The 142,319-nt window shown below is 38.7% G+C and overlaps 4 protein-coding genes across 7 annotated transcripts in view; 1 reads left to right on the forward strand and 3 right to left on the reverse strand.

Moving 5' to 3' along the window:
• Window positions 1-1,939, forward strand: part of eno4 (enolase 4) — a 14,834-nt gene extending 12,895 nt beyond the window's left edge. For all 3 annotated transcript variants that reach the window (XM_067609299.1, XM_067609300.1, XM_067609301.1), the window contains 2 exons: window positions 313-430; window positions 990-1,939. In XM_067609299.1, coding sequence (XP_067465400.1) covers window positions 313-430; window positions 990-1,069 — 198 coding nt within the window. In that variant the 3' untranslated portion in view covers window positions 1,070-1,939. The remainder of the gene's footprint in view (window positions 1-312; window positions 431-989) is intronic.
• A 3,315-nt stretch (window positions 1,940-5,254) lies between these two features.
• Window positions 5,255-37,743, reverse strand: shtn1 (shootin 1). 2 transcript variants are annotated; one of them, XM_067609304.1, is made up of 16 exons: window positions 36,769-37,743; window positions 33,975-34,027; window positions 32,208-32,268; window positions 27,409-27,503; window positions 22,246-22,417; window positions 18,070-18,167; window positions 16,609-16,690; window positions 16,292-16,386; window positions 16,026-16,172; window positions 13,919-14,072; window positions 13,507-13,624; window positions 11,903-11,985; window positions 9,331-9,434; window positions 7,899-7,949; window positions 7,312-7,432; window positions 5,255-6,603 (listed from the first exon to the last, which is right to left on the reverse strand). In XM_067609304.1, the coding sequence occupies exons 1-16, from the start codon at window positions 36,821-36,823 to the stop codon at window positions 6,572-6,574; spliced, it is 1,521 nt and encodes a 506-aa protein (XP_067465405.1). In that variant the 5' UTR covers window positions 36,824-37,743; the 3' UTR covers window positions 5,255-6,571. The 2 variants fall into 2 exon arrangements, with proteins under 2 accessions (XP_067465405.1, XP_067465406.1); XM_067609305.1 differs by lacking the exon at window positions 36,769-37,743 and adding an exon at window positions 35,745-36,020.
• A 136-nt stretch (window positions 37,744-37,879) lies between these two features.
• atp6v1ba (ATPase, H+ transporting, lysosomal, V1 subunit B, member a) lies at window positions 37,880-84,957 on the reverse strand. Its single transcript, XM_067609306.1, has 14 exons — window positions 84,729-84,957; window positions 66,175-66,230; window positions 65,809-65,907; window positions 63,411-63,504; window positions 62,708-62,785; window positions 60,310-60,449; window positions 53,494-53,595; window positions 51,587-51,684; window positions 51,238-51,361; window positions 46,799-46,949; window positions 45,260-45,342; window positions 44,849-44,953; window positions 44,004-44,133; window positions 37,880-39,122 (listed from the first exon to the last, which is right to left on the reverse strand). Exons 1-14 carry the CDS (start codon window positions 84,832-84,834, stop codon window positions 38,980-38,982), a joined length of 1,509 nt encoding a protein of 502 aa, XP_067465407.1. The 5' UTR covers window positions 84,835-84,957; the 3' UTR covers window positions 37,880-38,979.
• Window positions 84,958-99,231: 14,274 nt separating this feature from the next.
• Window positions 99,232-107,434, reverse strand: vax1 (ventral anterior homeobox 1). Its single transcript, XM_067611083.1, has 3 exons — window positions 106,969-107,434; window positions 105,145-105,332; window positions 99,232-101,452 (listed from the first exon to the last, which is right to left on the reverse strand). Exons 1-3 carry the CDS (start codon window positions 107,180-107,182, stop codon window positions 100,901-100,903), a joined length of 954 nt encoding a protein of 317 aa, XP_067467184.1. The 5' UTR covers window positions 107,183-107,434; the 3' UTR covers window positions 99,232-100,900.
• Window positions 107,435-142,319: the final 34,885 nt, after the last annotated feature.

The raw sequence follows: 142,319 nt of genomic DNA on the forward strand, positions 1-142,319 counted from the left end.
TTAGTTACTCACCAGCAATGTAACTTACTACATACCCATAACACTACAGGGGCCAGAAACTTTGCAATCCAAATGTAGCTTTTAGCTGCCTTCACCTCCACTTGACTCAGGTTACTATCACTCCTCTACCTCTAGGCCGGCCTAGAGACTCACCTCACTGTTTGCTTCTATCTGCCTTCACTTCCATCCACTGACTAAATACAACAGAAACTCAGACTGTCCTCGTCTCTGTGGCTCTCCCCTTGGTGGCATCACACACCTTTTCTTAGAAGCACTTTGTGTGTGTGTGCTTCTCTCCTTCTCCTCCCTCAGGCTGTAGGCCTGGGCCTGGACTATGTCAAACTGGGAGGTCTGAGTGGTGCTGAGAGGATGACTAAATACAACCAGCTGATTTCTATAGAGGAAGAACTGGCCCAACAGGGAATGCTGGGTATGTTTTTTATACTCCTCCCTTGTTCTTTTTTTTTTTTTTTTTTTTTTTTTAGCAGGACAGAGAAAGAGGAGGCCAGACAAAGCAGAGAGAGAGAGAGAGAGTGGTAGTAATGCCTGAGCTTGAGAACACATCTCTCTCTTTCTCTGTGGGTTGGATGTGAAAGGAAACTGTGTGTGAGGAATCATACAAGTGTGTATTTGTGTGTGTGTGAGTGGAAGAATGAAAACCCTTACCTTGGATCTGTTAATTGGCTGCCTAATTACACACAGGGACAAATACTTTCCCATCCATCATTTTCCAAAAAGGGGGCAGGGACACTGGAGGGCTAATGAGAGATGAGCACATGTTTGTGAGATCTATTCCATCATAAAAAGTTGACGTAAGATGTTTATCAGTATTGTATTTCTGTGTTGATACTGCGAGCTGAAGCCCAATAAAAGGCTCAGTGTGCTTCAGCTGCAGCAGCAGAAACATCATTTCAGTCCAGTTATCAGAGGGCGTCTGCCGTCCAGCTTTTGTCCTTTCACTTTATTTCATGATTTTGTCTCGTCCACAGTCTCCAAGGAGAAGCACCCCCCTCCACTGTTCCCTGAAGAACCACAGGAGCAATCCCCTGCTGCAGGGTGTACAGCCTGAACAAACACAGCTCACATCTTCTGTTTGTATGAAGAAAATATTATTGATTTCAACAAGACTTCAAATGTGTGTCAGCGGCACCACATCCTATTTTACTGTCATGATTCAATTCCGCTGTTATCACTTACTTTCAGGTCAGGATTTCTCTTCTTAAACCAACCGAGTTGATTATACAGAGAGTGCATTAATTTAGAGCTAACGTTCCGTTTGATTTAAAAATCGGAGGGAAAAATCAATATGAAGCTATTCATAGAGAGGCTAAGTGGTTAAACACGACCTTCAATAAAGCAGTTTGTAAAACCTGCAAACCTCTCGTCGCCACTTCAGGTATATAGAAGCCATATTATCAGGTGCTGTGCACTAGACGTCCTTAAACAAACACAGGTCTGCTTTCAGGTCACAATCATCTCGAAAAAAATAACAGCACTCATGAGCCATAACACAGCTGCTGAAAGCACTGAACAGCAACACGTAAGCTCTCAGTATTCACACAGTATAAACAGTGAGCGATCCATTTTCACCTGATCACTCATGTTTACTTCATGTTTTGTTTTGTTTTTTATCAGTAACTTTGTATTTCTTGGTGAGAAAATTTCTTGCCAAAAAAGACAAATATTCAGCTTTCAGATTCATATTTGTAGATGGAGGTAGAGAAAAACACTTTTATTTGCACAGCAACGCTGTGTCAGCCATCTTGAAAAATCCTCAGAAACAGCATCTAGATCAGTGGTTCTTCTTTCACTCGCAAACCCTTAAAACAAAGCTTTGTCTACGTGGGATCCTTTGTCAAAGTTTGCATGTCAGTGGTATTTTATTTATAATTGCAGATTACACTTGTCTACTTCAAATAAAAAAAGTTTAAAAAAAGAAGTGTAGCAGAAATGTGTGTTTTCTTCTTTCCTATTCTGTTAATGATCTCAGTGTATGTTATCTTATATAGTTTACCATGAGGAACTCAATCTCTCACTCAGATGATTTTAATATCCACAGCTCTAAAAGGAATGGCCAATCATTCATTCTGGCTTAAATGAGAACTGACATATGTGAAACATAATAAATCAATAAATCCTCCAGTGTCATGACATCTGGATGTTTGGCTTCATACTATATCATAGATCTATATAAAATCACTCAATACACAACATATTAGCAAACTGATTGAACAGTCTGTGGCCAGTGGAAGCTCTGCAATTTAACAGAATTGGATAAGAAAATGCTGTAAGAAGCTGTGGGAGGATAAATGCCAGAGTACATACACACAGAGACACTAACACACACACACACAGACAGACAGAGTTGTGTCAGTGTTGTCTGACAAAGCCTGCCTCCTGTCTGTGTGGGACGTGTGAGGAAAAGACCCCTTCATAACTGGTCAGCACCCTGCCTGACCCCTCTCATGCCTCCTCAGTTCCTGGAGGAAATGATTCTGTCAGTTTGTAAAAACAGGAGAGGAGAGGCCCAGCGAAGCATCCGCCCGGCCAGCAGTGTAGAGAAAAAGGCTGCTTGTATACAGTGGGAAGTGGAGGAGCTTCACAAGTGCTTTGTGTACCAGCCACATACAGCTGCATCAATGGGCCTGTCAAGTGAGTTATCCCTTATTCACGGCTCTTTTCTATGAAACAGAGCACAGACAGAGTGTGGCTGACACGGCCCTGCTGTCTACACCACAATACTGCTTAACTTTTAAAGGCTGGAAACTGAAATGAAAATTCCATAGAAACGTAGGTTCAGTCGACACGAAACTGACCTGTAAACAAATATTTTCTAATGTAAAATACAAATGTTCTTCCAGTTGCATTCTTCTTCAGATGGCTTCCTTGTTGCGTACTCTCAGTCTTGCTGTAAACGTCGGGGAGTGAAGACAACCTCTAATCAATGAAACATGCAGACACAAGCTGAGGCCGGACATGCAGCAGCGGCCCTGAGCTGCTGAGGCTCCCCAGCAGGCAATTACTGTGTTTGGGAAAATAAATGAAATGACTAACAAAATAGGTCAAATTAAGTGTTTCCCAGACACTAAAAGGACCTCCCTAATTGCCGTCCCTGAAGGGACAAAAATACAAAAACAACAAAACATTATATTGTATCGGCCCATGACGAGGAAAAGACGGAGCACCAAGAATGGGCTGCGACGGCGGCGGAGGAGGAAAAGGAGAGGCTGAGGGAAGAAAAGGACACAGCGTGGTTTGTGTAATTACATGTTTTGCCTCGATCGGCGGTGTGTGTACCGTCCGTCAATCAACGTCAGTGAGTCCGGTGGTTGGAGCAGATGGCAGAGGAAGGGATCGAGCCGGTCATTGACTTTGTTTCTGCTGAGTGAAGGAAGAGGAAGACTGCAGTTCCAAAGGACACTAGCTTCACTCCTCCTCTGAATGACTGTTTTGTACGTTGGCATACTTGTTGAGTTGTGCCAGGACGACCTCGACTGAAAGAACCTCATTAGATATGGAGGATATGAGGTGTAAATCAATACATAGACCTTCTCTTCTCTCCACTTTGCTCTTTACTGAAGCAGTGTGACCACTCGCTGACACTCTATCCTCCTAGAAGATAATTCACACATCATCGGCCTAGTTTTGTCATGACATATGCTCTCAGCGCAACTGATTAGTTTATGGAATCTCATCACAGATTCCCTGTTTCTACCAGGGCCATTGTTGTGACTAAATCTGCTGTTAAATCAAATCAGAGTGTGACTTCCTCTGCAACGTTTGGTTCAGTGGAGAGAGGAATGAATGGACATGGATGGAGATGGAGTGGATTCTTTGAAGCCTGCTGCTGATGAATCTGGTTAGAGAAGGGACTTTGAGCCACAATGACATTTCCTCCTCTCTCTCTGTTAGGGGGGATTGGGAGCTGGAAATTGCACCTCGGTGCTAAACGAAGCCTAAAGCTTTAATTAACAACAGCACACAATAGGTGACGGACATTGCCCACAGTTCATAGCTCTCATGTTTCAGTCCCTCACTCGGGGAAGTGTCTGGGAAATCTGGGCAGGTGTCGAGGGAAAACAAAACAACACGGGAGCAACCCACCATTGTGGTTAAATAACCAGCACAGTCATTGTAATTTTCAAAGGGCACAGGCTGATCCTCTGCTCCATACCTGACTAACACCCATCTTTTGACTGAGGCTTAAAGGGCAAATCCACCCAAAGACACTTTTAACATTGTTACAAAACAGCTAGTGGTGAAGTGTTTTGCATTTCTGGACTCACTGAAATTCCAGTTGCTTTCCACTTTTGTCAGTAACTGATGTGACATTATTTTATCATGTAATGCTGAAGTTTCCAACAGGGATACAACAGATTATAACTAAAAAAAAACAACCTTAAATTGTGAATGTCAGGTTTGAATTTCATTTAAGATAAAAACAGAAGCGTCTCACACAAAGGGTTAACACAGCCAGGAACCTCTTGTAGACATTTCACTACCAGCAGTAGCCTCAGAAGACCAGAATGCAGTGCAGCTATTAAATATGTTTCTGTGTGATACTGAACAAAGTTAAATATAGTAAATCACAAACTACAGTATTGTAGTTTTCAAAAGAATAAGAATGTCTGTGAGCCATAATTAGAAAGACAGGAGTTTCTGCTCTATTCACAGAGAGGAACTCTTTTCTTCTGAGGGAACATAATTGCTGCCTGGCTTATGTTACAACCTGTGGTAATGTTATTTCCAGTGTAGGAAGTGCTGTTTTTTGTACTGCGAGTAAGTGGTGGGGAAGTTTTCAGAGTCCTGCATGTGTTTGGGTTGAGGCAACAAAATCCCTTTGGTTAAAGTTCTCTAACCTTAACCAAGTGCTGTGAGTTCACACAGAAACATAAAAAATCTTAATAATGCTTTAGTTGCTATGAGTGAATATTGTATTGTGCGACTGGATATTGTTGGGAAACTAATGAAGTATGTTGTCAGTGAATGTTTTGCCAATAGGTTCTGTATCATCATTTTGTGACTTGGCAGATTTATTAATTGAAAGCATCATCATGACATGTTGATAAAAATGTGATTCAGGTGGCATTATGTTTCTCTTAGTAGAGCATAAATGTTGTTTTTATAATACAAGGTAGTTGAATTCCCTGATTCTCACAGAGAAATGAACAAAACTCTCCAAAACACTTTAACTAAAGCACTTAGTTTTTTCCTTTTTCCTTTTTTTTCAAGCTGTGAAATGAATGACAAGCTCTTGATTGTAAAATGAATCACTTTTGCTACTTTATTACACATAAAGTTCTGGAACTTAACAATATCACATATTGACATGTAAGGCCGTGCTCAAACCAACATTACAAGACTGAGATGAGACCACAGTGGCACAGTCACAGTGTTAACACGGTGCTCTGGGGGAAAAAACAACAACAACAAAAACAAAGACTTCCAAACAGCACAGTGAAAAAAGTTGAACCTGAATCAACTTTTGACTCAGCATCCTGTCATCTGTATACGCTGAGAGGATGTCAAAACTCATTCAACACTTCATATCTTTATTTTGAATAAAGTTTCTCATTCTGCAAGTGCTTCTGGGTTTTTTTTCCATTTCAGACTGTTTCCCCTGTTTCCATGCACCTTGAAAGGAAATCTCTTCTCTGAACACATTGTTTTAGCCACTTAAATAAGTGCAAACACAAAGTCCTCATAGATGACTTTGATGGGTGTAATTCTACCGTTTAAAATAAAAAAATAAATAATTGATAACTTTCCAGAGTTGTAAAATTCTTCCCCATCTTTTTAAACAGCTGTGCAGTAAGCTACTGAATTAAACTGGTTTTCCTGAATCATATTTTATCTTCTCACACACTCTATAATGCATGTGCATTTATTTGAAACGCAGGTCTGTGTTTGCCTGCTAACAGTGAAAGCATCTAAAAGTGTATCTGATGTGTTTGATTTGTTCTGTGTGTTAGATGACCAAAGACAGACTTCCATTCTGAGGCAGAACAGGTAGTGCAAACTGCAGGGTTGATGCAGCAGGGAGGAGGCAGTGCCCTACATAAAATGGTGGCCTGAGAAGGTTGGGGGGGGGGGGGGGGCAGTGAAACAAAATCTGCCACAGTCGCCTGTAATTGCTCACTAGGAGGCTACAAGGTTAATACTGGTCTAGGAACAATGCAGAGACATGCAGTATTTAGCTTTGGCAAAAGACTCAAGGCTGCAAAATCCGCTGCACTGTTCCTCCCAGTGCCAAACAATAGATTAGGATTCACCTTCAGTATTGGAAAAAGAGCTGAATGAACCCTGAAAAAGTAGTGCAGGACACAAGTCTTTCATTTCACTGAAATGAAATGGCCTCAATGGAAATTACTTAGTCCACATGCTACATAACCTCTGGTTAGATTGACAACCCTGAAGCTCCCATCTCTGCTGATGAGTCAGCCAACTGTTTTCATTTAATACTCTCAAATGATTATTATAGAATTGATTGTGTATATCACAATAAAAAGGAAATGCAATAAATTGATTTTGCATCATGTGATCACCTACAGTATATCCAGTGATGTCTGGTTCACACTGCAGGGGAGACGATGGGATGGAGACCTGCACACAGAGACAAAAATCACTGAAACAATTAGTGTTGTCACTTTTTTACTAAAACTTCATCAGGTGACTGTTGTGATTCCGTCTCTGAAGCTACAGTATATCCTGTGTTTGTCATTTGATTGAATCCTGGTTGAAACAGGATAACATGCAGTCATAAATTCTTCAAAAATGATCATTTCCACATGAATCATTCTTTCAGATGAAGACGTGGCAGCAGGACACAGACATGGAGAGTTACACTTAGAGTTGTGAAATTTCAATTGTCACTGCACAGGTGCAGTTCATATGTTTATTATTATGAATCATCAATCCACTGATGTGATCATTTTCAACATCTGTCACAAAAACCCACAAAACCACACACACACACACACCACCTTTTCAACAAAGTCCAAACACTCAAAAGAACCCATAGCAAAAGTCTAAGTGATGTTGTGAAGTTTTTGAAACCCTGAGGAGCAGTTTTATTGTTCAGAATGCTGAATATTCTATACTGAATCTGTGATTTTGGGGAACTAATAAAACAATCTGCTTGAAGAAAGCTGTGGTGAGATCGAGACATAAGAGCAGAATCATCAGTGTCTAAAAATCATACATTAACAGTAAAATTCATTAGAATAAATAAATGCGCAACAATGGTTTTTATCTGTCATGTTTTACCAGAAAGGCCAGATATCGGCAGCGTAAAGTGGAGAAGAAACTTACTGGCATTGTGTTGGGACTCCACTGCATCCCGCCGCCTCAGCAGGATCCTCTGCAGCTCGTCATCGCGGGCTGTTGATGGAGACGCTGCCTTTGGTTGGGGGGAGGTTCTATTGAAATTCTCCTGGACAGTTTCAACAAAAGCACATACAGACAGACGGCCTGGTGAGGAATACAAGATAAGTAACTCCTGTAGCTTCAACTTTCTGCTTTTACTGCTACTTGTCGGCTTTCTTTTAGTATTTACCTGACTGTTACTGGAGTGGATGTTTAATTAACAGCATAGCAATAATACAACAGGTTCTCCTTTAACCTGCTCATCTTTATCTTTTATGTCTAATATGTAAATACTGACTTTAAATGTTGCAGCAGAACTTTTACTTTGGTAAAATGTCGAACTTGAAATTTAAATAATAACAATTTGAACAATAATAATAATAATAATTAGTAATATTTAAAAGACAAATTCTATTGTGAGCACATCCATGTACAGTGTAGAAAGCAAAGTCTCCTCCTGGGTAAACACAGTGAAAGTTCAACTAGTAAAATAGGGCTTGTGAGGACATTTGATTGTTTTAAAGTCCCATTACCATGATTCCTTTAAGTTCCTGAATGGCAGAATTAGAGGGCAGCCTCTCCATCTGATAAAAGGAAAATAGGAGGAAAAAGATGGGTTTGGTAAATAAACAGCAGTCTGACACATTATACTTATTTTTCCTCATTCAGCACTTAGAGGCTAAACTGCACCTCTTACCACAGAGACGAGACACTGTAGGCAAGCGTGAGGACATATGCTTTCTACAAGAAGCAAATGTGTCAACACACAATCATTTTGAGTCACATCATTCTCATTATTTATAATTACCTGGTAGAGCAGGTCCTAATGCTATCTAATTTGGTGGAGTTGTTGTGGCAGAGGACCATGCAAGACTAAAAGACGTCTTGGCCATATGTCATGTTTTATCAAAACAAGCAGCTCTTAGATAATCCCACACACTGATGGATTTAAGAGCACTGAACAATATGTGCTCAACAATTTACAAAAAACTCATTCAGGCCCCACAACGGTGAACGTCTGCAGCCGGTGGTTTAGTTTGGTGATTTCAGCGAAGATGAAACACATTTTCTGTCACAATCAGGGCATAATTCACACACACACACACACATTTCCTTTAATGACTAATGTTTTCATGTCTTCTCTCTGTCTTCACTGTGAGTCGTCTGCAGCTTGAACTGGACTATCCTACTGACTTTCTGTAGGTGGAGATCTTTTCGAACTACAGTGACTGTAAAACACATCACTTCCTGTGGTCTAGATGTTTGTTTTTTTTGCCCAGACTAGACAGGTAGTTGCAAACATAAAGGCCTATAGTTTCATAGTAGTGTGTGTGTGGTATGTTTAAAGTGTGGGTTGTCCCTTTAACCAGACATCTCAGCTACTGATATCACAATCCTCATCACAGTTTAACTTAAGTTTTTTTGTAAGATAGCAGTTTACCACTGAGATCCATCAGTCAAACCAATATTCTCCTGAGGAGAAACACTCGCTCCATCATCGTCCTTATATCTCATTTCACTGAGTGGCTTATAAGATAAGCCACAATGTGAAATTTGTTGTTGATAATGCAAAATACATTTCATGAAGGCAGCTGTAGATGTATGACATTATTCAGGAGGACTACATGGAAAATGAAAACAGTAGGCAGGTGGGAAACTGCGCTAGTTCCTTACTTAATTGTTTCAGGTTCCTATATAATACATATGTACATTATACATAGCTAACATTTTTAATACTTTTACTTGTAACAGAGTATTTCTATGCTGTGCTGTGGTACCTTCACTGAAGTAAAAGCTCTGAGTACTTCTGGATTCGACACCGTGAATGGAAAAATCACGGATAAGCGTGAAGGCACCTCTGGTGGAGAATAGCTGGGATATTTATAACATCAAGATCACCACACCCAGCCTGGCTTTAACAGTCAAAAACAGTCATACACCATTTAAGGAGATTACTGAAGTTACCTGTCTCCTGCGCCTGTTAGGTGTCTGGCTGACAGGTCGAAGTTGAACCCCTTTCTTGATCCTTTGCATCATTTCGTCCACTGCCTGCTGCCTGACGTCCACTTCTGAGAGAAACAGACAGAGAGACAACAATTTCATCACCAAGCTTTAAGCTGTAGTTGTCTTTTTCAATAAACATGTCGCATTTAGCAGCTTCACTGGCACTAAATGGGAGTCTGCCTCAGGGGGAAACAGTGCCAAGTAGCAAAGTGAGTTTAAATGATGTTGAGAGGTAGGAAGTACTGTGTAATTTACAGGCATCATTGGCACCGCAATTGAAATAAAGCTCATTTGGATGTAAAATCTTGAATGTGACACGGACCCACAGGACCAATCATTAAGGTTTTTTTTGGAGAGACTTCAGCATTTTTCAGTTAATTATTCCATAAATCTTGACTGAACTGTTTCACAGAGTATTTAGTGGATTAGGCTGTAGTCATCAGAAGCCACTGATTTTGCAGAATTCAAAGTACACCTGCAGAGTTCAGAGCCTTTGCAGTGTGTGAGGTTATCAAAATTATTCTGGAATGTATTCTGCAAGAAGAGTTTCTCAAGTTCACAGAAGATGTGAACAAAATAATTAAATTCTGAATAATGCAGCCTATTGGTAAAGAAATTTGATTTTTTTTTTAAACATAGAACATTCAATGGCATACACAATGGAACTATTGTCAGTAAAATGTCTTTAAAGTGTCTCACAAAAACTATTTTGTGTCAAAGTAATAGTAAAATATTTTCCTCCAAAGTGCTCAGAAATAGACTATTATTCAGGTGTCAGAGTAGAAGATCCTTGGGTGGCACCTATTCAGCCCTGTATATAATTCCAACAAATACCCTGTGTGTGTAGTGCCCAATTCAGGCCACACATATTCAAAAACCATTTAACAAAATGAGTCCTGTTCAGTCAACATGGCTGTCCTACCTGCTCCAACGAGTCAAGGCTTCCCTTTTGTTTGCACAAATTGAAGAATTTAACTTGTTGACCTAATAGACCAACGATGGAGATGTGAGTTTGAATTTCTCATGTACCACTTGCAACAACATTTGTCCTTCTACATGAGTGACTTCCATTTGCAAAGGAAAAGGCAAAAAGGATAAAATGTGAAAGGCAGCAATACAATTCAAGATCAGTTCTCCTACAGTGAAATGCATGAGAAATAGCAGCCCTGAGCAGAATAAAATACCAAATGAGCATACAATGCATTGCCTAGAGAAAGAGAAGATGCTGAAGGTTTGAATTTTGATAGCATGAGTGACAGACAATGGACATTTAGTCTAGCTTCTAGCTTTTATCCTTAACTAGTCAGGTACATTCAAGTTTATTATAATGTATATTTAAAATAATAATAAAAATATGACAAATATTTCACACCATGCTTACATATAGAAGTCCACTGTGTTTTGTGTGTTGGTTGTAGATACAAAAAATCTTTACATCTAGAGAACACTAAAATATCAAACTCCAGAGTTTTCCTTGTTTATTGATTGATAGTTTTTGGTATCTATATCATGTGACCCTGTGACCTCAGTGTGACCCCATTGAGCCACTTTTTATTTTGCTTTTTTGAGAGAGAAGAATTTTCACCACAGCAGGGTAGCTGATAGGGACGTGCTGAAGGCCCAGTATTCGTATTTGTATTTGTATTCGAATAAAGGTGGAAAGAGGCTTAAAAATCCTGTTTTTGTTTTTATTAGGCTTTTAATTTTAGAAAATTCAAGTGTTACAATAAGTGTTCATGAAGCTTGTTCATGAAGCATGTGTCAGAAGGCTCAGCTTTATCTCTGGGGAACACCCCCAACTCCGGGGGTGATGTCCAAATTAGGAAATGTGCATCATGTAGCAGGTGGATGTGACTCCCCTCGTTGAGACCTGCTGACAGACGTACCAGCGGAGCAGAGGACAGAGACTGAGATAGCGATGTAACCGACCTGCGCTCTGGTATTTGACTTGTTTCTTTGTTTTTTTTCCCCAAAAAACAAATAATTCTTAAAATATTTGTATGAAACAGATATTCGTAAAAACCCCACTATTTGTACTTTGCCGAATAACCCCTAGTAGCCGAGCAGGTGTGCAGGAAAGTTCTTCTACTGTTAATTCTCTCTGTTTTCTCCTTTGACTCCACATTTTCTTCCATTTCTTGCTCACTATCAATGTCTTGTTCAGAACTTATGTTTGCCAAGCAGGTTGAAAGAAACATGAATTAATCAGTTGAAGTTTCTCTGGTTTTTCAGCAGCTGTTTTGTGTTTGTCTTGGTGTAGTAGAAAGAGTCAACCACAAAAAACCACTGGTGCTGTTGATACCATTATCTGCAGTTTAATACTGGTGGATTACTTTAGAACAGCAAATAAACACCTGCCCAGACATGTTTCATATTACACTTTATGTTAAAAGAAAACACCAGACACCTACTAGCCAATCCAAACTGAAAATCCCCCTTTACCATGGCATGAACAGGAGTAATCATACTACATGTTAGTGGGTGCAGCAGCATACAGTATCTATTGCAAATTCTGCAAATGTTTGATGTGTACCTGGTGTCGTGGCAGAGTCCTGGACCACAAGTGGGATGTCGGTGCTGATGTCTCTTCTCTTTCTGATTAAGGATAGCAGGGAACTACAAAGAGAAGAAATTGAGATCACCAGGTCTTTTATCAAGCTGCTTTTACAGGATGCATATCATAACCAGTAAGACAAAAATAAAAACCAGATAGTCTACCAGCCAGTCAGACATCTCTCTCTGACTGCCTGCTAGACTGACTGGACATTGCTGATAAAAGTCAACTCAGTGCCAACAGTGACATGTTTCCACTGGGCTGAGTGATGCTTACTGTTCATGCACAGGTTCTGGACATTGCTGCGTCTAACAAATGGCCATGAAATATAAAAGTATGCATTAGGGCTGCAACTAACTTATTTTCATTATTGATTCATCTAGTAATTTTTTTCTCGATTCATTGTTTTGTCAACAAAATGTCAGAAAATAGTGAAAAATGCCCGTTTCAATTTCTCAAAACCCAAAGATATTCAGTATACCATCATATGAGACACAGAAAGGCCTCAAATTCTCACATTTGAGAAGCTGGAAGCTGGAGCCAGCAAATATTTGGCATTTTTGCTTAAAAAATGACAAAAATGATTCTTTGATTATCAGATTAATTATCTGTCCATCAACATCACACAATTATTGCAGCTCTGGTTTACATCGTAGGAACCATAATAGAAAAATCATAAAAAACGTAGATAGATGCATCTCTTTATTTAGTCCACATGGTTTTGTCATGTGGACTAAATGAAGTAGCTTTACATGCGCTAAAGTCAATGAGCCTTGGAACATTGCAGCCTCTAGGGGCCACTAGTGAGGGTTCAAACTTTGCTCTATGAAAATGTTTAGTTGGGCCCTATTCTCTACAGCAGCCACACTAAATGCATCATTTTTTACCATTAATTCTGCACTCACTTCCCATAAACATAACCTTTAGAGAATTCCCTCTGTTATTGTTTATATTGTACATGCACTATAAACACATTTCATTCAGTCATTTCTAATACTCTGTTCAGACCGACAGTGATGAAGGTCAAATCTGTGTGGCCTCCTCTTGATCAGGGTTGGATGTGGGTAGGAGTCTACTCGGCTATGGTCAACTGGTGCTGCAACCAGGAATGGCAACTAATTCAGTGATACCAAAGTTTAAACGTAATTTAACAGACATGCCGAAAAAAACATAGGAGAGAGAGAAACAGATAAAGTGTTCATGTAGGAAATCAAGAGAGGGAGCGTACAGATAGATGAACAGGGAGGTGAAACTGAAACAGAATGTTTATCTGGTAATTATTTGATGTAATTTGGGGTAATTCTGTGCTTTATCAGTGAAGTTTATGAACTACACTGTAGACTAACAGTGACAAGCAGGATGACAGCTGTCTCATATGAATAGTTCCAATGCGCATCACCTAGACTTGTATTGCACGCACGTCTGCTGTTTGAAAGAAGTACGGTGCAAGTTCATTATAGAGGTCTGTTAGCTGAGCAGTCACTGGTTTATACGCATTTATTCTATTATTGTCCTTTGAAAGCTAGAATTGTGTCAAGGTAAAAAGATATTCCCTGACTGATATTGTACTTTGTTGATCCAACCTGAGCGGGTTAGAGGCCGGTGCTGAGGCTGGAGGAGGTGGAGGTGGTGGGGGAGGTGGAGGTGTTGGAGCAGGGGGTGGGTTGATAGCTGCCTGCAGCTTCTTCTGGAGTTCCTCAACTGGTCAGTCAAGCCCATTCAATTACAGCACACACACACACACACACACACACACACACACACACACACACAGCAACAGCACCACAAACAGAAAAGAAACTATTTTAAGACTCTAAAGAACAACAACTAGACATGTAGTGAATCTCATGGTCATACTTTCACACAAACTATTGGGATTGTTGTTGCCTACGCACATTGCTCCCTCTATAGTGTTGATTCTGTGCTGTCCTCTATAGTGCACAGTATAATGCTCCACAGTGTAGCCTGTCCTTACAGTTCCAAATATGTCCTCACCCGTAAACCGCAGATCCTTGACCTCCACTTCAGCCTTGGAGCACTTCTCGCTGCACTCCCTCTTCTCCTCCTCCACAAGCTCCAGTTTATACCTCAATGCTGTAAGCTCCTTTTGAACCCCGCAGCTCCTCAGCCTGTCCTCCATCTCCTTTATCTGGGGATGGATGAACCACACACATACACACATTTACAGCATACTGTAGGTGCCTGTTTATGCCACAAAAGGCCTGTACAGTGTTGATTCTGAACTAGCTCATTGTTAACTTCACAAACTTCCACTCAGCACGAACAACCTACATGGAGCAACAAAAGGTCAATTCTGTTGTTTTATATACAGTCCTTAAAAAGGACATTTCCTTCTTCCTCACTTAAATAGACAACATGTAAAAAATGCTCATATGCAATGATAAACTATATGTTTCTATTCTATTTTTCAGCTGATAAGGAGCAGCTCTGCAGCATTGTGTTGGCTGTGGAGGCTGCAGCTCCTGTGGTGGTAATTTCTGATAAGTAGCATTGGGTAGCTGCCAATCAACATTCAGTCATCCACTCCCCAACCCCAGTTCCTTAACTAGTGTTTTAATTGTTCCTCAAATAAAGGGTATGGCTCACCTCCAACCCATCACCAGGAGAGATCAGTGATCCCACTCAGCTGTAATTGTTTTCCATCAGTGCCAGAGCGAGCATGAGGCTACACTGCTGCTTTTAATTATTAATCTGGCAGGTCACGGCCCCTAAGTTTAACTGTCATGGCTCCTGATAATTCAGCAGACATTTCCCCCCTATGTAATTAACCAGCTAAATTATTCTTATTTTGATGCATATGAATTAGAGGCATCACAGGTGTAAAGCACAGGGACAGATATATGTAATATTTGTCTTCTATTAAAGAATTTACTTGTGTTTTTAATGAGGTAGTGTAAATGAATAAGTGTACAAATGATTTTGGTTGTGTCAGGTACTGGATCCTGTCTCTCCTGAGTCTGTCTTAAACCAAAATATCTTCAGGCTACTTTTTATTATTTTGTGTACTTTTGTTTTTACCTCTTTTTTTGTGCAAATGAGTTATTTTCGACCACTCAAAGCGCTTTTACACTACGAAACACATTCACCCATTCACACACATTCATACGCTGAATGGGTACAGGGGCTACCATGCAAGGTCCCAACCTACCCATCAGAGGAAACTAACCATTCACACACATTCACACACTGACGGCACAGCCATCAGGAGCAATTTGGGGTTAAGTATCTTGCTCAAGGACACATCGACATGCAGACTGGAGGAGTCGGGAATCGAACCGCCAATCTTCCGATTAGTGGACTACCTCCTGAGCCACTGTAAGAAGGTGATTCTTCTAACAGTGTCTTCAGAGTAGTTTTCTCTAACTAGTGTTCTCTCTCTACACTGATTCATTGAACCAGTTGAGAACAACAGCTAAAGATGGCTAAAATGCTGGAGCCAAGGGATGGCCAGTGGTAGCCATGGTCACCATAGATTGAAGCCTGGCCACCTTGTGCAGACTTGCACTTTTGACAAAGTGGAGAAATACACTACTACTCTTATTAGTAGCAGCAGCAGTATCATAGCAATCTCTAAAACTCCCAGTTACTTTTCTTGATAGTTTCCTTCAAATGGGAAATTCATCACCTGTATTTCTGCTCACCATACTAGCTTATTTTTGATAATATGCCTAAATTTTGGTCACAAGCAACCATCCTCTAAGCTGTGGTGACAGTATCAGAGATACTGGTAAGCACACTATATATGATTCTGAATGGAGTGCATGGCATACTTGCAAACTTGGTGCTCATTTAGCAGTAACTGGAGCAAGTGACATTTTGGCCAACGGTGGCACACCAAAGAAAAAACTGAATAATACTGATTTCAGTTTTTCCAAAGAAAAAATATTTGGCTCCACCACTTCCTCAAATTTAGGTTTTCTCTCAAGAGAACTGCACAATGAGAATGTAATCCAAACCAACAAGAAGACATGTCCCTTAATTACAAGTTATAATGGACAATGCTTGTCCATGAACTAAAAAAGACTGTGTGATGTCACGCTCATAAATGAGTCATGTTTGTGTATCAATTGCGTCCACAGACCTGGTTCTGGTGCTCCATCTTCTGTGTCTCCAGATCCTGGGTCAGTGTGGTGACCAGGCTGAGGGCTTCCTGTAGAGCCTGGCTGGGTGAGGAGCCCTGCATCAGGATCTGATTCTGTCTCTTCAGAGTCTCTTGCTCCACCACCATCTGAAGAAAGGACCACAAGGAAAGAGTCAGGGAAAGTCAGGCCACATTGTTGCAAGGGACACAAGAGCGTTATGACAATCAGCAGGCATAGAGTAGGAGAGGAAATGTAAGAAACTCACTGTTCCGGCAAAGTTCTCTGCTTCTGTCCTCAGGTCCCGCTCCAGGTTCAAGGTGTCTTGTAAGGCCTCGTATTCCTCAAAAGCAAACTGAGACACTGGACAAAGATCATCACATTAGTTAATCTGTGCCTTTACTAGTGAGGTGCAACATGTAGTGAACACTATATCAACAATCAGCTAAATGTGAATCTTTGGTGTAATTACTGTGAGCAAATGAGACCATGCTCATGATTAGTGTCCTCTTTTTTACTGTTGGATCATTAATGACTAGTTTCTAATAATGAAGACCATATTAACCATATATACACCCATCTAACCTCTGTTATATTTCCCCAGGAGCTTCTTTTGCCGCAGTGTCTCAGCAATTAAAACAGTGTTATCGTGTTTCTCTTTCAGCAACTGCAAGGGACAGAGTAGAGAAACAATACAGAGAGATGATGAGTTCTATTTTACAGCAATTACTGTTAACATGGAGGCACAGAAGGGTAGCACTATTACATTTACAGTGCACTCTTTTCACTGTCAGTGCAACTAATGAGCAAGATTTTTCTCATATCAGAACCAAACTATCAAACTGTTTCTGAGGCAGCTGAAAGAAAACAACAGTGACTCTTCTGTATGATGGCAAACTTATAACTCAAGTCACATTGTAAATGAATGTGGTGTTCCAAGCTTCAAAGCAGCCATTGTTTTTGAATTCATTTCTCTACAGTGTTATCAATCGCCTTTAATAAAAAAATAAAATATGAATTAACTTGCATTTAACTTGAAACTTGATTGATTTGCATTACTACTCAAAAATAAATATAGCCATGTGATGGATTACCACAATCAAGTAAGTTCTAAGTTTCTATAAGCTAATTTAAATACCATACTGAAATCAATGAGAACCAGCAGATGCCTGGAGGGGAGGAACACACATCAAATAATGTGTAATACTATGGTGTGCCCTGGACAATGACTACCACTAATGTAAAGTATGCATGACTTGCAGTAAATGAGCTAACAAGGACACTGGTATTGCCAGTAACTGTTTTTTTTAATCAAGGTGCACAGTGACCTATATCATGCTGCGTGTGAAGGGGGCATGGTGGCGCACTTTTGGTATTTTGGAAGCTAGAGCTATTCAGTTCAAGGGTAGTGACACACGGGAATGACATTACTGATGCTCTTCCAACCAAGACATACTACTGTTTAGTAATGAGTGAGAAGTCCAGAGCAGCTCCTTCTGAGACCAAACAGACATACATTGAGTCAAACTCTGCTAGTTAAAGGAATGAAAATTGCACTAAACAGTTGCTCAAATTGTTGTTGACTTGCTCTGAGCAGGCAGACCAGCATAACATGCTGGATTACCACTGATACTGCCCCTAATGTGCCTCACTGCTGCAACATACAGCAAGGCTCCGAAAAAAAACATACAGTGTAGCGCAAAAACATCACTTGACAAGAAAACGTCTGTTTGCTAGAGCAAATCTGCACCTTGCATATTGTACCTGCTTAGAGATATCCATACTAATAATCTTTTTTGTTATTGCTGAGCACAGTGATGCAGGGCTCTTAACTTCTGTCAAAGTGAAAGAAATGTTACAATTACCAGCCAGAACTTCATTTTGCATGCATTTGGCTGTTGGCTAGGGTTAATGACCTACTTTCTCTTAATAACAAGTGTTCAGATATGAATATGCAATTTAGTGGATTTATCATGAGAAAAAATATATTGTACATGGAATCTGAGTGAAAGAGACAGTGGAAAACAAAAATGTTCTTGTACTCACTTCTTCTCTAGTTTCCCTCAGTTGTTCTTTCACTGCCTCAAGATCAGTGACTGCTTGATTTTTCTCCTTTATTGTCAACTCCAACTTATGTTGTAGCTCTGAAACAAAGAAAACACAGCACTGTTAAACAGTGTTTTTACACACTATAGGACACTGGTATTGTGAATGTGAAGTCCTGCAGATCTACAGGCTGATTTTCTGAGCATGAGGCATGAGCGGCTGTCAGGTCGTGGCATTACTCTCACCTGACCAAATCAGTCAAACTAAAGGGTAAACTGTCCATTATATGAATCTGCTGCTTCAACCTGGGTTAGTGTGACTGGCTTAATGTCATGTAGTGGAAATGATAATATCACAGTGGCTGAAAATCAGAGGTCATAATACACATCACATGGATACAAGATTTGCGTTGCTTTTAGATTGTGAATATAATATAAAAAAAGAGAACCCAGAAGAATATAATGCACTAACTTATTTCTTTGTGATATGTGTTTGCAAAACTAAATGTAATGTTATGAATACACTTGGGGGGAAAAAAAATCAACAGACTGTATTGTTATTGTTAAAAGATTTAATGTCAGCCATCTGCTTCATGTGTTAACTGCATAAAATTTAGGAATTTCTATACCCAAGAAATCTAAGAAACACCTTAAATTACAGATAGTAAATCTGTTCATACAAAGCAGCTCACAGTAGGACCAGACTGAGACATTTAGCTGGGTACTTAAGTTGAAAAAGGTCGCTGACACCTAAAATTGTTTTCTGGGAGGGTTGGAATGCCCTTTGTTGAGTAGGACAAGTATTCTGATGGATAAAATCCTCACATTAAGTGAAAATGCTAAAATGTGAACAGATGACCATCTTTGGACCTCCCCTGTGATATGTTCAGCTTAGAATGTACAACAGATGTACTCTGATCACATTCAGTCTAAAACCTATATATGGTAAAAGTCAAAACATGTAGAGTGAAAGTATTCTGTGTTTCCTGACAGGAACTGCTTTGACTAGCTGCCCATTAACATGCAATTATGAATTTTCCACATAATAAGCCTACAATCTTTGAGCAAGTCAACTTATTTCTGTATTCAATCATCTTCTGCATCAGAGTATATCATTTGCAAATGACATGATTATCTCCCCCTTTTAATGCCAACAGCCTTCAACAACATGATGGGAAAAGCGTCATGTAGTATAAATCCATTATCACCCGAGGTATAATTACTGCTTGACTAAAGGAACTGACCATGACATTTCCCAGAGACAGCTGGATAAGAAGAGAGGTAGCTCACTAGTACTGTACTTTAGACAGTTTAAGACTCATTGAACACATGTAGTTACCAACTTCATGCATAAGTAATGCACAGCTTAGCAGTTTACACAAGTAGTTGACAGTTTTTTGGTCTACTATATTAAAGAGATTATTTCAATATCATTCTTTACTTTGGTACAATTAGCAAATATAATCTTTTACTGAAATAATTATCAATTGAGGGTTGTCACAAAAAGCGGACCAGGTGGACCCAAATGCAGGATACAGCAGGCAGACAGGATCAAAAGCAGGTCCGGAGGACGGATTCAAGGGCAAGTGGCCTAAGGGCAAAAGAAGGGCGGAGCAGGAGACCTCAAGTGGGCAGCCTGGGGGCTGGACAGATGGAGGTAGTCGCTTGGGAGGGCAACCAGGAGGCAGAACAGATAGGCGGAGCCATTTCAGAGGTTGACACGTCGTAGACAGAACCGCTCTGGAGGTCATCCATTAAGGCTGGGCTGCTCTGGAGGTCAGCGACCAAGACGGAGGCCAGTAAGGGCAACCAGAACCAGAAGATTCGGCTGCGGGTCAGGCAGGGTGCAGGACAGGCAGACTGCTGGAGTGCAGAGCAGGAGGTAGGCAGCTGGAGATTTGGCTGGGCGCTGGCAAAGACGGCTGACCGATGGTCTGGAAGATCCGGCTGTGGGTCGGTGGAGACTGCCGACTGGAGGTCTGGCTGGTGGTTGGTATGGACTGTCAGCTGGAGGTCTGCTGAAGCTCTGGCAGGAGGTCAGCGGAGACGGCTGACTGCTGAAAGTCTGGGAGGAAGTCGGCAGAGATGGCCAATGGCTGGGGTTCTGACAGGGCATCAGCAGGTGCAGCCAATGGCTGGGGCCAGCAAAGACACTGTGTCACTGGACTGTGGACTAACCTAGACAGTCAGGCTGTATATACAGGCTCATGAGCCCGAGCCTAATCGACTGGAATGCAGGCTGGTTGATAGAAGTCCCGGGTGCAGGCTGAAGTGTAGACCAAGATGCAGGCTGGATGCTATCACACTGGTGGCCATCACGTTGGTGGCTAACAGGCTTGAAGGCTGGATGGCTACTGGGGAACACAGAATGGAGCCTCACGTTCCACAGACTCCTAGTGAATTACCATCAGCCTCATAGCCAGAGCAGGATCCTCCTCGTGGATGGACCAAAAAAAACTTAGTTATGTGATCACCGTCAGAGTCATTAGGATGGATCAAAGGCCAGAAAACAGGAAGAAGGTCTGTCTCTGCTGGGTCCATGGCCAGTCGAGTCATTCTGTCACGAAGAGAACGGAGCGGGTGGACCCAAATGCAGGAGATGGCAGGCAGACAGGATCAAAAGCAGAACTATTTACTGAAAATCAACAGAAACTGTGACACAGAAAGAGGCATGACTCGACAAAGACTGAACTGAAAATTGGACTTACACTAACTAATGTGGAGATGTGGTGCAGGTGAAGAGACAGAAGAACAGACAGGAAGCCATTTGGCTGGAGAAAACACAGAGAGCAGGGCAGGTGTGGGAAAAGAAGAACAAGGACACAGGAGGAGAAACACAAAAAACAGAAAACCAAAACCAAAACCCAGAATTCACATGAATATAACTTAAATACACAAATCAAACACACCTCAGCATAACATTACCAACCTTAGGGTCTTTAAAGAACTTTCACATCACATCCATCACAACTCAAGTGATCCCTAACACAATTTTAAACCTCTCTCATCCATCCTTCTCCCACTCAGTCCAATTCAACAAACAGAGAAAAAGTCTGAGTGCATCTGGTGGTCTGGTGGATAGCAGATAATGGCAACCAAGGAACACAGAGCCAGACTGTGACAGGATCATGACTGAGGGTATTGTAATACAGACCATGCGGACTGATAAAAGGCTACTCCAGCAATATCACCAAGTAAAATTCATTTTGCTTTCATTTACAATTAATTTTACTCGATTAAGGTCTATGGCCTGGGACTGGGTTAATAAATGTGTACAAATATTAAGTGTGTTGTGAGGGTGAATAAGCGTGTCACACATCTAACTGTCTTGCAGGATGCCAGATTCTGTCCTGTCACAGACCTGAAATTACAACAATACTTCCCTAACTTTAACCAAGTATTTTAGTTGCCTAATATTAGCCATGCCATAACCATAGTTAATTTATTCTCATTTATTTCTGCACTGTAGCATATTAGACAAATATATATATGTGTCTTATGCACAATTCATGTTCATTACTGCTTCTACAGTTTCAACTGCCTGTACCAACTCAACCTTGCACACTATAAACCTTTTTGAACCTTAATTTTAAATTCTTCTAAAATTTAAATGCCTTCTTGCATTTATGCTTCCTTATTACCAAAGCCCTGGGAAACACAATTTCATGTCACCATATGTAGAGTTTGAACTGAAAAGTATAAATATAACTGGTGAGATTAGAATAAAGGTCCTTATGTCCTTGTATCCTTGTAGTCTGCATTTTTTCAGAATACCTAGTATGGATCAAGCTCCAAAAATACTAGATCATACACTTCTTATAATGCATCAATAGCTTCTTTTGTTAGACCTTACCTGCAAGGTAAATGCAGATACTTTCTGTTTCCAAGACAAATTCAATTCAACTTTATTCATCCTCAACAGGCAATTTAACTGATTTTATAGGCTGAGTAGCACTGAGTAGTCCTCCTGTTTGGTAAACTGACTTTGACATGTAAGATCAGTGTAGTGCTTTTGGTGCTATACACATTGTAAAAGGTAGGACTTTTGCTTTAACATATGAGAAAAATGCCACAAATATGTGTGTTCCTTTTATGTGTCTGGAGCTGTAAATACAGTATATGTTAAACAGGTGACCTTCTTTACATCACAGTCGGGGCAGTTGGAGACATCTTGTACCTGAGATGGTGGTCTGGCACTGGGGTGAGAGGGAGACCTTGCAGGCTGCATGTGGCACTTCACCCTCCTCCTCCTCTTCATCCTCAAGATTGATCGCACTGATGGCCTCTGGGCTGAGTTGGGACAGCAACATCATGCTCTTCCTCTTCAGAGAGCGGTTCTGGCGGTTCAACTACAAGGGGGAGAGACAGAGAGACACAGAAAAGGAAATACAAATGTCAGTGTTAGTGCAAGTGAGTATAGTCAAAAATATCATGACAGAGAAGAGATCAATGGCACTCTAAAAAACTTTTAAGGGTGTGATATGTGGAATTTCATATTTATCAAAATTAAATAACTTTTTCAATAAATGCTTTACACATTACCTGCAAAATAAAACCATGAGCAATCAAGGATCATACAGCAGTCCAGCAAACTTTTAACCAAGTCTAACAGCACATTATGTCATACAGATTGTCAGGGACAATTTTTGGGGTAGTGATCTCAAATCATCCATATATAGGTTTTGAAATGCTGCATCCAGCATTTTAGAAAACATTTAATTTAAATACTTATATTTATAATCTCCAAACATACAAAACTAATTTCTATTAGCTGGCCATTAGCTCCATGATTAGCAGATATTTTGATCTTCCAATTATAACCAGACAAATAAATAAAGGCAGGATTTGTGATTGCTTGTGATAAGCTGAGGAATTTACTTTTTACGTATGTGCACTGCATAGAAGCATTGTAGCCTCTCATCTACTTCCTTGCGGAAACTGTATTAGGAATATGGCTTGGTTAATACAGAAAGGCAGAAATGACACACAGTATTTGAAATTTTGTGGAAAATTTACACTGAAGTCTGCTATCTTTTTAATAAACAGTATATGGTACCCATTGCACAAAAAGTATTACATAGTATTTACAGGATACATTTAATATATAGTATTTCATTTATTGTATTTTGCTTTGAAATCTTGAATTTTGAAATTACATAGAGGCCATATGTAAAAGAAAATAGATGGCTGGACTCATTTACACAATTAATCGCTTAAAGATCTAATGACAACAGCTGACCTCTGTAATACCTCTACAGTACCTGAAATCTGTTGGGCATGATAAACCAGTAACAGTGTCACAAACAAGCACTTAACTTTATAAAAAGTAGACCTCTTTGAATGGAAAATAATTTATAAGATAATTAGCTCATCAGTAGCTACAGTCATTCAACAACACAGCCACGACAACACTTAAATGTAAATAGTTTTAGAGGATGAATACACTCACCAAACCTCAATACAAGATTACATGGTGCATCCACAGAAACAACCTCTGACTGCACAACTTATGGCATATTAAGCACGTATTCCCTAAAAGATGACATGAATCCAACAAAAACTGACAGAGCTCGGATTTTACAGCGCCCTCATTTTTCAAATCTGCATAAAGTGGCAAGTGTGCTTTGTATTAAACTGGTGGAAAAAGGGGCAAAGAAATAAGGTAGCAGAGCGACAGACAGGGCAGATGAGATGTTGTTCTGATTTCCTCTTTTCTTTGGCCCTGCAATCAGTCATAATGGCAGGACGCATGCAAAAGCAATGATAAGGTGTGAAAAAACAGACATCATTAGAGCAGAACAAGCAGACGAAGAAAGAGGCAGTGAATATCTCTCCTTTTAGATGTAATCACAGTTTTTTGATGTGACATGTATTTGCATTTTGCATTTCTGTGCATCATGTTTTTCTGTGTGATTATCACTTCTTGCATGTATTCTTATGTGGCATTTTTCTTTGAAATTCTTTGCAAATTGATCCGTTCTATATGAAGCATACATACTAAACTGCCACAATGGCCATTCCATTTCTAAAAGTTCAATCATCAGGACAGCCATATGTATCAATTAAGTAATAAAACATGAATGAAGCCTATGGGAAGGAGATGGATGCCAATTATGCATGTTTCTTGATGTCATCTGAAGGAAGAAAAGTGCCTGGAGAAGGAAAAAGAGGGAAGAGAAATAGAAAGAGCGAGCCATAAAAGAAACATTTATTAATGGCACCCTGGTGGGAGCAGATTGCAGCAATTCCATCTTTTGATGATGCCCTTCAGACTGCATCTTTTTTTCTGAAATGCAATCAACAATACATAACATGGACTCACATTCTTTTGATAATAATCTACAATTGGTGAGAGATGTACGTATAAAATTACATACTCAGATAAATCAAGGCTGGCATAGCATCAGGCTAGCGCTCTCCGGAGGTCACTATTACAAAGTCACAGCCCCTTCATCTTACCTTTTGATCACACATCAACACAAAAACATTAAGCATCACAACCACATTCTGATTTGACTGGTTGCAAATTGCTAACACCCTCCAGTCCCTTTTTAATTCAATATGTTGAAGAGTTAAGGAATTGCTCTGAACTTTACCTTCTTTCAAACCTGGCCTTGGGAATATTTGGTATGGAAAATTATCATCACTGGGTACAAAGAAATTTAATACAGAGTTCAATTTGTGTGTCCTCCTCTGGGACAACTCTTCATGTATCTGGGGTTTGATTTAAATGTAAATGAGTGGTAAACTGATGTTAACACCTTCAGAGTGTAGGAATAGTGACTTTACAATATTGGCGAAATGCTATTGAAAGGTCAACACTGTTCAAAAGGGTAATGTCTCCTATTCCAACCTAACTCTATTCACAGCACTTATGAATAAATGGTGAATAAATCTGTTGCTTTTAACTGAAGTAATTGAATAGTTTATGTATGGATATATTCTTGGATATGGCTAATCAAGGACAGTCTGCCCCTCGACAGTGAGTGCTCATACAGGCTGCTATATTACTAAGGCCGCCACAGGAAGTGTCTAGTTATTGACACTGTTTTCTATCAAAGATGAAGATGAGCGGAAGAAACAGCAAGCAGAAGAGACAACAGACATCAAATAGCTTGATAAAGAGTGGTCACTTAGAGCATGACGAAGCAAGCTTTCTAAATTCTAAAGAACAAATAGATTAATGCCTGCTGTCAGGCCAGGAGTAGGCCAGTTTATTGCAGCCTCTTAGTGGGACTGTACAGTGGACATGACCTAATATGTTATGTCTTTTGTGAAGCCAATTCTTGCAGTGGGTCAATAGGAAAGGAAAAGTGACACAAAATGACCTCTCTCCCACATTTCAAGGCAATGACAATTCATCATAATTGGTTTGGTGTGATCAGCTGCAAACCCTATAATCTTCAAACCTGCATCCGTAAAGTACATTAACAAACCAAGTACTACAACAGAAACTTACAGTATATTTGGTGGGCTCAGTGAGTCTCCTGCTATTTATTGGAAAGACTGTCTGTGTTTATGTTCCTTTTTGGAAACATATATTTTGGAGCAATGGCCACAAAAGGACTGGAATGGAAGACAGGAAGAAGGCGGACAACTACAAACAAGTCAATATGTTATCTATGGTCTTTGTCAGCTTATGTTATGAATAAGTAGAAAATGCAACAATATCAGTATCATTTCATGCACTTCTTGCTATAAATGTGTGTTTCATATCAGTGGTGCAAATACAACCAGTGCAGCTGCACTAGGGCCTTTGGTCTGCAGAGCTCTTCACAGCACTGTGGTTGCAGCATCCCCCCTTTCTCAAAATTATGTGGACAGTAAAATTTGTGGACAGAGGCACTTAATTGGTCCAGTCTCTTTAAAATATAGTTGGACCAATCAAATCATGTATCTTCAAATAATCTAACTTTTGTATATAATTTAACTACATTTCCAATTACATACCTTTAGCTTATATAATGCCATTATTTTTGAAGGGAAGGCATTTCAGATTGGCCACTGTGCCTGTTATCTGATAAAGTGTCTTAGTCAGGTGTTCGGCTACCACGTGCGGCCAGAACAGCTTTAATGTGTCTTGGCATTGATTCTACAAGTCTCTGAACTCCCTCATTTGGTGTTTTGATGGTCTAACATGTCTAAAATATCCCATAGGTGTTCAATTGGGTTGAGATCTGGTGACTGTGAAGGCTATAGCATATGATTCACATCATTTTCATAGTCATTAAACTATTCAGTGACCCCTCGTGACCACTGTCATCCTGGAAGAGACCACTCCCATCAGGATAGAAATGTTTCATCATAGGATAAAGGTGATGACTAAGAACAACTTTGTGTTGATTTGCAGTGAGTCTTCCCTCTAAGGGGACAAGTGGACCCAAACCATGCCAGCAAAATGCCCCCCACTGCATAACAGAGCTACCAGGTCCCCTCACTGTAGGAGTCAAGCATTCAGACTTGTACCAGTTTTTCCTTTAACTTGTCACCTGTCTGTATATGATGATGTTAGATGATGGTAACGGGTCTTGGGAGAGTCTTGAGAGTCAAAAGAGAGTTTTTCGAAGCCAGAAATCACAGCAGCCAGCCAAGTAATTGTTGAGCCAGTAGTATTGATCAACAACCAAGTCGACATACCCATGTGCCTTATGGCCATTTGGGGCAGTAAAAATCTTACTTGTCACCCTTGTAAGATGGGGATGAAAAACAAGCCAAGGAAAAATGAGGACAGAAGCCCATGGAATGGTAAGAATAAAAGGCCCAAAAGTCGACCTTCACCATAATTCTCCCTCAGCCTCCTACTGCCCAAAATCTGGTCCAACCAGGTGGACTGTGAGGGCTTTTGTCCAGAAATTGAATGAGAAATGATTACAGTGATAAGCTCAACACCAGTGGGCTGCAAAATCACTATGTGCCAGGCTCTCCCACTCTCAATCACAACTCACATTTTAGCAAGGACTCCAAAAAAGTGTGCTCTGAATCAAAAGAATCCAATGCAATTTAGACACTAAGATATGGGGACAGCAGCAGAACTGGAGGACCACAGAGTGCTTTTGATTGCAACATACAAATTGAATGTGTCGAAGTGACAGTCACTGTAATACACTGACCAGAATGTCATCTTTAATGGCTGATTTGATGCTGCAATAATTATTTTACAAATGTTATTCTGATGTTAAAATTGTGATTACATTATTCCTCTTATTTTTATTTGTGAAAATTATTTGTTGGACTATTAAATGTCAGTAACATGGAAATAACAGATGGTTTGACAGGATGCTGGTTCATTGTCTTTGAGAGGAAGTATTGCAGACAGTATTTGTCTAACAGTGGAGTGTACCTTGGTGGCCAGGGCTTCAGCACTTTCTCTACACGTCCTCTCGACCTCCAGGTTCTCCTGGATGGTACTGACCTCTTCAATGACCATCTGAGAAACTAGGGAAAAAAGAGAATTAAAGAAAAAGAAAATGGTAAACCATATTGCCTACATTTTATATCTTGATGTGCAGCTCTAAGCTGTTCAAGTGAATAGTTGACAATGGTAAGAGGAATGTGGTCATCAATTGAAAATGGTAATCCTAGATCTCACTGTAAGACGCATCCACCCATGACTGATTTAGTATTACAAAAACCAGACACAAGCTGAGTCAAATTTTTGAGTTTTAGAAATTTAGGACCAAAATCTCACAATATAACTTTTGCTATTGTGCCATGTCCACAAACCAACCAATCTGAACACAGCAAGACATTACACAGAAAACAGTGTAAGCACCTCTACATACACTCACTTGCCAGTTTATTATATACATGTAGATAAAACTAATGCAGCCGTGAAATAAATCCTACCTTCATGAAGGTTATACTGTTCAGTTTTTATTTGATCTGTTTTAAAGAGGTGTTGATTTATTTTATGGTCATTTTGGAGGCTGTAGTTTGTGGTGCTATTGAACTGTTTTGGGTTATACAGAGAGGTTTTTCTAATATTTTTTCCCTCACATTTATATGAATTACGGTAGACTCATTTGGACACATCAAATTTGGCCCATCAAAACACCATTAACTAACCGACAAAGCAACAAATGAACAGATTGAAATCAGTCCATAGTAAATGATGCAAACATACACAGAGACCAGAAAATGCTACATCACCGCCTTGTGTTCTTTAGCAAAGAAGCCCGGTACTCAGCATCCTTCGCTGATGTAACAATATTATTATATGAAAAGCAGCATATAAAATTCTTCTGAATCACTGCATTCATGTCAATACCAACTTAAAAAGTCAACTCATGGCCATTCAACCTGATCAAAATGCCCTCAAGGAAACAAAGAACATGGTTAGTATTTTCTAAATGAGTGGGTGCATACCTATGAATTCTCATTTAATTGTGCAGTTGATTGAGATAAGAGTGCCATAACACTTGACACTGAAGTATATTTCTGATTTCTGTTGTGCCATCTCAGTGAACTAAATGTTGTTCCCAGTGTATCTTTTATTCAGATAGTTTTCCCTACCTTTTTATTTCCATCAGCCAGGGCCAACGCGTATTGAGTATATACTGAATGCACTCAATAAACAACTTTAGAGCATCAGATTCTGAATAATAGTTTAGAAAGTATGTGGGCTGTTTGTAAAGAATGATACATGTGATGTTGCACTTAACCCAGGGAGAAGGGAAACATTTGCCTTTAAAGCCTTCATTCCTTTAAACTAGCATGTACAATGATAGAGCTGCACTAATAGGGCATTAATGATGACAGTGAATTTTGATTTACTACAATACTGAAGGGTGATAAATCAAGCAAATACAGGAACTGAGTTATATCTATATAACAGTACATTTAGAAAGACCATGTCATACAGTCAAAAGCTCCAGAACAAGCAAGCAACTGTTTGCCAACTGTTATTTCCAAGGTCAAGATTGAACCGTCAGACTTGAATCTTACATATTACATGGCTGACATTGCTAAGCCAAAATTTAGCATGAAGAAAATTTTGTCATTTACCCATGTCTGTGAGAGCAGCCCAAAATGTATGATTGAGTGAACTGATAATCATGATGGACAGTTGACAGTTAGCAAATAGTTGCCTGTTTACACATCCAGTAGACACAGAGCCACATTAACATTGATTTGGACTCATGTTTCTGGCCACTTAATGAGTGTAAGTCCAAAATTCATTCTCCTTTTAACTCTCTTTAGCTGCTAAAGGTTCCATTACGTTCACCAGCTATTGTTTGGTGCTGGCTAGGTAGTATACACTGGGTTTAACAGAGATTTTTCACTGAAAACAGTAGCCTACTGCTGCTGGAAACAAGGTTGATGTGAGTGAAGTTTATGAGTCAATAAGCAAAACAATGAACTAAAAGAGGCTAAAAAGCTGTAGAGCTGAGGGGAACAGCGTAGTCTGTGATAATTCTCATTATGAGTGACACCTTTTACAATACATATAGTCTTTTTTTCAAGATTTTTTTCTGGCTTTTATGCCTTTATTTGACAGACAGTGTAGGGAGACAGGAAACTTAGGGATATATAGAGAGAGGTATGACATGCAATGCCATATTTGTCAATGTCATATCCAATTATTGGTATGAAATATATTGATTAGCACAGCTTTTACTACTACCAAGCTGGTAAAAAAATCAGATAAAATTCCAAATCACAAACCATAATGTTGTTTAAGCTGCAATCACACCTCAGTACAAAAAGAACGCCCCTAAAGAATGCCCTGCCACTTAACTAATTAAACATTGTGGCTGAGCGAGGGCGAAATTAAGCATTAGTGCCATTGCTGTGGGCAATTCCTTCCCCCCAGTGACACCTAATTAAGACCTTGATGAACGCCAGTGCCGGGCGATATCCACGTTCCTCTGGCGCCCTCCACATCAGTCATTCAATAGCACTTAGCTGCCAGTTTTCATCCTCGGCCTCTTCTCCGTTTCTCTCTGCCTTTCTCCATAATGCCATAGCCACACCCAGAAACCTACGAAAGGACGCCTTGAACTAAATGACATGTTAATTATAATTACTGGTAGCCATGGTAAATAAACAGCAGTGGAAGTGTTGAACGTGTATGAGCGCGAGTCAACGGGGGGCTCTGACACGTCAGAACTGGCAGTCTTAATTGTAAGTTTCGGCCTCCCCATCATCATCACTCCATCTTTTTTCTCCCCTCTTTTTTGTGCCTGTCTTTTTTCATCCTCCTCTCAGGAAAGACAGTGATTACCCCTGTGCCGACGTGCTGCATAATGGTATCAGCGCCGCCAGCGGAGCAGTGAATTAAATTGTATCTGCAGCCGCTGTGAAGCCTTGATGAGGGGGGCAGATGCCTTTGTGGTGTTATCATTATAACACAATGGTCATGTTGTCATCAACCTTGCCATCGCCAATTGAAAAGGCATGATTGTGTGTTGGGGGCTTTTTCTCTCGTCCTCCCACTACCCCCCCCACCAACCCTGCCACCCCACCCCCAGCCGTTTCGTTGTGAATAGGAGCAATTTTCTAAGAGCTATGAAATCACGTAATAGGTCCTAATATGCAGCTGCTTGGCACAGTGAGGCAGCCTCTATTAATGCGGAAGTCAAACACAATATGTGTTTTGGCTGGAGAATCGCTGAATACACGAGCACGGGCCAGATTTATTCAGATGAAAATCCACACAACTGTCACCGTTACAAAGACAAACTATTTGCTCCATCTTTTGACATGTGGTGCCCTATTTCAAATTCTGTCTTCACTAAAGTGGTCATAGCAAAGCATTCAACCTGTAAGGAAAATCATTTTGGAAAATTGAATGGTGGGCCAAAACATTTGAAACACATTTGTAGTGTTGGGAAACAGATTTGTGATGAAAGCTGGAGCAGCGACAGTGCTTCTCCGATGTCATTATTTGACTCCCGGTTCTTATGTTTGTACAGCTGGTACTATTTTCAAAATATCATACATTCATATTAACAGAACATATGATCTCTTTGTTGTTGTCACGACTTACATCATATGTACTATAGATGTGTTGAAAGTGAAACATCCCTTTAAAGAATGTGTCTTCTTAACCTTCTTAGTGCCATATTTTGACATTAAAGGAAAATCAACTCAGAATGTCTGATTGTTTGAAAAAAAATGAATCTACTTATACCTGTAAGTCTAAAGTTATCATGTCAGATACAAAAAATGTCCAAATCCAAAAAAGTCTAAGTCACTCACTGAGCTGAATTTATTTCAGATTTCATTTTTGTGTTCCACTGGTTAGAATTTTGGTAAATATTTGACTGTGATGAAAATGTCTTCAGTGTCATATTAAGTCACGGAACAAAATAATAACATTAATAAAACAGCAGTCTAACAGACAGTGGCCCCTGTTTCTGTTGTAGTGCAATGACGAGCGCAACAGTGCTCAACAGTTTGGTATTTTCCTGACCTTGAATTTGGCTTTTGCTGTCTGTGTAGTATTTTGCTGCCTGGCACAGAGTGCCGATGCACAGGTGGGAGGAGAGGAACAAACGAGTGGGAAGTTCACTCAAATGAGGCAGCAATCTTAAGGCAGCAGGACAGATATGATAGTAAATCTGCAGCCGCCGGTTTGAGTGCCACGCCAAAACGCAGTGTCCACTGTGTTTACTTTGATTAAATCACATGCAGATGACACCAGGCTGATATAAAGTAACTGCACACGCTGCGACACACATCACTCTAGTCAGTTATAACTCTGTTTTCTGCCTGTTTATGCAGGAAACACCAGATTTTCAGGTCTCATCAATCCTGTGTATTTAAGTCTCTACCCTGGACCCACTATCTTGTCCTGTTGACTTTATACTGAGATGATGTCGCAGACAAAAAAAAAAGCTATTCTAGTTTTTGAAAAAGTTTCGAAAATAATAAAACAGTACTAAAAGAAAGGTAATAATTACAATTTGAGGGGAGATATTCTTTATAATGACTATGGGAGAATGCTTTGAGGGTTGCAGGGATTTATTTTGTTGCAGTACTGCAGTTAACCAGTGGGAAAAATTGGAAACAAGGCTGACTTTGCAACACTGTATATAACTATATATTTATACAACCATGAGTTAAAGCTTGTTTATAGAAACACTTGCCTTGATCTCACTCATTGGACATCTATTGATCCAGGAGAGATAAACATACCTTGCTGGAACTCATTGAGCCTCTTGATGGCCTCGTCTCTCTCTTCCTCAAGCCTCTTGCACTTATGTAGGAGAGACAGACAGAACAGCTTTAACACAGGACTGCTGCTGTTTCAATCAACCTTCAAACTGTCTGCTCATGTAACTACACAACTCTAAGACTTCCTAGACAGGCAGTTCATCTAATATCATGAACATGTGTTAAATGATATTGAGAGATAAATCAGGTTTGGAGCTGTAAGGTCAGGTGATTAAACATGATTATTGTCTCCAAAATGACCACAATGTTTCCAGATAACTTGACTGATCAGGAATTATATGGAAACCAACAGAAAAGCTCACTGAAAAAGTACTACCACAATTTAAAATGCTCTTGTTGAATTTTATTGAAAGGTGTTGCATTGTATGAGATGAATGACAGTCAAGCAATCAGCACACATTAGGCACCATGCACCTTTATTTGGCTATTGTCACTTCAAAATTAGCCAGTCTAGAGAAAAGTGCCAAAGCTTTTAATAATACCATTTAACAGCCACTGAACATGTCTTTTCCTATTTCTGTGTCTGTTATCAATGATTATTACTAATTATGTTAGTAATTAAGTTTTTTTTAAAATCTAGCTTTAAAGTTTATCCAGTTCTGCTCTGGATACAAGTAGTTTCATAAGTTAAAATAGAGCATATGGACATTAGGGTTGGATCTGCATCTCCTTTGATTTTTTTTATTATACCAGTGGCAGTGCATTAAGGTTTTGGAACATATACCAAAACAATACTTTTTTCATTTCCTTTCTATTAAATCTTTGTTAAATCAATACAGAAAAAATGTACCACATGAGGAGGAGGTTGGGGTGGTAGAGGATGCTACAAACAGTGATGGCATGAGTGTATCAGCAGAGTAATAGTGAGATGTTTCAGGTTATAATGGCCACAATGTACACCTGCATGAATATGATAGGATGTAAATATGGATGCAATCAGCCAGAACAAGTACAACTACATTGCTCGGCCTGAACTAAAGCTATGCTTCATGAATTTTGTCTCAACACAAAGCAGCAGTAAAACAGCTTTACCTAAATTAAATATCTGATCCCAGAAAAGACATAAGCAAGAGTACACATCTGACAAGACATTTGATGCCAGCTTGACAGTTTTTGATACTGCAACATTTTGGTGGGTTCTGAAAAAACACTTAGACTCTGTACCCAGTCATTATACTTGGGATTTCTGACAGCTGTTAGTGTTTGGACCAGTGTTAACAGCTTGGCATTAACATTAATTCCTAGAATTAATTGCTTCCCATCTTATTCAAACTCAAATTCACTGTCATGCTACTTCCACCATTGTTCCTATCACAGTCCAGTCGCTAGAGGTCCTCGTCAGAACAACCAAACCAAGGTTGTTTAAGACATTTAAGCAAATGACAAATACTGTTGTTTTTCTTGTGAGGACAATCTCTTTCTGAAGTACCTGGACAATGTAGAATGAATACCAATCAAGATACTGCTACTATTGCAGCTGTTGCTGCCTCTGCTGCTCTCACAATATTTACAGCTACTACTACTGCAAGGCCAACTACTTAGAATACTACTGTTACTGTAGCTCCTACTACTACACTACTATTATTATTTCTGCTGCTAGTGTAACAAAACTGTATGACATTCATATCAGTCAAAGATGTCAAGATGGTCAATACTGGACTGGTATTAACTCTACATATTATCAGACATACATGTATCAACCTAACCCTGACTGATATGAACACTTACCTCAGTTGTTGCTGTCTCATGCTTCCTTTGCAGGCCTTCATACTCCTGTAGAGCTGTGGGAAGCAAAGGATGCCAGTTATCCATCTTCATAAGATAATCACAATAAACCAAATGTCAATGAAGATCACAGAAGTCACACCTTCCTGTTAAAAACAGCCAATACTTGGCAACTTCTCCAGCATGTGATAACTTCTCATCCGGTGACTACTGCGGCTTGTCCCCTGTGTCACCTGACTGTTATAGCATGGGATGTTGAATTTAGTAACACCCCTGCTGTGTTAATATTTGTTTTTGGGCGTAACTACACTAGTAACAGCAAGTGCGATCTATAATAAATGTTTAGTAATAAAGATAATCTGGCTGGTCACTGCAAAGATAAGTGAGGGGGACAGCTAGCAGCCAGAAGCATACACTTCTACTTACTTATTACAGATTATGATACATAAGGAAAGCTTTTTGTTTGTTCCAGAAATAATCCTATTAATGTTGATTAGATGAGGAGTAGACACAAATCTACCTGAACGTATGTGCACATACGAGATACACACACATACACACACACACACACACACACAAAGAGGATTGGGTTTGGACCTTTACAACACAAACACAGAACAGACTTTACTGGAAAGAGGTGACTAATTTTTCCTATGGAACAGCACGTGTTAATCAGTAGTCAAAGTCATCCTCTACTTGCTTCTCTTTTTTGGAATTAAATTTTTTTTATTAACTTAAACCATAATGAATCACAAGACCACTTCTGGTAAATCAATGAAAAATAAGAACAAACAGAAGAAAACAAAACACAATAAATCTGGGCAAACAGAATTAGCTACAATTACAGTAAGAAAAAACAGTAAACTGTGGTGACAAATGAAAAATAAAAAAAATAGAGGGGCACCATGTATCAAAAAATAGGGTAACACATTTGCCTCAAAAACAACAAAAAAACACAAATTGTAGGAATATTTACTTCCTGTTTCTGGTTCCTTCCTTTATATACAATGTTTCCCCTAAGTTGACTGGTTTGGGGTGGTGACGGTCTCAGGGGCTGAATCATGGATGTATAATAAGAGCTGGATAGGGCACTGCCACTTAGCCTTGCAGCCAATTTTTCCCAGTGGTCACTCGCAGTGTTGCAGCAAAAAATCCCCCTGTGGCCCTAAAGGCATTTTCCCCCAAAGACCACCATTGTAAACAGACGTCTGTAAAACTATTGACAGGACACCTACAGCTGCAAACAAGGTCAATTATGACTCTTTCTATTATGAAGTTTTGATCCATGGAGGTTTTATATTTGTAAAACTTTCCTTGAGCCGAGAAAAGTGATTTAAAAATCTGTGACGTCATCACAATGTAAAGTCTATGAGCCGAGAGGGAACTTGTGGGCGGGGCCAGCGGGGGAAACACCACTGCACATAGTCAGTGGGCTTCACAATGCGGAAGCAATTCCGAGCAATTCTTATTGGACTGAGTGGGCACCATTTTTGGTCCGGTATCTAGTTCTTATAATACATCCATGAGGTGGACGCACTGAGTAAAACTTGGGAGAGACTCAGCAGCCACACATTTCTCCGTTCTCTATTTCTCTGTTTAGCGTCGTCAGGTTAGGCTAACCCATTGTTGCTAACTTTGGAGTTAACTCCCTTCACTTTTCCAGCAGTTGGGGAAACAACAGACGTGACTTTTCTCTGTCTTGAGAGCTGCAGCATTTATGAACTGACACACTGTAGTCTGTACTGTACATTTACTGTCAGATTGACAACTTACTGTTAACCTTTTCCTCTGCTCTGCTTGCATTCACCGTCACTTTTCTTCCGCTCGCTCTCTCACTCTACCACTAACTCACTACGCACACACATTACACACTGCCCTGTTCCTTAAGAGGAGCTACACTACCAAGAGTTTCCAGAAAGTTCAGGCACGTTTCACTGTGGAATTTCACAATAACGGCCCTTTGAAAATATTATACATCAAATTTAAAGAAAACTGTTTACAATCACTAATTCCACTTCAGACACATTCTAGAAAACCCCAGGCAGCTACACAAAAAGTTCCAGAACGATTCACTGTGGAATTTCAATCACATGATACACAAACATGCAGTGGCATTCAGCATGTTATAAAAAGGAAACTGTCTGTTTCAGTAATTTAACTCCAGGTAAATTTTAAAGTATCTTCATTTTAAGTCTATTCACTGTAGAATTAAATTATTTTTCATTCCACTATGTATCTGAATTGGAACTGGTGATTGGAAACAGACTGTTTCCTTTTAATAATATTGTGATTATACATCTTTTAATTTACAGTATATTTTCAAAGGGCCTTTATTGTGAAATCCCACAGTGAGACGTTCTGGAACTTTTTGTGCAGCTACCTGGAAATGGAATTAGTGATTGGAAACAGTTTTTTCAGAGCCTTAACCTCCTTGGTGAGCCAATGAAATACTTTGCGTATTGTATTTTTTCACTCTACTTCACTTTCTGAATCAAACCCTACTATTATTTGTCGACTGTAAAGTAAATGAAAGCGACACAACACCGTTCTTCCCATAGACTGTATAAAAATTGTCAAGTTCCAGGTGGAAGAACTCATTACCGTAATAACGCAAGTGTACGCGCAGAAGGAAATGACGTGGTGGCTGGCTTGACCGCAGTCGAATTTATAAATCTATAAACTGTAACGTTACTGTCACCAGATATAATATAGTCCTAGTTGTAACTATAGGACATAAAGTCCCAGTGGCATTTTTACGCTAAAAACATAAACATGTATTGTCTCCAAACACGCTTACCTTGGTTTGACAAGTCTGCTATGACACTGATTTTAGCCAGCTCCTCTGCAGCCATGGCGACACAATATCCAAAGTTCAACAGGAAGCGTTGCTTCGCGGCACACCTGTCTGGGCGCGAGCTACAAGCAATAAAAGGTGCAATGACACGAGGGGTTTTACAGCCCTGCTTATTTTGTCATATTTTTTTAAAAGTTGTGTCACAATTCCCAACACACAATATATGGTGAATACTTTTTACCATATGACCACTAAAACTGCCACACTGTGGTGGAACTATGCCTATGTGCCACAGTCACATACACTTTGTGGTACAAACGATGGCAATTTGTTTTGCTCCCACTGCTATGCTACAATATCGTATGTGACATATACACAAATCTAATGTTTCATCCAGATAATTAGTTTGCAAAAGCAGTCTAACAAGTGGCAAACTACACCTAAAGAGGCAGGACTGAGATTGTTATGTACTGTATATCATATATCAACAATATTTACATACAAAACACCCATTTTCTTGGAAAAATACAAAAGAAAGTGGTCACCACACTTGACCAACAGTGTGACCAAAATAATCTAACCTCAAAAGTCCATTTACCAGCTTTTCAGAGAAGCCGATCATTTTGTACAGAAAAATTAAACTATATTGTTCACTTCAAAACTGCTGTTGTCAGGGTGTAAATGTGTTAAACTAAGACCAGAAGCTGTTGTTTTTAGAGTTAGCAGTTAGCAATGACACTCAAAAAAATGACTGGTGTTAACTGGAGAATTTTAGTAAATAAAATAGTTTTGGTAATAAATAATGTGCAAAGTTTAATCACCAGATTATGAGAATGAGTTGGTAATAAGGAAAACTCTTGTGCCAACATTCTCTCACCAAACTCCCTTCAAAAATATATCACGTTAAAGCTAATTTGAGCAATTTATTCAACTTTAGACTGATTACTTAAGACATTTTACATATTGCCAAATGATATTGATGAATCCGGGTAAGAACTGTGATCACAGGATTCTCTGTCATGTCAAAATAGAAACTTTATATAAAGATTAACAGTGTTGCAGATTTTTAGATAATGGTGATAGATGTATAGAGCTGAGACAACAGAGACAAGGATTCTCATTTAATTTAATTTATTCATGGACACACAAACTCACAAAACCATTATGGTTGCACAACAAAGAATTAGTTTCTGCAGACAGCGGGAATGTTTAATATACTCTTATATACTCGTCTTTTAGCAACACAAATCAAACAATTAAACATTAATAATGTAAACATCCACTGTATTCTTTCCAGGGTAGGTAGAGGAAGCAAGAGGGTCCAAAACAGGGAAGAAAGAGTCAAAGTACTGTGGGCAACATACAGTAAACAACTCAACTCTGCTTTTGGCCAAAGTTTGTGTGTTCACCAAGACTTTTGCAAGCATGCTGCATACCGGCCAACTTGAAGTCACTGACATGAAATAAAAAAGTTGGCTTTAAAGACAATTCATGCAGGTGCACAAAATAACAGGGACACCCTGGAGGTAAATACCAATTTGCTAACAGTAATGATGTTTAGTTTGTGAAGCTGTAGGTTTGTAGTGTTGTTCAGCAAAAATTCATTCTTTTTGTTTAGAAAATGACAATCAGTTAGAATCAACACCTCAGACAGTCGCAATAAAAAACAAACATTATGCTTCGAGAAACTGGTACTGACTGCAGGGACATTGTCATTTGTTACCTTGTCAACCCTCATATCTATACACATCTTTCTTCACTTTGAAACCTCTTGTTTTGGTGGGGATGGATATTACAGAGCATTTATTTAAAAAAAAGAAGAGGAATTTCCAGCAGTAACACCTCAATAAATAAGGACTGATCTATCATTTTAAGGATATGTTCATGTTTTTGCAAGGGTAGATATTACAATCACAGATACTTTCCATACACAACTTCTGGACACAGATACGCTACAGTACATCTACAGAAGGGGGACATTATTGCCCTGTTCTCGTTCAGGGTAGGTGGGAGTGAGGGGCGGTGTTGGGCTACGTTGATTGATGGGAAGGAGATGAAGTGATGGTAAGAACAGTGGAAAAAGAGGAGGTGAGGTTTGGGATGAGCGAAGAATCGACATCAGTCAGAGGTGGGATGGCTGAGATGGAATAACGGGAGAGGAGGATGGTGGGTAGGAGGGTGAGGGGCTAGAACAAGAGCATCCCTTATGGTGCCTCAGTGGCGGGCAGCAGACTCCCTGGGGTAAAACTCTGCCAAGGTGCTCTGAGGAATCCTCTTAAGCATCTCCTTGGGGAAGATTCGCAGCAACTGCCAGCCGATGTCCAGGGTTTCATACACCGTCCTGTTGTCGTACGGGCCTGAGGGAGACAGAGAGGCCACAACACTGCTGATTAGCATCTGAACACAACATCAACTGGGTCTGTCTCTCTCTCTCACACACACACACACACACACACACACACAGACACAGACACAGACACAGACACAGACACAGACACACACACACACACACACACACACACACACACACACACACACACACACAGACACAGACACAGTCACAGACACACAGACATTACTGCTACGGTGCATCACATCAGGTAAAAATGCTCTTAAAAATAGACAGTATAAAGAAAAGGAGACCTGGAAAGTAATTGCTAAAGCTGCATCAATTCAGATTGTTGGCAACTTGGAGGAAGCAAAAAAAAGCCAAAACCACAACACCGACATATAATCACCTTATAAGATGGTAATGAATGTGTTATTTTGTGCTTATTTACACAAACAGCAGACACAGAGCAGCATTATCACCATCTCAAGCACTCAAATACTGTCTGATAAGATGTTACCATGTGCAGTTTTTAGTTCTCTTAAGCTCAAATTTGGCGAATCATCAAAATAGAAAACTGGGATTATAAATCATCATACTGTTGTTAGCGAGAGAGAGAGAGAGAGCACACAAGGTACTCTGTTTACTTTTCAAGGACTTTTCATTCCAATAGCAAGCTCTCAAATTGTTTGTGCCATGACAGTCATCCATTCAATTCCTGATCAAGGATATAGTTTGAGATTTTATGATTTCATTTACTTTCTTTTGTGGTGGTCAGCTATCCGGCAAGCAAGAACTCCAATATAATTGCATTAGGTGGAAGACATGACGCTCAGTATATAACTCAAGAAAGAGTCATGATGTATCTAAAAATTGATCCGTTTGTTACAGCCTAAAAATACACAAAGGCAACATTACACAGTTCATTATATCTCACAGAAGGCAACAATGAGGAATCATAAGCTTGTCTTAACCACCTTTTTTGAAGCTTGTGTGTGTAGAATATGAGCATTTCTGACAGTGGTAGACTGTAACACAGAAAGACTCCAGCCATTTAAAAATGTCAAGAACTGCCAAGAAAATCTCCAAATTAAATCAGATTGTTTAATAAGTCCTCACATAAAGTCATCTGTCTTTTCAAAAGAGTGCACATTTTCAATTCCAAAAATGTCTTCAACCAGTTTATCAAGTTTGCTTAATTACTCTCCGGACATGTGCATGACGTGTTTTAAACCAGCCCATGTCCTGTCTTATTTAGCAATGGTTCATTCAAATCAACTTGGGTGCAGCAGCTGGACTCCATTAGTTCAGTGTAAGTACCCTGCTAAATTGAGAAAATGAGGTGCAAATATTTTTGCAGACCTGGTGGAAATTTGTGTTAGCCTTAGTAAAAATCCCTCACAGAGGCTTTAATAAAAACCTGATCAAAACAACTTTTTTTAGTGCCCTTGGGCCCCTTTCAATAAATTCCCAAATAAATGTCTTTCAGCGCTGTTAACTGCTCACTGACCTTAGTTCTAGTTCGTCCCTGCTCTGGGCAGTTTTGTTTCTAATAGAGGTTGTTGTACAGAAACTGTTTGGATATTCTTGTTGTGAGGAGAAAAAAAGGCTAAAAGTATTTCTCTCTCCATTTCCCATCTTGTCTTGCTGTGATGACTATTCTCCTGTGGAATCCATCAGCACTCTAAAGAGTAAATACAGCTCCATATATGAAGAATCTACCAAGAAGATTAAACTGTCTCACTGTGCTTTGTTTAGTCATCGTTACTTTCTAGAAAAGAGATTTCCAGGTATCCTCGAGCGACAAAAGGACCAAGGAACCTACAAAGAACATTTTCCAGGGACAAACAAACTCAGAAATACAACGTGAATGACACTTCAACAATGTAATGGACAAGTTAAAATACTTAATACAGGATTCCCACAGGTTTTCACAGACAACATTTCCATGAATTTTCAAAGACCCATAATATAATTTCCATGACCATTCACAACCTTTAAGTACACAGGGATTAAAACAAAACAAAAACAAAAAGAAAAACGTACTGAAATTTTTTTCTGTATTCTACACCTCGCTGTTTCCTACACCTGCTGGGTGCATGGGCTAGGCCTACAGCCTACGGCTCACAAATGTCTATCTGCAAGTTATTTTCTTTCAGTTGGGCTACTCTTGAATTATATGCACAATGTGTGCTATCAGTTGATTACTTGTAGGCCTCTTGTATAATGAAGCCCGATAGGACGTCTTCACAGGCCAACTGGATGAGGGGAAATAAGTGTGTGCGTGCAGGTGAACACAGCATTCAGGCTCATCTAATTGCTGTCATCATTCTTCGCTGCTGGAATAAACTTTCCTCGTGGATTATTCTCAGAAGGAAGACAGGCTATGGGTCACTGCAAAATGATTGTTTTCTTCGTGTTCATCCGAGTCATGAGATTGTGGGTCACTCCTTTTGGAACTGCGGCTTCTCACTCCTTCCTTGTTAACTTTACTCTATTGCTATCACCATTTCTATTGATTGCTGGATATTTAGACTCTTGTAATTTGGGGGATTTGGTCATGTTTGTAAATCTATATTTTGGTGTTAATCTAACATCGGCTTGTGTAGGTGGCTAACATGAATGCGTGCACGTCTGTTGAGATTTGATTCATTGATCTTCATTCATGTTTAATAGCCTACATAGTGGGGCTATATTATCATCTTCAATTGTTTTGTTATTGTACATATTGTTATATTGTCAAGAAATTACATGTATGATTTTCAGTTTGTGGCTTTAATAAGTAGCCTAAGAGAAGGCCCAGTCTTATAGTAACAGTAGGATAGCCTATTAAGCCAAGTATTAGGCCTCATCTGTTTCCATAAAAACAAAGAACTGATAGTAGACATTCGTAGGATATGGCACAATTTGTAAGCTAATTTGGCCTAAATAAAAGATAATGCCATTATAGCCCATAGCCAGCCATATCTGAAATGAACATAGAGAGTGAAGCCTATTCATTATCAGCATTCTAGTTATAGCCTAATTGACAGATTAAGCATTCGAGAATATTAGCTATAGCCTAACAAGAAATATAGACTAGGCCATAGGCATTAGACTATGCTGTAATTGATTATGTTTGGAGGAGATGGGGAAAAGGTGCAAACAGATGAAACTGGTAGGGGATCTGGCGCTCCTGCATTTCTAGCCTAGCCTACATTACATCACAATGGTAAAAATAGAAGCAAGGCTAAAAACAATGATACTATTCTGTGGGCCCAACTAAATGCATTTTAGGATGAAAAGCCAAAGCATGTCTACACGAGAGGTAGGGCTGTTACAATCAGAGGATGGGCTATAAAGTTGTCTGTGCAGCTGTTTCACTCACCGCAACAACAGGTGGGCTGAATGTGACCCTTGCATAGGCTACATTGTTTGCTGGCTAGGTTACAACAATCAATGGCACATTGCTTTTAGTAGCCTAAACACCAGTTCTATTAAAGAGGATGCATGTCAAAGTAGTGATGTGCGAGTCATGAACTAATCTTTCAAAATGAACGACTCTTGTTACTCACTAAGGAGTGACAAGTCCTCGTCTCCACTAACTCGTTCACTGACTTTCCCCTCCTACCTGCTAGCTAGCTACTGCAAACTGTGAAGATGAGGTGAGACAACATATGACTATTGTGCAACTCTTATATTAACTGCATTTGTGGAGATGTATCATGTAAATTACTGTATTAACCAGATCTTTGAGAAAAGCAACCACTTTGGCACCTGTTTCAACTCAGTACTCGCTCTCACTGCCCTGAGCTGAAGGTCTGACTGCACAAATCACTCACTCACTCACTGGTTCCATGCCACAGTCAGTAACCAGCCACAACTTTTAATTTATCCTTTAGTAGTTTACTACTACTCCATTCTGATTGATCAATCATGAAATTCAACAGTGAGTAATTTCTGATCAGCAGACTGTGTTGCTATGGATGCCATTCTGATCATAGGCTACTGTAGATGGGATTGACTGCTGCTCACATCTTTTAAGCAGTATGATGGACTTTTTTTTTTTTTAAATGGAAACAATAAAATCATTTTAAATCAATACAATTATTTCAATTTATTTTTATTACTAATATTTAGTATAAAAGAATTGATTTGTATCATGAACAGCCATGTATTTAGTGCAGTGTTTAGTAACATTAATCTAACAGACGTTTTTTTAGTGGAAACAACACAATCATTTTAAATTTATATTTTGTATAAATGTATTTATTTCTTCAATGGCACAGTTGAAGCAATTAAATTATTTAAGGCGAACACTACAGCATCAAATCAGCCTATTACTTCAAGTATTAAACCATGAACACCTCTATTCAAATTACCAACATTCTCCAAGAGAAAGAGTTCATGAGATTTATTTATTCGTATTAGTCAGGGCCTGAGTTGTAGGCAGTCATCAGTAGACGAGAGTTCCTTCACTGGTGTGGGATTCCCCAGACTCGGGCTGACTGACTCAGTGACTCAAAAATACAACTCAAAGGATTTTTTTTTAGCACCCTATGTCTACCAGACAGGAAAAGGCCGTTTATAGCATATGCTGAAATCCGTTACATTGTATATGCTAGGATATAGGATATATATATAGGATAGGATATATATAGCTACTGACACTCACCTTTCAGTGTGAAAAATAGAGCAAACTCTTACAATTGTCTGCAAATTTTGCATCGTCCTGGGAACATAATCTCATGTTAACCCTCTTGGCTGCCCCCATTCTCACTTCTCTGACCTAACTGGTACCAGTCAAGTTATGGGTAAAATTAAACTGAGCTGAAACAGCTGGCTGTAGAGATGCAGAGACAGACACACTACCTTTGTGACAAATACAATAAAAATACAGTAGAGAATTGTTCCTTTGGCATCCTCTTACCCTGAGCGATGAAGTTCTTCTCAAACTTCTGTAGGAACTCAAGGTAGAGCAAATCATCAGATGTGAGGGCCTCTTCTCCCACCACAGCCTTCATAGCCTGGACGTCCTTTCCAATGGCATAACAGGCATACTGGAGAGGAGGACGGACATGAATATTAATAATGATGAAAAAGGTGACAAACATCTGTATGTTGTCGTTCTCCTCTCAAGCTTTTAGTAATTTATAGATCTGAAGATTTTGTGATTATTGAGGCCAAGAATGCTTGATTTTGCTGCGGCTTTTCTCAAAAACTGCGATACAATTGTATGTGCAAATGTTTTATTTGCTCAGTAAAACTGCAGAAATTTGGAAAAATTGCAAGCAAAGGAAAATAATGCTTTTTTTAAAAAAAAAACTACACCCAATTGAGAATCACTTCTTTTGATAAAAAGCATACTGCATATCACAGAAACAACTATATTTCAGTGGTCATTTTTAAATTTATTTTCTGAACATGAGAACCATGGGCTCAAAGTTATATAAAAAAGAAAATAATGTACTTGAGTTCCATTTTAAAACCTTTATTAAATAAACTTTCACCAAACTTTTTTGTTGGTACGTGAGATCTTCCACCTGAATGCAGCTGAATCTTTGCTGAATGCTGCGATGATGTAAGTTGCCATGACATGAAAGGCAACAATTTGTCCAAATCACAAGCCATCTGTTGATTTGGCCATTTCATGTGTAAAAGTTGTGGTAAAAGCTCTCGCTAATATTGTGGAGATTTCCTAAATTTGCATTAATTATGGCAATTGCAAAATCACAATTTCCTGGAGGGACTGATTATTTAGGTAAGATGTGTTACCAGCTGATTGGAGACATCAGCGTGGTCCTTCCTGGTCATCCCCTCACCGATGGCGGACTTCATCAGACGGGACAGAGAGGGCAACACGTTGATGGGTGGGTAGATCTGAAAACAAGTACAGGATTGTCTGGTTACATATATTATCAATACAAACGTTACTCAACTTTTAAAACAGTTTTTGTTGATTCAAATATCAAGGCTGACATGAACAGTGTCATTACAGTCACAGTTTGTTTCCTTTGGTGTTAGATTAATCACTTCAAGTATGATGTGAAAAAATTAACAGCATGTGGCATATTGAATCAAAGCTAACATGGAACATCTTCAACCAAGTGCCAGTACCAGCCCTTTGCCCCAAGTTTGATGAATGTTGTTTTAAAGTAATGGCTTTTAAAAAGAACTGATCAATACCTGTCTGTTGTGTAGCTGTCTGTCAACGTAGACCTGACCTTCTGTGATATATCCAGTCAGATCAGGAATTGGATGGGTGATGTCTGTTGGAGACAAAAGGATTTACATGTAATCACAACATATCTAATAGTCTTGTATTTGTTATGTTAAATTGATAAAAACACCACTGAGTTAACTTTCCGTGTTGTACAATGATATACAGTCCAGACAGTAAGTATTTAGACAGTTGCACATGTTTTGTTCTTCAGGCTCCGAGCTTCAACACATTCAATTTGAAATAAAGTAATGGATACTACATTAAGGTGCCAAGTCCAAGCTTTAATTTGAGTAGATTTACATCAATATAGAAAGAATTGTGTGACCATGCAAGTGAAGAAGATAATATATCAAAGGTAGTTGGTTTGCCAATTTTTAACAGTTGGGTTCATTCTAAAAAGAGCAGGTGAAGAAAAGAAAACTAGAAAATGTCAAATGAGCTGGTGGACCGAGGGGCACAAGTCTTGTGGATGGGCAGAAAATAATGTGTATGGTGAAGAAAAAGCCCTTCATGACTGCACAGCAAGTCATAAATGCTCCAGGATGTAGGCAGACATGTTTCCTTGTGAATGATCAAGAGTGATGAAGACTTGATGGCCATAACCTCAGAGGATTCAACACAAGATGCAAACCCCTGGTGAGCCTCAAAAACAGAAAGGAAGGTTGCAGTTCACAAAAACATACAAAAAGAAAGGGGTAGAGATCTGGAAGTTCTATGGACTGATGAAACAAAAATCTACCTCCATCAAAATGACAGATGCCACACAGTGCCAGACTTGGCACTTTAATGTAGTATCTATTACTTTATTTCAAATTGAATGAATTGAATACTTTATTTCAAACAGAGCCTAAGAACAAAAAATGTGTAACTGTCCAAATATTTACTGTCTTGACTGCATAGAATACCTTGTTGAGTTCACATTCTGAGTCAAAGATATTTACAAGAATTGTAATGTAAATTCTACTGATTTACAGCAATGCCACGCACAGGACAGAAATAGACAGAATTTCTGTTAGCTTCCCAGTTTAAAGACCTTTACTCTATCTAAATCAAGAGCCCGAGAGCCCTTGGGAACACCAGCAGTGTTTAGTAAAAGCCAACACAATCACCTCCCTGTGATGCTGTAATGGGGGACTACTGTTCAACTAGATAGGAGTAGGCTCTTCATACGTGTTGCTATGGTAACTGCAGGCATCAAAAATGTCTCCCCAGTCCATTTCTGTCCATTTCAGATGCCTACTCCAGTAATTCAAACAATGACTTGCTAAGAGATTTAAGCATTTTAAAAAATGAAAATAGAAAAATTATAATCTTCATGACCACACTGATACACAGGTGTGAGGCCCAAGAAGGAAAAAAACTATTAGAACTGCTTTAAAATGCAAAAAATACATGGGTTCATAACTCTTATCTACAATCTACATAATTCATGTCCTCTACAAGGAAGACAGTTGAGATGTCATTCTGGTCCAAAGCTTTTAATTTAGAACTGCTGCTCTCACCGTCGTTGGGCATGGTGAGAATGGGGATCTGGGTGATGGAGCCATTTCTGCCCTCCACTCGGCCAGCACGCTCGTAGATGGTAGCCAGATCAGTGTACATGTAGCCAGGGAAGCCTCGACGGCCGGGCACCTCCTCTCTAGCAGCAGACACCTAAATGGAAAAGAGTGGGTGGTGAGTGGGTTGGTGACATGACAGCGGTAAAAAAAAAAAATCGCAGAGACACAAGGCTAACATGTCATTTTATAACTGTGTCCATTTGAATACCATTCAAAAAACGTCATTTTAAAGCTGCATTCATGGATTTGTTTTGACCACTTGGGGGCAGCAGTATAAGCTGAAAACAGTGACATATTATAAACCTATGAAGCTTTTATGGCTAACATATTAACAAACTATTGTCCATTTACACATCCAGTAGCTCTGTCATGGTCTCAACTGACTCCTGTACTGTAAAATATCTGGTTCTTTAGCTGCTAGGTGTTGAGCTTCTCTTCTCTGTCTCTCTCTCATCAGCTAGTTGCCAACTATCTGATGACAAAGTGAACATGACAAAGTGCCGAATTTATCTTAGGTAAGGCTTATCTTACGAGCTTATAACTTGAATGCTACTTTGAGGGTGGTGTCTTTTTTTTTTTTTTTTTTTTAGACGTTCAAAACCAAAAATACCAAAATTGTAAGTAATTACTTAAAAAGTGCGTTTGTTTGTTCTAATGACAACTTCTTGCGTTCCCATGCTTGTCTAACTTTCTTGGTACGTAATGTTACCTCAATCTGATGTTACATTTTCCCTTAGCTAACTGTGACTAGCTCTAGATCTACTGGTGACTGACTTGACTTTTTAGTCTCAGTCTTTTAGCATTAATGTTAAGTAAATATGCCACTGTTATAACTGCAACCTGCATACATGCTGTGCTAACATGGATAGCTTGCCAGTATGTAGTACGCTACATTCATGGCCGGATTAACGTCCTGTGGGGCCCCAGGGCAAAAGTTTGTTGTTGGGCCCCTATTGACCCCTACCATACATGGTAGTATACTAGAGCTGAAATGATTGATTGGCAACAATTTTGATATATTGATTAATCAAATCAAATCAATCAATCAATCAATCAATCAAATGTGACTACTTGCAAATATTCCCAGTTTTCCATGATAGTAAACTCAACATCTTTGGCTTTTTGACAAAACTTGTTAACTTGGGCTTCAGGTGATGATGATTTGATAATTAATACTTCTTTCTGACATTTTATACGCTGCACAATCAATCAATAATTAAAAACTGATTTTTTTCCTGCTGCAATAAGGACTCTGAATTCTGCCTTTTAATCTCAAACTCCTGCATCTTGCATTGGGCTATATACAACTCTTCATTGTCTGTGAATGTTGTGATTGTTATTTATTGTGTAAATATGTCTGCTATGTTGTGTGGTCGACACTGTGTTCTTTTCCATCTCTACTGAAAACAAATTCCATCAACTTCAGTCATGTGGCCAGTAAAGTGAAGTGAAGTGAAAGATGACAATTGTCAGACCTATGGATAATGAAAATAACTGTCAGCATTCCTATGATGGAATAGTATGACCTTGTCCTCAGCTTTTTGTGTGGAATTGATAAAACGCAACTTAATAACAAGTAAGCACAATATAAACTCTTACAATTGAAGTCATAAGACTAGATTTTGACCCGTAGTCCCTCTTCAAGACCAGGGCCACAGGATGGAGGACCTTTTGCACTTCAGTGGTGCAAATTTTCAATTAATCAAATTATGTAGGCCCAAATGATATGGAGCAAACCTGGGCTTTTGGGGTCACTGGCCCGCTTTGCCCGGTTGGTAATCCAGCCTTGGCGACAGTACATAAGGGAGGTAAGACTTAACGAAGGACTCGCCTTTAACATTCATTGTGATCCATTGTTTATTAAAAAATTTTGATTAATGCAGTTTTGTGTCTTGATATTTCCCAACAAATTTTGAGCTAAAGTGGTTGTAATTACAGTCCAATTGAAACCAAAGAAATAAATACATCATTTATTTATCTTAGGTAAGACTAATATTACTATGGTTTTTTTGCTTTACTCATCCTAGTAAACAAAGAAAAAAATCTACTTAAAGCGTTTACTATTGGAGAGTCAAGTGATGATAACTCTTTCAGTATTTCAGAAGAGGCAAACAGCTGGTTGGAAATGTTTCCTTTCTGTTTTCGGGCCCTCTACAAAAATGACCAAAAGTAAATCCTTGTTCTCAAAGTCAAGTGAATTCAGAGCAAGAGGGAAAGAAAATGTATCCTATTCATCCTTGGATTCAAAGGTTGATGGGCTGACTAAACACTTGTGAACTGTAGATTCAATGCAGAACTCAACCTTCACACGTGTGAATAGGAACAGAAGTTAAATATTAATGTCCTCCTGGCTCTTTGTACGTGCTGAAATACCCATCAAGCTGCCTGAGTCTTAGTCGACTATTGGTGCAGAGTACATGGGCCAAGGTTATGGACAGCCAATGCAAGAATGGAAAACACACACGCACCATTTAAAAACCTACATTGTGCTGCCAGCATATTGAGAAAGCAACTGTACAACATAAAAGGATTAGTACAGAGACACAAAAGAGTGAGTCAAGAGGGCCTGACTCCTCATGATGAAGAGAAAGGGGCAGTGGGTGGGGGAGGCAGCATTTCCTTTTAAAGCCAAACATTTAATAATGAAGTTAAGGTATTTCCTACATGAATGAAGGACACATTATCCTCCCTTTTAGCAAGGAGTGCAAGACTTTAGTGAGTCTATCAGCATCGTGCTAACACTGCAGAGAATTTACATTGGTGTGTATGTTGACACGCTCAGGTTTGGTGCTTCAACTGCTGCTGGATTGTTCAGAAACCATTCTGTGTATCCTACTGAAAATAACACTGAAGGTACTGGACATGTGTTCATTGTACAATATTTTAAAATAACAGTAACAGGCAGATATACCTACAGCACTAACTTCATACAGTACATATTCATACGGTAGAAAGTTTGATACAATGTGCAATTATAATACCTTAAAGGATACTGTAAGTCTAGTGATATTCTACAATTTCTTTGTCAACAAATGATTTAAAAAGCCCAAAACCAACAATGAATTGATCTACTAACAAGTATTGTGTGTGTATCAACGTCTAATGTATCTCTAGTCACAAAAGAAAAGTCAGAAAGTATTGGAAGACATTTGACAGAACAATCCCAACTCAAGGTCCAACTATGTGTTTTCTTTCTGGACCTTTCAACCATAAACACACAGTTTTCATAAAGTGGATAGCACTTTCTCAGTTGTCATGGAAAATAATATGTTGGGATGCTGTTTGAAGCTCGGCAGCACTCTTCAGACTTACGTAGAAGTTAGGCATCAACATTCACTCCTGACCTTGGAAACTCCACCTACAAGCTTTTTCCTGAACTTTTACTTGTATCAATCATCACCTCAATTAGGGCCACCACTAACTATTATTATCAATATCAATTAATCTGCTGATTATTTTTTTGATTAATCAATTAATCATTTTGTCCATAAAATGTCATAAAATAATGATAGATGCCTGTTATAATCTCCCAGAGTCAAAAGTTATTTCTTAAGTTGTCATGTATGACAACGCAAAGCATTACATCATCAAACAAAAACTGGCTGAAACCAGCGAGTATTTGGCATTTTTGCTTAAAAAAAAACACAAAGAAAAACGATTATTTGATTATCAAAATAGTTGTTGATAAGTTTTCCTGTCAGTCGACTAATCGTCGCAGCTCTAACATTAATGAGCATCAGATGAAGAGATGGACTAATATATTGTTGGTTTTGGCTTTTTAATAATACTTCAGAATCACTAAAAGTGATTACAAATACAATCAAATGTCAAAGTGAGAAGTCCTAACAGCTCAAACTGAAAGACTGTGTTTCTGTATGTCAGAGTAGTTCCAATAGGAAAAAAAACAAAAACACATGATGCTACATTTTCAACTAAATGCCTTAAATGGATGAAAAACAAATGGTTTTCTAGTGAGCTGTATATTCTTGTGGCTCATACTGAGAACACATTCACACACACAGGTTTTGTCACCTCTACATGACTGAACAGCTGAGATCATGTCTGACTGTATTTTTTGTTTGATGTTGTTTTATATGTGTTGTACAGTATTGTTTTTTCCTGCCCAGGGACTGCAGATGTAAATTAGCTACATAGCTAACTCTGGCCCGACAGTTGTATTGTGCATGGCCCCTGTTAAATAAACTGATAAACTAAACTTAGTGACACAGAGGGCCTAGGTTTTTAGTTTCCAGCGGGGCTACATTAACTAGTATATTCAGAAACAGAACAACAGGGCTTACACATGCAGCCAAGAACCTGGAAGAATTTGCCAGTTGGAGCATTTAAACATTACATATGTCAGGAAGATGAGTTAGTGTTACCTCTCTCAGAGCCTCAGCGTAGGAGCTCATGTCAGTCAGGATGACTAGGACATGTTTCTCACACTGGTAGGCCAGGTACTCTGCTGTGGTCAGCGCCAGGCGAGGGGTGATGATACGCTCAATGCTGATTGGTCACAAAAAGAAACAAGTTACTCTACCGTACACTTATGAACTTAAGGTCTGATATTAGCTCCTCGTTATTTGCAGCTCAGGCAAAACAGTTTTATTTACATTAGTGAATGTGAAACCAGTTCGCATAAATTCTGTGTATAAAAACATCATTCAGAATCTATAATTAAGCAAAACAGAAAACTAGGAACAGCCAACATCGCGTCTGACTAAATCTTACGTGGGGTCGTTGGCCAGGTTCAGGAAAAGGCAGACGTTGTCCATGGAGCCATTTTCCTCAAAATCAGACTTGAAGAAGCGAGCAGTTTCCATGTTGACCTGACAGACAAATGATACAAGTTAATGTCACTAAGGCACCTTGATCTACTTTGAACCATTCTGACAAAAGCAAAACATAAAAAGTATCCCAGGCCAGAGTGATACGAAAGAACTCAAACTGAGACCAAGTATATTAATTAACAACCTTTTTTGTCCATGACGAAGATGAGACTTTGACTAGTTGTTACAATTTATGAAAAATAATACAAATGTTTCTTGTTGTTTTTTTTAAAAGACCAAAATGGTGACTACATCTCTACATAATGTCATTGACAAAAAGAGTAAACTAAAGTGGAACTTGAAAAACTTGAACAGAATCTCTACAGCCTCTAACATTTGGACACACTATTGGAAAGAGTGAGTTAGTATACTTTAATGCTGGCAGTCCTGCAGCTATTAACTAGCTTTTAATTTCGTTACTACTCATAATCTTAAATTATTTTAGAACTTGATCATTTGGGTCCCTGAAACAAGACTTGAAATGTTCATCCAGCGTGCTTTGCTTAGTTTTATTCAGGAGGCCAAATACAGCTTTTTGAAGAAAGAAAATAAACCCCACTGTTATCAGGTTTTTAACATCTTCATGGTTTTCATTGTCTTTAGATTTTGTTGCCCTTGTTTCTTTTTAAATGGTTAGTAAAACTTTTCATTTATCTTCTAGTATTTCCTGCTCTGGTATTTGAGCTGCAACAAGAGAGTAGGTTAGTTAATCAATGGCAAGTTCATCAGCAATACTAGAAATACTAGAAAACAACTTGAAGGATTTGATGCTTTTCTTCATCATACATGGACTGCTTGTCATACAAAAAGACATTTGAAGAAGTCACCTTGTGCTCTGGGAAAATTATATCTGACTTTTTATAAAGAAAATGATAACTTTATTAAATCGAAAAAATAATCAGTAGATAAATTGATAATGAAACGAATCGTAAGTTGCAGCCCTAGTTGGCATCATCTCATAATGCTAATTTGCATGTTTCATGTCTTAATATATGAGTTAAATGCTGACTAAAAAAAGAAAAAAAGGATAAAGCTGACTAAATCCAGTGTGACTAAAACTCAAACATGGACTTTTCATTTCAGGACTAAGACTAAATGTAAAAAAAGGACCTTTCAGGAGTCATTGAATAAGACCTCTGCAATGCTGCACAAAATATACTCAAGTCTTACACTCTGGGTAAACAAAAGCTTTCTGGATCTTCTATCTTTCTTGAACTTTTTTCACCATTAAACTGATGCATTGCTGTCCCTAAGAGTACGCTGTCTTTGGATTTGTCCTTTTAAAAAATGCATTTCCATGTGTTGACTTGTATAAATCCCTCTTAACACTGCTTGGCAAACTCTCCTGCAAAACTGACCAAAATGGGATGTGATTTGGTGAAGGAGTGGAGGAGGGAAGGATTAGCATTTAGCAAGTGAAGCAAATGTGTGTGTGTGTGTGTGTGTGTGTGTGTGTGTGTGTGCGTGCGAGTGTTTGGCAGAGGTCAACCTGTCACAATCGGGGCATTACAGCAGACAGGAGGAGCGGCTGAGGAGAGAGAGAATTTGATACTGCAGGGCTGACAGTGTTAAGGGTCTGTTGAATTAGTAATCTGTCTACATGGCAGGAGGATATGCTCAGAGGTGCAGAAGTAACAAGAGGGACTTAAAGGTTAAATCACCTGGTGAATAAAAGACAGAAAGCAGGGCGGGAGAGAGGGGACAGGGTGTCACATCAGGGTTAAGAGGGGGATTAGCATCACAGATGTGAGGGGGGGAAAACAGAGGTTTGAACATGTGCGTGCTGAATGCTGCAGTCTGCCTGCTTACCCCCATGGCAGCAAATACAATGGCAAAGTTCTCAGCACTGTAGTCCATCACATCCTTGGATTTCTGCACCAGGCCGGCCTGCCGACAGATCTGGGCAGCAATCTGAGAGAAAGAAAAGACACAGGAAGGTTTAAAGAAGGGTCTCAGACTCAAAACCTCATACTGCTCTGCCTGCTGCTTGAGAATGTACTCCTGCAAAATGGCAGCTTTCTCCTTGTAGATGAAACAGGAAGCAGTCACATTAAACTTCAGGGGAAAAAAAATAACAAGTAGTCCACCTCTATTGAAACCTTCTGTTCTCCAGATCAACCTTTCTTTTAGGTTCAAAACTAAACATTTTGTTGTCATGTGTTGTGTGTGCAGCAAAACAGTACTGTTGCTCTTAGAGCTGCAACAATTAGTCGATCGAAAGGAAATTAATCACTAAGTATTTTAATAATAAATTAATTTTTTCAGTCATTTTCCAAGCAAAAATGCCAAACATTCTTTGATTCTAGATTCTTAAGTGATGATTTTTAAATTGAATTTCTGAGGGTTAGTAAGACAAAACAAGCTAATTAAAGATATTGTGGGCTCTGAGAAACAATTATTTAACATTTTATTTAACTAAACAATTAATCAAGAATATAATCAGCAGATTGATCAATAATAAATAATAATTGTTAATTGCAGCCCTAGTTGGTTCCTGCTCAGGTGTTTATTTTGACAAGATGTGCAATTAAGTGTAGCTTTTTAAAAATATGAAAAAGTTTCTTTTTTATCTAATATTATACCGATGCTTGAAAATTAAATGATTATTCTGAAATAAAGAAAAATCAAAATGGGGAATAAAAAAGAAAAAAATGAAAATTAATTAGCCTGCTGGATTCAATAATTGATTCTGAGCATATGAGGGACCTTATGAAATTGCTTTGTGGGGCTGGATTTGTCCCTCAGGCCAGTAGTTTGATACCACTTGTTTAGAAAAATCAATGTCAGGGTGTGTATAAATATATGTACACATAAAACCTTGTAACATAAAAACAACCAATTTTGCTCACTGAAACAAATACATAAAGCCGAGAGGACAGTCTCCGTGAATTTGTGGACTGAAAGAGGAATTTCACGCTTATCACTTAATGTAATGGCCAGTGTGTTCATCTGGCCTGACCTCTCCATGCACCCTGAGACGAGGCACCTGGCCCATAGAGGAAACCGCCACATGAATGACCTCTGTGACATGTGCTTAATGAAACAGCAAGCCAAGTTTTCACACCATCCCAATGGCACGACAAGTGGGTCATCACTGAGCGAACTGCACATGCCGTGTTTGTTTGGCTGATTCTACTGTGGGACCCTTTTGATCATGCATTTTCAAAGTGCAGATGGGATTGAGGATGACAGTTGTATTTATGCTCATAATACAATAACTGACTGAAGAAACTGATGCTATGACAGCTTAGTTATTTTTCACTTAATACCGATTAAAGTTAGGTTCAGTCATTGCGAGACAGGATTTTTTTCTTCCACAAATGGATGTCAGCAAGGAACGAGCAGTCAAAGTTATTTGTGCACTGATTTGCAGCAAAAAAACAAGGAAGAAAAAGAAAAGAATATGGGTGAGAGAATGGATTGGGATACGTAGGTCTGTTGCGGGTGTTACGACTCCTCCCCCAGGTTTCCCCTCACACTGTGTCTTGCGCTCTCATTGGCTGTAGCTCATCACCGCCCTCACTGCCAGTTACAACACTTTTCACACTACAAGTCTAGATATTTAGCTTGCTTGATATCTTTCGGGCGCCTGCGATGCATCGAAGAGTCACTCAGATTGCGTCTTTGAACAGTTCACACATAGCGATTGAGTGCCAATTTGTGAGCACCGAGTGAACACTGATTTGCCTCTGATCTGGGGCTTTTGTCTCCGAAAACTGTCAGCAAGTGGAAAATCAGGGCTACAGTCGTATAGTGTGAACTTGGCATTAGCTGCTAAATGGTCAATCATGATCAGTGGCTAGTTGTTAACTATGTTTGCTTGAAAACAGGTGCCTGATCCTGCAGGAATCGAGGTTAATGTGAGGTTGCGGGCTGGAAAACAAACAATGAGCGAAAAAAATGGAAAAACATTCAGAGCTGAGGGCAATGACCGGGTTGGGTGATAATTCTGTGGTTTTGTCACTAGGGGCAACCCCTTTCACATTACACATAGTTATTTGATCCAGTATTATTATAAAACATATTGATTAAAGCAGCTTTAATCTGCCATTCATTCACATGACCTTTCTACTGCCACCATGAGGTTGGTTTTTAGTGACCTGTCTCGACAACTACTACGTGGATTGGCACAGAATTTAATACAAACAGTTATGTTTTCCACAGGATGAACTTCAGCTGTATTTTGTGTTTTGTGTGGATTTGTATGTCAGCAAATGTAAGAATGCTAACTATCAGCATGTTAGCAATGTTATTGTGAGTGTGTTAGCATGCTGATGTTAGTATTTAGCTCAAAGTTGTTGCACCTTACAGAGCTGCAAGCATGGCTGTACTCTTCTTCTGTATCATTTGAATTTCTCTGGAGCTTCTGGAAATATTTCAGTCTTCCCTATATTTGATTTTTTTTTTCATACAGTAGTAAGAATATTAACAAAAAAACATGGGATGGAGCTATTTAATGTTAAGGTTAAGAAACTTGAATAAGTCTGCTGTGTAACAGCACTGGCAATTGCTAACACTACAGTCTCCTTTGCTCTGAAACTAAAATGTAACTGACTTAACTCAAAAAACTATTGAGAAACTATTTTTGACATTTTGCAATTTCAATAGAGTTGTGTTTGAATAGTACTGCCGCAGGGCCAGTTCCACTAACATGGAGGGTGAAAGAATTCCCTTAAAGAAAAGTGTAATAGAAATCATCCTTCACGGTTTTGACTGTTGATTTTAAAAATGGCCACATTGAGACCCCCAGTCAAAAATACTAATTTAATTTAATTATTCATTAGTTATTCAGGATTCTTCATAGCTTTTTTATGAATTGCTCCCACCTAAACAGAAACTTTGAGTGAGATCATTTTTACATCTCTGAATTTGAATATAGTCTTATTCTCTTTCAAGATGATTTGTTTTTGGCAGTAACAACAACAGTCACCACAGAATCAGACCCAGGCAACCAGTGGATTCTACAGGGCCTCAAAAAGCTTTGAGGACAAAAGAGTTGTCCCAGGTGTTTCAAACCAGCCAAATCAAGATCCATGGAGCTGAGAAAAGGGAAGGCCATCCCAACCATCACAGAGAAGCCAGTCACAAGCTTAGGCAAGATTTCTGACAGCTCTCTGAGGGACATGGCATCCATCCAGTCGACCTGCACCGAGTTGGATAGCTGGCTGAAATCCAAGAACAAGTCTGGCCTACCTGGGAAGTTCAAAGCCTGGGTGTATCAGTACAGCATTCTTCTTGTGGCCCCTGCTTGACTATGCAGTTCCGATCTCTCCGACCATAGTCGACACCTTTCAGAGGAGGGTCAGCAACCACCTCAGTAGACAGCTGGGGCTGCCAAAGAGCCTGAGCTGCATCGCACTCTACAGACACCACAATAAACTGCAATTGCCCTTCAAATCCTTGGAGGAGGAATTCAAGGTAACAAGAGCTACAGAAGTGGTACAGTACAGGGACTCAGGTGATCCAAAGGTGGCGAAAGCAGGGATCCAAGTGAGGACTGGCAGGAAGTGGAAGGCAGAGAAAGCTGTTCGGAAAGCAAAAGCAAGGCTGCATCACAGGAGGCTGGTGGGAGTGGTCACATGAGGCCAAGCTGGGCTAGGATCCTTTCCAACTCCCCAAATGAACACCATCAGAGGGAAAGAAAGGCATCGTCTGGTTCAGGAGGAGGTGAGAGCAGCAGCGGAGGAGACGAGACCCTATAAGTTGGTGGCAACGAAGCAACAGAGACAAGATGAGAGAATGCGGTTGAGAGAAAGATGACCTGGGCTGAGCTTCGGAAATCGAGTCACACCACATAAGATTTCTCATCAAGGTAGTGAACGATGTGCTTCCAAGCCCATCAAATATGCACACATGGGGGAAAGCAGAGTCACCAGTGTGCCCACTGAGCGCCAAGTGAGGAACCCTACAGCACATCCTCAGCTGCTGTACAAAGGCACTTGGAGAAAGACGGTACCGATGGAGACCATTGCTGAACCCATCAGCGCAGAAGTTGAGTGGACGAAGTGGTCCTCCAAGCAGGCCATCACCTTTGTCAGAGCTGAGGAGCAGCCAAAACCTGCCAAAAGAACATCTGCAGGCATCTTGACCTCTGCAAGGGACTGGAGCTGTTGCTGGACCTTGCACAGCAGCTGAAGTTCCCCAACCACATTGCAGCCACCACCCTGCGACGCGACATTGTCCTTGTGTCTGAGTCCACCAAGCAAGCTGTGCCGCTGGAGCTAACAGTCCCATGGGAAGATGGCTTGGCAGAGGCCTTTGAAAAGAAGCTCTCCAAGGACGCAGGACTGGTAAGAAACTGTCAGCAGGCCAGATGTGAGCGAGGTGTGTCCCAGTGGAGGTTGGATGCAGGGGATTCGCAGCCCGTTCTTTTGCCAGAACCTTCAGTCATTTGGGAATCGAGGTAGAGATGAAGAGGACAGCCATCCACAGTACCACTGATGTGGCAGAGAGGGCTTCAAGATGGCTGTGGCTCAAAAGAGGAGAGCCATGGAGTCATAAGTAGCTAGCCATCTGGACACAAGCTTGGGTCTGATCAGCCCAGCTGGGTGACCTGGAGGAGGGTGTATGATGTTGAAAGATCCAAAACACTCAATGATTCCAGGAACATCACTGAAGATGTGTCCAGAGGCATCAGTAGATGCACACAGAAATATGGTTTTTATGGATATTAAAACATCTCCCAAAAAAGAAGTACAACACTGTTAGCAACAGCATTAAATTTTGTCCCTGAGCACTAACATGTAAAGGACTGTAGGACTGAAGAGAAGAATACAGGGGTCAACATTGATTGTAAATTCTTTTTTTTAGCTGAAGAGCATCAAGAACTGCCAATGGCCTGTCACTCAAGAAACCTCCATTATGCTGAAGTGCTTCTGCAGATTGAATCAATCAATACTGTTTCACCATATACAGTGGAGTTTTCTTTGTGGCCATTTTTTTTTTTCATTTTATTTTTTTTGCCTTGGGACAATTTCCAAAGCCGTCCTACCTAAGCTAGCGTATTGTGACAAAAACCTCCATCTAGCTAGAAATAACAGCTCATTCTCCTATGTTTAGTATGACCTGATCTAGTTAGTTCAATTTCCACTCAGCCACAATAAAGCTGTGTGTGCTGCACAGCCATCTGTCACATAGATTAAAACAGACACTGGAGCAAAAGCCAGCGCTCAGTGAATGCTATACAAGCCCAGTGAGTTTGGTTAAAGTTTTGCTTTCTTTATGCATGAAGTACCAGTTCCATAAGCAGACATGAAATGCAGAGGTTTTTTTTCCCACTGAGGGATTTTTTGATTTTAACATTTCTCTCATTTACATGTGTGTGAGTCATGCATTAACGATGACCATGGCACTTAATGATCTTCTGTCACATGTTTTACTTCACCTCAACTGCTTTTATACAGCATATGATAGATATTCAGGTATGAGGGACACTTATGTATGTGTGTCTAACATTTATGTAGAACAAGTGACTCATGAAATTCCATTGTGAGGCTGAAAAAAAATCCTTGAAAGGAAGCAGAACTTAAACTTTGTCATGTGACACTGAACTGACACACACATGAATGACCTGACTCATCAAGGTTAAACATTTCCATCTTCACACCACCGCAGACAAACACAAAAATATCTAAACACATTTGTCTTTAGATTTTGGCATTCCAAGCAGCAAACATTTTTATTATACTCAGAATACAATGTCATTTTTAGCAAGGTTCTTAGTGAGGTTCATGTCCTATAGCTACATAACTTGCCATTATTGCCAATTGGCCATAAGTGAATATACGTATATATCAGGAGAAAAATTAGAAGGATTATATTAAATTTACATTTAGGCAAATTAGTGCATAAAGATATTGTGATTTATTCCAGGAGTTATTTTGTGAAGAAGAACTGCAATTTACTTTTTTGCAGTACATTCTTTGTTTCAACCTGCCCAGTCTACAAATCTAAAGCATGATTTCTTACATGAAGTCTGGAGGCACTTTCTACTTCCCTTTACTGAAAATGCAACATGTTTTTTAACTGTATTGCACACTTAGAAGAGTCTGTGAAGAAAGGTCCTTCTCTGCCTCCTCTATGTGATGGATTACTGCTTAGTTGTACAATTTTTGAATAGCACTGTGAAATCAGTTTTAACTGCTGAAATTCAAGCAGAAACATTTCCTTTGATTAAATTCCATTGTAACTGAGCTGGAGGTGTGTTGATGTGGTGGCACTGCATTTGGCTGGTTATCCACAGGAAGACAAAAAATAAAACACATGAAATTCACACAGTGATGCAAGCTACAGCTGAATAGTTTTACCAATCAAATAAATTGAGGCAATCAAGGTTATTGTTTTATTTACCAGCACTATTCAGCACCACTTGTGTATTGAGTTGGAATACCAACTTTTAACCATTAATTTGATTAATTTATTTAAAGAAAAACTACAAAGATATTTTATTTTTGCTGCATTCATTTCTATTTGTTTGGCTTTGGTATTTGGTCATATCTGATACTAATGCCCTTGCATCCAGGAAATGTGCCCCAGGTGCTGGTAATCTGGGTGTAGTGTAACAAAATGTTTTGAACTGTTACTTGTCTGTTTCAGATTAAATAAACTCTGATTTGGTGGTCTCACCTCGTTGTGGGGAAGCCCAGCAGCAGAAAAAATAGGGATCTTCTGTCCTCTGGCAATACTGTTCATGCCATCGATGGCTGAGATGCCGGTCTGGATCATCTCCTCAGGGTAGATACGGCATTGAGGGTTGATGGGTTGACCTGGGGCACACAGAAACACAGTTTCAGCCTCATTTGCAGTGCAGTAACACAATACAAAACACAGTAAGAAAAAGCCTCCAGGCACATCTCATTTAGTCTATATCCTATAGCCTATATTTTCCTCATGTTGAGCTGATGGGATATGAGTACAAGGAGTACAGTTATGTTAGACCAATCACTGTAAGGAATCTTTTCAGCAATGAAGGAATTTCAGCTCAATTAATATACAGTGCATAATTATTATTGGCAACTATATGACCAACTTGCTTCCAGCCTTTTGTTAGAAATACCATTTTAGAGACAAAGTGAACAAATTGCTGTGCTCCAAACATAAGCCTAAAGTTCACCCCTGGAGCTCTGGAGCCTTTTTTCATCCTTTATTTGTGAGTAAACAACAAACAAATGCCAATTCACATTCCATGAAGCACTGTTGTAGCTGGCCGTTGTGGTGGGATGTAAGCCAGAGATTAAACAGCCTGATAATAACAGACTAAATTGCCACTTCATTTCACTACATTCATTTAGCCTGACACTGTGTTCATGGTAGCCAATTTCTGCTGGTGGTGGTGAGGAGTTATTTTGTTTTTTCCTAACCAAATCAGTAGCGAGTGACACATCTGTCTTTTTGTAGTAGCACCGTCATGGTGATTGAAGAAATATGTTGATTTAAGAGTAACAAATGCTTGGTTACATTTGGAACCTACATCTGATTGGCTGATTGTTTCTCCAAGTGTCAGACACAAGATCAGACTTATTTGAGTCAGAGAACAAATCAGGGACGGGGGCAGTGACTCAGAGGTCTGGAACCAGTTTAGTGATTCAGGGGTCAATGTGAAATACACCTTCTGTTCTTAAACAACAGAAAACAAAAATCTTCTTGGCAATTATAAAGCCAAGGAAATGCGGTACCATCATTACAGTCTATGGCAGTGAAAAAAGGAAAAGCCTGGCAGTCAACTTCAGAGGTTATGATTAGAAAACTGAGTGGGTGAAGCACAACTGTACTGTGACTATTCCTGAAGTACATAAATTCAAAATTCTCCATGCTCCAGCATCACATTGGCTTTTCTTGCTTCTCTTGCTTTAGTGGTTTTCTTGCTTCCTGTGGGTTAGTGGTTTAGAGGGGATATTGTGAAAATCTACTCCTCCAATGTGAGACTATTGGAACTATTTTCTTAATACATCGTACCCTAATGGTCTTAATGAGTATATTGAAGTAAAGCCTTTCTTGTAAACTTTTCCTCCTGAAAGCCATTTTCCAGACCTGTCACTTATTTATCAGATTCAGTAGATTTTTAATGTTTTTTGATTTATTAAATTGCTTTTGAATAGTTTTTATATAAAGTTTATATGAAGTTGACAAATTTCTTTTTTGACAAATTAAATTGAAGAAGAAGAAGAAATTTCTTATATTTTGAGGGAACTGTGACAGTCTTTTGTGATTCTTTCAGGCACTGATAACATATTTGATTTCCTACCATGAATTGTACACATGACATCAGCATGATGTAACTAATTTGGTATCTATATATGCACACCTTGCTCCTTGTCATGTTGGTCATTTGCCTGACGAAGACCTGGCAGGGTCGAAACGTTGCCTTTTTCAGTCAAATATATTTTTGGGAGCTAAAATCCAATGTGTGGACATTGAATCTGTTGTCCTGTACCTGGCCTGAATGTAGGAAGGAATCTGAACACAACCTCTAAACTACCTCTTGTTAGTGGTTTATAACGTCTAATGAGAGGATAGCCCATACCCAGGTTTTGATACCGAAATTATATGCCAAAATTATACTTTCAATAAAATGTTTTGCTTTGTTCTTTTCATCTACAAACCCAAAGTTCTCAAATGTTCAATGTTGTCTAAACACAGGCAGCCATACAAGAACTTTGCCTGAATGAAAACAGTCAAAAATTGTATTTAAAATCTGATAAAGAAAAGTAGTGACCAGACATCTGAGGCAAACTTTTACTACTTGACAGTTTTCTATGCTCAGTGTTACAGACACATTTTGTTTTGTACAAAAAATGTCTTGAGGTTTGATTCCCAACCCTTGGGACAAATTACAGGTGAAGAAACACGTGGTCTGTCAGCATTTCTGATTAAGCTGTATCTTTATGAATTGATTTGTAAAGTAACAACTTTTCCCATTTAATGTTTGGTGAATGTGCAAACTTGCACATTTCTATTTTGTATTGAAGAGAGTGCTTCCTTAATGTATCATCTTGTAAAGGGCATCTATTTGTCTAAGTGGTACCCATGATGTCCAGGTAGTCCTCAGCCAGAACACTGGGTCCACGGTCGATGGGTTTGCCGGAGCCGTTGAACACACGCCCTGAAAGAGGAAAGATTTTCTCCTTTCAGCCAAGTAGAAATCAAGTCTGCCATTTGATAAATAACAAATATTTGGTGTATCTGGAAACTGAATTCAAAGATAATTACCAAAAAAACACCAATAAAATGAAATTCATTAGATGACACTTCCACCCACATCTCATTTATTCTCTTCTGTGTCAGACTCTAAACAGATAAGAGTGGCTCTGATGGCTCTACAAGTAACAAGTACAAGTAATTATAAATTCATGGATGTGATTAATGATACTTCAAAAACAAAAGCAGGTTTACTTTCTACTGCTATTCAAATATATGTAACCTTGCGCTGTACTGAGATAATCACACTGATTGAGACATTCAAGAACAGTCAGAAAAAGGGGAGCTCAAAGGTTTGATTCAGTGCCGTTTTGCTTTTACCATTTATTGAGCGGATTAAAAACGTAAGTAAAATAAGCATGTTGAAGGGAAATGCAGTATAACACTTTCAACAGCATTCAGCATGCTTTAAAATATTTATATAAAATAAGCTGCACAGAAGATGGACTGTGCAGCTTCTCACTTTATTCTGCAGGGTGTTATCACAGAATGTGAACAAAATATGCAATGTGAAGTTATGTCCATCTTACCCAGCATGTCCTCTGACACTGGGGTACGCAGGATATCACCAGTGAACTCACAGGCTGTCTTCTTGGCATCGATGCCTGATGTTCCCTCAAACACCTGAATGAACAAAACAGGCCAGAGATATATAAAAACATTCTCAGGACAGCTTCTCTGCCAGTAGCCTAGAGATTCATTCTAACCTTGAAAATAATATATAATAAATAATTAAATCTTAAGGTCTAAACTTTATCTATGGTCTTCTCATTAGCGCAGGCAGTCTTGCTTTTAATTTGACAAGTTGTGTGATGTGCTGTTGTGTGCAGCTTTGTATTTTGTATGGTGTGTTCTGTGTGTTTGCTTTGTACTGTTTGTTGTTGTGCTGTTGTACGTTTTCATTGTGGGGGACTGTGGATGCTAATTAGCTTCGAGCTAACTCCGGTGCAGTGCATCTTTAATGTTTTAAACTGCACACTGACCCAATCAATAAATAAATACAATTTTAGTGATTAATTGTTTTGTCAGAAAATGAAAAATGCCTGTTAATATTTCTGAACCCAATGTGACATCTTCAAATAATCTTGTCCCAAACAGTCACAATTCCAAAGTTTTCAGCTAACTATCACGTATTACAAAAAAGCTTCAGATTTTCACATTTGAGAAACTAAACCAGTAAATTTTGGCATTTTTCCTTAAAAATGGGGGCTAAAATGGTTATCAATTATCAAAATAGTTGCCATTTAATTTTCTGTTGATCAAATAATCATTGCAGCTCTAAACTGAAGGGAAAGCATTAACTGTGCATGTTGATGAAAACTAGCTGGAGCAGGGAATGCCAGAACTGTCTTTCCAGAAAACACTGGAACAGGATGAAACTGACAGCAACAAGGCAGTTCCAGGCCTTTGCCATCTCTAACCTGATCTCCTGACAACTGCATTTTATTGTTTGTTTTTTCCAGTATTGTTTATAAGTATATATGTGTGGTTGGATGCTTTGTTCACTGTGATTCCCCTTTGGTCCACATATCAACATTTTCCAGTTCTTTTTTTCTGCATCAGTTTTAAATAGCAACAGAGGACTAGTTAAAAGAAGCTGTAGCCAAAGTGTTGTGAAGAGCTACAGGTGGCAGGTTTTGGTGTTTGGTCGCTTTTTTATAAATACTTGATATTATTAGTGATGTTTTTGTGATGTACACTTTACCTACAATTACAAGAATTCACAGCCTCCTGCCAGCTACAGTACAGTCCAGCTGCGCCACACTAAATTCCTGTGACAGTCTATATGTCAAGTCTCACTGTTTAACTGAAAGATTTGTGTTCTGACGCCTTTGTTCAACATCTGTGATGTAAATGGTAAATAGACTGCATTTATATAGCACTTTTCTAGTCTACTGACTACTCAAAAGCGCTTTACAACACATGCCAGCATTCATCCATTCACACACACATTCATACACTGATGGCAGAGGCTGCCATGCAAGGTGCCAACCTGCTCATCAGGAGTGATATTGCGCTTTACAATGTTTCTAACGCTCACTCACTCATACACACACAAATTTTATTGATCATACTAATGTTTCAGTCCCTCTGGACCTTCTTCAAGAGTATTTTAAACAACTCTTACAACAATGATCTTACATAGATAATGCTACATCCATTCTGTGTGCACAGGTGTGGGACAAGTATTCTCTTGTGGGAGTGTCTCCAAATAATTGATAGTGACATATGTACAATCTGTCACACTATAGACCACACATTAGAAAAATAAAAACAGGAACAAGTGAGACACCATGACACAGGGTTCAGTATCTTGTCAAAGGAAACTTTGACACGCTCGCTGGAGGAGATGGGGATGGAACCACTGACCCTCTGATTAGTGGACCACCAGCTCTACCTCCTAAGCCACAGACACCCCAATGTCAAAATGTCAAATTGCCACATGCTCAAATACATGCAGTGTACACTGTGGTTAGTTCAGTAATAAAATCCTAATGTTTTTTTTTGTTTGGTTCTGGTTCTCCCTCTTGTCTTGTACTGCGTCATATGTGTCTTCATGTTAATCACTTATCTTGAAATATCAATAAAAAAGAATTACTGTAGAATTAAATGTACAGTCCAGAGCAACATATAATAAATTAAATTAATAATTTACCTGACTGATGATTTGAGTCATTGTCATTTAGGGGGCTTTTCCTTTCAGTGCATTTAGGTTTCCTGCTTATTGTCTTTCTTTTATTATATCAAGGGATTAAGACAAACTGAAACTAAACTACATTTAGATTTTATTTTCTTTATCTATTTTTTAAATAAGAAAATAAGTGATACAGAAAACAATGTAAAGCACAAATTCTCAAACACTATATGAACACTCTGGTGTGTTAGGTGCCAGTCAGTCAGCCGTTATGGATTGTTGCTGTTTCTTACCTGGACAACTGCCTTGCTTCCAATCACCTCCAGGACCTGCCCACTCCTCTTGGTGCCATCAGGCAGGGTCAGGTGAACAATCTCAGCATATCTGGGGAACTAGTTCAGAGAGATTCCACAGAGTGACTACAGGTTCCAGAAAACTAAATCTATATGACTAATACAAGAGACATCTGCAAATATAAGGGGTGATTCACACTGGCTCCAGAGGACATTTATTTCACATTTTGTTTACAACTCAACTAACTGGTATCTCTGATGTTAACATTGGATCAAATGACAATATAAACAAATAGCAGTAGTATGAGAAACCATGCAGATATACTGTATACAGTTCAATATGAATATAACTTCTAGCAGCCTCACCTTCACATTATCTAGAATCACCAGGGGTCCATTCACACCTGACACAGTAGAGTAAGCTGAAAGAGAGGAGAGTTACATTGTTCATTCAGGCCACAGGACAGTCAAATACCAGAAGCAATACTGACAACGCTGCCATTCCCTTGTGCAGCTGAAAGCCACCAATCAACAAGGGAATAAGTAGACTTCCTTACAGTCAACACTGTTAATAATCACAAGCTGACCTTTCACTGTGAGATTTAAACAGCTTTCATGCACTTCCAGCCCCAAATGTCAAAGGCAGGCAAATGTCAGGAAAAAATACATGAAATTCACTTGTTCACGCACAGCGAGTACAATTACACAGGCATGAGGTTAGCTCTCAGCCTTGCAATAATAGACTATTAAATGATGGTCATCATTGATGAAGGTTAGTTGAAATAGCCTGTGGCCTTCCCCAACATTAAACCATAATAACTGTCACAAGATGTGGTGAAAGAACATAGCAGAACTCAATAAAAACGACACATCAAATACGTCTCCAAATTCTGAGCACGTTGCCATTTCCCTGAACTTCAGGTGATCTGGATTTCTGTGAGATGAAAACGCAATTAGCTTCCTCCTTTGTGCTTAAAGCTCCCTCATCTCATCACATAATGTAGAATTAGAGAGAGTTTCTTGGTGCGCTGTTGATGTCGATAGAAATGCTGCCAAACTACTTAACAATGACAGTTAACAACAATTAAATCACCAATCCACATTAAAGTTCACAGCAAACAACTTCTGTTTTATCACTCCTTTAAAAAGCAAGACACATCACAAGTTATATTTGCCACATCTTGATACACTTTGCCAGTTGAGATGCAGCTTAAAGGAGAACACGGTACATTTATAGCTTAAGCTAGTTAGCAACTCCACACAACTCCATCAGAAACACACCCAAAACAATACAAAACAAAAAAACCACAATATGATAAACTTTGATAAAAGTTTAAGGAGAAGCACAGAGAGAGACGTCTATCCAAAGGAAGATTTACAACAGGATGCACCCCCAATAGAGAAATACCAAGGATACGGTATGTTTGTCCACCAGACAGAGTTTATTCTTTTTCAGGTCATTCCATGTGAAATCAACAGAGGCCTCTGGACAGACCATCTTGGATTTGCTGTATACTTGATGTAAATAATGTCACTTTATCCAGCAACTAGTATGTAAAACCTTTAGCTTGTATCTTCTTTCATTTCTGAGATATGGAGGCTTAAAGTAGGCACTATTTTTTCAAAGCTTTCAATTTCGTCACATTGCAATTAGTTAAATTGTAGGACTGGGTTTTGCAGAATTTCCATTTGTAGAAAATATGGCGTGTTTGATACCTTAATTAATATAGTTTGGTTCAAGGTACCAACTTCACATTTTGTGCATTCACTAACTAATGGTCAGTCAGGAAAATTTTTCTAAAATCTGTTGATTTGACCCAATATTACCCTGTAAATTGTCTCACACACAACATATCTTGGCAAGGTTCAGCTTGTCAGCAAAATGCTAATGAAACCCTTTAACGAATGGAAGCACAACTGGCAACAGCATCCAAGACAAGACTGTTCAAGAAAGGAATGTTTTTGAATGTGCTTGTGTACACTATAATATACTGAACATAATCCACATAGACTGTACATACACCTAAGTTATCAAAATAATACTATATATACAATAAAAATGATATTTAAAAAAACAATAAACATGTCCTGTTTTGCATTCCATCACATGCCTCCTTTTAAGCACGAAGCATAACAGACCTTCCTCTCCTCGGCCTAAGATAGCAAACAAACAATATTCATACCAGTGCAGTACATGAGGATACTGTTTATCTGGTATCAGTTGTTAAGTGTAACAGATATGTCTAAACAGCTAATCATAAACATTAATGACGCTCTGAGAGCAATAATAGATATAGAGACAGCTTCTAATGGGTTATTGGTGTAACAACTGGTTGGTGACCAATCAGACAGCGGAGCAAAGGGCCTGGATCCTTTCTCTGAATGAAGCTGTAACGTTCCTTCTGCTGACATGCAAGCAGATTTACTTTGCAAGGAATCTACTTGCAAACCCGACCCTCTGCACATCTGCAGACCTGGGGGGTAAAATGCAAAGACATGGGACTGAAGGGGGTGGGGGTGGAGGACTGAAGGTGGCGCCATTGTTTCCACTGGGTTTTCTATCATGGTCTGGTGTTCCTCTTTATGTTCGAACCGTCAATCTCGGGGCTGATATCAAAGGCGTGAGGAAATTAGAGCAGACTGGTGCGAACATAAAGCACTAAAGCTTAGCGGGGTGCATCCACTATGCCACTAATTAGGCAGAGGCCAACAAAATAACCTGTCAATGCGCTACAGTATTGCAGCCATTTCCCACACACACACCTGCATTTCACCCTCTATTAGCCAGACAGGCTGTGTGTGTGTGTGTGTGTGTGTGTGTGTGTGTTGAGGGTGGAGTGGGAGGTGGTGGGAGGGTGGGGGAAGAGACTGTTGAGAGAGCAAGAGAAAAGATGGCTCAAGTGTGATGATAAAAACCAAGGGCACCACAGATAGAAAAAATAAATAAACCAAATAAAATTAAAAGATTGTATTTTCCCCTCCAAAATAAATGAATTTTATTTTATTTTATTTTATTATCTAAACAGCCTTTATCTCAGTTCTTGCCTCAGGGTCCAGCTTCTGGTGAATGACTCAAGTTCTCACACACATTTCTCCGATTGTTCTGCAAGACCTTGTTCTGCAGTGGGGGGTGGAGGGTGGGGGGGGCAGAGGGGGGTATGCAGTTTATAGATAACCTTTGCTTTTCTCAATCACCACTGAGAGCCAGGATACAGAGTATTGAGCCAGAGCATGGTTTAATAATTCTGCTAACTCTGTGACAGCCAGCATATAGCTTTACTCAAATGATCTGTACAAATCTGTATCAATAACAATCTGCTTTTAAAAATATCATTACAGTTAAAGAAAATTCCTACCGATCATGTGCCAACTACAACGTTGTAACTGAATTAAATTCACTGCAGTTAAGAGTCAGAATGTGAGTGTTGCTTTAACTCTTCGTTCCCATGCAACAACAATGACAAAACCTAATGAGTATGTATCTATCTTGCTATTGTGAATGAGGGCTACGATGTGACGTGTTGTTCACATGTGCATGAACAGTGGATGGAACGCAGTCATTTATTTTACAGGTAATGCTGTCCTAATGTATAGATATTATCACAGACACATCTGCATTAGTGTACATGTTGCCATTACATCCATTACATTGTATGCCAACTACAAAGCCAGACAAGTGTCTGAACATATATGTCTGCACAAACTAAATCAATGTTTTGTTGAATAATTCTGAATTAAGTTTTCTTTATTTATTACTTTGTCCACAAAATGAACAGAACATACGTTAAAATGCAGTAAATTGTTCACATGTAAATATAGGCTCGGGATGTTAAAGATATATTCGTGTAACTCTGTCCGCATCAAAGCAGCTTTTTAACATTCAACTGCCCATGTTCCAACCACTTTCACTGTCTATTTCACACCCCATTCATTACACTCAATGTCAAGTTAATACAGCAGCTAGGAAAGTTCCAGGTTTTTGTGTCTACTCTGGTCTGTTAGAGAGTGTTAGCAGCTGGCTAGCAGCTGTATTTTGGTATTGGGGTGTCTACAAATACTGAATTGAGTCTTTTCTATTATTATCATAAGGTTATCGGATTCTTACGTGTTCCCTTGTCAAGGTTTTAGCAGTAGTAGCCAGTTTTGTCTGCCATCAGGTGCACTTATACCACTAAATCCCAAATACTCTCCGCATCCACTTTTGGGCAGACTCCAATATATCCTGTGTTAATGTAAACCTCACACTCCACTCGGTTGTGTGCTGTAACAATACCACTCAGACTGAAACAAGACTAGGTCAAAACCTAGTAAATGGCTGGACCGACTGTGTGTGGTCAGTATGTGAAATTGTGGCTAGTTTGTTACAGGAATAGTCAGTGGTAGTGTCTATATTGTGAATTCCTGCAATTTTACGTAGTGGTCCCAGAGTCAAAAAAAAAAAAAAAAGGGTATAAATGCAGTTGCAAGAACAATACTTCCCAACCATATCCTGGCATGTTTGATTTGAAAGAGAACTTATTTTCATTCTAATTACAACTATTCTAATTATCTGTTAACTCCCCCTGCTCTTTCATCTGTCTGTTTCTATCTGCGGATGTCTCTTGTTTTTCATTCTGCATCAAGTGTTCTGTCAGTGATTATTATTTGGGGTGCTTTGACTGTGCGCTCTTCCTCATGCCTCCTGGTGCAGGGAAAGGTTGGTTTTCTCTCCTAATCTGCAAGCTTGCGGTGTTTTTCCCAGCTTGGATGCAGCCAAAGCTGCGCAAACCACCACTGGAGGTTTCTCATGTGCAGCAGCCCCAGACGCATCACCAGGTGAGTTGCTGACATCATCCCGAGGAGCGACATGATGTTCCCCACCGGGTCAACCGCAAAAACACCTCCACACGCTCCTCCATCAGTCGTGCAATCATGGCGCGGAATCCAGGCGCAGACCGAGGTAGGGAGTCTGCTGGCCCAGCTGAAGGGTGCTCTTAGCATGCAATAAATTTGGAAAGAGCTGCAGTAAGTGGAACCGCTGTACACATCCCCTGAGGACGTAATAGAAAACTGTTCTCGCCAATTAATTTTGAAGTGCAACAGCCAATGCGGAATCTCCAACACTTGGCCAGCCGACCAATGGTGTAACTTCATCACTCAGTTTCCATGTGTAGGGCTGGCTCTGCTATTGCGGTCCAGCCAAAAAGCAGGGGACAATAAAATTTTAATCAACATTAGGTTACTCTAAAACTTAAAATATTAACTATTCAGATCACCTAATAACAGTAACAGTCCAACAGTAAATGCTGTGTTCAAAAGATGATGAGAGGTCACTGATTGGCACAAATGCTGATCCGTCTTAACAACATAACAGAACAAGATAGAGGTCAGTACCTTAAATAGGATAGGAATTTAGGTGTGTTATACTAAATATACTTTTGTTCTACACAAACATAAATCACACAATGTCGTTCCTGCTTGAGGATCAGACCATGGCTTCAGAACTGCTCCAAGAATTATTAAGGATTATTATCATAATAATGATTGACATCTTTATACTTAAACCTCAGACAGCTCACAATATCCAAACATGCCCTTTGCTAAAAAAAATAAAAAAAATAAAATAAAATTCCATCAAGTCTTCACAACATTATGGGTTTTTTTGTTGTTTTTTTTATAGCCAGCTCCCCCCACAAATGGCAGATTGGCCATGTTGGCCATGTTTATAAAAGGACTTAATAGCTACACTTAGCCTACAAATTGCCCACAGGTCTCAAAAGAGATACATATGGCTATTTACTAAAGGGTGATAATAATAATGATGTGGGGAAAATTGGGGCTACATAATTATACAGGAACCTCTTAGAAATCCATAAGTCTACTGCATCTTAATGGTAGATATTTAGTAAGTGATGGGAGGAGGTACATGTAATTTTAAGAAATTTGAAGCTACTTTGCTTTCCCCTATTCACTGTGACCATCAAGCTATATGTGAAACCACAACACCAGGACAAACATAAAGCAAGACAGAAAATACAAAATGATTATTTACTCTATGGATGAGGACATAAAGCATCTACATATTTTGTGATTTAAGTATTTCCCCTTAACCTGCCTCATTTATCTTTTAAGTTGTAGATTTAGAGAATCCTTTTGTCCCTTATTTAGAATAAAATACACCTGTGGCAGCAATGTATTCTACTCTACTGAGGCTCCTGCTGGTGGAAAAAGTGTGTTGGTATCTCCTCTGCTCAGGAAGGTAGAATCTGCTCTTTGACTCCAAGGTACACCAAAACCAGACACTTACCATTTAGGAATTAGTCAAGATATTCGAACAGTTTCTATACTGTATATGGCCAAATGTATGTGGACAGCTGAACATTACACCGATATGTGATTAATGAACATTTTTTCATTCCTAAACCATGGGTTGGGCTGAACGATTTGAGGAAAACGTCTAATTTCATTTTTTCTGACCAATGTTTATTAAATTGCCATTATTCTCTTGAAGTTAAACTCTGGCTTGTATAGGTTGTCCACATAGTACTAAACAAACAAATTTATTTCTACATAAAAAAAACAAAAAAGAAAAATGATCTGAATGACTTCCAAGGTTTCATATTCAGAGAAGACAACTGGAAGGTAAACCTAGCTAGAATTCAACACTGAATATAACATTTAGCTAACACTTGGGTAACAATGTCAAGTATAGACACTAACACAATATCTTAATAAGCTAAAATAATTGTGAACAAATAGCCAGAGAGAGACAGCAACATTGAATTTTGTAGACTGGCCAACTCATGAAATTACCATATATTAGCCACAACTGACTAAATTTGCTGGCTACAGCTGTCTTTATAGTCGGCAAAATTGACAATAGTAGATAGCAATTTAACTTTCTACAACTCATTAAGACATTCACAATGAAGTTATAAATCTCAACTTTTGCAATACGAAATTTCCAATACACTATCTCAATTTACAACTATTCCAATTTCAGGCTTTCCAGCAGATGTTTGAACCTGTTGGCAGGGATTTGCTCCCATTCAGCCGCAAGAGCATCAATAAGGTCCAACACTGATGTTGGGTGATAAGGTCTGGCTTACAGCTGGTGTACAAATTCATCCCAAAGGTGTTAGATAGGGTTGAGGTCAGGGTTGTGCAGGCCAGTCTCGTTCCTCCACACAAAACTGGGAAAAGCATTTCTTTGGAGCTGGATTTGTGCACAGGGCATTGTCATGTTGTAACTAGAGCTGGACTAATATATCAGCCGAAATCATCTTATCGGAGATATATCAGTATCTTTGTATATGTTGGCCAAAAGGCAGCAAATAAATTGCAGTAACGAAACACCTGGGATATATTTGCTGTATTTCAGACGTACTGATGCAATTGCAAAGTTTGCACAGCACTGACAAGTTACAGTACAGTACTATATGTTGATCACAATTCTTTGATTGTGAATTTGTTTACGTTTAGTGTTTTAGAAATAGTTATCAGCTGACACATCATTATTGGATTTTTGAACACTCAAATGTTTATATGAGTGTCGGCTTCAAAAATGCAGCATCCATGAGGGACTGAATGAAATGGGAAACCTCCCACAAACCTCAAAGTTGGAAGCACACAATTATCCAAAATATTGTATGCTGTATCTTCAAAGGGGAGCTCTTAAGATTTTACACATCAGCATGTGTTTCCAGGTGTTGGGGAGCACTACTGCATTTGTGTCTCCAGAGGGAGCTGTGTGAAGTCTGATAAATTGACTCAAGTGATGTCACTTGAGTCAGTGTTGGTTGGGGCTAAAGAATACAAGTTTGAAAATGGAGCAAATCTTGGGTTGTGGAGTTAAAAAGAAGTGAGGTTAGGAGACCTCTGTAGCCCGCTCCTCATCTCTGCTGGAGGCTAGCAGCTCCAGGCTATATTAGCCACAACTAGCATAACACATTTTGTTAGTTGCATTGTGGGTAACGTAGGCGCCAGGTTTTGAGAAAGAAGAAGAATGTGTGAATTAAAAAAAGATTATATCTCTGTTCTGCTGCATCAATTTTTAAAAATTGCCCATCATGAGTGCAACAACGTTATATGGGTGCAATGATAAATTGGTGGGGTGCTCCTTTAAGATTGCCCTTCACTGTAAATAAGGGGCCCAAACCATGAAAAAAAAACATCAATTGCTATTCCCTAATAGTTTTTAAAGTGTTTTAAGGTTTATTCCTTTAAGCAAATTTATCAGCCATTTGGTGGCACAAAGTCTAAAGTGTGTTTAATTTTTGAATAAGTAGTTCCACTTCCCCTATACAGTACCCCATCATGATAAAAAAAACAACCAGAACAGTTCAGGGTAGTGGTCCCCTCTTATGTACAACTGCAATGATAAAAAAAAGATGTGGTTTGCTCTCTCATTTCACAAGATAACGATTACTCAATGGGCTATACGTTCATGAGGTGTGAAGTAGCAACATTTCTCATTAGGTTTGGAAAACTTTCTCCACCCCTCTTTTGCTACTTCAGCTCAAGTGCAGCGGTCCCCTGGCTTGGCATGCAACGGCAGTGTGGGTCACCCTGCAGCCTGTTCAGCTGCCAGAGCCCTTTGTGTACAAAGATGTTAATTGGTCCTAATCCGCCACTAGAAGCTGTTTTGGTAGCCTGACCTCGCACCCTGAAGGACACCTTGGTGTGAAATACTAAAGAGCCCATTCAAGTGCCAGAGAAAAGAGGCACAGAGCATTCCAACACAATTCAATTTCCCAGCTGAAAGAGGGGGGGACTCGAGGAGAAGCGGGGGGGGGGGGGTCGGAGCTGGGATGGAGATGGGGGCGCATCATCATTCTGACAATAAATGAGCGCTACAAAGCAGTAGCTGCTGTGATGTGCAGCCTCACATTCACGTCTTAGCCTCTACTTCAAGGGATTCCCACAGCCCCTCTGGACATGGGAATGCTAATTGCCTCAATCCTAAAACCAGCCCTCACCCACACCCCACCTTACCACACACACACACACACACACACACACAGCCAAAGACATGCAACAGTGAGTCAATAAACCAACATGATAAAATCACTCATATAATCCTCACAGTCATTCTACAGCGTTTGTTTCTATGTTGTCACTGTCTGTTTCTATTGACTATTGATGGTTGCTGTGCACTAATATCAAACTCTGTACTTGCCCAAAATAGAAGCACAGTCAACCACAGTGCTATAAACAAATCTCTGTAGCTACTGAGTTTTATTTATTTACCATCCTCTCCATGCCTCCAGTGGCTGGTTAAAACAAAAACTGCAATGCCAAGTACTCAGAAGAATGGCTGTCGAGTTGTGGCAAAGGGATACTTCCTTGTAGTTTCAGGTTGGTTCTCCGAAGTACAAAACACTGAAAATAAACCTACACTTGGGTAGGTTTTGCACTTGTATCACAGTGTTAAGGTATACCATGGTATTTAGAAATCCCAAAGGTATGATTTTCAGTACTGTCAAAAACATACAGTCAACAAGTGTCCCCAGAGGTCAGTCAGTCATAATACATGCAACTGGTGGAACAGGCAGCAGAGCTGAGAAAGATGACAAGCGCCTGTTGGTATACAGGACTCAAAAAAAAAAAAAAAAAGTATAAATTTTTTTTAAAAAAGGCCTCTGTTTGGGAATATTTTGGATTCAGGTACGATCAGGCAGGTGAGCCAGCCAACTTGCCATTCTGTTATTTAATGCGTTTGCCATTGAATATTTTTGAACAACATTCTGCAATGAGGTTATGTTATTACAACAGGGGAGTCAGCCCACAGATTAATTATGTGAGGTAGAAATAATTGGACATCTGATCATTTTGTCCAAATAGTTAAAACTAATTTGCTGACAAAAAGTACCAAAAATGTCCATATCTGGTTGTGTGGACCAATTTTTTGTGAACAAAAGCATCACCAATGCAGAACAGCCAACCTCGGTGACAAACATATTGCATCTGTGTGGCTATTTCACAATAAAAGTCACTCAGTGGTTCTCCAAATGAATGCTTTTAATTTGAAGCAGCGGCAGTACTGATGGCCCACAGAAACGTACAACTCTGTACATACAAATCTAATTCAGCTCAACTCTGAGCAAAATACCAAAGCTGTCAATCACTTCAACTGCTGTGTGTTTTATGAACTAATGAAAATTATCTAAAAAAAAACAGAGGAATCTCTTCTTTACATCTTATTATCATATCTCATCTATTATCCCATCTTTATTATCTCAGCAATTCTAAGCTAAATGAAAATGAGGTAAGCTTAAGCTGAAAAAAAATAACACCAAGGTCAGAACAAATAAGGACATATCCTTAGGATTTGCTAAAATGAAAGTGTAACAATAACAGACTATTATTTGCTCAAGAGTTTGAGACAGAACAATCAGTCCATTTTTTCCACCTATCTTATTTGTTCTGTAGGGGGATAAAACAGTTGCTATGTTCTTGGACTCAAAAGGACAAAACACATCTAGGATTAAGTTTTCAACCCACAGAAAGTGCTTTGTGCTTTTACATTAGAAAAAAAAAAAAATCTGGGAGACCAAAATGAACTAAAAAACGGATGAAGGTCAAGTTGGATATTTTGTTAACAAATGGCAGACTACTTTTATAACAAGAAAGCATTTCAGAATCATGGGGGGGCTCATAAACAGCAGCCAGGATCAACACGCCTCTTTTCAACCAGTCTGTGTTGTGACATGACAACAGGCCTGCTCCTGGTTTTTGACACCCTTAAAAAAACGAGACGGGCTTTTAACCCTGCAGGTACACAGGTACTCCATATTAAGAGGACTCCCTACCTCACTGCACTGATTGTGAGGAAATGTAATCAGGCTCGAACCAGGAGCAAATTTGCCAGCAGAGTGGGGCCTCTTGTCTGTGGGGCCTTTTTGCTGGTGGGTAGTAAAGCAGAGGAACATCGCTGTCTATACAGAGAGGCAGCTGGTTAACACAAGAGCTTCATTACAAAGGTGGCGGAACAACAGTTTACAACCACTCGCAGTGGTTGACGCACATTTTCGCGCTCAAGTAATGGGCTCAGTTCACAAAGTGTTTTAATATGTTTCCTCATAATGACCATATATTTAATCTTAATGTTGTGTTAATGTTCATATTATTGTTATTTTGTACTGTCCAAATATTTGGACAAATTGTATTTTGATGCTTTGGCAACATTGTTCTTGAAACTTTCATGCCAGTAAAGCTCATTGAATTGAATTGTTATAAGCTTTATTACAATTTAAACAAACTTGATTCATTCTTACATTTTAACCTAGAATGTGTTAAAACTTTTGATTTACATACTGACAAAATCACTCATCAACATGGCAGTAGCTGTTATTTAATACCCCGCCTGGTTCCAGACCCTTCAAATCATTGCCCACATTTACAATCCTTGCAGCAACTCAGTTATGTCTGGCGTTGTGCTTGTTGATGTCCGTCTCCCCAGCAGAGATTTGTAGGCCAGCTTAAGTATGGGGAGTTCATTCAAAGACTGAAAAATACCTGCATCCATATCAAATAACAACAGAAAAACTGGCAAAATAATGGCGACAAACATGGAGGAGATGGACGCAGTTCTATAGGTTGTTGCAAGTCGACTCCAGCTTCAGTGTCGACTGAAAATAACGTTGGCAGCACAGAATATACAAATGTTTATATATAATTACAGTTGCAACTATAAGTCGATTTATCAATTACTAACTATTCAACTAATCAACTATTTTAATGGCTTCATAGTCCATGTCCAAATTCTCTGGTTCCAGCTTCTCAAATATGAATGACTATTTTATGGTTTTTATAGTCCTCTACAACAGTCAACTGAATATTTTGGGTTGTGGACTGTTGGTTGGGATAAAAGAAAATATTTGAGGACGTCATCTTGGGCTTTGGGAAACGGTGATCAACATGTTCACCAAGAGTGAAGCTTTTAATGAATAGAGAACTATAGTGTTAGTGTAGGGAGGCATAGGGAAAATTTTACTACATTACAAAAAGAACAACCTATGATGAAGATCAAACAAGGGCAAAGATCTCCTAAGTGTTCTGCTGGGCCGTATACAAAAAGGCTAAGCCACTTCAACATTGGGCTCATTGCACATCATCATCATCAAATCATTACTACTGCTGTGGAAATTCCAAACCTTGACTGATACAGTGCCATGCTATTGCTAGGGAAGTTAAGCAATGGAATGGGGGATTTCTTACATTTGAAAATACACACTTACTTCTCTAAATGACCCACCGATTCTTCAAATGAAGAATGTCAGGAAATGTATGACAAGCGGTCAGCAAAAGTGTGCTGTTCACGTGGATTGGTTTCTGTTCATGCAACAGACAGAAATGGTGTCAAATCCTTAGCCTACATTTTAATGTTCTTTCATGAAAAGAATGGCAAACGCCCACAGGAGAGGCTTTTTTTTTTTCCTACTGACAAGCTAGCTGCTTAAGCCTAATTAGAATGTGGATTATAGAACTGTTACAAAAATAACATTGATTTTATAGAAATTACTTTCATAGTGACAGATGAGACATTTGTTTATCGTGACTACATTATTACCATTAATTAAATCTTCACAAAGAAGTATAGTGCCTTGCTCCATGTCTTTTCATAGCACTAAATGACAGAATGCACTACTAAAACAAAGGCAAGCCATTTCGTGGGCTAATAGCTTTTGTCGCATTTGACATGAGAGAGACAAAGGCCTCTTGAAAGAAAAGACTTGGTCTGATGAGAAATCTCTTTATTTGTTTATTTTCCTGCTCTGTCTCGGAGTGGCTTTTCTATAGCTGCCTCTCTTAGAGCTCTGTCGAGGCAATAAGGTAGCGAAGAACCATCTCGACATTGTGATCTTATATACTGTTTGATGCCTGGTAACTGGCTATACTGACGGAAGTGTCAGCGGTGTCCTCCTGTCCACACTGACGGTAGAGTTTGCTCTATACCGACAGCGATATGGCTGATCCAGTTCTCATCTTTACCCGTCAAGTGTTCATTTTGAGAAATGGCAACACAAATAATACCAAGCCCAGTGGAAGACAACATTTGTACCTATATACATATATATAAAAACAAGTCATGACTTAAAGGCAGCTCCAATTCAATATATTTGAATAATAATTGTATGATATGGTTTTTCCACAAAAAAAATGCAACTAATTACAATTTCTTAAAATGGCATCTACTCCTTCCTCCTCATTAAAAATCCAGACTCTATCAATATGCAAATATTGTTAATTTCAGAAGTTTAACTGCTGGACACAATATGTCTCCTACTTCAGTAAAAAAGTCCATTTTCAGTGTATGTGTATGTATGTGTATGTCAATCAGAAAAACACATTTTTGAGTGGAGGGGGATTTTCACAATAATATGATACACTATTATAAAAAATGTGCACTCCTTGGTTTAGTTGTAGTGTCCTCAAACAGTATCCTGGGAACAAGAAGAATCTGCAAAACTCATGTTTTATGTGCTCTGGCAGAATCATCTGGCCCCCCTCCCATTTAGACAGATTTCCACCCGGCATAGAACTGGACAGGCCAATCACAACTGTTAATCTAATATGGGGCGGGTTTGATATGATGATTGACAGACAGCAGGTCCAGGGGTTGTCCATTGTTTGAGTTTGTTGTCAATAAAGTTGAAAAAAGAAGTCTGCAGAGTGCAACACACCAGGCTTATGAGACTCAGATCAAACTGTTAAACTAGGAAGTGCTGATTGTATTGCCTATTTTCAGCCACAAATGTTTTCAGAAACCTTTTTTAGCGTATTGTTTAGCTGTAAATTGAGAAAGCTTGTGAGCCGGCCATCATGCTGAAAAATGATGAGCCAAAAACCAAGCGCCGCTCAACTCGCATGTCTCAGCGCTATGTAATACATTTTGTTGCTCTGATTGGTTGTAGGTCTATCAAATTGCGCCCAGAGGCCTTTTGGTCTGCCTGTTGATAATGCCCCTTGGAAATCAAAAATGACCTGAGAGGTTCCAGACAGTTTGCAAATTAGTCTGACAACACCAGGCTACCAAAACAGGGGGCCGACAGCCGGTTACGTTTTTAGAGAGCTGGCTACCCACCCTGCTGAACCTGGAGACCAAGCAGGGTATCTTTAAAAATGGCCACACTCATAGGACCCTCGGCCAACCAAAACCTAAACAGCCCCACGCAGTGATTATCAAGCTGCACAACCCAAGGGACAAGCTGAGGATTCTCACCACAGTCATAGAGAAAGAACCACTGACACATGAGGGACAGACAATATTCATCTGACAGGATTTAACAGCTGGAGTCATAGAAATGTGACACACGTTTAAAGGTTCTCTATGTAGAATTATGAGGTTATTCACGTGTATTAAACTTTTAAATTTAAATTTTTGGATAGCATATGCAAAGGTATGTAGATAAATATTCTGTGTGTGGGAGATGTTTACATTTTATTTATTGAAATCGTTTCAGTAAGCCTTTATGGTTGACTGTTAAAATACAGTATAAGGACGTTTAGTACAGATGGCTGTAATGACTTGTAGCGGGCGGGAGAGTGGAGAGGATTTTATTTTCTCTCTATCAGAGAGGTTTTTGCTGGGTTACATGTGCCCTGATACTTTTCCAATGGGCCACGTTGTTGGCCTGCACCGGGGGTAAGAGGGGTGGTCTGTGGTTACTTTTATTTGGAGTTAGTTGGGATTCTATCGTTTGGGGATGGATGTCCATTTGTTTTATTAATGACATTATTCATTTAAAACCATCCATATTGTTGTTTATCTATCTGCTCATGCTAAACACAGAGTCTCTGCTGTGCTGCAAAGCTTTCCCTGCTAAATTATAACCTTCTTTTGATCCTGTTATGAGTGATCTTAAAATGGTCTCTTTCAATGTTAAATTTAATAATATAATAAAAAAAAAAAAAGATCCTTGCTTTCCTGAAAAAGGAGAAAACACAGATAGCTTTATTGTCTGAAATAGGGTTGGGTCTACCAGATTGGCATATGACAATTCAACAGTGAAACATTGCGGGGGGAACTCTTAGTGAGATTGGCAAGACGCAGATAACCAATAAAAACAATAATCAATAAAACTTGGTTTTGTTTAAAAAAAAAAAAAACATGGTTTTGTAAGGCCATCACAGTGGGTTTAGTCTTTGGCTTTTTGATGAGTTTGCCTTTGGTTGGCACAAAATGTGTCGGGTTAAGCTTCCCTACAAAAGGGGAAGCTTTGATTGAAATAGGAACAGGATGGGACCACTGTTCAACAAACCAACAGTTCAGGATTTACAACCCACGAGAATAATATGCACTGTCGACTATAAAAGAAGCCTGCAGGTTTTTGCAAGGCCTCTCATCCACCCCTACCGCAGTGATGTTTTGGCAGTCCATCTGTACAGGTCAACATACGCCATCTAACCTGGCTTCTCAACCCACCTCCTGCTGATCTGGACTGGACGTAGACTGCAACTCAGCTTTGGTGAAGAGGTGTTTCTATTGCAACCGGCACTCTTGTCATGCATTTCATTTTGCACTAATGTTAATAAAACTACAGCGGTGACTTAAGCCTCTGTGAAATGGTGACAATGAGTGATTAACCAGTTACAGGAGTCTCAAGAGTAAGAATGTGGGTTCAGTAGATCTCTGTCATACATGCCTCTCCGATATAAAAGGGGTAAGAGACATGAAAGCAAACAAATCTCCCCACACAGCGGCTTTAAGCATTCAACATGAAAATGCAGCATTGGAGCAGCACATATAAAAGTCTCTGAAGTTTCCTGACAGTTACTTGAGATGATTATTTGGGTCTAAATTGCTGCCTCATCACTAGAATGGACCACTGCTGTTTGGTAATGTGTTTGATAAGAGAAAAAAAAAAAGGCAAGCCATACTGCTAGAACAAAATTAGAGAATTTCAGAGGTAAGATGGTAAGATGTTTTTAGGACAGAGGTTTTATCACATGTTGTATTCTCTCTGTTTGGCTCTCAGATGGCCCCAGCTCCATTAAGTCATTTCCTTCCAGTTTGCTAAGAGGCTTTTAGTCCATGCTTGCCTCTCTGACACTTGCACAAAAGGAAAAACCATCACCTTACTGGCTTCATGGCTCGAGCTGTGTTCAACAGCATAATCAAAGTCACAGTAAAGGCTCAACATCAGCAAAGTGCCAAAAAACACCAAGATCTGTCATTCAAATAATGTAATCAGCATGGCCAAAAAATGTGGCTAACATATGAATATAACTAACAACTGTTTAAACTAATCACACTGGTCACCAAGGAGAATTTGGCTACATAAATTATGGCTTGGTTTTTTTTGAGTAAGAAAACAAAGGAACAGTTAAATGCACCTTTTCTACAGAACACCACAGGACACTCATCTAAGCCTTTGTGATTCATGACTCTGACCAAAACAGAGGTGAGGACTTTTATTTTAAGGGAGGTCATGTCATTTCACCTAATGACTATAGATAAGTTCAATCACATGACACTGTACTTTGCAAGTCATTTAGTTGATAATCACTCTTTAGAGTAACAGTACAAATAGCATCATGGGGTACTAAAACTCTCTATTTAAACACCACAGACTTATGTCATTACTTTAAGGCTAGCTCACTGACTGACCCACTCCATTCCATATTGGGTTAATTACTAGTACTTTGAATTACAATTACCAGGACAGTTACTTTCATTGTTGATTAATCTGCAGAGTATTTTCTAAATTTATCATTTGTTCTAGAGCTGCAACGATTAGTCGATCGGGAAAAAATTAATCGGCAACTATTTTGATAATCATTTAATCGTTTCAGTCACTTTTAAAGCAAGAGTGCCAAACATTATTTGGTTTCAGCTCCTTAAAATGTGAAAATTTGCTGCTTTTCTTTGTCATACAGGAAAGTAAAACAAGTATTTTAGTGTTTTGGAGTGTTGGTTGGAAAATACAAGGTGTTTGAAGACACCAGCTTTTCATTGTACTGTCAGGTAGGACAAAGAAAAGCAAATCTTCACATTGACATATGTTCACAAATGTTTGGCGTTTCTGCTTGAAAAACCGACATATCAAAATAGTAGAGAGAGCGAGCAGCAAAAAAGTGACGTGAATGTGTGCGGAACAGAGGAAAAGGTTAGTAGCGAGTTGTCAATCTGACAGTAAATGTACAGTACAGACTACAGTGTGTCAGTTAATAAATGCTACAGCTTCTCAAGACCAAGAAAAGTCACGTCTGTTGTTTCCCCAACTGCTGGAAAAGTGAAAGGGGTTAGCCCAGTCCTGAAGTTGGCAACAATGGGTTAGCCTAACCTGACCAGGCTCACTTAAGGGGGACTGACCTTTAAGGTGGACCAGCTATTCTCATTTTAATGTCAATGTCAGCCACTCCTAAACAGAGAATGGAGAAAGAAATGTCCGGCTGCTAAGTAACACCTGACCCCAGTTTAGACCATACAAACTATAACAAAGGTTTTATATTTTTTCAGTGTTGCTTGCTTTTAATTCACCTCTCAACCTCCATCCCACAAGGACTCAAGACAAATCAATATGATGTATCAGAAGCAGCTCAGTATTGAAACAATGCAGATGTAAAATCTATTTTGGGGGTTGAACTATACATATACAGATACATTGTGTCAATATTAATAGTGAGATGAAATATAACCGTTTTCATGGCAAAAAAAACTATTAATGATTCCTCAACAATCCATGTCTAAAATTAAGGATTATGGATTCTACCTGACCAACAAGTATGAGTTAATTCACTGCTAAAACAATATGTGTGATTTTACAGTTTTCTGCACTGTTCTATCAATATTAAAATCAAATGTCTGCTTTACAAAGCTCTCATTCCAAAAAATATGAAGACAAAACAAGGTTTCTTTCTGTCAGGCCGGGAAGTGCAGGTTCATCACTGCAGGCTGCAGCTCTCATGTGATCGAGTCACATGAGAGATCATCCCATCTGTCACCTTCCTGTTCAACATGCAATAACGACCTTAACTTTTAAAATATTCCTCAGAACGCCACTTTGTAACATTTCGGCTGCAAGGACACTATACAGACAGCCATCGTTAGACCTTCAAAACTCTCAACACATGAAAAACCTAATTTAAACCGTGCCTCATTCATTCATCATTCACTGGAGTCAGCTGACTGTCTGCATAGCAAGCTAATCCACGACGCTAGTGTCATTTAGCTGTGTCAGGTTGTAATAACATCGAGCCCGTACACAGTCACCATGACATGGATGTATGAATCCACATATCACATGAACATACAACTTATATTTATATATGTATATATGTCACACGCTTGGTAAAATATTAATAGAGTTATAGCTATGTGCAGCTCGAGCCTGCGCCAGATTACCTACTATTAGCAATAGCTAGCAGACTAGCTTAACGCTAGCTAGTTTGCTATTTGACACGAATGACTTTAGTGTAGCTAGTTTTATAAATACAGCATGATGAGCACGGAGTAATGACATTTATAATGCTCATTTATGACCCCAATCCCAATTTAACTGCCAGTGTGCAAAAACAGCTCGTTTGTTGAGAATCGTTCACAGCTTGTTAGCTAACATTATTGCTGCGTTCGCATCCAATGGAAATACACAGAGCAATATCAAAAGCCATGACTTAAATTCTGTACTTCCTTCTTCATAATTGTCACACTTCACGCATACGTTTCATGCGTTTGCAAACCAACACTTGAATTGCAGCATTTCAGTTATTGATATTGATATCTAGGACTGTAATGCCACATTATTAGTTACTCAGACCAACTGAAGAGTGACAGGAATGTTACATTCCCCGTATATTTTTCACCCTAACAAAAATGAGATTTACTAGCCTTATATATTCTGACAAGATTTTCAGATTTACTATCGTTTCCACGTCCTCCAAGGCAGCACAACAACCTTGTTAAAAGCTACATCCAGCAGCCTGCTAACGTCACATACTCAGCCTGGGTTGAGAGATGTAATTCCTGGTCACAGCCTGGGTGTGTGTCCTTGCAGCTGCTGCCAGGCCGTTGTCCATCGCCCTGTTTGCCACCAGTGTTGCCATCGTCGGGAAAAACTAAAACCTGAGCAAGCTAACGTTGGTCGATGTGCTTTGCTAGCTGGAGCTGAACAACATGAATGACAGCAGAGCAGCTCGTCACATGACTCCGAGGAACCGGATGTTCCAGAAGCAGGGGCGCGCACGCGATGTGAGCGCGCATGTGATTTGTAGGGGTGAGTGGGCTTTTTGGCATTAATTTATGCCCATAAACACGTTCAGTTTTTTATTTTATTTGATTGAATCCATTATAAAACACAAAGAGATTAAAACGAATTAAAACGCCATAAAATATAAATGAGCTCACCGATAAACAGTTTTTAAAAAATTGTGTTTTTAAAATTGATATAAAAAGACAAAACAGAGTTTGCAACCCTGATCTCCTTAGGCAGGTAATTCCGAAGTCTAGGAGCCCGAACTGCAAAGGCTCTATCACTTTTGTGTTTCTGTCTGGACCTTGGAACAACAAAGAACAATGGATCCAAGGATCTCAGGGAATGGGAATGGACATAGGACATTACAAGATCTGATAAATAATTTGGAGCCTCTCTGGGCTTTTATAAGTAATCAATAGAATATTAAAATCAATTCTAAAAGCAACAGGTAGCTCGTGTAGAGAGGCCAGGATCGGTGAAATGTGACCATGTTTCCTAGTCGGAGTTAAAATCCTGGCAGCAGAGTTTTGGATGAGCTGGAGGCGGAAGAGATATTTTTTACTGATGCCAGAGAGCAAGGAATTACAGATCAACAAAATAATTACAGCATCAAATGTTGTAATTCAGACAGGGGTACAGAGGATAAACATTCAATCATACAAAACTAAAAGCACTTTCCATTTAAAATATTACATCATACAAAAATGAAATAAAACGCTCCGTTTAGTACTTTGTGGTTAATGGTTACATGATTGCTTATGTTTCAGCCATGATTTCAATTTTGATTTTTTTTTAGTTGCCTCTGGTAGATGCTCTTGTTTGTCTGATGTTATCTGAGCATAGTGAAACAAACTCTGTCAGTGGGGGAGGAGCAAGATTGTGGGTAATTTTGTACATTAAACAGGACTTTGCAAGGTAGACAAAATTCTCAAAGGTCAAAAGGTTGTAATTATATGACAGTGATGATACCCTGTTGCTAAACCACATGTCTAAACAAAAAATAGATCACAGAGCATAATTGAATGAAATATGTAGTTGCACAAAAACTGGCAGCTAACTGTAATATGGTAACTGGTCATGTTTTATGATATGCAGTTACTCATTTTAGCTGCCAGTTTTGCTGCATTGTATCTTTAGAAAATTATATATTTCTTAAAGCAAAACAAACAAACAAACAAAAAATGTAAAAGAGCACAATTTTTCAAACATGTGATAGAATAAACATAATTCATTCTTTTGTAGTGTAGTCTTGTAGTGAAGTTTGTCAAGTGATGATCTATTTTCGCTTCTGGTAGGTATGCACCAATCTGATTAAGCAAATCTGTATGGGTGCCAATACTGAGCTTATTAACTAGATCAGATGTTGGCTATGGCATGACAGGGCCACATCAAAGTCCCCTAAAAATGTGTTTTGCTTCTTGTTCCTTCAGTTGGATATTTGAGCTTCACTGTTTAGAATGATGTATTTGCAGAGTTTGACACTAGAAGGCTGTTTTCACATTCATTTGCTGAATGGAAAAAGTTACAGCTTACAGTTAAAGCAACTTACATCTGAGCAGGATTTGTGACATCACAACCATATTTTGGTAGCCAATCGTGGTCCGGTATGTAACTTACACAAGTGTGATGTGGAATCTTGAAACCTCCAGCGCACATCCAGCACACTGAGAATAAACTTAACAGTGAAGGAGACATACTGTGTCCAGCAGTTAAACCCTTGAAATTAAGAATATTTGCATATTCATAGATTCTGAATTTTTCACCGAAAGAGAAGATGTAGACATAATCTACATGTTTAAGGAATTATAAACGAGGTGCTATTATTCAAAGCAGAGTATTTTCTTATGTATTAAAACATGCCTGCATGGGGTCTTTAAAAACAATTCATTTGTCAGTATCATCATGAAACCCAGTGTTTCTGCTATCAGTTGCACAAATGCACTAACATAACAGATGAACAGAATAGCTGTACAAAAAAGACTCAATGACATACTGTAAGTTGCCAGTTTATGTAACAATTTAAGGCATGTGGAAATTTTGCAAATCAAGTACATGACATAGCTATCCATAGCAGCTGTTCAGAACTGTATATTCCCATTATCAACTGTAATAATATCTAAGAATACTGCAAAACCTGGCAACCTGTCAAACCTACTAAAATATCCTTCCTGTGATGAAAAATTAAGATTCATGTACATTAGCATAACATTATTTCATCAATACAACAACACAGTCATGCCATACTTCCTACTTTGTTGTTCTAAATTTGGTCCAACAAGCTTTTAATGTGAAACATCTACAGGAAGTACAAGATTCTGTTGTTGTATTGATGGAAATAATGGTGTAAAAAATGTACAACATTCTGATTACATCATGACAACATGACTGCAAGCAGCAGCAAATTAAAACAGCAGCAGATCAGAACAGAGAGGTTTCTTACTCCGATATGATCAAATATATTTATACAACAGAACATTTCAAATAAATGTTGGTCTCTAACAAAAGCCTACTTATAAATGAAGACCCCAGCCACTATAGTAAAATTTGTGCAAATCCCATTAGTCATAAGATATTTAAAATCAGCCTTAACTGCTCAGTGATTTATTGCTTGAAGAACTGGATAACTCTGCAAAATCTAATGTGTATGTGTTCTCTCTCTGTCCACTTCCCTCTCTCACACACACATACACACTCACACACACACACACACACACACACACTCACCAACACAATGTCCTGGTGAGTGAACTGTTGAGTGACAGGTAAAATGACATGATTGCACACATTTTCCCCTTAAAAACTCTTGGTTTGCTGTTTTCTCATTTTTGAAGCTCTGATCCATTCTCATTTGACGCAGCAGGTTCTGCACAATAGCTTGTAAGCAACTGTTTGAAGATGATTTTGAACCATGCCCCCTGCACAACCAGCACACTGGCAGTCACACATCACATACAGATACGCACAGCTCTCTGATGGTGGAAAAGCACTACAGATTGAAGTGGTAAGCACTGCCATAGTGAAGCTGACGGCAGCCCCTGGAGAGCTCATCCAAACGTTTCAGGCCGCATGCAAAAAATAGCAAATTAATGCAAGTGAAGGGCTTCTGCCTACAGGAGCAGTGCCCTCATTTTAGAAATACCTGTTTTTTCCCCTGAGTCTTTTATGATGAGTTCAAAGGGATATGATTTCCCTCAAACTCCTCAGATGCATCCATCTAGGCAAATAGGTGTCATAATATTCATGCATTCATGGATGTTGTATGACTGCTGCTGCTGCTGTTGTTGTTCAAGGGCTCACACAGTATCCTGATGTATAAACTGTATGTTAAAGGATTCCAGCAATTTAATACTGCATGTCCATAAAGTTTGGGAACTCATGTAAATCCAATTTTAAAAAACAATATTCAAAAGTAAAGCAGCAGAGGCTTAGATATCCTGGCTTTTTGTCAATAAGGGTGAAGCTCCAAAAATACTGGAACCTACCCCTCCTATGATGTAACTCTATTGCATCTCTCATTAGCAATTCAGGAAAGAGTGTGTTCTTTGTGTAGCAAAGCAGATCCTGTTTCATCATGTTGCCTTTTTTTGTAACCATGATGTTTGCCTAACCTTAAAGGGGACATACTGTGTCTTTTGTGGTTTTCTGTTATTTATATACTGTTTTGATGTTGGATGTATAATGCTAAACATGGCCAAAGTTCCAAAACTTATGGTTAACATGTGAGAAATGCTCCTTAAAAGTCAACTTGCTCTGAACACTTTGATGGTGATGTTTTTTTCTACCTTGCCAACGACCTGATGTTGGCTCATCACACATGCCCATAAATGGCCATCTGTTCTGTAGCATTTGTTGCTAAGGTTGTTGCTAAGGTTTTTCCATGTGTTGTTTGTGTTGTCCACTCTCATATTTCAGATCATATTTTTGTCTCCAACATGAATGGATGTATTTGAGAAGTTGACATTTCAAATAAAGAAGTGAAATGCAACTACTATAGTTAGCAGCTGGAAGTCAACCATGATGCAGCTTCCGGAGGCTAAACAATCAGAACAGAGTGGGCTCTCGGGAGGGGGCCTTAAAGAGACATGAGGTAAAATGGCCTGTTTCAGTTATCTGTAAAGGTCTAGTATAAAATAAATAAGGAGTTTTTTTCAACTGTAAATCATGCAAAGATATTTCAGAAGAGTCCAAGATTCAAATATACCTGGAAATGTGCAACATATGTTCCCTTTAAAGCTGTTGTTGCTTTTGCTCTCCAGGCCACAAATGACTATTTTGGTTCAGTCTCACTGCTCTCATGAACACTGTTTCTAACAGCAGCAGAAGGCAGCTGTTTTCAGTGAAAAAGCTCTGATAAACTGTACACTACCTGCCCAGCACCAAACACCAGACAGACACAGTTAGAGACTATCTGGTGAACATTGTAGAACATGCAGCAGCGTGTGGAGTTGGTGGAGACCAAGACAGAGTTAAAAGGAGAGTGAATATTGGATTCATCAGGTGGCCAAAGACACAACTCCAAATGAATGAATTAACCATAGTTAATTTGCTATGTGCTATGTGAAACTGTAGAACGGAATATTTTTTAAAACCTTGACATTGAATGTTAAAAAATACTGAATGCAATCAGGGGTTTTGCAGAATTGCCTGGTTGATGGGTTTTTTTCTCTAATGCTAATATCATAGTTCTAAGTTGCTCTGAGTGTCCTGGAAAGACATATCATTTCATGATTTTTTGTTTGACTACATTGGAATACACCCACATATTTAGTAGATTGTCCTGTTGCACAGTGTACCAAAAAGGGATAAAAATACAATACTAAAATCATTTGTCTGCTCTGTCCCAATAAATCATTCTGTTAGTGCCCCAAGCCAACACACACACACACACACAAATGTGTTGGAAGTAGTCCACTCTCTTTATTAAGCGTTAGAAACTTGACAAAGTTGTCTTTTTAAAAAATGGCCTGTTAACTCAAAAAACTAAATGTTCTTGCAGATGTAGCCAGGCTTATTTTTAGAGCTATTTGAGGTTGGGAGCTATCTGCTGCACAGTAATTTTTAGATATCTTTAGATATTTTTAGATAGCTGATGGCAGTTGAAAACACTATACTGTTCAAACTGCAGGCAAAACTGATTTGCCTCTTAAATCTGTTATTCTTAATCTCACAGGTTTTGTTACATAGATATAAAGGCAACTGCTTAGCTTAAAGGCATCATTAACCTTTTTGAATTTATTCCTGTAATGCAGTAACCAGACTGCAAGCTAACCAGTTTGTAACTGTTTTTTTTCACCATGGGACAGCCATGTTTTATGCTCCAGTCATGGCTCATGTGTCATATTTATGTGTAATGTTTTGACCAATGTTAAAGACAGTTTAAGGTCCAGAGGCCAGACTTCAAAACATGACTTGCAGAGGAAAAGGGGTTTTCGCTTAAAGTTACTGTAAAAGTTTGAAGGCCTTTTCCAAATAGGAAACAGACTGTGATGTTTGAGGTTAAACAATGGATTGCTCCCCACAAAACTGTTGAACATTATAACAGGATGGCACTATGTGGGTGCCAGAAAACCATGAACCAGTAGGTTATGACACAACATACAGTATAATAAAACAAGCAGCAACACTGACCTTGTGTGAAATGACTCACAAGTCTTGTTTTGTGGGCCCTGAGAATACAAAGGGATAGAAAGGCATTCCCGCTCTCTGGAGAATCACATTGACTGATGATTTACAGTATGTTCAAAAGATAACTATGAGCAGACAGGCCAAAGTGAACTGCTTATAGTCACACATAGAGGCTTCTTGTAAGTGCATTATTTTAAACATTGGACTATTAATATAAGTTACTGTTTTAGTTGTGCTCCTGAAAGGATATCTCAGAGGGAGTAGAGTAACAGGCTTTGTTCAGCCTGTCATGTGATGAGCTCCTTGGAAGGAATGCTTAGAAAGCAAACACAGAGGGTTGAGCTCTAATGTGGGAGCTCAGTGCACTGTTCATATTCTTTTGCAATAATGAAACTGAATTTGCCTGTTTTTCTGAAGACTGTTTGGTTAGTCAAAATAGAGGTCAGGTTGTTGTTGGCTATTAAACATTTTGCATATCAACAATGAGAAAAGACACAATTTTGATAAGTAATTTGTATTCCCTATATAGAAACTCTCAATTGTCTACTGTTTGGTGGTCTGTCTCTTTGAATAGAGATCCTGGACACTTATGAACCAACATAATTTTTCAGCTCTGCTGTGCAGCATGTTGCAAAACAGTAATGTTTTCATAGAGGACATTTTGACTTGTCAAAGCAGGAAAAGCACAGCACACCTAAATGGAATGCAGCGATCATTAATGTTATTAATGCATGTGCTATGTCAGATGTATGGGAGGGATCATAAAGATTCCCATGTTAAAGCAGCTATAATTGATATTTTTGTAATAACAATGTGTGTGTATTCTGTGTGTAATGTCAGAGGTGAAGCTCATTGTGATGAACCTACGGAGAATTATCAGTAACTCTGCAGCTCCCCTCGGCTTTACGGAGCTTTATAGTGAGTTTCAGCTCATTGTTTAGCTGTCCAGCTACAACTTTACTTTTTTGGTTCACTCTCAGAGCTCTCATGGCATCGTTTTTGGCTGCAGCAGGCAGCTGTTTTCAGAGAAAAAGCTCTAAAACTGTACACTACCTGCTCAGCACCAAACGGCAAACAGACACAGTTAGCTGTAGACTAGCTGTGAACACAGTGGAGCATTGACCGGCCACAGAGCCAGATATTTCCCTCAGGAGTTGATAGAGAGCAAAACAAAAGCTAAAAGAGAGTGAATATTGGACTTACATTCACCAGGTGGACAGAAACACAACTCCAAATGAATGATAATGTTGCTCTGTAACTGCTAGATGTGGAAATGAGCAACTGTTTGCTAACACTTTCAACATATCAACTTAAAAGGTGATGATATGTCAATGTTGTGTTCAGTACTTGTTTCTGCTGAAAACTAGTGGACAAAAAAATCAGTTAATGCAGATTTAAGGACAAAGCTGCTATTTTTTTCACATGACTTCAGTCTTGCTAACTTGTGTTTGAGGTGGTTAAGCATTTAAGGCTAAACACTGTTAGCTTGCTTGATAGAATTGCTTTTTTTTTGTAACCATTTAAATTAGCTGTTTAAACTACATGAATAAGAAAGGTTTTTGTGTAGGTTACACCCTAGTTTGCGAATGTTTTGACCAAAAAGGAATAAAATATAATTTAAATAAGCTAGATTTGTGAAGCCATTCAGTGTAAGCTGTTACTCTGATCCCAACCCCTTGTGTTATTAGCAAATTGTTTGTCAGACAAATACAGATGCGGTTTGTTAGAAGGTTAAGCTGCATTTGTGTCCAACACTTGTCAGCAAATGTGTGGTAAAATGTTTACATTTTATCTTGTGTTGCCAAATGGTTTGACAGTCTGAGTGTAAGCAGTGAAAACAGAGTGGTGGGGTTGAAAAGAGCATCATTGGCCAACTTTGAAGATTGCTGTGCCATGGTTTGTTGGCTACAGCCTCAATATGGACGAATCTGTCGGCTGGACTCCAAGATGGAGATTCTGTTCAATGAAAGTTTCTCACACAGTTCATGAGCCAAAAAAGTTTTGGTGCATCCTGGTTTGCTTCGGTATTGTGTGGTCCCACTTGATCGCTCTCAGCTTGTAGACTTTAAATTGGGGTGACATCACACAAAGAAAAATTGCATTTCTAGTTTTTCAAACATAGAACATGATTTAAAAACTCATAATACATAGAGTAATAATTTACCTTGTTTTCCATTGCTTGTCAATACTTTTACAGACTTCTCTTTTCAAACAGTGGTCTATGGGAAAAATGGTTTTTGGGCCATGGGTATTTTTTAATTGCAGTGCTGTGGTTGGCTGCATTGTATCCATCTCAGTATGTCAATGGTTTTGCTGTAAAGCACTGCTGTCATTACGGTGGTGGCATAGTTGAATTGAACACATTTACACTGATAGTAAAAGCAGAAATGTTCGGGTTGCTAACAGTTGAAGGTATTCTGTAGAATGGTGAACGTAGTCATGTGAATGTGGAGATTATTCAGGCTCAGAACACTGGTATGAAATTGCTTATGACACAGGCTGTGAGAAAAACATTAAAGCACTTCTGTCTGACTTCCACAGTATAGATGTGAAAGTGCTGCTGCAGCAATCCATGGCTCATGGCATTGTAATCAGAAGGAATACATCAATTACTAAAAAGCAGCAGGAAATATAAGAAAGTATCCAGCTAGCAAGAGATTGACTAGCGCCAGACTAACCTGACACACAAGATGGTGTGTTACATAGAACCATCTGAGAAGTCGTCCTTGGAATCTGTTTGAAAAATGGCAGGCACTTTCACAAAAGGTGATTGGATGAACCATCTGTCTATCACTGTCTATCACAGGCTAACTTCTCACTGTTGTCACACCTAAACCACACCTGTAGCTGCCAGTAGTTCCTCATAGGACACTGATTGGTCCGAACCACTGTTGGTTCGGCCACAAGTGCATAACTTGAAGCCTGACAAGATGGATTCTCGCATGATCTCGCAAATCCAGCTACCTCGCAAGGTAAGCAGCAGACCATCCGTCCAATCAAGGCAACTGCACAGTCTTTGGTGGTCCCTGGCATGACGTGATGACAATATTTTATTTATATTAGTTATTGTGCTTGGCACTAAACACCTTAGAAACACATTATCTAATGATATAAGTATCATTACCCTGGCCTCCAGCACCACCTTAAGGAATCTGGGAGTTATCTTTGATCAGGATATGTCCTTTAACTCCCACATAAATCAAATTTCAAGGACTGCCTTTTTTCACTTATGTAATATTGCAAAAATCAGGCACATCCTGTCCCAAAAGGATGCAGAAAAACTAGTCCACGCATTTGTTACCTCTAGGCTGGATTATTGCAATTCCTTATTATCGGGCTGCCCTAATAAGTCTCTAAAGACTCTCCAGCTGGTCCAGAATGCAGCTGCACGTGTACTAACAAAAACTAGAAAAAGAGATCATATTTCTCCCATTTTAGCTTCGCCACATTGGCTTCCTGTAAAATCTAGAATAGAATTTAAAATCCTTCCCCTAACTCACAAAGCCCTTAATGGTCAGGCACCGTCATATCTTAAAGAGCTCATAGTACCGTGTTACCCCACTAGAACACTGCGCTCCCAGAATGCAGGCTTACTGGTGGTTCCTACAGTCTTTGAAAGTAAAATAAGAGGCAGGGCCTTCAGTTATCAGGCTCCTCTCCTGTGGAACCATCTTCCAGATTATGTCCGGGGGGCAGACACCCTCTCTACGTTTAAGAGTAGGCTTAAAACTTTCCTTTTTGATAAAGCTTATAGCTAGAGCTGACCAGGCTCACCTTGGATCAGCCCTTAGTTATGCTGCCATAGGCCTGGACTGACTGCCGGGGAACTTCCCATGATGCACTGAGCTCCTCTCTCCTCTTCCTCCTCTCCATCTGTATGCATTCATGTACCATCAATGCATGTTACTAACTTGACTTCTTCCCCGGAATTTTTTGTGCTTTCTCATTTCGCAGGAAACTCTGGGTTGCAGGCCGAGTCTTTGAGGTCCTTCGCAGTCCTGTTGGTGTCCTTCCACGGCTATTGCTGCTGTTATTGTTAACGTTATAATTGTTGTTATTGGACAAAATACATAACAGTGATGCTTTTTCTAAATTACGTCAATGACCTTCGTTGTCATGGTTACAATAATCGCTACTTGGATAAGGTTAGGGGACAATCAGTGTCATGGTTAAAAGAAACCAATGTTTAGTGTCAGTAGGAAACAGGAAGTGATGTTTAAGTCTGATATTTTGTTGACCTACCTGTCAACCCTGACATCCTCACTCTGGACTTTGTGGCTCTATAATGACGTTGCTCCTTTACTCCCAATGGACAAGAGTCATAATTATGGCTGCTACAGGGCTTTGTCACTTAAACATAAACTGATGTCAGTGTGGGCTATTTGCTGAAATGACTGAAACTGTCATTTTTCTTTGGAGGTCAGTCTCTTGTTGGCATTTTCCTTTAAAGCTGCATGGTGCTGGGCAGGTAGTGTACAGTGGGTTTATCAGAGTTTTTTTTTTTTTTTTTTTTACTGAAAACAGCTGCCTGCTGCTGAAAACAAGGTTGATGAGAACAGTGATACTGAACCAAAACAGTAAAGTTGTAGGTCATAGAGCCATAACAAGCTAAATCTAAAGCAAGCTAAAAGAGGCTTAAAAGCTCCATGAAGCTTTGTGATAATTCTCCTGGGTTTCACCACCAAAAGTGTCCTCTTTCACATTACATTTATTCACAATTTTTATAAATGAATTAGGTGAAAATGTTAGTACAATTCATCTGTACGCAGACGACACTATTCTATATACAACAGTGACCTCTGTTGCCCAGGTAATTCAAAACTTGCATTTTGATTTCTGTGCTGTACAGTAAATTTTAATTGATCTTAAATTATTTTTAAACTCTAATAAAACAAAAAGCAAGCTGTTTTCTAGAAAATTGACAGTTCCACTGAAGTGAATATTACAACCCCTAATGGGACAGCTATTGAAAGAGTATCCTCCTATAGATATCTTGGTTTCTGGCTTGATGATAAGCTGTGCTTCAAAAAATATATTAATGAACTGACTAAGTACTTAAAAGCAAAACTGGCAATCTTAGAAGAGAAATAAGGCATGTATTACCCAGAATTGCAGGAAGCAAATTGTTTAGTCAACCTTTTTATCTGTTATGGACTATGGTGATGTAATTTATATGCACTCTCCTGCCTCTACTCTTAAACCTCTTGACGCAGTCTATCGTTCCACCCTTAAGTTCATAACTGGAGATGGCTTTAGAACTCATTGTTGTGTACTATACGAGAAAGTTGGGTGGCAGTCGTTGGCAGTGAGAAGAGAGAGGCACTGCATTCTATTTATTCACAAAGCACCTCTTGGAAAACTTCCCGGGCATCTCACTTGTCTTAACTGCAAATCACCAAACATCTCTGCACCTGATGGACTGAAAAAAAAGAAAAAAATTGCTTCTATGCATTTGATGCACTCTATGCATTGCCCTTGTGCACTACCTGTTGGCACCCATGTCCTATCGGACTCTAACTTAGCTTTATGGCACTTGTGTTATTCTCTCCTGACCGGATCCTTGCTTGTTTTGGATCAACTCTCAGATGTACGTCACTTTGGATAAAAACGTGTGCTAAGTGAATTGTAACATAATAAGATCATTGTCACACTGCACTAGGTCCCAAGACTATTTGGTCCTCGAAAATCATCATTTTAGTACTGAGATTGGGAAACTGACTTTTAAAAATTATGCTCCACACAAGTGGAACAGTCTGCAGAAGCTTGTAAAAATTAGATAAGCTAATCCCTTTTAATCAATATAAATATCTTTTGACTGTCATAGATCAGTGTGAATGCATGTACTGTCTTTGAATTGATGTTGACCCTTATGTTGATGCCTTTGGCCTCTTTGTTGTATGATCTGTTGATGTATACTGTAACTTTTGTGTGCTTTTATTGTTTTTGTATATACTTTGATCAGGGCATCCTGTATATATAAAGTAATATGTAGCTTTAAAGAGGATGACTTATATTATGTAAATAATCAAAAAGAATAAGAACAGAAATAAATAACATTAGTTTTACTCATCTGGTCAGGTGACTCAACCATTACAATCACGGAATGAAGCTATCCCTTACATATTGTACTAAGTCCCAGGATTTTGTACTTTTTCTGTGTGATGTACAGTCCTCTCAACCCGTCAGTCTGTGTGAATAGTCCTGTAGTGGAGGAGAGGACTTGTAGAGCTCTGGGAAAAAATGTAGCCATCTATAGCATTGGTGAAATTGTTAAAATAAATATCTTGTTATTAAACTTGCAATAAAACATTATAGGATTTCAACACATTTGGAAATTACCACTGTTTAATGGCTTTATGCTAAGTGTTTTACAGAATACACAAGTGGAACCGTCACTTTTGGGGGGTTTCCGCTCCCCTCACTCCTTTGATTACTTAATGGGATTAATTATTCTATGAGGAAGCAGAGTGACTAAGCTGTACAGGTTTTTCACAGGCCTGGGATGCCTAGAGGGGAATCCTGTAGATTCGTTGCACTGCAGAGCTTAAAGTCGCTGGATCAGTGTGCTAGAAGAGGGTCGCTTCTTTACTAGACTTGTTAGCACGTTAATCCGCAGATCCACTGTATGGCAAAAAAAGGACAAGGCCAAAAAAACAGATACTAAAAACAAGACAGGATGTAGCCTTTCTTTCACCTCCTAAGACCTGAGCTTAAAGACTGGATCATGTGATGGGAGAAAATGTGTTGGTGGTCTGCAACTATGACAGCCCTGCGCGTGCATACACACAGAGACATACACACACTTCCCCCCCTAAACCCCCCACTTTCAAAAACCTCCCCAACCTTCCTTCTAATTGGACTTAGGGTGAAGAGAGAGAATGGGTGGGGGTGAGTGTGGGGGGTGGAGAGGGGGTAGGAGGTGTAAATGTGACCTTTTTTTTTTTCTCCCTCCGGGGAGATTCCCAAGACACAGTGGGGAGGATTGGTTTCTTTGGCTCCACTCACAAAAGAGCCTCAGTTTTCTCTGTTACTGGACAGTCCCCACATTTCTACTGTGATTACTCTGACAGAAGCAAAACTAAACTCAAAATAAAACATAAAATTGTGTCGAAAAAGTACTTCAAGTATTAAACTTAAAAGTAGTGTTTATATACTATATAAATAGTTTGTGTATATTGACCTATTGGATTATTATTTTGATGCATCAATATGTGAAGTAACGTTTTAACAGCAGGTGGAGCTGATTTGAACTACTTCATATTCTGTTGGTTTGGTTCTGCTCATATTTTTTGTATGTAAAATCGGAATCTACAAATTAACTTTAGCTGTTGAATAAATTTGGTAAAATGTACAATATTTTCATTTGAAATGTAGTGTAAGTATCTATAAATGTACATCAAATGGAGAGAACTTAAAATATAGGCCTTGAGTAAATGCTTCCGGGCCATATCATCAGTGTCTGATGAGGACTACTTTGTTCTTAATTTATGACTTTAAATTACTAAATGAATTAAAGTTTTTTGTAGAGATGGGCGCTTTTCTGTGTGTTTGAAAGCAATTAACGCATATCTTTTCATGGTCCAGGAGAGGTGTTATGTTCCTCGCTGCACACTTCGGCCACGACACGTCCTGACAGTTCAGTGGGGATCATTCTGTTGCAGCCTCTCAGCTCAGTCCAAGTAAGTGCATAGTAACCTAATGTTCCCGTGTCCAACGGTGTAGATTTGATTTAAGAATTAAAATTAAAGGTTCTTTATTGCCCCCCCAAAAAATGCAAATATGTGAATGCTGAGCATGAAAGCTTATTCTTGACTGCTGATGTTTGACTAAAAAATCTTAACTCAAACTCCACTCATTAACTTTTTCTGGTGCTATCAACAATATCTCATGAGCTTCATTAGCAGATAGATGATGAAAACCTTGAAGTGTGGCTGTATAATGTTTTTGATAGGATTCCTTTCATTTATCTTCTTATGTGTGATTTGATGTTTTGTCTGCTTTTTGTATGTCTTGTTTGTTTCTTTAAATGTATAACATCAACTGCGGATCCAAATTAGCCTTTTGGCTAAATCGGACACATTTACATCATATTGATGTTAATTAGTGTGTGTTGTCCCTGATAAATAAATGAACAAAGTACAGTAAAGTAAAGTAAAGAAAGCCCCAGAAAAGATTTTTTTGGGTCAAAGTATATATAACACATCATGTCGAAATTGGTTATAAAGCTTTCAATAATACTTGTTGCCCAACATAGAAATGAGAAATTCTCTGGAAAAATCTGTGTTACTGCTGCACTAACCTGACTTAAAATGACATTCAGCTTCATTTACAGAGAGCACTTAACAAGAGATCATGTTTTTACTGTCTTATCTTTTACTGCCTCGCCTCGCCTCGACATTTACAGTTTCATAACCAGTGGAAATTACGTCCTCAGCTGTGTTACATGTATTCTCCACTACTCACAAACTATTTCAGGCCGATGTGAAATCTAAAATTTCCCAGTGATTGCAAAGTCATGACTGCTACTACTCCTGTTATTACCTTTAGAAACCTCACATTCAATTTGTAAAACTGTTATTAGTTTGACTTTCTTACTATTCACTTGCTTATTGATGCTAGTTAAAAAATGAGTGGTCATCCATCAGCATGTCACACTACCCAAAGCTTAAAAAAAAACATCCAGGAGCACACACATCAAGCCGTTGTGTATAAGAGGTATAACAGTCATGAAATTTATCATAACTTGATTCATAGCAACATGTATGAAAGAAAAATGAAAGACACACTTGTCTTTGTCTGTAGCCATATACATAATATATATGCACATTTGTACCACACGTTTCACAAATTTCAAGATATTTCACAACAACAGCACCAAAGAGCTTTTGATTGATTCCTCAACCCCGCTAATACATTCATTCATTCATTATTTTCCAGATATACTAATAATCTATTAATTACAGAAGTGAATAATTTACAATAAAATAACAATTTTAAAGGTACATTTCTCATTTCCAGTACTTTTATACTACAATAATTCCATTCAGTCTCCACATGCATCAGTCTGCCTAAATGGCTGTGGATTTTGAAAGTTTCACACAGGAAGTAAAGGTTATTATATTGTCTTAATGATTGAAAAACCTGTTACCGTCTTAGTGTTCAACAAAGCAAGCAGCTTACTAATGCTGAAAAGCTCTTCTTTAGGGCTGCCCCCCTTCAGCCACTCATTCCTGCGCTCACAGTATCTCCTGCACGGGATAGAAACTGTACACAAAAACTCTGAAAACTCACAGTGGTATTAAAATCACAGACAAAAAATAAAAACAAATAAAGTCAGGTACTGCATCTTGAAGACGAAAATGCCACAAAGTGAAGACTTTTGTTGAAAAATGTTCCAATCCTCACCAAACCATTGAGAAAACAACACTGAACAATTGAACCATCATACTGTATGACAACACCTTCTCTGGATTATGTTTTTGTTTGGGCCAAACTTAATACAAACAGATACACAAAAGATCTTTTTGTAAGCTGAATTTTCGCAAGGCATCTGCATAAGCAACTTCAAATGCAACAGGTTTTGCGCTGGCAGCAGCCTTGCAGTGACCTTCAAGCAGAGGCACTTTTTCCCCCCTCCCCATATTCTATGTTGAGATACTGGCCTTGCTTCTTCATTCATAATGCTGCATTTAAAAAGTTTTCTCCGTGGATCTCACAAACTGTTGCACAAACTCGCTTTCTGTCTCTACAACTACTCACTGCAGTGACGTGCATCTACCCAACACAATGAAATAATAAAACACACTTGAGAAAGGAACCATCACTTTACACTTTCTGTCATCAATCCAATACTTCCCTGCTATACACTATGTTCTGCTTTCCTTTCAGCAGTGGAGCTTTTGTAGTGTGAAGCAGCCATATTCTCTGGGCTCCTCTGAATATTGTCATTTTGGATAAATAGATAGGACTAAACAATTGTTGAACAGAAATCTGAAAGATCCTACAATAATCTTTTCAGAATGTGTCTCTCTAAACCTGTGTAACAAAGTCCTATATGAACATTTTGTGCAAAATCTTTCCACCATGGCCCTGTCTTTGTTAGATGAGCTTGTGTAGGTCTTTGTTTTCTTCTTTGTACAAGGCGCCAGATGTGCAACTAGATTACATGACCTGCTACAGAACATGACACAGACAGATGAAAGAGACTCAGCAAAACAAACACAGTAAAAGCCAAGAAAACAACCAAAATGTGTCCAGAGGAAACATGAATCCTTCTATGTAAAAACAAAGGATCATTCCAGAATTTTCTTGTCCATGGATTCTTTGCCATTGGTCCGCGAGTAAGGCTCGAAGGCAGAGGAGCTCAGGTAGCGGGCAGAAAGTTCCTGCAGGTTGCCAGCCAGGGAGCCGGCCATGGACAGGGGGTTGGAGGAAATGCGGGTGGCAACACCACTGAGTAAGGAGGGCATGGGGAAGCTGAAGAGGCTGTGAGCTGCCGGTGAGCTCTGCAGGCCTGCCACTGTCCCTGAGCTGGTGACGGCGGGTAGAGGAGGGCTGCTGCCCGCCGTGCCAGTGCTGCCGCCACTGCTGCTGCTGCTGCTGCTGCTACTGCTGCCGTTGCTGGCCATGGCCATGGAGGGAGGGCGCAGGGCAGAGCTCAGCGTGCCGCTGCCGCAGTGAGGCAGGAGGCCCGGCAGGCCAGAGGGTGTCAGCAGCCGGCCCTGCTCAAGCAGTCTGAGGACACTGCAAGTTGCTGCTGTTTCTGAAACCACTGAACGCAGCTCAGAGTCTTTCCCCTGGTCCTTCTTCTGCTTAGTGCGCCGGTTCTGGAACCAAACCTTTACCTGTACACGCAGACAGATGACAGAAAGATCCTTTTAAGACACACAAATGCTTATATATAGTTCATAGTTCATGTATTATTATACATTGCCTCTATGGGATAGGTTACAGAACAAAAATATTAATTCAAAACTCACTTTGAAAAAACTTCTATTGTTGTTGGTACAGCAGTAAAAAAAAAACTGTCCCGCAGTATTTCACTTTCATGGATACTTGCTGTATAAAGGCCTAAGATCATAGCATAGCATTAATCTGATAATCTCACTATTTGGAGATAATTGCACTATGAGCTATACAGTACAACAGTGTGTCTACACAGATTAAGTTGATTGCTTTTTCCCCAGCGCTTTTGTTCGCAATGTGGTGCCTGTCCATCTCCCACCCCGCATACTACAATATACACTGTGTGTATACTAACCACTGTATGTATGCAGGGATGCTCATTCACTCAAACACACACGATCTACAAGGTAATGATTTGAGACTGTGATTGATCAAAAGCTGCAGTGATTTCATTAAGTCATAGGGAAGAGGGCACTAGCAGTTAATTCAGTCAAAACTTGCTCAGACAGCCCTTCATATGTAAAACACTTCTTAACTTTCTCAGCCACTTACAGCACAAAAGATTTAAGCAGCAACTGAGATTAAAATAGTCTGCTTCCTGCAGGAATGTTGCAGAGATTTAAAACCTCTGCATTTTCAGAAATTATATCGAACTAATTACAAACCAGAAAATAAACAATTAACAACAATTAACAATTAACAACATTGCTGGCATTGTTAATTGTTTAATCATTTGAGTAAACTCCAAATATTTCTTAGATCTGGCATCTCAAGCTTTTCTCTGTTTAATATAATTGTAAATTGATTACTTTTGGATAGGTGACTTTTTGGTTGGAGAAAACAAGCAATATAAAGATGCCTATCACAAGAGATGCCTCTTGTGATAATAAATATATGATTATTAAATAAATGACGAATTGTTTCATTGGAAAAATAATTGACATATGAATTGATTGTAAAATAGATGTGAGATGCAAACCTAATTTTGTTAGTCTACAGTATGTTGCTCTGAGATAAACTACCCATTTAAAAAAAAAAGCTCATAAAATTTTGTTTACTGATCATGTAAATTTCCATTCTCTGCACTTCCAAATTCAAAATGGCCCCCTGTTCACTGTGACTTGAATCACCTGTGCCATCTTCAAGTCAGCACCATGGGATTCCCTGGCTCTGAGATGTAGGTTTAGCCTCCAGAATTCTATAGAACCACAGACAGACATTGAGAAATCCTAAATTGAAGATGGCATTTAAAAAAAAAAATCAAAGATGGCTGCCATAATTGCAAGAAAACAACAGCATCTGATTGTTTTGTGTTAGTGTTTCTTGTAGTTCCTGAAAATGTAAAGATTCCTAAATCTCCACTTAATCTGGATGAAAGATATTATTATTGTAACCAAAAATGTAAGCTCCTCCATTTGTTTCAGAAATGCTGCATTTGTTGTAAATGTTTGTCACAGTTTTAAGATTCTGTCGGAAGCATGAGCAGTGTATATGAACCATTAAAAAAGGAAAAAAACTCAATCACTATATTCTCATACCTAAAGATGGAAAAAAGAAGGCAGCCTTAGTGATATCATTGATTGAACTGCAGCAAGAACACCAACCTTGTAATTTAGCATGTTCAATCAAGTCATTCATCTGGCTCAACAGATCCATTTAGTTATTTTGACATATCTATTGTCCAACTTCACATAGTCTTTTTAATTGAATAAACGTCAAAACTGAAACAAACACAGGGTATTTCGAAGCCACTGTTTAGCTCTTATATGAATTGTACCTATAAGTCTCCTGTAATCACACCTGATTGCTCTCGTATTGCACAAATTGTACATGTACCAATCAGCAGCAAGCTCCAAGCTCAATATGTTAACTGGTCCAATCACATTTGAATATTTTTTCCTTCACTTCAGTAGGTGGTTTAACTCTTCATCAGCTGTTAACAACCATTTCACGTCAAGCAAAGGAGCCCTGCCGCTAAATCCAATACTTTCTGTTTCCAACGAAAAGATTGCTCAGTAGGAACATCTTGTTCATTTTAGAGGTGACATTCTCAGTGCAAAGAAAACAACAAGGTGAAGATGGTAGCTCAAACAAAGATGATTAGGTGTGCCCACAGCCAAATGCTGTCAATTCCCTAATGTAACAACCTATGAGTGCCAAGGAACAAAATGTTAATTTCACCACGCTGTCATTAAAAGGCATTTCATCAGGACAAGAAGCAGACAATGGTAGAAAATTCTGAAGCCTTTGTCCTGCCTAAAAAGGGAGCAAAGGTTGTTCTCTATTACCTTTATGCAAGCAAAATAACATCTTTACACACTGAATTAAGTTTTGAATTTATATGAAAAGAAAAGCAGCGACTGTGTTTGTCAAATGACAAAGAGAAATATTAAAACATTTAAATATGTAAAGTTAAAGCAAATAAAAGGGTAAAATTTACACATCTCTTATTTTAAAAAAATCAGTAAGACAAAAACCTTGAAGTTGTCGGTTATGGTGTCATTTTGTGAGAAAAGTTTGACCTCTTGCAGACCTCCACTCAAGGTCAACCCCCTTTAACCGCGTTGAAAGCCACAACACATTAGCACCAAAGACGAAGGTGATGGCAGCGTTTGCCGTTTTGCACATTTTAAAAAAATAAATAAATGGATTAATAAAACTCCAGCTTAACATACACCAAAGCTCTGAAGCAGAGCGATGAGGTTGTCTCAAGTCCAAATCATACAGGGTAACCGGGTGACTTGCTTTGGAATCTGGTGTCAAACACAGAGTGCAAATGCAGTTCACACACGGCGGACTCTGCGTGACCTACTGCTGACCCCACACACAGACATGAGGAGGAAGTCTGCACTTTTTTTCACGGCAACTTTCATTTTAGCAGCTTTAGGCAATAACATCAAAAACCCCATAAGGTCTCTGACAAGATATAAAATGTATTAAGCAGGCCAAATGTATTTTAACCTTTACTTTAAAGGGACACATACTGCATGATTAGAACTATTTCTGTGGCTAATACTTAAAGGCCCAATCCGTGATCCAAATATAAACCAAAGGTCACACACACATTTAAATCCAGAACACCGAGTTAATGCCAGCACTGCTACATTAACTGACAGGTTATACAACACAAGGACTACCTTGTATTGCTGATGCTGTTAAATGTTAGTTTACGTCAGTATTGCTTCTAAAACAGGCCTATAGTTTTAATTATGATCAATAGAGAAACACAAAGTATTTATTTACATTTTTAACTTAAACTCTGTAATTATATATGTGAATGCACCTCTAAATGATATTGTAAAATAACGGTTGTAATCAACAAAGAATAATAATCAACAAACTATATATTCATGTCTGGGCTTAGAAATGAAATTTAAAAAATTTCAAAGGTAAAATCAAAAAGCAGGTGGTTCTAATATTCCATAGCCTCAGTTTGATGTTAAAATAGATGGTAGTATTAGGAGTAAAAAGGTAGGCACAAAAAGGCAAAGAAATGAAATTCAACCATACAGTTTACATGTTTGCTACAAAGACATCCACAACCCTTTGCATACTTTTTTTTCAGTTTACATGGAATAAATGTATAAATGTATAAAGGATTTAGAAAGGTACATTCACAATGCATACATACCTGAGTTTCAGACAGATTGAGCTGGCGGGCTAGTTCTGTTCGCTCTCTCCCAACGACATACTGGCACCTCTGAAACTCCATCTCTAACCGGTAGAGCTGCTCTGCGGTGAAGGAGGTGCGGGTTCGCTTGGGCCGGTCCAAATCCAAACCCTTCGGCAGGATAATCTCTCGAATTGAGCCTTTAGCATCTGCAACAATGAATACTTTGAATGAACTGAGCCAAAGAGCACTAAGTAACAATTAGATAAAAGATACATGTAAAAATATTATTATTATTAGAGTAAGCGGAGTAGTAGAGATACTGAGAATTCATTTTAATAAATGAATGTTTTGAAAATTCTGAATTGTAGAAATTTTATCCAGTAAAGTGGAAGTTTCACAATTTACTTGGAGACATATGCTGTTTGTTTAAATAATGCATTACATCAATAAGCTTACAACACCCTATGTTTTAAATAATTAAGGGAGAAAATATTAGTTGAAATTAAATACCATGGACAGAAAACACCAAAATGCTTTTCTTTTTTATGAATTAAATTGAGATATCTTTAGATATTTTTGATGAGTTATTCAAAGTGTTTAGAAATGTATACCCCTAATAAGAAAGAAATTGTACAAAAATGTATTAAATAAAAAAGAATGAAATGTGTTCCATTCATGTCTGTATGTTAACACAAAAGAGGAATTAGAACAATGTGTGTTGTCCTCAAAATTATTTTCACATCACTCCAGCCTCTGCTTAAGAGGTGAGTGCAGCTTTTTTAGAAGCTAGTATTAAATTTACCATAATTTCAAATTATGCGAAATAAAAGTAGTTTGAATGCTGCAATAAATTAATAATTATTTTATTATTGACAAGACACACATATTAAATGATTGATGTCCAATAAAATATTTAAACAGAACAGAATATATTTCTGTACATTCAAGTCAGGAAGGCTTCTCTGTCTCATTATATCCTGTGAAACTAATTCCATGTTTTTGGTGTTAAGTTATATTTATTATAGTTATATATTTTTATATTTGTTTTCAGACACTCTCAGTGTTTGGCCAAAACTGCACGAAGAAAATTACATTAATTACTTTCTGTGTACCTGACACTCATACATACAATTCCACATATGATTTCTTGACATTAAACATTTTAATATTAAATATTTTTCTGAATCTACTTGCATTCATTTAAATATAACCAAGGAAAAATAAATCAATTGTTCATTTTAATAACAATAATAACTAATGCAAACATTTTACTTTCTCTTTCTCTAAAATAGGTATTTTGTAGATATGAAATTATAAATTTTAAAAAATAATTTTAAATTATTACTTTTGTTGTTTACAAAAATCTAGTGACAACAATGAAAAAAATCACAATGGTCATGCGATAAGTATGGGCCAACATCAAAAATCTCTCTCTTTTTTTCCTACAACTGTTCGCTAAAAAAAAACAAGAAAACAAAGGAAAAAAAACTCCCAGGGGTCACTTTGTATTTTAAATGGGTTCCATAAATGTGAATAAAATAAAACAAAATTATAACTAACATTCAGTTTAAGGGGACATTTTGCTATTAACTTTAACTTTAAAGTTCAGTGAAATTTTGTAATTAAGGACAATCTGATTCAACTTTCTCCACTACTGTCTGTTATTAGAGAGGCTTCATTTTAAAACTTGTTGTTAAAGGCACTCTCATTTCCCTGATTCTAAAACGGCTGTCAGGCAGTACTAAGGGTCTAACAACAGTTTAGACTATGTTTCCTCAGATGGATGTGTATGATCACCAAAGTGAGACACTACAAATTCTTTAAAAAAGCCACCAGATTTACCTCGAACTAGTATTCTCCGACAGTAGTCTGGGTCCCCTGTGCTCCCCCTGTTCTTCTCGCAGTTGTCCACGGTCCCAGAGGGGGAAAAGGAGTCCTGCTGCTCCTTGAGGAAGCTTTTGGACAAGCTGCCATGGGAGTCCTTGCCATCTTTCCCCTCCTTTAGTCCATTCTTCAACACCATCCCTTCCGTCTCTTGGTTGTACCTGACCTCCATGCTCAGCTTATCCTCTTGGACCTGCAGCTTGTCCGCCTCTTTTTTTCCTTTGTCAGGTGGAGAAAAAAAGGAGATTACGGAGAACACGGAGCACCAGATCGTCTGGATAGTGTGGGTTTTAGTTTCAAAACAGCACCTTTCAGCAGGGTAGAGTCAGCTATCTAATGTTCAGTGAAATACTTCCGTCACCCGACCAAGGAGCCCTATTATCGCTGACCAAACTCCCCTGCCCAATGATCATGGACTTCTCAGTGAAACTCGCCAGTAATTCAATGCCCCCCTTTCCTCATTACATAGACATCAGGCTGATAGATGATCTCCAAATAATCAGAGCCATGGATGCGCACTCGCTGTTCCAATTGATTACGGTAATTTTGCTGCCTCCACATTTGCGTAACCTCATGAATACACTAAATTGTTTGGGGAAATAGATCAGGTCTTGATGGAGGGGTTTGCTCGTCCCGTCCCCCTCAGTTTGCCTGCTCTCAGCCCAGGGAATCAAGACAAATGATTGGTCTCGTCTCGCAACCAAGCCTCCCTGAACCCCACATGAACGCACACAATCACAGGGATACGACTCTTCCAGACCTTAAAAAAGTTCCTGGGTGCTTCATTCTTCCGTCCACAGAACACAGCCAGCCATTTTTCCCCCGACTTTTCACAGCGCACCTGATTGCCGCAGCATGTCAGCGAACTTTGATCCCGTTTCCCTTTGGCTCTCTCGCCAATCAACGGAATTCTGCAATGTGAGGATCTCACCACTACCGCTATTGTATGCAAGAGACACTGGGAGCGAGCCAGAGAGAGAGGAGAGAGAGAGAGAAAGGTGAAAAGGATAACGAACAAATCCACGTTGATCAAAATTTATGAAGGCAATGACGCCCCGGCTACAGTGAGCAGTGCACAACGCCAGGCTCTGCTTTTACAGGAATTGTGTCAAAGTTTCCTGTGTCGTCCTGTGTTCATTCAGCGAGCTACGCAGAGCAACCCAGAGAGGTCCTGGACACTAACGCCACATCCTTCAGTAATCAAATGATTGCAACCCAGAAGCCATCTCCAGCTCTCATAATCTTAACCTGCGCATTTGAAAAAGACAAAAAAGGGGAACAAAACTTGTCATTAGTGCCTAGGCTGCCTACACTCTCTCTCACACACGCATACCCCTGGAATGGCCCCTACCTCTCTCCACCACTCGCCTTCCAGCCCACTACCCACCCACCCAACCACCAACTCTTAGCTATTTTCATTGTCAGTGCAACAACATCTCTGAACACAGCAGTGGCCAGTAATCCAATAAGACCATTGATTAGGCCACAATGATTCAATTCAAACCAGTGGCCTAGTGCAAGGAACATTCTCTGGCCCTTCTTGTCACCTTAGCTGGCCAGAAGCCCTCTTCAAGCTGCCCCCCTCCCTGAGTGCCATTCATGTCTTTATGGGAAACAGAGAGGGAAAGGAGTGAAAGATGGCAATTATCTAATTGGACTATTAACAAACAATTCTGCGAGTGTGGCTGCCCGGCAGCAGTCTCGGGGTGGGTTTAAGGGCCGCATGTTGGACTAACTTTATTCACTGAGTGTTTGGGGAGCTGCTGCTTGGAGTGGGGCAGGGTCCATTGTTTGAGAAAGGTAAAAAGGAGGCTAAAAAGGGAGCGACTGAAGGGGACCTGGGCTTCTCAAGCTGTGGTGCAGAGCCCCAGCCTGGGAAATAGATTGAGGACGCAGCGTCTTGGCCTCTCAGCTACACACAATAGCTGAGGAGGAAAGGCTGATGTGTTCAGCTTCTATGTCACAAAAAATATCACACGCTCAGTGTGGCATTGTGGAAAGCATAGTGCATGTATACTGTTTATCAGCATGTACTTACACACAGTGTTCAAAGTAATATGCACAGATTCCACTGTGCTTCAAATAACATACTATTTATTTATGGAATGTAAAGCAGCTGATAAAATTTTGATCATAGTAGCTTCCTAAATCAGTCATTCCCAGCCTGGGGGTCGGTGCCCCCACTAGGGGTTATAAGATAACTGTCAAGGGGTCTAAAACTAAAAGGATGGGAAAGCAGCAAAAAGACATATTTCCCTATTTTTGCCCTTTTTCCTCTTATCTTTTCTTTTTCTTGTGAATTACTGGATAATTTGAATTATCTCAATAAAACTATTTAAAAAAATCTGTTGAACTGGTCACAACTGAAATTCATATACAACCAGAGATTGGGAGTTTCAAGTCAACATTGCTTTGTTTTGAGGCATCACATACAAACAGTAGGCACACATACTGCAGTGAAAGTCCCTTGAGTGATATGAATAGTATATTAATTACCAAAAACATCAACCAAATTTCTATTCCAGGCTTCACTAACATGATACATGCAGGGAAGAGAGCTTTCTGGGTTTTCGCTTAACGATAAAGGCTTCCTGCAGCAGACACATTGGATCAGCTAACGGATGATGATAATTTTGTTTTGTTTTAGTCAGTCGTAGGTAGTAGACAAGACAGATTGAGAAATTGAGAATATGCAGGGAGGTGTTGAGCAGCAGCAGAAAAACAGATATCCACACTAGGCCAGAAAGGTCTAAACCTACCAGTTTATCACTGTGTATTTAAACAGTACCAAGGTACTGTGTTACAGTAAGTCTCACCATTTATTGTTGTAAAATGTAGCTAGCGTAGTTTAGCTGCTAACAGTAGCTAGTCAGTGTTAATGTGGGGATGTTATTGTTTTCACTGACCCTTTTTACATATAAAAGAATTTCTCACTGGATTTATAGTTTATGTATCATGAAAATGATCATGTGAAAAGTTAATATATGAATCTCTTAGTTTCACAAGACTATATAGAATTTAGATTAGTTATATTAGTTAAGTGGGGTTGCCAACCTGCAAGTTTCTCTGTAAAGAGTAGAACAGTTCATTCTCAGTCTACTATTTGGCTGAATTTATGGAAATTATTGATCATTAGTTTACTAAGTTGGACTTTATCAGTGATTAAGTTACTTGACAGTCTGACTCAAGAATTTGGCCTCTGAATGAACACTTACAATATGGAAATCTTTGTTGTTTAATCTTGGGCTACCATGACTAGTAATTTTGAAAAACTTAGTTAACATTCTACAGGGGCTTTCATATATACAAAGGGAATGCCCTTGTGCATAATCTGCAAATCTGTGGTATGTCAGTATGGAGACAGATGATAGTGAGATGTTATATATTTCAAGGGGGTCCTTTTCAGAACTTGGCAGAGTAGCTGCATATAGAATGAGGGACAGGACAGAATAATATACCTCTAAATGGTACAGATATTTACAATTGTTTAAAACATAGATGATTATACTTGATATGTGTATGTTTACTATATAAATGTACTTGGGATCTTTATGTCAATATATAGATATAGATACAGTATATGTGCAAATATATGGGTATATACTGTAAGTTTTATCAAAGGTTTATATGGAATTGTAAGAATGTGATTATCTCATAATATTAATATCCTGAGGATAATGTACAATTACAAGTTTATGTTTTAAAATCATACTCTGCATGTTACTTCATGCACATGTCTGTTCATTATAAAAGGTAAAATATTATAAACTGTATGTACATGATTTAGCTATTAGCTACTTTCAATCTGCAGTTGAAGATAAAAAAAAACATTGTAGAAGCATTATTTCACTTTCAAAACAGGCTGCTATATGCATGTTGAATTTTCATATTGCAATTATAGCATACAATATACAAAAGATGTTGGTAATTTTTAAATGATAGAATTGATACTGTATATCCAGCATTTTTCAGGAGAGTTTTGCAGAAACTGTCAGAAATGTATTTCTCTTCCAGTATTGGCTGTATTTGAGAAATGCGTGCTTCTATAGTAACATTAATGATCGAACATCTGTAAACAGTAGTTTGAACAAAAACACAACCGTGAAGTTATGTGGCTCGAACCACTACTGTGTAGCTGTATTTTAGCAGTGGAATCACTGTAAATTTCTGGTCCTAGAATATCTACCATTTTCAGAAAACACATTAGCCATAACACTGGAATTAGATAAAGGCTACCTAGTGTCTTGACCATCTATGTATGTAAGTATAAGTTAACAGAATAGCATGTATAATGAAGCCTAATTTAAGAAATACATTTTTTTTTTACAGATTTGCTGTTGACTTTGACAGTTGCTTTGACATAATTTGTGTATTTTCTAGCAAATTTGTTATCTATTATCACTCCCAAAAATTTGATTTCAGACACTTTTGTTGTCTGCGTTGTTTATCACACGTTTTCAGGTTGCCAATGACTATGAATTCAGTCTCATTTTAATGTATTAATTAAAAATCAAAGCAACTCTTTAGAAGTATCATTATTTCAGTTCTTACTACAGCAAAATAAATGTGTATCATCTGCAAATAAAATCAATTTTGATGATTTGTAAACTTTAAAATTACCATTAATCTGCAAAAAATAAACATTAATGGTCCTAACACTGAGCCTTGGGGAACCACAAGTAACCTTTAATAATTTTGAATTAATATTATTTATCTGAACATATTTATTCCTGTTTTCTAGGTAGCTACTTAACCAAGAGTGTGCAACCTCTCTAAAGCCATATGTTTCTAAAATTTTAAGCCATGGTCAATAGTAAAAATTTAAAAAATGACATTTTTAGAGTTCAAGAAATACCTCCACTGTATATTTATAGTTTTCTGTTGAAGTTCATATTTCCTCCACCAGTTCCATTAGTGTCAATGAAGTAGTCTTGTTTTTCCTAAAATGACATTGACCTTTTTTTTTTTTACTATGAATTATTTAATAATAAAATGATACAGGAATCCCCAGTAACAGATCAGATATAGAATTCCTTCTCTAAACAAATAACCTCCGTTTTCCTCCTGTGGGAGACTGAACTCTGAGGTATTACAGCTTCAGACTTTGTTCCATCTACTCATAAATGATAATTACACATCAGCCAAGCATTATTTAATATTATTGTAAATTGTATTGTAAATCTGTGCTGCAAAATGGCCTTCATAATGTAATATACTTACAAAATTATACTGTAGTATGACACATCAGTGTTTGACTGAACCTTAGCCTTGGTAAATATGGCTGATGTGGGGTATAGCCTTGTCTTTCATCCAATCCAATATAACACAAGGTTGCCTTCAACTGAACTTCAATTCTTCCTCAATCAAATCACATAGTCTGACAAACAAAAATGCAAACGGTGAATCCACAGGGCTTGAATATATATGTGTATTCCTTCATGTGTATTTATACTTGAAGCATCCAACTTTGGAGGCAAGTGTCCTCCCACATACACACAAACAAATCCAGAGCTCTGCAATGGTCAAATGATCACCACAGGCCAGCCGTGAATCACCAGCATTATCATCACTATTACAGTCATCATTTTAACACAACAAGGCTTCAGTGACATTCTTTGAAATACTGAACAATGTGCCGTACTGTAATGTGACCCTGCTCGGACCAGTTTTCATTATTTCAAAACCGGAAATTAGAGTTGTTCTCCAAACACATTTATTCTCTGGTTAGGAATAAATGTGTCCCAGGAAATCAAATCAAACCTAAACTGCTCAAACTGACCTGACAGAATGAGGGGTTAGAATTTCAAGTTATTTCTAGGGAGGAAAATGGTTACTTTTGTTGCAGGACATGCTGAGATGCCTGCATGTTTATTTATAATGACTTCTCTTTTGCAGTAGCATACTGTGACTGTAGCACACATAAATAGTCAGTTAACACAGTGCAAAGCAAACTGAGAAACGACTATGTGGCTAATGCACTAATAAAGCTTACTGTAATTGCTATAAGTTGGCTCTTTGTGGTCCCGTTATTAGGACCTAGAGCTACTTGGCATTTTGTGGCAAAGCCTTTTAGGTTCTCTAATACAAGGTAGGTTGCTGTGGAGAGCCCAGGCCTTGGAGAGCCTTGATGTCTGAGCGACAACATGGTAACTCAAGATGAATGGTTACATTCAAAGCCCTGCTTTACATTTACAAATGTGGTGATTATGTTCCAAAGTAAGAGAGCAAGCTGTTCTTGAACCCTCTAAATAAAAAGCTTGTTTCCATCTATGGCACAGGGCTACATTGGCAGCTGAGCTCAAAAATTGTTGAGCACTGATGGTTTTCATTGCAAGCTTGGAATTTTTCTTTTTCCCCTTTGGTTCAAAATCCTTGGTGCCTAATAAATATCGAGTGCTTGTAGTTACTGATGGTGTTGTGAAAACAAACTTTCCTACCAATTAAACTTCATTGGAGCTGTTGAAGTTTACACATTATGCGGTGGCTTTAACTCTGAGCAGTTTTGACAACTGAGCTAATAATTGGGATTAATTGTTGTGTGTGTTGGTTTCTGCTGTAGGAACCCTATGTTCTCAGGCCAGTGACAACTCTATTGTTAATAGGCACTGAGAGCTTCCAGATCATCTGTTCAGCTAATGTGCTGTAGACAAGGCAAAGGCTTAGGCTGTATCAATGCTGTGGCGACTGGACCAGAGTGTGCAAATGTATAAATGTCTATGTTGGAGGTAAATCTAAACAAATCCAATGAAAGGTCTCAAACCAACAACAAATCGATCTACTTAAAGTATTCTGTGTCTATCAAAGCCTAATATATCTTATTCCTCTGTGTCATAGAGCTCCATTGTTGTCCAAAAACTATTAAAAACACATTAGTGAGCCACACTGTTGCACTGGGTGACATGTTCCTTCATTACCATGAACACATTGTAGTTTATTTTGACTCAATACCACACACACACCATCCTGCTGCCAGAAATACTCACTAGAGCACCAAATGTGGATTCATCCGCTGCTGATAATAGCCCCAAACACATGCACTATTACCACCTGAGTAATGTTTTGCTAAAAACTACAGTGCCCAGCTGTTTTAGGAAATTACATAACCCTTTTGTTAGCCTACTAGCAATGCCTCATGATGGACTACAACACATGTTGCTTCTCTTGTTTGTCTTTTTTTAAAATCTGCCTGAGCAGTGCTTCATCATGATGTCAGTCAGTGTCATGATGTGACACTGCAATGATTTGAAGACTCTACCAAATTTCCTTTTGAGCTCTATTAGGTCAGTTGATACTGCATGGGACATCTGTGCAAACAGTGCGTGTTTTAAGAAAATGAAAACAAATGGACTCTCTGGACAGTAAATTGTATAATCGCAGTGGTTCCAGCCTTTATTTTCCTTATTGGCTGTCAATGATAATGAAATAAACAATTATATTGCTTTCCCTCAAGGTTTGGTGTTACATCCAAACTTTTGATTTGCTCAGTGTAGTTTTAGTAAGGTTCAATGGGCATTTGTAATAGGCAGTCTGTCTTTAAATATGCTGTCCACTGCTCTCCTTCACTGATATCACGACTTAAGCTCTTTTACTTAATTTTAGAAATGTCCACTTTCTTTGACCCCCCCCACCCTCCACCCCCTATGTTTTGTTTTGTTTTGTTTTGTTTTGTTTTTTGTGCTTGTGCTCTTATGGCAAGAAATAAAGAACAATTGTAAAATCATTCTTCAATATTTACAAGTAACATGTAGTTAAATACAAGGTTTGGGAGTTTTATAAGGCAGCTAACGTCATCATCTATAGTTTCCTAATTAGCCCAGTTTCCAGCAGCTTGGCTCAACCGGTTCTCACTGCATGTTTTCCAGGCTTAAATCTTACATCAGCAAATTGTCTTATCTTCTAACATTATAATGTGGAACAAAGACATTTTGTGCAGAAAATCCTTTTGTTGATAGAAATGTGACTAATGTATAGCTCAGGGGTCATTTGTATTTATGGCAGTACATGTAATTTTGTCCTTTAAAATATCTCACTGCTGTTGTACTAATCTGCTGTTGACAATACAATATTTTAAGTGTGACATACCAGACAGCCTAAAACCTGCAACAAAGCCTTAGCAGTAATTGATTTTTTTCTGTACATTCTCTGAGAGTAGTTTTAGATAACACTCTTTTGTCCCACAGACAGCGCCTTGCTGTAGTAATTGTCACAGGTGTAATTTGAGCAGTTCTTTGTATCTCTGCAACAGTTACATCCCCATTGGCAGTCGTACTGTGCATCGAGACTAAAACGTGCGGGGAACAATGGAAAGCATCATAAAAGCTTTGAAAATAAATCATGTTTTTTCTTCCCTTCTCTCACCACTCAGCCCACCATTTGTCAAACCACAGATGGATTTTTTTTTTTTTTTTTTATCAGGGCAAATCTTTTGGGAGTGTTTGGAAACACGGTAGGCTTGACTCTGAAGCTGTGTTGCTCTCTGTTTAACCTCATTTTAACTGTATTTGATGATAAAGAATTATAGCAGATTATTCCTGCTGGGAGCAGTAGCGATTACAAGTAGCATACAGCTGTTGAACAGTAGCCTCTAAGAAACCAGCATGTTGGGAGTGAGGACCTATGTACTGGCATTGGACCAGTCACTCTCAGTCTCTTCCTTTCTCTCAAATTGTTTCTTTCTCTGTCTCCGCAACAAGCTCAGGGAATGAGAGCACAAAATGGCACAGTTTCACAAAGAATCAGTATATAATAACTTATGGAATGCTCAGAGAAAAGAAATATTTCAAGCATGAATTAACAAGCATTAGAGTGCTATCCTTTATTTATCTTATTGTCAGCAAATCCCATGAAAAGCCAAAACAAATAATGTGTTAGTCTGTCTATCAATACCTTCTGACTTCCCTACTCTGTAGAACTCAGCTCCAAGCCCAGTGGTTCCAACTGAAGGCGTAAATCTTTAAAAACAGGACACAAATATATCATCTCTATTTTTGTTTTTTGTTTTTTTTAAAAGGCTCAGTAATTTTGTATAGCAGCTAGTCACTGTAGACTTTATCACACATTACTCAAGCAGGAGAAAAATAGTGCATTTTTTGGGACTATTTTCAGCAGCGGATTAATCCACATTTGATGCTCTAGTGAGTATTTTCAGCAGCATGTGGAATTGAATCAAAATAAATTCTGGTGTGTGTGTGTTCATGGTAATGGAGGAACACGTCAGTCTTATGCTGAATCCAAATAATTTAACATTTATACAAAAAACTAAGCTAAACTTAACTAAACAGGTGTGGCAGCATTTTTGTTGTTATTTGATAAAAATTTAATTTTGTAACATTGACATAGAAAATAGGGCTTTCACCACTAATAGATGTGGGGTCAGGAAGGTTCAGAACCACTGATTTTGTGAAGCAAATGATGTTAGTGTTAACATGAAAGTACGAGCCACCACTAGCTTTTAGTAACTGATTAGCTATTACATAAATTAAATGTGTTTGTGAAAGGACTTAACAGTTGACTATATTACTAAAATGATTGTAGCATGTTAGCTACAGTAGCTAACACAGTGAATTTATATGAAGACTAAATAGGATTGATGTACCAGTTGGAAAAAACTACGAAAGAAAGAACAAAAAATTTTACTTTACGTGTAAAGTCAATTTTTATTTACATAGCCCAAAATTGCAAATCACACATTTGTTTCAGAAGTCTTTACAACCTGTATCCACTATCCTTACACCCTTGATTTGGATAAGGAAAACCTCCAAACAAAAGCCCTTTAATGGGGAAAAAGGGGGAGAAACCTTAGGAAGAGCAACGGGGGAGGGATCCCTCTTCCAGAGCACAAAGACATGCAATAGATGTGTGTGTACAAAATGGACAGAAACAACAATAGTAAAGTTACACCATGGAGAAAAAGAATGATAATATTTGGTAATTAAAGTGCAAAAAGAAGATGTCAAGCAACTTCCATTGGCCCCCGAAAGCCCCTCTTTAGCACGAAGACCTGGACAGAGGACAGACTACACACACACACACACACACAAATACTGTAAGAGGTAAAGCTAAAAGGACATCATTCACACACAGAGACAGAAGAGTCAGATGGATGAAGCTGTTAATTGCAGACAACACAAGCTATAAGAACAGTTTTTATGAGATCTCTCTGCTCTTCCATGAAAATATATTGATATTGTGGATGCCTGTCAGTTACAGCACAACATATTTTCTTGGAGGATGGATCATTTTTATGCAGCAGGCCTACAGTATGTTTCCAGTAAATCGACTGCACACTGCAAGTTAAGCAATTATAAGGTGGTGAATGACTTAAGCAAACATAGCTGCACAGCAAATCCCAAAGACAAGGACAGGGCAAATACAATCAATGACAGTAACCCAATGATCATGTGATTTAAACAAATTTTAAATCCATACTGTCTCGCCAGTGGCTGTAAGGGCACATCTCAAGTGCATTTTTGTCTTAAGTGCTGACATTCATGTGCAAAATAAAGGGATACAGATATCTCTCCTACCCAAATGTTGCTGTGATATCTTCTCACAGTTGAAAGGCTGCAGAAGCACAACAATTAAAAGAGCTGAGAAGCTAAACTAGGGCATGAAAACATGATCATATTTTCACCGTCATATCACAGCTTGTAGTCAGTCATTTCCCTGCAGACGTTCAACATGAAAGCAGGGAAATCAATAATGGTATACAGTAGCACTTTGTTGTGAAGCAAAACCGAGCACTCATACACAAGCAACAATTTCATCAATCAGCAGGACTTCTGAACTATCTGTGTGCCAGGTTGCTGGGATCAAAGTGAAATACAGTGAGATGAAAAGAAATCATACCTGATGAATACTGGAAACAGACTCTGATTAAAACATATATCAGTTTTATAATACATGTGTATACATGTATATTGGGTGGCTGTGGCTCAGGAGGTAGAGCCTTCCACTAATCGGAAGATCAGCGGTTTGATCCCCAGCTCCTCCAGTCCGCATGTTGAATGTGTGTGTGAGTGAATGTGCATTCGATTAGATCCTGATGAGCAGGTTGGCATCTTGCATCAGTGTATGAATGTGTGTGTGAATGGGTGAATGTTGACATTTATTGTAAAGCACTTTGAGTGGTCAAAAGATTAGCAAGGCGCTGTATAAATGCAGTCCATTTACCATATATAATACTTGTGCAGCATTTACCCAAAAGTTAAAGTGTTTGAACATTCTCATACATCATGAACATAGGAAAGTCTTTCAGTCTGGTAATGTCTCGTCTAATCAAAACATCCTTTTCATTTCACTTCTGTCGTATAAAAGATGTCCTTGGAGCTTCATTAACTTTCAGTATTTAAAAAAAAAAATCTGTTTTTGCAGATGTGATGAACCAAACTCTGTATAAAGTCTAAGTACCTCTTATTGCTGAACTCTTGACACATATTTCTCATTAAAACTATGCACTTAGGTATGATCACAAAAGTTTAGAATGGAGGTGGTCGTCTTTATGATCTAAATAACTCTTGCCTGATCTGAAAGCTACTCTAAGAATAGTTTTAGAGTCACTAATTAACAGTCTAAGGTGTGTGTGTGACTTTCTAAATAACTGGTATTTCGCTTGAGAGTTGTGCTGAGAATAGTGAAACTTCATCTTATTTTTCATCACTTTACAACTTTAAAACATAAACAGCATTACGAATCTTTGGTTAGTTGTTTCAATTAATTTTTTGAAAAGGTTGTAATTTGATTTTTAACTAATTGGATGACAAAGAGACCAAAGTATGAATAATTAAACTTATCAGGGATTCATTTTGCCAACAACTGTTGCCATTTATGTTGTAAAAAAAATGAAAGTGAAAGTTGGGATCAGTCATACAGCCAGATGGTCCATTTTATTGTATTACCAGTGATGCATTATTCAACCTCACTCTGTTTATTGCAGTGCAATACAAATTTATTGACCACGGCAGTGGAAATTTATCATGTGACAATTTCACATTTAAATTGTAGTTTTACATTAAGAACTCTTCCTCGTTTTCCCATTAAATAGGTATAAACCCATGTTTAATTCATACCTGTACATATTGTGCACAGTATGTCCGTGCATTGTTTGTTTAAGGTGTTTTTAAATTTTGTAGAAAAGCAAAATCCAAATCCCTCCAGTGCCACCCCAGTCCATGACGAAAATTTCGATTAGGCAAAACTTTTTTTCTCTCCTTTGTATTAATTCCTGTAACTATTCATTTATATTTTCTGTAAATGTGTTTTCCCTGAATGCTGTGTCAAAGCCTTCCCCAGACGGCCAGAATTTAATTCTGTGGGTAGAAAATACTAAATAACTTTATTATGTTTTTGATTGGATATAATTTTTATTGTCTGAAAGGTATTTTGTCAAAAAAAAAAAGACATCTGAATCAGCCTTCAGAACCTGGCATGTGTAATTTGTCCGTAATTGTAGAGTGTCTTCAGGTCGTTAAAACCTCCAAATTCCCAGACACAATACAGAGGACATGAAATCTGTGTTCTACATTGTAGCTACAGCCCTAATAGACCTCAAATGTGTCAACAAGATATTTATGATAGACACTATCTTGTCTCCCTAATCACAACATTACTGAAGTTGAAAGAAGAAAAATCTGGAGTATTGTTACAGGACTAAACCTGTGCCCCTTGCTCCATCTAACTGACAATATCTACGATGGATGAGCAAACATCTTGTTGGATTTACATGTAATCATACTCTGATTGACTATTCTCCCAACCCATAATCAAAAGACCAATTCACTGATGCTTGAATACATGTCCAATATAGATTTGCATATGAAGGCTAGGTTCTCGTGCCAAGCATTATTGGAAAGGAGCTGCTGGGACAGGGAATCAGTCTGCTGGGCAGTGTTGTAATGTTTCAGTAGCAGTTGAGATGTGTGACTGCCAAGCCTCTGGGGCCCTCATGTGGTCTTTTAAGGTAACACTGTCCAGGTTATTCAAAGGCTCAAAACATGAAGGATAACATTAGTCATTAGGTTTGACAGTAAACCTTGCCAGGGGAGCCAGGGGAGTGGGTCTAATCAAGCCTGCAAACATGTAAAGTTTCTCTTGGACCATGACTATAGAACAGTGTCACAAGCATAGACAGTCTTCGCTGTAACTTCAAGAACTGGATTGTTGACAGACAGCAGTTTTGTTTTGTACAGTGGTAAAAGACTAAGAGGGTGGAGATGATTCTAGAAAGTGAGCTGCTTGGGTTGTCCATGTAACTACTATACCGGTTTTTTAGGTCTTCATAAGACCAAGGTGGAAAGCCATCTATCTATATCTGGCCCTGTTTGACTATATTTCATAATAAAAGACTTGACACTTAAATCCTTTTCATTTGCAGAATTAAAGGACGGTTCACAATTTTTCAAGTCTGTCTTAAAACAACAGTCAGGAGCCCAAATTAAACATCATTGACACATGTTTATCTTGCTGTAATCATTCCTCCTGTTCATACTGACCATTAGAAGATCCCTTCATAATGCACTTACAATGGAAGTGATGGGGGACAAAATACACAGTCCTCCTTCTGTGCAAAAATGAATTTAAAAGTTTATCTGAAGCTAATATGAAGCTTCAGCGTCCAAATGAGTCAAATCAAGTAGATATCTTTCAACGTTTCAATCTTTTTAGTGCAAAAGTTCCTCTTTTTGTTCCTATACTTGCACCACAGCTCAACAGGGAAACACTGTCTGAGGAAACACAAAGAGGGAATTTGATGCTAAAAAGACTGTAAATGTGTCAGATATCCACTTGATATGACTAACTCAGACTGCTGAAGCCTCATATAAGCTTCACATCAACTTTTCAATCATCATTTAATCCATCACTTACATTGAAAGGACATGTGAAGGGGATCTTTTAATAGCCAGTATGAAGTCGATAATGTAATAATTTACCCATAATGTAATTAAATTTCTAAACCAATAATGCAATAACTTTTTGCACATAATATAATAAGTTATTACATTAATGGCTGGTTATTACATTATTAGCTGGATTTTTTTTAAATCATAAAAATGTAATAACTGGAGCTGATAATGTAATAATATACTGATATCACTTTATTAAAGTTTTATTTATTGGCTATAAAGTGTCGCACTCCCATGACACTTACCCTTACTGTTGCCTCTTCAAAATAGCTGCTCAAAAACCTGACCACACCACACAATGTATTACCATCAGAATGCTTGCCCTATTTACATCCCTGACTATTTGAATAGTCATAACAAGCTCGACAAAGAGTCTATAACTGAAGCAAAAGATATCTATAGTTCATTCTTGAAGACGTTTATTTTCTTTGGCAGTCCCCATAATTGACCACTAGATGGCTGTTGATTGACAAGTTATCCAGTCATGTGACTCTGACATTAGGCTTTCTTCCTGTGTCTGCAAACTTCTGTCTTCCTTATCACACATACTGAAAGGTAATTAGTGATTTAATTTAATTTACTAAGTACAGTTTATTTAGGTGAGATTCATGCACATAGATTAACATTTCTTATATATTTAGTGTAAAAGGATATACACATTTATACAATTAGATATACAATTAGATCATTCTAATTAATTAGAATGATCAAATGTGCATGAATCATGGGATTAATTCACTAGTACAATCCTTGTTGCACCTTGGATTCACTGTAAATGGTCAATTCCTTGACATAAGCATCTCTGACTGAACCATCAGTAAGCCAGAGTACTAAATTCACCTAGTTTAACCTTATAAGTCCTGTATAATGGTTCTATAAACGTCTTGCTTTTCATATTTTTTTATGTAATTTATCATTTTACTACTATATTTTTAAACATTCCAGTCCCAACTTACTTACTGTGGCAGTTTATCAGTGGTGAACTTTTCCTGTGAGAGAAACGCTTGTTATGGGCTCAAGCCTGTTTAATTTACATTATGAGATTTTTTTCCTGAAATTTTGAATATTATGCATATCGCACAGTAGGAACTTGGCACATTTCTATCTGAACTTATGAAATTTTGTGACAAAATGGCCTACAACAATGTAATGTGAATTGTCGCAGGCCATTTTCTGTTACAGATTTCACTACATTCAATTGACACACTTCCCACCACTTTACCATGGCATTGTTGCAGTGGTAAACGTAGGGGCTGCACTAAATGACTGTAGATACTAAGTGACAGCAGAGTGCTTGAATCCTTATGACAGGATTTTACTATATACCCCAAGTAGGTCTATCTACAGACTCACAGTGTCTACATGACACACCCACCCATGCTGTTACAGTGACAATATCAGGGGTGTGTGTATTGTAGTGGGCTTGTCATATAGTAAAGTAGGTGTGTGTGTTGTGGGTCTGCAAGACTGCAGATAGACCTTTCTCATATACCCTCTCTGACCACAATGTGGTCAGCAGCGGAGCAGAGTGGCGCTGTCTGTTTTCTACTGGTTGAGTCCATGGGAAGTGGAGCTGTGGAATCGGATGTATGTATGTTGACTCCTAAAGACAGACTTTTCATTTCGGCTGATATTTAACTTTGACAGCTCTTCTGTGAACTAAGTTAAATAAACTAAAGATGTGTAATGTTAAGTTACTGTTTGACATCCTGAAACACCACCAGTCAGCACTTCCACGCAATTTTTATAACATGTGATTTCATTAAATCAGAGTTTTGCTTTGTGAAACATGACACTGAATTTATCAGAAGAACTGAGTGAATTGTGAAAAGTCTGTTTGATAAGAACTGCATGAAAAATTAAAGCAATATGGTTGGGAAATGAATGATATACAGTAACAAATTACTGTGTGCAACGGTGTGTGTTGCACTCACATCTGTGCAGCTGATCTGCTGTTAACAAGGCATAAAATTTATCTAGTCACAGAGTAGCCTACATGCTGTACTGCAATACACCGTGACAAACTGACAATGTCTTTTTAAACGTGTTTACCCTCAATGAATTTTCTTCTTTCATAAATGTAGTGTTAATGGTGAAATCAGTTGAAACGGTCAGAGTAATACATATTTTGTGCATGCAAAATAAACACAATACTTTTTTTTTTTTCCCACAATTCAAACACACTCCTTCTAAATAACAGTGTGCCGTTGCTACAGTATGTTGTCATTTTTATGACAACATACTGTATTTTATGTTTATTAAATAAACATTTTATACCAGATTCTTTTTAAAAACCATCTGGCCTTAATATTGCTGTCATTTTCTGAAAGCAGGCTGGTCACATAAAACATGATAAAACCTGACAGTTTGACCGACAGACCGACTCTTCATATTGGTGTGAATGTGACAGTTTTTTTATCAACTTTTGAGTGTTGAGTGAATCAGGCTAGTTACCGTTAGCAGCTTTATTTCCAGCCTGTCTGTGATGATGCATCTGTACAGTACAATACAGTGCTGGAATCAGCTGGATTAAATAAAAGTGCCCCCTCCCTACTGCCACTGCAGCAATCGCGTCAGGTGAAGCAAGTGACATCTGTAAATATGATACCAGTTTCATTCAAACTAAATGTTTACTTCTATGGTAAGTTTTGTTTCATGCTAATTGAATGCATTTGGTCATGGTTTCCACTGCATATGAAAATTAACATTAATCTTAATTGCTTACCTCAACAGCTGTTTGTCCACATAAAAGCCTACTTATAAGGACTGAACTCTTGATGAAACTCTAATTTTTAATCCAAATGGCAATGGTGAGTACAATGTATAACAAATAAGGTAAGATAATAAGGAAAATCATCATACTGCTGTAAGGATGTATCATTTACTTTGAACTTCACAGTGAGTTTGGAGTGATGTTATTGTACTTTTCTTGCACTTTTTTGTGTTTTTTTCTGTATCATTCCAAAGCAATATATCATTTAGGCTACATTATCAATAATTAAGTAGCCATATTATAATTATATTGCAAACAATGTACACCTTAAAGGCCCCATGAAATGAAAAATATATTTTCCCAGTTTTAATCCTATGTCCCTGTGTTAATTGTTCATTTATCTCTTGTTATATGCCAAATGTATGTCAAAAAAATCTCCTCCTGGAAAACAGTTTCAAATGTTGACTCATCCTGCACTCAGGGGCGTCACTCAAATGTGACTATCATCTGCTCCCATTGGCTCTTTGTCAGGTATATTCAATTTTTTTTCAATTCAATTTTATTTATATAGCGCTAGGGGGGGAGACACAGGGAAGCATAATGACAACAATACTAACAACAACAACAATAATAATAAAGATGACTAGTAATAATAAGAGCAATAATAGCCATAGAAGGAGTCAATGCAGGACTACACTGTCATCACTCAGGTTCTGGAATTTCCTGTGAGAAAGCACAAAAACCCCAGGGAAGAAGTCAAGTTAGTAACATGCATTAATGGTACATGAATGCATAGGCCTATAGCAGCATAACTAGAGGCTGGTCCGAGGCAAGCTTGGCCAGCCCTAACTATGAGCTTTATCAAAAAGGAACAGCCTACTCTTAAACGTAGAGAGGGTGTCTGCCCCCCCGGACCGAAACTGAAAGATGGCTCCACAGGAGAGGAGCCTGATAGCTAAAGGCTCTGCCTCCCATTCTACTTTTGGAGACTCTAGGAACCACCAGTAAGCCTGCATTCTGGGAGCGCAGTGTTCTAGTGGGGTAATAGGGTACTATGAGCTTTATTAGATATAATAGTGCCTGATCATTAAGAGCTTTGTATGTGAGGAGAAGGATTTTAAATTCTATTCTGGATTTTACAGGAAGCCAATGCAGCGAAGTTAAAATGGGAGAAATATGATCTCTTTTTCTAGTTTTTGTCAGTACACGTGCAGCTGCATTCTGGACCAGCTGGAGAGTCTTTAGAGACTTGTTAGGGCAGCCTGATAATAAGGAATTGCAATAATCCAGCCTTGAAGTAACAAATGCATGGACTATTTTTTCTGCATCTTTTTGAGACAGGATGTGCCTGATTTCTGCAATATTACGTAAGTGAAAATAGGCAGTCTTTGAAATTTGTTTTATGTGAGAGTTAAAGGACATATCCTGAGGAGTTAAACAGAGTCAGGTGTGGATACAGTCAAGTGGATATGTTCTTTTCTCCAAGCCTGACTCAAGATAATGCCAATAATACTCCAAAAGCCAGCATTGCATACACACTGTAGGGTATAATCAAAAACCATTGCAGAAGCAACAAATACATTGAAAATTTTCAAACAGGGGGGGATAAAGCAAAATATACAATATAACTTAGAAGATAATAAATGATGGAAAAAGTAACCTACATTTTAGACAATTTGGAACAATTTCGATGAACTGATGCTGACTAAACCACAAAAAACACTAAACAGTCAGGTTTTAATGGGAATTCTACATTTATTCTCAAAGAGGATCTACTTTGAATACAAACACACACTGTTAGCTCTACAGAGTTTGTGTTGTCTTGAAACTTTAACTGAAAAAGTTTCAAGCCGATAATAAAGCCATTAGCACTAAGCATCTTGAGTATGTTTTGTGGTCTGAAATGATTCACTTCCTCATGATTTCTTGTTTTGTCTTATTCCAAAGGAGACAGCTGTCACCTCCTGGACACTGAATTTCACCATACTGAGGGCTGAAAACAGTCCCTCCCCAGATTATTGTATATATAGCTATCATTTTGATCTTAATGGACTTGGTTGAAAGCACACTTGTGTTCCATAATATTATCACTTTATTTGGTGAAGGCACACCCATATAAACCTCTCTGAAATCACACAAACCGCCTTTATGAATGTAATGCTTATCTTTTCACTTTCCACCAAGTTTTATTCTGATTATGGCATAAATGCCCGTGAGACTGAATAAAGTGACTTTCTAGAGCCATCTGAAGGCAGCAGGTATGTGTTCCATATGCAGTCTCTAATTGGAATGATGTCACACATTGTCAAATCCCAATTACGCATGGCAGATCCACTTGTTAAACTGTGTACAACCAGCAGCAGACTGTTGCAAAATAAGCACAGAAACCTCCGTGCTTATGTGCATCTCAAAGGTATTTTTTGCATGTAAAACAGTCAAATGGATTTAAACTTAAAAAATAATTTAAGAAATAAAAATTTTGACATAGAAAATACTAGACCATATTTGAATTCTACTTTCATTTTATATATGGCACCACTGGCACCGAATACACACATTCAGGTGTTATGGTAATAAAGTAGTAATGTCTAAGCCAGGTATTACAGTCATAGTGATAATGTAGCCTACTCTAAGATGTTGGACATTTGAATCCAATCATAATCAGAACACAGAGGACCCTGAGTATTATGGCTTCCAATTCAGACTAGTTTAAATAATGTGGCCACCAAATACAACATTGGGGCCTATTTTTTGTGATAATGCAACAACCAGCGCAAGCAGCACATGGACAGTTTGGTATTTTCCTGATCTTGAAATTTGCTTTGCCCATCTGTGTGGTATTGTGGTGCCCAGCACTGCATGCATGGTGAACTGTTGGGAGGAGACACATTGCAGTGCAAACGCTGTTGTGTAACATTAATTACTAAACTATGTGACCATATATGAGGCAAGACACATTAGAGTTATGACTGAAATAGCACATTATTATTACTATTATGTGATCCAAAGCTGAATGTCTCCCCACTACAAAACTCATGCCGGCGCTGCTGTATGGCACTATGGAGGTTTTTAATTGCAGATGGTTACTGTACGGATCATTGTGATGCCAAGTGATATTGCAAACCATCACAGAAAACATGGTGATTACTGGATCATCAACATGTCCTTAAAGTGAATACACCTCAAAAAGAGACATCTGTATACTGTATGTCTCAATTACTTTATCTTTATACAACCTACAGAGTGTGGTTTTACAAACTTAAGACCCATTTAGATGGGATCTATTTCTGTAGTAGAGGTTGAGGGACTTAAATATTACATGTGCTGGTCATTGATGTCAGTGATGTTATGGTAGCATTTTTGCTCCTTCAACCATAAAGGTTATTAGAGCATGTGTTGCATGTGTTGATATCCTTAAGAATTAATGTCAAGCCTCCAATACTGACCATAAGTCGACCTTCCACAGTTAAAGAACCATCGGTGCCTTTAAAGCAGTATTTCCCCGTGTTACACGAAGGAAATTCACTAAATAGACTGTGCTACCCTTGCCTCTTCACAAAAAGCATAGAAGGTCTCTTTCTACTGTGGCATTCCTTTTGATAACAAAATGTAGCCCTGTCTTCAGTGACGGAATGGGAATGAAAAATGGGCTTGAATTTATGACTCAGATCACATAAGAATTTTATATAATAAAAAATAAATGCAAGAGAGCAGATTTTAAGCTAAGATTCATCTGCTCATACAATTCAAAAGCATTATGTGCCTTGAACCCAAACCTTCTACACTTAACAGCTGAAGTACACCAGGCACAGACACGGCATGTCACATAGGCGAGGCAGAGTGGGCTTTTCTGCCTGCTACACAGACTCCATCTCCGTCATATTTAGTTTTACCAAGTGATAATGCACCTGGTTATGCAGAGTTTAGAAGCATAGGCTATTTTAACTACTACACTACTACTATGTTAACTACTGAATGAATTAACTAAATTGTTTTAACTACAGGATCATGGGTACACATCAATTTGATTGATTTATTTTAATGTGCAATGTAAAAAAAACCCCACAAGGTTGCACTGCTGTGTCGCATTGCCTCTGATTTAATGAGAAATTTATTTTAATCATTTTGTTTCTACTCAGTTTTTACACACTTCTTTGTAGTTTTTACCTGTTACAGGGCTGCATAGCTGCGTGTAGAGAAAAAGAAATAGACCAACTGCGCAAAAATAGAGATGAGCCATTCAACGGCTTCTGTGGCCAGTGTAGCAGCTTCAGTAGATTATAATGGACGCGCTCTGCTGTGACCATGCTGTGACAGATGTGTCGCACCGTGCCCGTCCCGGTGTATTTTGGTATTAGCCACTACCTCAGTTATAAGATATTCTGTGATATATTCATTAACGATTGTCATATACCACTCACTAGGTTGTCAACTGGGGAACTTTGTAGCCGAACTAGACATGTTACTCTCAGCCATTCCTGATGATGACACACCACTGATCGTCATGGGATACATGAATATCCATACTGACAAATCCAAGTGGCTGACTTCCTGTTACTTCTGTCCTCATTTGACACCCACACACAAAACAGGCAATACTTTTGATCTAATTGTGACTCGGAACTGCTCCACAGTAAAACTGACTGTCACCCCCCTACATCTGTCAGACCACTTCTTTATTCAACTCACAGTCGCCTTACCAGAACATCCTCATGTTACCCCACAAATGGTTTCCATGGTTTCCTGCCAAAATATCCGGTCCCTTACACTGACTCAGCTTTCCAATTAGGTCTTGGTTACTATGCCTCGTCATAATAAATTCTCCTCACTCCCTGCCAATGAGGCTACAGACACACTCTGTTTCTCACTAGCCTCCTCTCTTAACAATCCCTTCCCTCTAACATCCAAACCTGCTTGCAACACCCCCCCCCCCCCCCCCCCCCCCCCCCCACCCCGTCCATGGCTCACTGAGGTCATCAGACAGCAAATGGCAGGGCTCAGAGCAGCAGAGAGAAATGGCATGAATCCAGAGAGCCCACTGACTTCATTGACTCTGCGTGTCTCCTAGCATCATTCTCCTCCAGTTTGAAAATGACTAAGACCACTTACTATCGGAACAAGATCTGGGGTGCCATAGATGCTAGAAAAATGTTTTCTACTTTTAATTCACTCCTCAATCCACCTCTTCCTCTGACCTCCACTCTGCTCACTACAGACATGTTCGTCTCATTCTTTACTGATAAGGTTTCTGCCATGAGTAACCAGTTCTCTGAGCCTGACCAACTCAGTCTGCCGCTGCCAGCTAACAGGGTCTCACTCCTCTCATTCTCCCCTCTGACCTCTGTTGGTCTACCTGCCACAGTCAGGTAGACCAACAGTACCAACAACCTGTACATTCTGAATCAGTCTGGCTTTCAGCGGGGTCACTTTACTAAGACTGTACTCCTGTCGGTAATGGAATTACTGCATTCAGCTAGAGCTGCGGTTGATCAGACTTCAGCTCTATTGCTGTTAGATTTGTCAGCTGCCTTTGACACAGTTAAGCACCAAATCCTCCTCTCCACATTCACTGAGTTTGGCATCTCAGGATCTACCCTCTGTTGGTTCATGTCCTACCTCTCAGGGAGATCTTTTAGAGTATCTTGGAGGGGAGAAGTGTCAAAACCGCAAAGCTTATCCACAGGAGTTCCTCAAGGGTCAGTGCTTGGTTCCCTTCTCTTCTCAATATACACCACCTTATTTGGTGCAATAATCTACTCCCATGGTTTCCTATACCATAGCTATGCTGACAATACCCAGCTCTTTCTATCATTCCCGCCAGAAGACTTCACAGTCATAGCACGGATCTCATCATGCCTTGCCGATATCCTGGGATGGATGAAAGAATGCCACCTTCAGCTTAACCTCTCTAAGACTGAGCTCCTTGTCATCCCAGCCAGTCCCTCTTTACAACAACAGATCAATATCCAGCTCGAATTAACCCAAACTCATACCCACAAACTCTGCCCGAAACTTGGGTGTCATGATTGATGACCAACTAACCTTTAAGGTTCATGTGGCCTCGATTGCGTACAACATCAGGAAGATCAGACCCTACCTGTCTGAGCATGCAACACAACTCCTGGTACAGGTTCTTGTAATATTACGCATTGACTACTTCAACTCCTTACTTACAGGTATCCCTGCATACACGTTCAAACCTCCACAGATGATCCAGAAGGCAGCGGCACGTCTGGTCTTCTACCAGCCAAAAACAGCATGTCATCCCGCTGTTCATATCCACCCACTGGCTCCCAGTTGCTGCCCGCACCAAATTCAAAACCTTGATGCTCGCTTACAAAACAGCAACTAAAATAGCTCCCGCCTGCCTGAACTCCCTCTTTCAGGTCTCATTCAGCTCCCTCTCGCTCACCATGCTCTGCACAGAGCCTTAAGTCACTAGCTAGACTCTCCTCTTCTGTAATTCTCTGGTGGTGGAACGAGTTACCAACCTCCATTCGCTAGATGTCAGCAAACAACTATTTGATATGTAAAGACATAGTGAAGTAATGGCGACCTGAGCAGAGAAATAAGTCACAATCCCTCTGTGCGTGTTGTTATCCGAGCTTCTCAGTTCTTTGTTTTGGTAGCCAATCTGGCCACACATGCATGTTAGTTCATGTGAGAGTGCATGTTAGTGCACGTGAGCGTTCATGTTAGTGCATGAGAGCGTGCATGTCAGTGCATGTGAGTCCCTCCGTGTCCTCTGTGTCTGTTTCTGTGATGGTGGTTGCATCACAGACTTTCTCAAATTACAGCTAAACAGTACACTATAATAGGATTCTGAAAACATTTGAATCGAGAAATAGGCAATGCACTAACAGAATCTTGATCCATATTTGATTAGTACTACCTAGTTTGACAGTTTGATCTGAGTTTTGTTTACTTTAAAAGTAAAGTTTGACTTAGCTATCTGTTTCCCGACTCATTTTAAAAAAGACGAGAAAGAGAGAGAGCTGAGAGCACCAAAGAGAGAGAGAGCAGCTGTGGTCGAGTGAGCTGGAGAATGAATGAAGAGAGGGAGCACTAGTAGCAAGAGAGCCGGTGAATCAGATCAACAATCAGATCAACAAAACGTTAATTTCTGATTGTTTCACAGTTACGTTCTCACAAATAAACATGCCCACACCCCCCCACACCTCTGCTCAACCCTGCAGTGGTGGGCCGCACCACCTGATTTGGTTTGAATACAGCCTAAGAATGAGAGCCAACCATAAAAGTATACTTTTGGTGGTTTAGTTTAGTGGTTGTGGACAGAATGATATCCTACGATATCCTAACTTCCTTTTATTTCCAAGGTCTTGGAGAAAGTGGTGTATAAACAACTTATACAGGTCCTGAACAACAATGAAATCTTTGATAAGTTTCAGTCAGATTTTCGTGTGGGGCACAGTACTGAAACTGCTGTGCTTAGGGTTTCAAATGATGTTTTAATGCGTGCCAATGCTAGGGAATTTTCAGTTTTGTTGCTCTTTGACCTAAGTGCAGCTTTCGACGCTGTTGACCATTCTATTCTCCTTAATAGGCTCCAGCATCGGGCGGGCATAACCAGGACTGCCCTTGACTGGTTTGCCTCCTATTTGTCAGACAGGAGTTTTCCTTGGCAATTAATCATTTTATGTCCTCATCTGCTCGGTTGTCATGTGGTGTACCCCAAGGTTCAATCCTTGGTCTGATTCTTTGTCTCCCTGTACATGCTCCCCCTTGGTTTCCCAATTAGTCAATTCAAGTGTATGTCTTATCACTGCTATGCGGACGACACACAGCTATACTTTTCTGTCAGTTCAAATGACCTGAGCAAACTCTCTACCTTGCAAGATTGCCTAATAGCTATCAAGAACTGGATGTCAGATAACTTCCTCCAACTTAACCCTGACAAAACAGAACAGTCATTATTATAGGCCCTGAGAGCATTTCTGAAAAAGTACAGCAGTGTATTGATCCATTAGCAGTAAATGTTAAGCAAGCCTCACAAAACTTGGGTGTCTATGTTGACCAACACATGAACTTTGAGTGTCAATCAAGATCTGGAAAAAATAATTCATGCTTTTGTGTCCTCCCACCTTGATTATTGCAATTCACTGTTCACAACCCTGAGTCGTTCTTCTGTGTTTCGCCTCCAGTTGGTCCAAAATGCAGCTGCCAGACTGCTAACTAATACACAGTGTGGGGGACACATCACACCAGTGTTGGCCAACCAACATTGGCTAAAGCAATAGAATGCAGAATTGTTTTTAAAATTCTTTTAATTACCTACAAAGCACTACATGGGCTGGCCCCACTCTATATCTCTGAATTATTGTGTCCCCTGACCACGGTGAGATCACTGAGGTCTACTGATCAATGCCCTCTGGCTGTCCCGAAATCTAGGCTGAAGACCAAGGGTGACCATGCTTTCGTGTTTGTGGCCCCCACCCTCTGGAACCCTCTTCCCTTTGTAATAAAAAACTCAGAGTCAGTCAATAGTTTTAAGAAGCTCTTAAAAACTCACCTGTTTCATAAGCACTTTATCTTGTAATGTCTGATTACTCTCTGTGTTGCTTTCACTGTTTTTATTGTTGTATCTGACTTCCGTGTATTTTTTATGGTTTTATTATTGGCATTATGTGTTGTTAAACTTTTTTATTCATTTATTTATTTATTAAATTTTTTTTATTTTTTTATTTTTTTATTCTATTTTATTTTTCTCTCAATTGTTTGCATTGTAAAGCACCTTGTAACTCTGGTTTTGAAAGGCGCTTTATAAATAAAGTTTACTTACTTACTTACTTACTTACTCTTAGATAAATTCAGTAATGGAAGACTCCTTTAATGGTGAAAAAGCTCAAACCTCATAAAACAATGTTTATTCATGGACTCAAATTACAAAATTTTCCTGATAAAGCCATGCCCCACTTTAAAGACTATACTATATTTCCAGAGCACCGTCAAGATAAACCTGCATAATGAGATTCCCCTGAAGTATGACAACCTGATTTACACAGTAATGTTAGATATCAGCAGCCTAACTGTCAGGAAGAAGGAAGCCAAGGAATTCATCATAGACCCTCAGGTAAACATATCAAAGAGCTATAGATACAGTTGTGTTCATAAGTTTACATACATTGGTAGAATTTGTGAAAAATATGACTGATCACGCTGGAAACTTTTGTTTTATTTAGGGATAGTGGTCAGGTGAAGCCATTTATTTTCACATAATTGTGTGTGCCCTTTTTAAATCACAATGATAACTGAAATCACCAAAATGGTCATGATCAAGTTTACATACCCTTGAATTTTTGACCTGATAATATACACACAAGTTGACACAAACAGGTTAAAATGGCTATGAAAGGTAAGTTTCCACACCTGTGACTTGTTTGATTGTAATTAGTGTCTGTGTATAAATAGTCAATGAGTTTCTTAGCTCCTGAGAGACCTTGCACATTTCACCCAGGGCTGCTCTGACTTTACTGGATACTGAGCCATGGAGAAAGCAACAGAGAAGGTAGTTGAACTTTATAAATCAGGAAAAGGATAAAATGATATCCAAAGATTTGAAAATGCCAATCAATTTTGTTCAAGCTCTGATAAGGAAGTGGAAAATTAAGGGGTCTGTTGATGCCAAGCCACAGTCAGGTAGACCAACAGTACCAACCAGTATCTGCAAGGTGATTTTAAAAGGGTACTGTAGAGCTGAAAAGTTTAGCTTAATCAACTAGTCAGTGGACATAAAATTATATTCTCTTACTTTATCTTATGAAATAGTAACAAAGTAAATGACAGACCTGTATATCTAACTGGCATTTAGCCTAATATAATTCACCTGAAGTCTGTTGTAAAGGCTGCCATCACTTCATGTAAGCAAGCTTGCCTACCACCTGTCAGATTGTATTGCTTCAGGGCAGCTTTGTAAAAAAAATGATCCATGTTTATGCCTTGTGCCTGATGCTGCTGGTGGTGTTTTACGACTTAATTAGACATTTATATGATCTGCTGTGAGACAGCAGTGCACACTGGAAGGCACAAGTTGCAGTCTCTGCTCCAGACCAACTTGAAAGGTTTATTCTATGTCGATCATCGCCTCATTTATCAGGATAACTATTTGCTTATGCTTAAACTCATATTGTGTGTAGATGCGTTTAACTGGCAACAGTGTGTTTAGCAAAGTTATGAAGATGCCAATGATGCTATCAGTTTGATTGTTCTGCTGTGGGTCGCTCATGGGCAATGTTATTCTGTTTGCAATATTTGCTTCTTTTCTTATGCTGCTTCATATAGCTATGTGCTGTATTTACATTGATAATAACTGTGAATCAAGTTCCTGTAGTGTTTGAACTTAGTATGTGCATTTGTACAGACATTATAATGCTTTTGGCTTATGTATATGACTTCTCATGTTATAGTTTTATGCATGTGCAATACAGTACAGTATTTCCACTGAGGTTCAAAGTTCATTCTTAACCTCGGAAAGAACCTTGAACAATTGGTATAAGAGTTATAAGTTAGGTCCGAATTGCTCAGTTCGACCACTGGGGTTCTAGTAGAAGGTGATATTTTGAATTGGCTTTAGTTGTTTTGCACACAACCCATTCACATAATTATTTTCCTCTGATATTGGCTTCATAGAAGAATATGGCTTTAATCACACAAAAGATCATTTTCTCCTCAAAGAAAATATTCAACTAAGTGTTGCAGATATTCCTACATGTGACATCTTGCTTTACTGTCTTCATGTCAGTTACAAATAAACTGCTGAGCTTCTGTTCTACGGTTTACACTACTACTACTGTATACTGTATGCTAATTGAAAATCCAGTCTAAGCTAATATCCATGTATTGATGGTCATCTTCTCATCATGCTACATAATATTGGATGAGAGGAGACTGTCTATTCCAAGCCATGAAATCCTGATTTTAATATTCTTAAGTGAATAATTATCTGGTAGCTGATGTGTCTTAGCCTCCTGCTGCATATCCATCCATTTCAGGATATTACAGTAAATAATATGGTCTAGACTGGCCACAATGCCTGATGCCTTCATGTAGTAGATTCCACATAATGGCTGATGGCGAGTTCTGTTGATAATGCAGTTTATTGTCGCCACTCTCCAGTTTCTGTTGTGCTGAGCCTGGTGTTTGCTTAAGGGAGCCTAGATACCAAATATTAATGTTACATTGGTTAAAAGATAACTGTGCTAGTTTGATGGACTCAATTTTTTTCCAATATACCTGCACAATCACAGCAGTGCAGCCGTAGGAGCATCACATTTTATGAACCTCACTGTCAACAAAGTATCTGTACAGATCTGCTGTGAACCCTCTGAACTGTATTATAGTGTTTCTACAGCGTTTTTCACATCCATCACTAATGTGTGTCAATGCCTCCATTTTAACAAATATAACAATCCACACAAACTCTGAGAGACATTCATCAAGATGTGAATCCCTGTGACGCTGACCCCAAGGGGGCACCATCTTGCTATTGTTCTAACAAAGACATCGTGGTCACTTTCACCGTTTGGTTCTCATGTGACATGACTTCATCTCCCGAGATCATGTCTGCCATCTTTAATCTCGCATGATGCCATCTTCTCAGATCACATCCACCGTCTTGCCCACAAACACACAGACTGTGTCCGAAATTACTCCCTATTTACTCTATAATGCACTACATTTACCCTTCGCCATTTTGCTAACAATCCTACAATGCAATGCTCCAAATTTTAAAGATGTGAAAACTTCGGTCACAGGACTCTACAGCTGACTGTGATGACACAAAATGACGACGATGGGTTAGTGTCTGAAATCTCGATTTGCTGCTCACTATTGAGTAAACTATTTAGTGTCTATTATATATGGAGTAATGAATGAGTGCATAAGGGAGTGACTTCGGACACAGCCACACACACACAGACACACGCACACCCATCTACACTCCCATATTCATACACACATACCCACGAACGCTCCAGCTTGCATGTGTTTTCACTGTGCATAGCTGTTGTCATTGCTTAGGTAGAATTAGATTTTAGGATAGTAATTTATTGATCAAAGCATTGGCAAGCATTGGCTAACTTTGATAACTAACTAACTTTGTTGTTTGCTATTGTTTAATCAATACTGTTATATCTTTTTTCTTTTGCCATTATTGTGTTTTATATATTGTGAAAAGTGGCTGATTGAGAGAGTCAGAGCTTGAACTTAAACCTTCTTTGGTCACCTGTGAATGTTGACATCCCTCAGATATTAGCATTCTAGGTGAACTCTTTTATGACACTACCTCACTGTCTGGTTATTGGTCACACAGTCGATGTGGTCAGAATCAGAATCTGTTTTATTATCCATTAGCCACAACTGAACTAATATTTATTTCTCTGATGTTTTCACATCACAAACGATGAACAGCAGCATTAAAACAGGAGTCTTGCAGGTAAAACATGAGACTCATGTAGCTGTTATATCAGTTTAGTGTGGGGCGGCTGCTCTGCAGGTGCGCTTGATTTGACTGTAACTGTGGTAACTGGGCAGAGATAAGCCTCCTGAATTTGCACCCAAAATGCTATCAAAATTTTCATTTACATTTTCCACTGCAGCCTCCATGATCATTGACTGGGAAAGAGACAGAAAAAAGTGCATAGAGACATGAGGGAGAGCGTACAGTTAAAGCACTCCAAATAACCATCACTCTGACAAAACACTCAATGCAGAGTGAACAACGAGTGACATCCGCAGAGTGAAACAGATGAAAGAACAAGGGGAGTTAACAGGTAATTAGAATTAAAATAAGTTCTCTTTCAAATCAAACATCCCAAGATATGAGTAGAAAGTATTGTTCAACTGCATTTACAACCTTTATTTTTTTTCTTTAGTGTAGCTTAAACACATGATGCTTCTTCAGTACACTTTACCAGCAAATATTACTGGGACCACTACTGAAAATTGCAGATGAACATTTAATATCTGGGAATTCACATTATAGACACCACCACTGACTATCCCTGTAACAAACTAGCCACAATTTCACACATTGACCATACACAGCCAGTCCAGCCATTTACTAGGTTTTGACCTAGTCTTGTTTTGACTAAATTCCACACACACACCATCCTGCTGCAAAAAATACTCACTAGAGCACCAAATGTGTCCCAAACATATGCATTATTTTCCCCTGTTAGAGTGACGTTTGCTAAAAACTACAGTGACCATCTGTTTTAGGAAATTACTAAGCCTTTTTTAAACATAAAACTATACAGTATATTTGTGAGCTGTTTGTAAAGGTTTAAATTTTCAGTAAAAATTTACAGATTTACATTTTGATTTGGAACAAATAAGCACGGGGCTGAGTACCATACACAGGACAGGGGAGGTGGAAAGTACGGACAAAGACATTGTTGGTTTTTTCCTGGGATTTTAGGACAATAAGAAAAATATGGAATACCATCAGCTGTTTCTTTTAACTACGTCTATAATGATTAATCAAGGCCCCCAGTTTCACTGTGGGCATGTAGAGCTACTGTGGGCAGGGGGAATTAAAATGAATGAATCAGTGAATAACTAGTAGAGTGCACCCAGTAGAGTGCACATCTCCGCCAGGTGTGTCTCCCTTACATTCAAGATGGCGGCGAAGATAACAAAACATGGGGATTTATTCATGTCGTATCATGCCTAACTTCAGTGAATCATAATATATCAGGTATGGAATTAATCTACAGATTCTCTGATTAAAGATGAGACCAAACTTTTCTATGCATGTCAGTTTTTGAGCCATGACAAAGGCCAAACTGTGGCCTGCAACAGACTAAGTAAGCCTTGTTTGTAGCCTAGCCAATTGCCGGAATCTATAAAATAAACATAGCACAAAAAGTAAGGAAATTTGTGTTTGGTAGATTATTTCTTTGTTGTAACAGTGCTTCTTGGCAATAAATCTTATACTGTTGGAAAGCCTGTTTATTTCCCTTTTAAATGGTGCCACATTTGTAAGGAACATGCATTTGAGGGATGAGCAGCAGAGCTGAGTATGTGGGTTGCACCCATGAAAAATATGCCAAATCTTCTCTGCCAATGCCAAACAGCTTATTTTACCATTGACTCTTGTTTGGTGTTTGGTGGATTGGATGATTGAAATTTAAAGAAACAAGACATATTGGCAATTTAACAATTTATTCAGCCTAGCACCTCCTCCTCATGCTGGTCACCAGCCTGGTCACAAACTGCTGTGGGATGGCATCCCATTCTCCAACTCGATTTATTCCAAATTAGAGGAAGTCTGGGCTGGGTACTAGGCCAAACACAGGCTCTGACTTGCAGAAGACAGAGAACATTATGATTCATATTGGTAATTAGATTGTGCTAATGGCTTTAGGGTATGTCGGAAAGGCTTAAATGCTATCAACGCCCTGTGTCCTAATGGGATTGAATAAAATTTTATCATAATTACATTTTTCTTTATAAGCTTTCTTTGTGAAATGTGCTACTGCAAACTGAATGGATTATATGTACATTTCAATCATGTAAGTGGATTTAAAAAAGTCATTTAAAATGAATGTTAAGTGTGCTATTTGTCTGTTGTGTTTTAAATGCAACATGATCACTGACATTGTGAAAATTTAAATCTTTAAATATAAATTCCTTATATGCTGAGGAAGCAGTGATTCTGAATTAATACTATCTAATACTGAACCTATACTCTACATCAAACACCATATCAAGTTGCAAATTAAAGACACAAAGTGACAACTGAAAGTAATTTAAAAAGTATTAAATACTTTTCCTGTAATTTGCCCTGCATCAGCTGGCACCCAGGAGAGAGGCACTGCTGTGCACTGGTTATCTTCATTCATCCCAATGATACCAAAGTACACACAATCCTCTATTCTTGATTTGCTTTTGTAGGGTAGAGGGAGGGGGATGGCTGGAGTGTGACTTTGTTTTTTTTTTGTTTGTTTGTTTTTTTATCTTGACCCTTCCCTGAGCTACAAAATTTTTTCCTTGAACCTCCTTGTGTGACTGGGTGAAAATGCATGACCCTCCCTCCAGCATAAATAACCATATTTTATTACATTCATACCAAAAGAAGGTAGTATTTAAGAAAATAAAAAGCAAAGGCCTACCTTTTCCAACCATTACATTAAATAGCATTAAACCTTGGTGGTCAAGTGGTAGTGGGTAGGGGCTGGTGTGGTTTGCCTACTACACACAGGTGTACCAATGTGATGATGGTGCAGACTCATTCACAGCGCACAGCAGGCTGAACCTGTCATAAAGTAGCAACAACAAAGCCTGCCCATTTAGAAGGAAGATATGGTTATGATTGGTCAATTTTACTGTACTTTGAATTACTCAGCCCCCCTGTAAAATTATAGCTGGACCACCAATCACAGAGCTGAAAGCAGCATTTTCTTCCCAGAAACTGTGGAGGCGCAAAATTCTGATAGGCTGACAAAAGGGTTTTCTTTCATTTAACCCTTCACATTCCAACCCAAATTGAATAGGCAGGTTTGAATGGTTTATATCCTCAGAAACGCTTTCTGAGTCCTGTCACCATACAGCGATAAAATGTGTATTTTGAAAAGAAAAAAATGTATTTAAAATAAATACAAAATGCAAGTTGTATATCCCTCCCCTGAGCCAAAATAAAAAACACAAGCCCCCCTGGTGTTTTGCACCACCCCCCTCCCTCTCATAAATAACTAACAGTCCCTAAAGTTGCTGCATTTTTCAAAGGCAGACCGTACAAGCCTCAAACAACAGACCAGCTCTTTCCTTAACCCCCCAGGAATGCCAGCCAATAACACATAAGTGAGAGTTCCAAACTCCTCACTGACCATATTCAGATTTCAGACCTCTCACTGAGATAAACATATGGTATGAATTAAAGATACAGCTCTATGATATATCACATACTATGTTACTAAAGGTTATTTGTTTAGCAGGACAGTTCCCATTTCCCATATGTTGTTTCCACACAAGATAAGGTATCAATTTTATTATTATTATTATACTTTATCTGTCTGCATAGCAGCAAGGTAAACGTAATTTGTCTGCACATGTGTGTCAAACATATTTTGCAAACCAAAATAGTCACCCAGTACAGTATAAACAGAGCCATGTGCAAATATGCTGGCTGTTAAGAGTATATGGAGGCCTTTAAGTTGCTCACACACTGCACTACACTGTTTGAAGGTCAATACAATCCTCTGCATGGATCTATACTTAATCATTGGTGAAAGAAGTACTCAGATCCTTTACTTAAGTAAAAAGTAGCAATACCACCCCTGCACCCATACTGTACTATGACACGTACTGTTAAACCAGTAACACTTGGTTTTCAGTACGGTCCACATGTGTCACACCGAAACAGTCATGCGGCATGTTCGTAAAAAATTTGAAAAAACATAGTCAACAGTGATTTAGCAGGCTTCAATGAGGTTTCCTCCAAGTTCATCTCAAAGTAGGTTACATTAGCACAAACACAGATGACTCAGTTTGCCTTTAAAAGCTTTGTCTGAGGCATGCTGTCAGTGTTTCTTCTCTGACTAGCTGCTTTGGTATGGTGTCACTGTTCAAGAGTGGTGGCCAGAGCATCGTGACTCTCTGATGGGTGTTTATGTTAACCAGAATGCTAGCCAAAATGTTTATTCCACTGATGCTGAGCAGACAGAAGAGCTGCTGAGGTGGTGGCTTTTATAAAGAGAAGCCAACATTCCCTGGATCTCCCCTGTGCTGTAGTTTGCCTGTCGTACGCCAATTATGGTCATTGAAATCAAACTGAGAACTGTCCTGCCAGAGTACACTACAGACTTTATAATCAATGTTAAATATCTAAACTGGCGTCTGACTCCATTAGAAATAATAGATGATAATAATAATGGATAATGGATAATAAATAATAATAAACACTGATTTTCACATATTAGAAAACTAAACTTGAATATGTCATGAGATGTCACTTAAGCAATTACATGAAAGGGTGTGCTTTACCGTCATTATTGGCACGACAGTGATGTGGTCAGGAATGAGGTGCTTGTTTAGAAATGTGTCTAACGAGTAAAAACAGCAATAAGATAGTAGCCCGCCACTGCACCTTTGTGCAGAAATGTGGTTGTGTTTACAGAGCTTCACTAGCTTGTTGTGCTACATAACACAATCTCTTGACTTTGTACTGAAGTATCAAGTATCAAGCATCAATCAAGTATAAGTTAAGTGTACTGTGCGTTGGCATTTTACAGACCTGGTGGCATGTGAATATGAATGTGCACTTAAGTACTCAAGATCACAAGAGTGGGTATTGGGATAGACCAGTGCAGTGCAGTGGTTAGCTAACTTTTGAGACCATGGCACCTCTTCATAAGAAATTATTGGTCACGGAATCTCTCCTTACTGCTGAGCACCTGAAATACAGTGATTTTAATATTTTTTACTTCTTCTTCTGTTTTACTATATTTGAAAACATAACCTAAAACATAATTAATACACATGTCACCTAAATTACTAAATTACCTAAAACCACTTGCCTTAATGTATTGGCAAAATTGCAACCTGTACCATCAACCTGTAGGATATACTCCAACATGTTATCAGTTTTTCTAATGAAAATAGAAATTGAATTTAACCTATTCAGCTCATTGCAGCATGCCCCTCTGTAATCTGAAAGTGTGAAGAAAAATATTTAAAATATATTTGAAATTCTGACAGATATGGGATATGGGATAGTAGATCACATAGGACTTGTAACTACATGTTTCTTTTTGGATTTTATGCATTATTAGAAAAGTGTAAAAACCAGGAATTTGTATCTTAATATCACCTTACCATTCTTTAATATGTATCTTTAGGTATAAATACAGGTTATTTGATGTTATGTTGTCATTCTTTCTTAGAAATTGAGCTTATTAAGGAAATACAATTAAGAAAACACACATAACATGGATTATAATGTACAAAGTCTGAAAAAGGAAAACCATAAATGGGTAACACAAAAACTCTACACAAATACACAAACAATACTTTTTGCTATAAAGGTCTGTATATCAAGATTCAGATCATTTCCTTTGTTTCTAAATGCATCCAAAATCATATGAGAATGCCAAATTTGTTAAAGGGGTTTTCCTTTAATGTTATAGTAAGCCTTAGCAACAGTCAAATCATTTGAAAGGTCAGTCCACCACTGTGAAGGAGTTGGCAGGACAATGCATCTCCAGTGGATAGGAATCCAGTTCATAGCTGCCAATAATGACATATATATGTATACACACAAACACACACACACACACACACACACACACACACACACATATGTGTGTGTGTGTGTGTGTGTGTGTGTGTGTGTGTGTGTGTGTGTGTGTGTGTGTGTATGTGTATTATTGTTATTATTATTATTGTTATTACTATTATTATGTGAACTCCACCTGTCTTGTCTATTAGTAGCTAATAAAGAAAGTCTAGGGTTTAATATATATCATAGTGCACAGGAATAAAATATGGAAAGATTTCCAAAATGAGGTAAGAAAAAACATATTTAGAAACTACCTCTTTGCTTCTTCCAAAATATAAATGACATTTCATCATTCATCTTATTCATGTAGATTGTCTTTCTTAGTCACAAACATGTGTCTTAGTGCAGTCTTTATGGATAAAGTGGTTGTCCTGGTTGGAACACAAAGGGTTGACAGAAA

The sequence above is a fragment of the Thunnus thynnus genome, chromosome 14, assembly GCF_963924715.1.
Source record: "Thunnus thynnus chromosome 14, fThuThy2.1, whole genome shotgun sequence".
NCBI classification, from domain to species: Eukaryota; Metazoa; Chordata; class Actinopteri; order Scombriformes; family Scombridae; genus Thunnus; species Thunnus thynnus.

Excerpts from the sequence above, each read along its gene's own strand:
- vax1 (XM_067611083.1), bottom strand. The coding sequence starts at position 107,182 with ATGGAGGTCAGGTACAACCAAGAGACGGAAGGGATGGTGTTGAAGAAT. Across the intron at positions 105,333-106,968 it reads TCGGAGAATACTAGTTCGAG|ATGCTAAAGGCTCAATTCGA; the intron begins GTAAATCTGGTG and ends TCATTGTTGCAG. Across the intron at positions 101,453-105,144 it reads TCAATCTGTCTGAAACTCAG|GTAAAGGTTTGGTTCCAGAA; the intron begins GTATGTATGCAT and ends CTGCGTGTACAG.
- atp6v1ba (XM_067609306.1), bottom strand. The coding sequence starts at position 84,834 with ATGGCAACACTGGTGGCAAACAGGGCGATGGACAACGGCCTGGCAGCA. Across the intron at positions 66,231-84,728 it reads CATCTCTCAACCCAGGCTGA|CTTACTCTACTGTGTCAGGT; the intron begins GTATGTGACGTT and ends CCTCTCTTTCAG. Across the intron at positions 51,362-51,586 it reads AACCTGGCCAACGACCCCAC|CATTGAGCGTATCATCACCC; the intron begins GTAAGATTTAGT and ends GTGACCAATCAG.
- shtn1 (XM_067609304.1), bottom strand. The coding sequence starts at position 36,823 with ATGGCTGCAGAGGAGCTGGCTAAAATCAGTGTCATAGCAGACTTGTCA. Across the intron at positions 34,028-36,768 it reads AGCAGACTTGTCAAACCAAG|CTCTACAGGAGTATGAAGGC; the intron begins GTAAGCGTGTTT and ends TGCTTCCCACAG. Across the intron at positions 22,418-27,408 it reads CTGAAGCCCTGGCCACCAAG|TTGAACCGCCAGAACCGCTC; the intron begins GTACACTCCACT and ends TCCCCCTTGTAG.